The sequence below is a fragment of the Lepidochelys olivacea genome (assembly GCF_965140295.1).
Source record: "Lepidochelys olivacea isolate rLepOli2 genome assembly, chromosome: 2".
NCBI classification, from domain to species: Eukaryota; Metazoa; Chordata; order Testudines; family Cheloniidae; genus Lepidochelys; species Lepidochelys olivacea.
The window spans coordinates 257,626,836-257,763,229 of NC_140412.1; the positions used below are offsets into that span (position 1 = coordinate 257,626,836).

Below are 136,394 nucleotides of genomic sequence, written 5' to 3' on the forward strand. Positions count from 1 at the left end.
AGTTCAGACTTCCGTCTCAGAAGCTGCTGGATCTGACATCCTCTGAACTTGGGCTCAGTACCACTTTCCCAGTAGCCTGAGCCCATACAATCCCCAATGGACTAGTCTCTGATGTCTAGTGAATCCATTCTTGGCAACCTTCATTGAGATCCTGGCTAGACTCACCTCCAGCTGGCAAGCCTCAGCTCTTCCTTCCCAAGAGTCCTCACCCAACTGCTGGAATTTGAACACACATTCCATGATGTCTCCTAGAAACCAAATGGGCCATTACAGAGTTCTCAGATGATAAATCTCTGTCACATGTTCAACCACAAGTTTAATTTCCCAAATCCCCCTACATAAAATAACATTAACTTAACATATTACCTAACACTTGCCACAAAGGACAATAGGATTTCCCTACTTCACAAGGATTTGGGGGGGATAAATTCATTGTCTGGGCAGTATGCAGATATGAAAGGACCCTAGAAAACTCCATAAATTGTACAGTCGTGTCTGGTTGTCCTACATCCTGACATACTCAAATATCTCCACCTTAGATTCCTTCATAATTTGCTGTTTTGTCATTCAAATATGGTTTCAGCCCCTGACCCAAGGTTTGAAAATGGCTAGTGATGCTTCTTTACATTTCAAGGACCTAATACAAAGTTAGTATAAAGGCAACACTGAAATAAATGTCCCCATCTTGCTTGATTCTTCATTGTTAGATCACTCTTCCCAACAGCACCAGAACAAGAACAGAGGGAGATAGAAAGTTGGACTGGCCTGTGAAAGAGCAACAAAACAAAATTTAGTGTTGATTTCTATCAGAAAGTGACAGAGTTTGTTTTGATAATGTTTAACAGCTTAATTGTGAGCAGAACTGTGCGGGTGTAAAAAGTACAGAGTAATTTTTAGTGTTGAGCATATGTTTTTTAGAAAAGGAAAGTAATTATGTTTGTGGAAACAAAAAATACAGCAATCAAAGCTAAAAATAACTGGTTTGAGTTAGCACAAAAAAAACCTTACACAGGGGTAAAAATATTAAAAATAAAAAAACTAATACATACATAAAAAACCCCAACGTTTTAAATGTCATCCTAGACAAAGAGAAAAGGAGTACTTATGGCACCTTAGAGACTAACAAATTTATTTGAGCATAAGCTACAGTTCACTTCATCGAAAGCTTATGCTCAAATAAATTTGTTAGTCTCTAAGGTGTCACAAGTACTTTTCTTTTTGCGAATACAGACAAACACGGCTGCTACTCTGAAACCTGTCATTCTAGATAAAGGGAAGCTGAATCTGTGAATTGTCTGGTGCTGGAGGTGACCGTGTGGTGTTGTCCGGGTAAGCTTCTCACTTATGAGTAACTAATCATTATTTACTAGTGTTTTGCCTTTATTAAGATTTGTGAGACCCATCTGCTGAGTGTTGAATCTGAATCCAACAGTGCCCAGGTCTCCTGACTCCCTGTCCTGTTCCTGATAACAGGGTTTTAAAAGTAGTCAGAATTTTCTAGTGAGTCAATGACTCAGTTACATAAAACCTGGCAGGAGACAGTAATTGGATAGACCTCGGATACTCAGTAACTTTGATTGTGGACTTGGGCCACATTAAAAACAATCCTTTTCTACCCTGCGGCCTTTAAAATCTTGGATGAAATACTGAAAAGCACCTAAGTGACTGAGGAGCTTAAGTCCCATTTTCAAGGTGATTTAGGAGTTTAAATCCCATTGACTTGTCTATCTCCCCAGTAAGCCCTGAACCAAATCAATAAAAAGTACATCATATAATCACATATCATTTGGCTGTACTGTTTAATACCTACTTCACATTGTTATTTAATTAACCAAAAACATTAAACATATACTATAAATCCTTAGATTCTATGTTATTGAGTTGAAAATGTTTGTTTCACTTCGTTATATTAATCCCAAACCACTATTGTTTGGCTACCATACAGTTCTACTTTCATGCCACGAGTTGTCAATGGTCTCAGGTTATAAATTATGTCGTATCTCCTATTTGCCTTGTAATCATAGTCAAATGTATTTGAGTCAAATTTAAAGCAAGGTTGAATGTATTTCTAAAAGACATGCTCTGTCTGGTTCAACTACAAGTAAAAGGGTACTTAAGGATCTATCTGTAGCAATCTCAGAACCCTAAGCAATTATCTTCAGGAACTTCTGGTGTACAGGTGAGGTCCCAGAGGACTGGAGAAGAGCAAACATAGTACGTGTCTTAAATAAGGGGGACAAAAAGGACCCAGAGAACTCTAGGCCAATCAGCCTAACTGCAGGGAAAGTATGGTCAAGGGGTCTGATGTGCTGCAGAGTGAAGGTGTAGAACTCCTGGGACTGGGAAAATATAAAACTCCTCTGCATTTAGCTAATGTGCATTGGGAATAGGAAGATTTTGAGGGCCCCTTAAAAGTAGGGGAGTTGGACTGTATTGCAGTGGAAATGGTGGTGGGAAATGATATTTTGAACATGTCCAAAGTAGTAAATATTGTAACCAATAGAAAAAGGAATATTGTTCTGTAATCCGAGAAGGAAATGGTAAAGCAAAAGAAACTGCTGTGGGGGGATGGGAGTGTTACCATAAAAACAGAATTAGGGTATCCACAGATTATCTCACCTATTGCCCCCTCCCAGGTTTACCAAGTGTTTCCTCAAAAGAGCCCATTATTTGACCAATCTGTTCTCCTAAGGTATGGGTCTCCTGGATGGCTACGGAAATACCTGGAAAACACAGATAGAGCCTTCCGAAAAATGATTGACACAAAACAATAGTCTTTCCAAAACAAGGCACCTTTTTATTGGTTCAAATAACAATCCCTAATACAATAATAACCTAAAACACAAATCCCTTGCAAGTTAAAGAGCACTCTAAACCGCAATAACATACTTCTATGCTTCTAAGGGGCTGCACCCTGCTTCAGATGGCCAATCTTCCACAGGACACTGACAGCAGCTTTTAAATGTTTCTTAACTTTTACATATATACATTCCTTTTACAGTTAACAGACATTCACACATCTTCATTAACACAAGCACACACACATGCATACTAACACTGCACTATACCATGCTATGATTATGACTGACAGGCTTACTCTGTCTACTGGCCTCACTGCCTTCTGCTCAGGTCTCTGCCTTTTCTCCCTCTGTGTCCCAGACTGTGTGTCTGCATTCCAGTGGCAGGGCAGGACTCCCTCTGCTGCTGTCCTTCTGCTGCTTTTTTATTGTCAGCTCCTAACCCAGGGCGGGCAAACTTTTTGGCCTGAGGGCTGCATCGGGTTTCGGAAATTATACAGAGGGCCGGTTAGGGGAGGGGGACGTAGCCCGGCCTCCACCCCCTATCCACTCCCCCCCACCTCCTGCTTCTTGCCCCCTGACGGCCCCCCCAGGACTCCTGCCTCATCGAACCACCCGTTCTCTTTGTCCCCTGACCACCCCCAGAACCCCTGTCCCGACTGCCCCCCCGCCGTCCCATCCAACCCTCCCCCTCCTTCCTGACTGCCCCCCCCGGACCCGTGCTCCATCCAACAACCCCTTCTCCCTGTCCCCTGACTGCCCCCGGAACCCCTGCCCCTCACCGCCCCGTCCAATCCCCCCCTCCTTCCTGACTGCCCCCCCAGAACCCCTGCCCCTGTTCAACCCCCCTGTTCCCCGCCCTCTGACCGCCCGGACCCCTACCCACCCCGCCACCCCTGACCATCCCCCCCGAACTCCCCTGTCCTCTATCCAACCCACCCTGCTCCCTGCCCCCTTACCGCCCAGCACAGAGCACTGGGTCAGGCCAGGCTCTGCAGCTGCGCTGCCCCAGGAGCTCACAGCCCCGCCGCGCCACCTGGAGCATTGCGTCGCCGGCAGTTAGCTGAGGCTGCGGGCGAGGGGGAACAGCGGGGGAGGGGCCAGGGGCTGGCCTCCCGGGCCAGGGGCTCAGGAGCCAGGCAGGAGTGTCCCGCGGGCCGTAGTTTGCCCACCTCTGTCCTAACCCCTTGGCTGCCCACTGACACACAAACTTACACTGTCCTGTCAGAACTTTCTAGACCCTTCTGCTAATATCTTCCTGTCAGATCTTTCTTGGAAGCATGCCAACAGCCCACATGCCAAACATTCCAATCATTCCAAACTGTCAGTTCTATTTTTAGCCTGCAACCCTTTTTACCTCAGAGTTATGATTTGTTGACCTTTCCCTTACTTTGGTTTTCCTGCCAATTTTATTTTTAGTGCAATGTGACCTGCAGCTTCTAATGGTGGAGTGACTCTTGCCTATTTAAAATGGAAGCCAGGGATACAAAATAGTCCATCAATGGCTATTAGCCAGGATGGGCAGGGATGGTGTTCCTAGCCTCTGTTTGCCAGAAGCTGGGAATGAGCGACAGGGGATGGATCACTTGATGATTATCTGTTCTGTTCATTCCCTCTGGGGCACCTGGCACTGGCCACTGCCGGAAGACAGGATACTGGGCTAGATGGACCCTTGGTCTGACCCAGTAGGGCCATTCTTATATAAAATTTGGGGAATTTCTCTGGTATCAGGAAGACTCTTCCAGCTCCAGCTCAGCAGAAGGAAGCAGTGTGCTTTCAGGTGTGGGAGGAGTTGATACCAACTCTTATGTAGCAGAGAAAATTAGCATGCCTTTGGATCTTCGGAGGAATTAACTCCTGTAGCTGAAGCAACTGTCAGCTACTAGCATTTTGCAGATGAGCATAGGGAAGACCCTATGCTAGAAAGCATAAGGGGACACATCCTAGACTGGAGGGAACCTCAGTGAGGGGGAATAGGGGAAGATTTTTTTGAAGAGGGAGGAATGTTGTACAGGAAAGCGCCAGTGGATAAAGATAAAAATGTTGGGAAACCTTCCAAGCAACTAGTTGTGCCTGCCCAGCATTAAGGGGACTCAATGTTGCTAGCCCATGACTACCTTTTTGCTGGTCAGTCAGAGGCACAGAGCACCTACGCTAGGTTAAAAGGGAATTTTTACTGGCCAGGGATACAGAATAATGTAAAAGACTATTGCAGATCTTGTGACTTATGCCAGAAGAGAAAGAGAACTGCAGGACCCCCAAAAGTTCCTCTATACCACTTGCCTGTGATAAAAGAGGCATTTTAAGGTCACATTAGACATTGTGGGCCCTAAGCCACATCCTACCCAAAGAAGGAAGCCATATCTTGGTCATAGTGGATTTTGCCACTAGCTATCCAGAGGCAATGGCTCTGTCAAACATAGAAGCCAGTGTGCTTTAGCGTTCACCCAGGCTAGTAAGGGATTCAGTCAATACCTGCTTTACAACTCTGGGTGCCTTAAATGCTATCCTGTTGCAGCTCTCAGCCTTGACACCAACAGCTAGCACACAAACAAGAAGGTCTCACTGGCTTCCACTGCCCAATTACGCTTTGCAGTGGGACCTCAACAACACTTCCAGCCCCCAATCTCCTCAAAACCATCTTCTCTGCAGTGCTCAGCCCCTCTCACTGTAGCAGTCACAACGCTTATCAAGTTCACTTCTCCTTTAAAGAGGCAGTACACAGCACCAGCCTGTTAGTTTGGCTGAGGATTTTACTCTTCAGTTTGAAATGCTACACCAAGATGGCAGTGTAATAAAACAAAATTAAGGTTATTAACAAAGAACAGATATTTAAGTGATGCCAAGTAGAAGGTCTTAAGATAGAAATGGTTACAAACAAAAGTAAAAATACTCTCCTAAGATTAAAACCTAATTTAAGAAACTAAAGCCTTATGTTCAAAGTAGATTTCTCACCACAGTTGTATTTCTGGTGTGGCTGGCCAGTTCTTAGCCAGAATCCAACAAAGAGCTCAAAACACTTGGTTTCTTTGTCTTTTCACATGAAGGATTCCAGAATGTCTTTTTCTCTTTGAGCATTTTATTTTTCTTTTCAAAGTCAGAATTACTCTCCAGGTCCCCCAGGGAGCTGACACCTTGTTAATTTTTGTAATCTCCTCCCCTGTCATGATAATTAAGTAGTTATCTTCCCACACGGTAGGATGGTTTTGTTTACCTTTTATGTAAATGTACTTTCATTGTCTCTCTGTTCGATTTACACTGAAGACACATTCAAGGAGGCTTGACTACATTCCTTTGTCTAGGGCGGGGTGACTTAAGCCATACCTGCCAAACACATTTTAACATCATATTTCCAGCACATTTATAATTTTTCATATGTCACCCATATGTATACCATACAATAATATTAATGACCAGCATGTTACCAGATCACATATGATAGCTTACATGACACCTTTTAGGTACAGATTATGACAACAGTGAGTTGGCGTACACGGAACTGGTCAGGCCATCTGAGACTTACTGCTACATACCAGGGAGCCCCTTGCCTGTTGGCATTGGGATCCTCTAGAGTCACAGCAACATTCTCAGATGATATAAATCAACATAGCATCACTGAAGTCAATGCATATTTACTCTACCAGCTGATGAGCTGGCTGCATATGTACAATCAGGATATAACTCAATACCGTAGATTGGTTAATATACATACAGATCCTAGCTTGAAAAGTTTTAAGTAAAATTCACTGATAAAAATATAATTTCCAATCTGAGGAATATGCCTGAGGTAGTGTCCTTTAGCTGGAACCAAATGCCCTATTAGGGTATATCTACACTACGAAATTAGGTCAAATTTATAGAAGTCGTTTTTTTAGAAATCGGTTTTATATATTCGAGTGTGTGTGTCCCCACAGAAAATGCTCTAAGTGCATTAAGTGCATTAACTCAGCGGAGTGCTTCCACAGTACCGATGCAATCGTCGACTTCCGGAGTGTTGCACTGTGGGTAGCTATCCCACAGTTCCCGCAGTCTCCGCTGCCCATTGGAATTCTGGGTTGAGATCCCAATGCCTGATGGGGCTAAAACATTGTCGCAGGTGGTTCTGGGTACATATCGTCAGGCCCCCCGTTCCCTCCCTCCCTCCCTCCCTCCGTGAAAGCAGCAGCAGACAATCGTTTCGCGCCTTTTTTCCTGAGTTACCTGTGCAGATGCCATACCATGGCAAGCATGGAGCCCACTCAGCTCACTGTCACCGTATGTCTCCCGGGTGCTGGCAGACATGGTACTGCATTGCTACACAGCAGCAGCAACCCATTACCTTGCGGCAGCAGATGGTACAATAGGACTGGTAGCCGTCATCATCATGTCCGAGGTGCTCCTGGCCACATCGGCCAGGAGTGCCTGGGCAGACATGGGTGCAGGGACTACATTAGAAGTGACTTGACCAGGTCATTCTCTTTAGTCCTGCAGTCAGTCCTATTGAACCATCTTATGGTGAGCAGGCAGGCGATACGGATTGCTAGCAGTCGTACTGTACCATCTTCTGCCAGACAGGCAAGAGATGAGGATGGCTAGCAGTCCTATTGTACCATCTTCAGCTGAGCATCCATGAGATGTGGATGGCTTGAAGTCCTTCTGCACTGTCTGCTACCAGCCAAAGATGTAAAAGATAGATGGAGTGTATCAAAACAAGAAATAGACCAGATTTGTTTTGTACTCATTTGCTTCCCCCTCTCCCCCGTCTAGGGGACTTATTCCTCTAGGTCAGACTGCAGTCACTCACAGAGAAGGTGCAGCGAGGTAAATCTAGCCATGTATCAATCAGATGCCAGACCAACCTGCTTGTTCCAATAAGAACAATTACTTAGGTGCAACATTTCTTAGCCCTGGTCTACACTAGGACTTTAGGTCGAATTTAGCAGCGTTAAATCGATGTAAACCTGCACCCGTCCACACAATGAAGCCCTTTATTTCGACTTAAAGGGCTCTTAAAATCGATTTCTTTACTCCACCCCTGACAAGTGGATTAGTGCTTAAATCGACGTTGCCGGCTCGAATTTGGGGTATTGTGGACACAATTCGATGGTATTGGCCTCTGGGAGCTATCCCAGAGTGCTCCATTATGACCGCTCTGGACAGCACTCTCAACTCAGATGCACTGGCCAGGTAGACAGGAAAAGAACCGCGAACTTTTGAATCTCATTTCCTGTTTGGCCAGCGTGGCAAGCTGCAGGTGACCATGCAGAGCTCATCAGCACAGGTGACCATGATGGAGTCCCAGAATCGCAAAAGAGCTCCAGCATGGACTGAACGGGAGGTACGGGATCTGATCGCTGTTTGGGGAGAGGAATCCGTGCTATCAGAACTCCGTTCCAGTTTTCGAAATGCCAAAACCTTTGTCAAAATCTCCCAGGACATGAAGGACAGAGGCCATAACAGGGACCCGAAGCAGTGCCGCGTGAAACTGAAGGAGCTGAGGCAAGCCTACCAGAAAACCAGAGAGGCGAACAGCCGCTCTGGGTCAGAGCCCCAAACATGCCGCTTCTATGATGAGCTGCATGCCATTTTAGGGGGTTCAGCCACCACTACCCCAGCCGTGTTGTTTGACTCCTTCAATGGAGATGGAGGCAATACGGAAGCAGGTTTTGGGGACGAAGAAGATGATGATGAGGAGGAGGTTGTAGATAGCTCACAGCAAGCAAGCGGAGAAACCGGTTTTCCCGACAGCCAGGAACTGTTTCTCACCCTAGACCTGGAGCCAGTACCCCCCGAACCCACCCAAGGCTGCCTCCTGGACCCAGCAGGCGGAGAAGGGACCTCTGGTGAGTGTACCTTTTAAAATACTATACATGGTTTAAAAGCAAGCATGTGAAAGGATTACTTTGCCCTGGCATTTGCGGTTCTCCTAGATGTAGTCCTAAAGCCTTTGCAAAAGGTTTCTGGAGAGGGCAGCCTTATTGCGTCCTTCATGGTAGGACACTTTACCACTCCAGGCCAGTAACACGTACTCGGGAATCATTGTACAACAAAGCATTGCAGTGTATGTTTGCTGGCATTCAAACAACATCCGTTTGTTCAATGCTGAGGCTCCTGGAGGATCAAACCAGTATGCTCCAGTGTATGGTTGAGCTGCAGCAAAGGCAGCTGGAGCACAGACTGCCACTGCAGCCCCTCTGTAACCAACCGCCCTCCTCCCCAAGTTCCATAGCCTCCACACCCAGACGCCCAAGAACGCGGTGGGGGGGCCTCCGGCCAACCAGCCACTCCACCACAGAGGATTGCCCAAAAAACAGAAGGCTGTCATTCAATAAATTTTAAAGTTGTAAACTTTTAAAGTGCCTTGTGGTATTTTCCTTCCCTCCTCCACCACCCCTCCTGGGCTACCTTGGTAGTCATCCCCCTATTTGTGTGATGAATGAATAAAGAACGCATGAATGTGAAGCAACAATGACTTTATTGCCTCTGCAAGTGGTGATCGAAGGGAGGAGGGGAGGGTGGTTAGCTTACAGGGAAGTAGAGTGAACCAAGGGGCGGGGGGTTTCATCAAGGAGAAACAAACAGAACTTTCACACCGTAGCCTGGCCAGTTATGAAACTGGTTTTCAAAGCTTCTCTGATGCGTACCGCGCCCTCCTGTGCTCTTCTAACCTCCCTGGTGTCTGGCTGCGTGTAACCAGCAGCCAGGCAATTTGCCTCAACCTCCCACCCCGCCATAAACGTCTCCCCCTTACTCTCACAGATATTGTGGAGCGCACAGCAAGCAGTAATAATAGTGGGAATATTGGTTTCGCTGAGGTCTAAGCGAGTCAGTAAACTGCGCCACCGCGCCTTTAAACGTCCAAATGCACATTCTACCACCATTCTGCACTTGCTCAGCCTGTAGTTGAACAGCTCCTGACTAGTTTCAGAGTAACAGCCGTGTTAGTCTGTATTCGCAAAAAGAAAAGGAGGACTTGTGGCACCTTAGAGACTAACCAATTTATTTGAGCATGAGCTTTCGTGAGCTACAGCTCACTTCATCGGATGCATACTGTGGAAACTGCATAAGACATTATATACACACAGAGACCATGAAACAATACCTCCTCCCACCCCACTGTCCTGCTGGTAATAGCTGTCCAGGCTGCCTGTGTATGGCTTCATGAGCCATGGCATTAAGGGGTAGGCTGGGTCCCCAAGGATAACTAAAGGCATTTCAACATCCCCAACAGTTATTTTCTGGTCTGGGAATAAAGTCCCTTCCTGCAGCTTTTGAAACAGACCAGAGTTCCTGAAAATGTGAGCATCGTGTACCTTTCCCGGCCATCCCATGATGATGTTGGTGAAACGTCCCTTGTGATCCACCAGAGCTTGCAGCACTATCGAAAAGTACCCCTTGCAGTTTATGTACTCGGCGGCTTGGTGCTCTGGTGCCAAGATAGGGATATGGGTTCCGTCTATAGCCCCACCACAGTTAGGGAATCCCATTGCTCCTGGCCACGTCGGCTGGGAGCGCCTGGGCAGACATGGGCGCAGGGACTAAATTTGGAGTGACTTGACCAGGTCATTCTCTTTAGTCCTGCAGTCAGTCCTATTTAACCGTCTTATGGTGAGCGGGCAGGCGATACAGACTGCTAGCAGTAGTACTGTACCATCTTCTGCCGAGCAGCCATGAGATGTGGATGGCATGCAGTCTTTCTGCACCATCTGCTGCCAGCCAAAGATGTAAAAGATAGATGGAGTGGATCAAAATAAGAAATAGACCAGATTTGTTTTGTACTCATTTGCTTCCCCCCCTCCCCTGTCTAGGGGACTCATTCTTCTAGGTCACACTGCAGTCACTCACAGGAAGGTGCAGCGAAGTAAATCTAGCCATGTATCAATCAGAGGCCAGGCTAACCTCCTTGTTCCAATAAGAACGATAACTTAGGTGCACCATTTCTTATTGGAACCCTCCGTGAAGTCCTGCCTGAAATACTCCTTGATGTACAGACACCCCCTTTGTTGATTTTAGCTCCCTGAAGCCAACCCTGTAAGCCGTGTCGTCAGTCGCCCCTCCCTCCGTCAGAGCAACGGCAGACAATCGTTCCGCGCCTTTTTCCTGTGCGGACGCCATACCAAGGCAAGCATGGAGGCTGCTCAGCTCACTTTGGCAATTAGGAGCACATTAAACACCACACGCATTATCCAGCAGTATATGCAGCACCAGAACCTGGCAAAGTGATACCGGGCGAGGAGGCGATGTCAGCGCGGTCATGTGAGTGATCAGGACATGGACAAAGATTTCTCTGAAAGCATGGGCCCTGCCAAGGCATGCATCATGGTGCTAATGTGGCAGGTTCATGCTGTGGAACGCCGATTCTGGGTTCGGGAAACAAGCACAGACTGGTGGGACTGCATAGTGTTGCAGGTCTGGGACGATTCCCAGTGGCTGCGAAACTTTCGCATGCGTAAGGGCACTTTCATGGAACTTTGTGACTTGCTTGCCCCTGCCCTGAGGCGCATGAATACCAAGATAAGAGCAGCCCTCACAGTTGAGAAGCGAGTGGCGATAGCCCTGTGGAAGCTTGCAACGCCAGACAGCTACCGGTCAGTTGGGAATCAATTTGGAGTGGGCAAATCTACTGTGGGGGCTGCTGTGATGCAAGTAGCCCATGCAATCAAAGATCTGCTGATATCAAGGGTAGTGACCCTGGGAAATGTGCAGGTCATAGTGGATGGCTTTGCTGCAATGGGATTCCCTAACTGTGGTGGGGCTATAGACGGAACCCATATCCCTATCTTGGCACCGGAGCACCAAGCCGCCGAGTACATAAACTGCAAGGGGTACTTTTCGATAGTGCTGCAAGCTCTGGTGGATTACAAGGGACGTTTCACCAACATCAACGTGGGATGGCCGGGAAAGGTGCATGATGCTCGCATCTTCAGGAACTCTGGTCTGTTTCAAAAGCTGCAGGAAGGGACTTTATTCCCAGACCAGAAAATAACTGTTGGGGATGTTGAAATGCCTATATGTATCCTTGGGGACCCAGTCTACCCCTTAATGCCATGGCTCATGAAGCCGTACACAGGCAGCCTGGACAGTAGGCAGGAGCTGTTCAACTACAGGCTGAGCAAGTGCAGAATGGTGGTAGAATGTGCATTTGGACGTTTAAAGGCGCGCTGGCGCAGTTTACTGACTCGCTTAGACCTCAGCGAAACCAATATTCCCACTGTTATTACTGCTTGCTGTGTGCTCCACAATATCTGTGAGAGTAAGGGGGAGACGTTTATGGCGGGGTGGGAGGTTGAGGCAAATCGCCTGGCTGCTGGTTACGCGCAGCCAGACACCAGGGCGGTTAGAAGAGCACAGGAGGGCGAGGTACACATCAGAGAAACTTTGAAAACCAGTTTCATGACTGGCCGCGTAACGGTGTGAAAGCTCTGTTTGTTTCTCCTTGATGAAACCCCCCGCCCCTTGGTTCACTCTACTTCCCTGTAAGCTAACCACCCGCCCCTCCTCCCTTCAATCACCGCTTGCAGAGGCAATAAAGTCATTGTTGCTTCACATTCATGCATTCTTTATTCATTCATCACACAAATAGGGGGATGACTACCAAGGTAGCCCAGGAGGGGTGGTGGAGGAGGGAAGGAAAATGCCACACAGCACTTTAAGCACAGCACTTTAAAATTTTACAACTTTAAAATTTATTGAATGACAGCCTTCTTTTTTTTGGGCAATCCTCTGTGGTGGAGTGGCTGGTTGGCCGGAGGCCCCCCCACCGTGTTCTTGGGCATCTGGGTGTGGAGGCTATGGAACTTGGGGAGGAGGGCGGTTGGTTACAGAGGGGCTGCAGTGGCAGACTGTGCTCCAGCTGCCTTTGCTGCAGCTCAACCATACACTGGAGCATACTGGTTTGGTCCTGCAGCAGCCTCAGCATTGAATCCTGCCTCCTCTCATCACGCTGCCGCCACATTTGAGCTTCAGCCCTGTCTTCAGCCCGCCACTTACTCTCTTCAGCCCACCACTTACTCTCTTCAGCCTGCCACCTCTCCTCATGGTCATTTTGTGCTTTCCTCTACTCTGACATTATTTGCCTCCACGCATTCGTCTGTGCTCTGTCAGTGTGGGAGGACAGCATGAGCTCAGAGAACCTTTCATCACGAGTGCGTTTTTTTTTTCTTTCTAATCTTCACTAGCCTCTGGGAAGGAGAAAATCCTGTGATCATTGAAACACATTCAGCTGGTGGAGAAAAAAAAAGGGACAGTGGTATTTAAAAAGACACATTTTATAAAACAGTGGCTACACTCTTTCAGGGTAAACCTTGCCTTTAACATTACATACATAGCACATATGCTTTCATTACAAGGTTGCATTTTGCCTCTCCCCACCGCGTGGCTACCCCCTCAACCTTCCCCCCTCCCCATGGCTAACAGCGGGGAATATTTCTCTTGAGCCACAGACAAACAGCCCAGCAGGAACGGGCACCTCTGAGTGTCCCCTGAAGAAAAGCACCCTATTTCAACCAGGTGACCATGAATGATATCTCACTCTCCTGAGGATAACACAGAGAGATAAAGAACGGATGTTGTTTGAACTCCAGCAAACATACACTGCAATGCTTTGTTGTACAATGATTCCCGAGTACGTGTTACTGGCCTGGAGTGGTAAAGTGTCCTACCATGAAGGACGCAATAAGGCTGCCCTCCCCAGAAACCTTCTGCAAAGGCTTTGGGAGTACATCCAGGAGAGCCGCGAATGCCAGGGCAAATTAAACCTTTCACATGCTTGCTTTTAAACCATAGTTTTATATAGTATTTTATAGTATAGTATTTTAAAAGGTACACTCACCGGAGGTCCCTTCTCCACCTGCCGGGTCCAGGAGGCAGCCTTGGGTGGGTTCGGGGGGTACTGGCTCCAGGTCCAGGGTGAGAAACAGTTCCTGGCTGTTGGGAAAACCGGTTTCTCCGCTTGCTTGCTGTGAGCTAACTTCGTCGTCCCCAAAACCTGCTTCCGTGTTGCCTCCATCTCCATTGAAGGAGTCAAACAACACGGCTGAAGTAGTGGTGGCTGAACCCCCTAAAATGGCATGCAGCTCATCATAGAAGTGGCATGTTTGGGGCTCTGATCCGGAGTGGCTGTTTGCCTCTTTGGTTTTCTGGTAGGCTTGCCTCAGCTCCTTAAGTTTCACGCGGCACTACTTCGGGTCCCTGTTATGGCCTCTGTCCTTCATGTCCTGGGAGATTTTGACAAAGGTTTTGGCATTTCGAAAACTGGAACAGAGTTCTGATAGCACGGATTCCTCTCCCCATACAGCGATCAGATCCCATACCTCCCGTTCAGTCCATGCTGGAGCTCTTTTGCGATTCTGGGACTCCATCATGGTCAACTCTGCTGATGAGCTCTGCATGGTCACCTCTGCTGATGAGCTCTGCATGGTCACCTGCAGCTTGCCACGCTGACCAAACAGGGAATGAGATTCAAAAGTTCGCGATTCTTTTCCTGTCTACCTGGCCAGTGCGTCTGAGTTGAGAGTGCTGTCCAGAGTGGTCACAATGGAGCACTCTGGGATAGCTCCCGGAGGCCGATACCGTCGAATTGTGTCCACAGTACCCCAAATTCGACTCGGCAAGGCCAATTTAAGCGCTAATCCACTTGTCAGGGTTGGAGTAAGGAAATCGATTTTAAGAGCCCTTTAAGTCGAATTGAAGGGCTTCATCATGTGGACGGGTGCAGGTTTACATCGATTTAACGCTGCTAAATTCGACCTAAAGTCCTAGTGTAGACCAGGGCTTAGATTCAAAGAATGAGGAATAGCCTCACAATATGGGAAATGACTGCCTAGGAAGGAGTACTGCGGAAAAGGAATCTGGGGGGTCATAGTGGATCACAAGCTAAATATGAGTCAACAGTGTAATGCTGTTGCAAAAAAGCAAACATCATTCTGGGATGTATTAGCAGGAGTATTGAAAGCAAGACACAAGAAGTAATTCTTCTGCTCTGCTCTGCACTGATTAGGCCTCAACTGGAGTATTGTGTCCAGTTCTGGGAGCCACATTTCAGGAAAGATGTGGACAAATTGAAGAAAGTCCAGAGAAGAGCAACAAAAATGATTAAAGGTCTAGAAAACATTGCCTATGAGAGAAGATTGAAAAAAAATGGGTTTGTTTAGTCTGGAGAAGAGAAGACTGAGAAGGGACATGATAACAGTTTTCAAGTACATAAAAGGTTGTTACAAGGCCGAGAGAGAAAAATTGTTCTTCTTAACCTCTGAGGATAGCACAAAAAGAAATGGGCTTAAATTGCAGCAAGTTTGGTTTAGGTTGGACATTAGGAAAACTTCCTATCAGAGTGGTTAAGCACTGGAATAAATTGCCTAGGGAGGTTGTGGAATCTCCATCATTGGGGATTTTTAAGAGCAGGTTGGACAAACCTGTCAGAGATGATCTAGACAATACTTGGTTCTGCCTTGAGTGCAGGGGACTGGACCAGATGACCTCTGGACCAGTCCCTTCCAGTTCTATGATTCTATGTGGCAAACCACTACCAAATCAATCATGACTACTACTAGTAAATGGACACAGAGTACAGAAGGCTAACCTAGATGGGCAGTTGATTGTACTATATATTAACTTTGTCACTTCTGATATACCTGCTCATGCCTAGAAAATTTTACTCAGTAGAAAAATCTTAAGAAGAAAGGTCCCATGGTTTATGCCCTGTGGACAAGACCAATGGGACAGAAAATACAAAGCACACATTTCGATGCCTGAAACTGCTCTCTTCATAAAGAGAATATATTAAATATACATTGTTCTATTTTTACTTTTTACATATTTAACTCAATTTTGTGTACACAAATTAGTCACATGATAATTTCATTGTAAAAAGGTCTCATTGCTGAATCTCTTTAGACAAGATAATTTCATCAACACACCCATATGATTTAAAAACTTTGAAAATCTGGATTTAATTTTCCATTAACCACCCAAATGTTTTTAAAGGTAATTGTGATCATTCAGTGATTTCTTTAGCACACTCCTCAAGCAAAATCATTTTGCAAGACACATAAGAACCAACCTGTTGTGTAGATCCAGTCCCCAAACACCTGCACAGGGGGAGTGAAGGTGCAGTGATGGATTTTTCAGCTCTTAGATTGGAACAGTGTCCATGAAAGGACTGTATTGTAGCTCCATGGCCTGTCTGTGGTTGAAAGATGAATTCATGAATTCATTTTTCCTACCTGCATTTTAGTACTCTGCATAAAGATGAATTACTTAGTCTCTATGCAGGGAGAGATGAGTTTCACCCTAATATGAGTAAGATTTTAAATCTATAGGATTAGGCTTTATCTATGGACGGAGATGCATTGTGTTTACTGGTGAATAGCCTAGCAGAATGATTCCCAACAAATGGGCAAGTGCAATTCATTTTGTGTCACCACCTGGTTTTTGCTGGGTTGCAAATAGGATTTTTTTAAATTGTGTAATAACAAAAACTACATAAAAAAGAAGTATTTTATTTAGTCGTTTTTCCAGATCTTCAGCTGGTGCAAATCAGCATAGCTCAATTGATTTCCATTGTACAGTGTCACTGACGTCAATGACACTGATTCACACCAACAAAGGATATCGCCCACTGTGTCTAGCTTCAAATTATAGGAAGAAAATAATAGTATGCCTCCAAAACTCCACAGTGAGAGACCATGTGGATTAGGGGAAGCAGGGGAAATACAACACAGAGAAAGAAAGTTAAAAGGCATTACAAATATTATTATTTCTTGTATTCAGATAGTACCTAGAAGCTCCAGCTCAGATTGCAGCCCCATTGTGCAAGGCACTGTACATATGCATAGTAAGAGACAGTCCCTGCCCAGAGAGTTCACAGTCTAAACAGAGAGACAGACAAAAGTGAGGGAGAAGGAGAAAGGAATAATAATAATTATTATTCCCATTTTATACGTGGGGCACTGAGTGAAAGAGAGATTAAGGGTATGTCTACACTGCAATCAGAGGTGATTTGCATGTGGTCACGTGGGAAGTCTGTAGCCAAGCAAGAAACTGAACCCAGATCAGAGTCCTAGTCTAGTGCTAGAGCCATAATGCCAAGCTTCCTCTCAGTCTGAAATAACTGTGGTGAAGAAAGGAAAGCTGTAGGTCTCCCGTGGACCAACAACCCTTGATAATCGCATAAATCTTGCAACTTTTAAAAAATCGTATCTGGAAAACTGACCTGCATAGAAAATTGAGTGATATTTAAACAAATGAAGTGGAAAAAAGGGGCCTGGCAATGTTGTGGCTATAACTTCCTGAAAATATGACCCAAAGGAAGACAAATCAGCCACTGAAAAATGAAATGGTTCATACTGAGAGTTTAAACACACACACACATATATATATATCTCCAATAAGTATTTACATGCATGGGAAAAGAGACTGAACCTAGGTCCAGGAGTAGACGTCTTTGTGGGATTTTTGTGAGAGCATGATGCCACAAGAGTAGCAAAGACCTTAAGAAAGAAAACATGGTGAACATAACATGATGAATGCCATAACTACAAAGGGAAAAGATTCAGGTTTGTTTAAAAACAAAAGAAAGTTCTTACTCAGTTCATTACTGTTTCTGGAATGTTAAATGTTACATTTATTATTTCATTATACTGCAGTAACATGACTACAATAGTATATACACCATGGCTATTCTGTTTAAATTCATCATATTGGGGGAGTTCCAGTACACTATGTCATATCAGTGAGTCATGCAATGATTATGCTTGTGATATGTGAATCACAGGATTGAACAGATTTTGAATCATAAATCTACCGGGTTTATAATCAAAAAGTTAATTAGGAATGAATTAAGGCTACATTTCAACCCCCTCCCTACTTCCAAAAACCCCAAACCTTAAACTTTGTCACAGCCCACCCTTTACCCTGGGCAGACATTTATTTTCAGACACCATGAAACTTATCTTCCTTGAACTTGCTCCCCAACAAAGCAAACCAATCTAAAGAAGTAGATGTCTGGTTAGCAGAAGTGGAATACAGCTCTATAAACACTATGTCTGGGCCACAGTAACCACATACTAAGGATTCTGCCTTAACTTGGTACTGCCACTGATATAATAGCTGAAACCATACACAGATTCTTCCTGTTCATATATAAATATAAACATTAAGCAAAGTTGAATGTAGCAGGGTCAAAGGTTATACCTTACCAACTTCTGCAGTTAAGGGTAAAACCACCACTGTTTCTTTTGCAACTAAAGTTTAATACGAATGTTTAATTGCTGTATATTTACATCATTACATGATGGGAACAAAATTTTAAAGCATTCTTAACAAAAATTTAAACAATGGATTCCTTTTCTCTCTCTGCAGATAGTGGACAATCTATAGGTTCATCACTTTGCGGAGAGTCTGCCATCTTCACCTCAAGGTGCTCGTTAGTGGTCCCAGTGACACTGTCATAGGATGGAGGGAAAGAGGTTGAGGACACAGTTTCTGATTTGTCTAAATTTCTACTATAATTTTCATTCACCATGAATGCAATGAGGCCTTCTTTCTCTGGAGCATCTTCAAGGATGTCACCATCAGAGGTTCTATGACGGTATAAAAAAGAGGCCTGCTTCATGGAACGTTGAATCAAATGACTCCTGTAAACCCTCTGGATAATAATGGCAGAAACTTCCTCTTGTTTGTGTCTGATTGTGGTTGTGATTGGTTCATAAGAAAGCTTGGATGGATTGGCAGCCATAAACTTTTCCTCCATCTGTACTTTTAGAGTATCCATCTCCCCAGATTCACCTAGCACCCGTTTAGTGAAAGCAAACAAAATATCCAAACAGTGGATCCTATCTCCACTGACCAAGGGAAGATCCATTGCTATGAGCTCAATTTTGTTTGGTTTGGCTACACGTAAAGGTTCTGCCAGAGCATCTGCAAAGTCTGAAAGTGCCGAATACTCAATAAACTGAGTTGCCCCAGGATCAAATTTCTCCCAGACTTCATAAAACATATCAAAGTCATCTTCACCTAGAGGATCTGTACTTTCCTCAGTGGCAACATTGAAGTTCTCTAAAATAACAGCTATATACATGTTTACAACAATGAGAAATGATATAGTGATGTAACTTACAAAGAAAATAATACCCACAGCAGGTTTACCACATTCTCCCACAGCACCTCGTATGTTAGGATCACAAAATGGAGGTCCAGTGTTTAAAATAGGACTGAGAAGACCATCCCAGCCAGCAGATGTTGTGATTTGGAAGAGACAGAGCATGCTGTTAGCAAAGGTTTGGAAGTTGAACATGTCATCAATCCCACTCTCCCACTGAACATAAGCAAAGTTAGCCATGCCAAAAATGGCATAAATAAACATGACCAGAAAAAGTAAGAGGCCAATGTTGAACAGAGCAGGAAGGGACATCATTAAGGCAAAAAGGAGAGTTCTAATTCCTTTGGCAGCTCGGATGAGTCTTAATATTCGTCCAATTCGAGCCAAGCGAATGACTCTGAAGAGTGTAGGTGAAAAATAATTTTCAAATACTTTAACAATGCCAGAGAGCACTGTGCCTAAAAACAAAAATGAATAATCAGTTAGAATTTCTAATTTTTGCTAATTATTAACTGAAAGAAATAATAGTATCAGTAAAAATGTGCTAGCCCTGATGGATCTTGATTCTTAAAGGAAAAGGTACACATTTTAAAAAAGTTAAATGGCTTATCTGTAAAAGTTTTGAAATTAAAACAAGAACGGACCCAATGGACAATATTTTTCAAACATTGGAGTAGTATGTATGTTGCGCCCCTAAAATCTGTATATGAACTATTGCACATGGGAAACATACAAGTAGGTGTTTTATGTGCAGCATTTTGCACGACCACTGGTACATGTGTATTTTTTGTAGGGGCAGGTTATGTAAGTGTATTTTAACATTTGGCTCTAAATGTTGAAAAAACAAAGCTCATATAAAAAAACAAAACATGACACCAGAGTCAGAGGCATTCAATGCTTAGATACTGTGGTGATGAGGGCCAAATAAACCAGACAGAGAAAAACAACAGAGTAAACAACAGTGTAATCCATGCTAACAATGAGGCTTTTGGTCCCTTTCTAGTGGCATGATCACACATAGAGGTTTATTAGTCTGGTTACTCTAAGCTAAGGGACAAGGTCTATTTGCACTAAAAGTGGAGTCTATTCTTTTAGATCCAGGGGTCCAAGGTTCAGTCACTGCAGATGAGGAGGCCAGAGGTGGTGTTACACAAGGAAAGACTAAATTCATTCAGGGCTTCCTAAAGTGTCCCATTGCAACCGCAAGTAGTCTCATATGACAACAGAAAGAAAGGTAATCTTCCAGACATCAGCAGGTCAACGCTTGATGTAAATATCTATACTCTTTTTTTCCCCATAATGCAAAAAGGGTTTTCTTTCTCTTGCTCTCCCTTTAGGTCTATTTATTTTTGCTATTTTCTAGGAATTCCTTGTGATGAGGTGCACTATAGAGAAATACTTCTCTTTTAAGGGAGATTTTTTCTTAAATCTCTAATCTTTATGGGGACCCACTTCTTTGTGCCTCATTTTTCACCACTGTCACCAAAGTGGAATCAGGAAGAGGTTTGGATACATTTCTCTCAATACTCATACTGCCGCACTAAATGGTACTAATTATATGGAGAGCAGATATTTTCCTTACCTGTATACCTTCTGCAATCACTTTTGCCTGTATCTGCTTTAGAAGTAGTTAAATTAGCAGAACAGAAATTTTATTCCAGTTCTTCACTCCATGTCTGCATTAAAATCCCTTCAAACTAAACAACATATTTGGGCCTGATTCTCCTCTCTGTTACTCTAGTACAGTGATGGGCAACCTGCGGCCCGCGGACCATACATGGTTCATCAGGGTAAGCCACTGGCGGGCCGCCAGATCATTTGTTTACACTTGCATGGCCGCCTGCAGCTCCCTGTGGCCGTGGTTTGCCATTCCTGACCAATGGGAGTTGCGGGAAGCGGCGTGGGCCTGGCCGCCGCTTCCTGCAGCTCCCATTGGCCGGGAACAGTGAACCACAAATATTTTTGGATTTTGGATATTACCATATTTATTGTTATTCAGGATTTATCAACTAAAGTTGCTATATTTTAATTTCAATTTTTGCAGCTGAGTCTCCTTTACAATGTGAATGTATTGTATATGCTTTAAAAATTGGCAAAATATTTCTTCACGAACCAAAATTATTACAGGTCATGATATCATATGATAAAAGATTATACAATCACTGAGTTCTGAAAAAAATAATCTGAATTTTAGTAAAATTTAAAATGTTTCACATCCCTAAAATAACCCCTAATTAACACAGAAAATTATTAACTTTATCATCTGAATTCTCTTTCCAGTGTTATGAGACCAACGTATAATACTTATTATAACCTGGAACGTTACATTTACAACTTTTCAAACAGTAAGAAAAAAAACACAATCAGAGATTGTATACAATGTATCCTTCCACTATAAAAAGTAGTTCCTTTTAAAAGATAAGATAAAACAATAGGAAAAGTTTATAAATTCCTGTTCTGTGCTACTTTGAATATATTTGTTGGCATTTATTCTTCTGACCTTTCTTTTCTTTCTCTCTTTTTTAAAAATATCTATTTTGACTACTTTCCCCAACACTTCATTTCTAACATCCTGGGTCCCATTTCAGCAACAGTTTTTGGCCAAGTAGCCAATTCAACTCACTTTCTTTTATGAAAACTAAATATGGGATAGTGAAGAAAATGCTTCTGTATTTTTACCTACCAACAATGGACATGATGACAACACTTAAATCAAATATGTTCCAGCCATTGGTGAAGTAGTAGTGTCTTAGGGCCAATAATTTCATGATGCACTCTGCAGTAAAGATGGCAACAAAGAGCATGTTGATTTTGTGAAGAATGTAAGTCTTCTCTGTACTTTGATCATCAGTTTCTACCATCATAGTGATCATGTTAAGGCAGATGAGAATCATGATGATAACATCAAAGGCTTGGCTTGTCACGATGTCAAATAAAAACCCTTGGTATTTGTTCTGTAGGAGAAAAAAAAAGACTATTTACTATTCATTATGAGAATGTAGGCATGCATAGAATAATAGAAATGTAGGACTGGAAGGGACCTCAAGAAGTCATACAGTCCATCCCCCTGCACTGAGGCAGGACCAAGTATACCTAGACCATCCCTGACAGGTGTTTGTCTAACCTGTTATTAAAAATCTCCAATTACGGGGATTCCACAACCTCCCATGGTAACGTATTCCATACTTAACTAGCCTGATAGAAAGATTTTTCTAATATCTCACCTAAATCTTCCTTGCTTCATATTAAGCTGTTTATTACTTGTCTGCCTTCTGTGGACATTGAGAACATTTGATCACAGTCCTATTTATAAGAGCCCTTAACATATTTGAAAACTGTTATCAGGTCCCACCTCACTCTTCTTTTCTCAAGATTAAACATGCCCAGTTTTTTAAAGCTTTCCCCATAGGTCAGTTTTCTAAACCTTTAATAATTTTTGTTGATCTCCTCCAGACATCTTTCTTCAAGTGTGGCATCCAAACCTGGACACAACACTTCCACTGAGGCCTCACGAGTGCCAAGCAAAGCAAAACAATATAACCTGAATATTATCCTTTTTCACAAACAATATCACACTATTGGTTCATATTCTGCGTGTGATCCACTGTCATCCCCAGACCCTTTTCCGCAGCTCTACTGCCTAGACAGTTATTCCCCATTTTGTATTTGTGCATTTCATTTTTCTTTCCTACTTTTCACTTTTACTTACTGAATTTCACTGTGTTGATTTCAGACCAATTGTTTAATTTATTTTGAATTTTATTCCTGTCCTCCAAAGTACTTGCAATCCCACCCAGATTGTTATTATCTGCAAATTTTATAAGTGCTCTCCACTCCATTATCCAAGTCATTAATGAAAATGTTGAATAATACTAGATATAGGACAGATCCTTCTGGGATCCTACCAGATACATCCATCCAATTTGACAGCGAACCATTGATAACCACTCTTAGGGCATGGTTTTTCAACCAGTTTTGCACCCACTTTATAGCAATTCCATCTAGACCATACATTTCCCAAGTTTGCTTATTAGAACGTCATGTGGGACTGTATCAAAAGCCTTACTAAAATCAAGAAATCACGTCTATTATTTCCCCCGGCTCCCTAATCATCCTTAGTAACCATGTAAAATAAATGTACATACTCATTAGTGGACAGCTCCAATTTTTATATGTTACAATGTTATTTAATTTCATAATAGGTAGATTATATATTTGTATCAGAGTATACAAATCCTGAAGGATAATCAATTTCAGGATAAATATACAAAACAATATTTTTGCATTGACCTTCATAAACATTTAGTCCTTATAATCTTTATAATCAATGACAATTTCTTGGTGCAGAGTTAAGACTATGAAGTAATGGAAAGAAACAGGTATATTGTATATATAGTAGTTTTTTTCAGTGGATTAAGTGAATTTTACTATGGATTTTCATTGATTAGAAATATTTGAGTTGGAAGAACTCAGGTGGTCTCACCAATGGCCTTGGGATGGGTTTTTGGGGTTTCTTGGATCCCAGTTTTTTCATTGCATTATAATATTTTCTCTGTTCTTCTGTCATAAAGATGTCTTGTCCACCTAAGTATATGGAGACAATGCTACTGTTATTTTTGGTGAGAAAGAAGCATTACTGCTGTGCAAGCATCTAAATTATTGGAATCCAACATTTCTTTCTTTTTCTATCCTTTCATCTCTTGCTAACCCTTCTCCCAGTACCTTATTAGGCCCAAAACAGTGCAGCAAGGTAACCAGATCTCCCAGAGCAGCAGTTCTGTGGTGACAATCTAGTGGCTCAGAAAGCAGGAAAATGATTAGGTTGCTAAGAGCCCAGGCATCTGAGGGAAGGAGCAACTTTCTCCCTGCCCCTCCAACTCATCTTGCTGCTTCCTCCATCTAAGGCCCACTGCCCAATCCCAGAGCTGCTCTCAGACCCTGTCCCACCGTGCTCAGCTCCAGGGCAGGGGAAGTAGCATTCATGAAACAATGTAACTGGCTTCATAGACTCTTATGAATCAATGCAGCCCCAAGAGCCAAGAGTTACATGGTTGGGATATAGGGGAATGGAATAGAGACGGGGAAGCACTTCACTTGTAATGCTGCCTCTATTAAATCCAGTACTGATGCTGCTCCATGTAATAAATGTATATAGATGTTTCAGAGCTTCAGTGTACTGCTGGCATGTTCTAGTTTGAAGACAACACATAAGGAATATATCGGGGCCTGGGAACATATCCAGTGTACTTATCTTTTTCTTTTGTTGATTAAAATTGTCAATAATGACACCGACAAAGAGATTCAGTGTGAAGAAAGATCCAAAGATTATGAAAACCACAAAATAGAGGTACATGGATAGACTCTTTTCCATTTGTGGCTGCAATTCTTTCTGCAAAAATGAAAAGCAAGATGAAATTGGCTGAGAATAGTATGGCCCTGGTCATGGAATGAGCTCTGTATAGGTGCAGGAGTCCTCCCGCACAGAGATCCTTGCAGGATATCAAACTTGCTTCATCACTAGAAATGCGGAAAAAAAAAAAACCCTGTCTGTAATGCACAAGAATAAGGGACTATCTACCCAATGAGTTAGTATGCAGCAAGCCAGGGTGGAAATCTACAGTGCACCTGCTTGAGGCAGCTAAACCACACTCTGGGACTTCCGTTCTGCTGTAGCAGTGAACACATGGTGAATGATGTGCAGTAAGCTGCTGCACTCTAGTTTCACACCCTGTCTTGCTGTGCACTAACTCACTGTAGACAAGCCATAGGTCTTGCATTTCTGTGGTGGTGGGGAGAAAGGGAAGCGGAGATAAAGTTTGCAGTGTGATTAAAGTTAAATCCAAGGACACCACAGACAATGTGGATAACAATTTAACAAGGAACAATGTTTTGCCTAGAATTTGATTATCCTTCCTGATAAGCTGAAAATATGTTCTGAAAATAATATGCCAAATTCTCTGTTGGCATGTTTCCATTGAAGTAATTGGAAAGAGAATTTGGCCCAATGTCTATTAATAGTATAACTACTATTTGTTGTTTTGATTTCCTCTGCAATCTTTGTTAAGATTGTTCTGTGCAGAACAGATTCCTGTAATTGGCACTGATATTGATTAAACTTACGCTCAGAAACCTGTAGGGCAAAATCTCCCATTCCACTAACTGAAGACTAAGAAATTAAAAGATTGAATTTAGGGTTTTTTGCACTTTAGTATTCACACAAGGACACATAAGATAATACGTTTCAGCGTGGCAGCAAAAAGAACGAGGAGTACTTGTGGCACCTTAGACACTAACAAATTTATTTGAGCATAAGCTTTCGTGGGCTAAAGCCCACTTCATCAGATGCATGCAGTGGAAAATACAGTAGGAAGATGTATATATATATATATACAGAGAACATGAAAAAATGTGGACAATGTATACCTTCAAGTCAGCGGCACTGCTATGGATATCCGCATAGCCCCACAGTATGCCAACATTTTTATGGCTGACTTAGTACAATGCTTCCTCAGCTTTCGTCCCCTAATGCCCCTACTCTACTTGTGCTATATTGATGACATCTTCATCATCTGGACCCATGGAAAAGAAGCCCTTGAGGAATTCCACCATGATTTCAACAATTTCCATCCCACCATCAACCTCAGCCTGGACCAGTCCACACAAGAGATCCACTTCCTGGACACTATGGTGCTAATAAGCGATGGTCACATAAAGACCACCCAATACCAGAAACCTACTGACCGCTATACTTACCTACATGCCTCCAGCTTTCATCCAGACCACACCACAAGATCCATTGTCTACAGCCAAGTTCTAAGATACAACTGCATTTGCTCCAACCTCTCAGACAGAGACAAACACCTACAAGATCTTTATCAAGAGTTCTTACAACTACAATACCCACCTGCTGAAGTGAAGAAACAGATTGACAGAGCCAGAAAAGTACCCAGAAGTCACCTACTACAGGACAGGCCCAACAAAGAAAGTAACAGAACGCCACTAGCCGTCACCTTCAGCCCCCAACTAAAACCTCTCCGGCACATCATCAAGGATCTACAACATATCCTGAAGGATGATCCCTTTTTACATAAGATAATGTTTCTCTTTTTATGCATTTGTTTAAAATACTATCCATCATAACTAAATATAAGCCTGAATCAACTCTCACTGAGGTCAATGGAGTCATTATTGACTTCAGTGAGAGTTGAATCAGACTTTCTTGGCATGATTTTCAAAGGTGTCAAACGATCAACAGTTTTCACTGAGGTCAGTGGGATCTGTTGAGTACTCAGTACTTGAAAATCAGGCCAGAGAAGCCTAACTTCAAGTTCTCCTGCTTTTGAAAATCTTGGCCTAAATGTTCTCGTACATGCAAATGACGCAGTGTGGAATAAGCAAAAAAATATTTCTCATTAACCACCTGTGTCAATATGATGAAAATCTTGATGTGTACTATCTGGCCAGTTGATATGTATTCTATAACCCACTTTGAAAGCATATTAATTTCATTGCAAATCAACTTAGAGAGGACTAATATTTGCATGCATGTATCCCGCACCCAAACTCCCTCCCGCATTCCCACCCCCTGACCCAGCCCGGAGCCCCCTCCCATATCCTGAACTCTGATACCAGTCAGCTCTGTCTTTTTGGGAAACCAGGGCACAGTATCTAGCCTGTCTGACTCATAAAAGACACCCCCCCTCGCCATTCTCTGCTTGAACCAAAACCGGTCAGAGAAAAGGCTTGCAGAGAGCAGTGAAGGGCATTGGAAGACACACCTAGACCCCTCCTGACAAGGGTGACAAGATTAAGACATCTCCATTAGCATACAGAATGAAGAACAGAGAGAAAGATGGGACAGGGAGACATCTCCATTTGCATACAGAATGGAGAACAGAGAACTGCACTGATATCTGGGACCAGAAAAGCGGGGAAGCACTGCATCATGGGGGATCTCTGCTCCAGATGTTAATGAACCTACGCCTGCACACAGCCAGCTCAGCAGTTATCAGATCAATTCTAGTAATGAATCCTTCATTGATATCCAAAATACTGAAGCAGCCCAATTGCATTGTGAGCTCCCTGGAAGAAAACACAACCCATAGCCAAGAGTGATCAATTCCTATTGCCTAGCCTAAAGAAAATCCTTGAGTCATCAGCTTACCCATAAACAAATCTAGTGTTCTCCCTTGAACCATTGTATTTTCTCTACAAAAACCCCTACCTATGCCCAAGTAAGTGTTCTGATGCACGGACCCAAACTCTGAATCAGTTCCACTGCGACTCCATCTCCTGAATGATCATGCTGGGGGCTCTGCCTGTCTCCAGCACTCAGGACCCTGAGCTCCCACCATCACCTGGGAACCCCAACCAGTTCAAGCCTCATGGAGTGGGTGAGATCCCCCCCCTCTTTCTCTTCTGTCTCTTTGTTTTCTTTTCTACCTCAGGTATTAACCTTTAATAATATAACTGTTATGTTGGTTTAGGCTCTCCTTGTGTAGTTATCACTATTATTCAATAAATAACTTTTATGATTAAGCTGGTTGATTCTCTCTCTCTCTCTCTGAACTTTACTTTTTTGTGTTTTTAGCTTCCCCCATGTACTCTGCAGCCATGCTTCTTTTACCTAAGCTAAAGATCCCTGCAGTGCCCAAAATACTATGGGGTTTGCTCATCAAGTGGGTTACTACCAGTATAATTGTGACATGAAAGTGGGGATAGGGCTATGTTAAACATGTGGCACATAAGGGTGGCAGCCCATTGAGTACAGGGACATATAAGGGGGTCAGCTTGAGACTGCTGATTGACCCAGTCTGCTCAGACTTGCTGTGTGTGTGTGTGTGTGTGTGCACGTCCACGCATGTGTTCATCTGGTTCTAGGGCTGCAGTACATCAATAGAATTACAGAAATTCCTCCCCCCAGAAGAGTAACCCTAATAAATGAGTATACCCCAAAGTAAAGGGCACATCTGGTAACAACTCATCATTTCTGGCCCTACCCCAGAGCCTGCAACTCCAGCCCAGAGCCTATACCCCCTCCCACACCCCAACCCCCTGCCCCAGCCCCAGCCCAGAGCCCCCTCCCACACTCTGAACCCCTCACCCCTCCAGCCCAGAGGCCCCTCCTACACCCCAAACCCCTCATCCCTGGCTTCATCTCAGAGCCTGCACCTCAGACAGCGCCCGCACCCCAATCCCTTTCCCCAGCCCAGTGAAAATGAGTGATTAAGGGAGGGTGGGGGACAGCAAGCAACAGAGGGAGGGGGGATGCAGTGAGCAGGGCGTGTGACAGGGGCGTGACCTTGGGGGAGGGGAGGGAAAGGGGCGGGGCAGGAATATTTGGTTTTCTGCAAGTAGAAATTTGGCAACCCTACCCCAAGTACCAGAATTCCAGTTACTTCTGACTGACTTCTGCTATGTATCTCAAAATGTGCAGCAAGAAAAGCCCCAGAATGTATAGAGCCCAGCAGTGAAGCAAAGCACCATTGGATACCTACTCAGAATGAAGAAAAGGAGTACTTGTGGCACCTTAGAGACTAACCAATTTATTTGAGCATAAGCTTTCGTGAGCTACAGCTCACTTCATCGGATGCATACTGTGGAAAGTGTAGAAGATCTTTTTATACACACAAAGCATGAAAAAATATCTTCCCCACCCCACTCTCCTGCTGGTAATAGCTTATCTAAAGTGATCACTCTCCTTACAATGTCTGTATCTGTACAAGTTTTTTCATGCAGTTGATAGATTTCCACTCCATACGGCTAAATGCAGTGCCTTGCATAATGACAGGTTTCAGAGTAACAGCCGTGTTAGTCTGTATTGGCAAAAAGAAAAGGAGTACTTGTGGCACCTTAGAGACTAACCAATTTATTTGAGCATAAGCTTTCGTGAGCTACAGTTCACTTCATCGGATGCATACTGTCTGTATCTGTACAAGTTTTTTCATGCAGAGAAAGGAGTTGTAAGGAGAGTGATCACTTTAGATAAGCTATTACCAGCAGGAGAGTGGGGTGGGGGAGGTATTTTTTTATGCTTTGTGTGTATAAAAAGATCTTCTACACTTTCCACAGTATGCATCCGATGAAGTGAGCTGTAGCTCACAAAAGCTTATGCTCAAATAAATTGGTTAGTCTCTAAGGTGCCACAAGTACTCCTTTTCTTTTTGCGAATACAGACTAACACAGCTGTTACTCTGAAACCACTCAGAATGCTGGCCGCTTACTCCCAGCTATTTACACACATGGATACATATTGAATCAGAAAGCAGTTTACAGTCTGTATGCCATCAGTGTGTACTATCTAATATGCACTTCTTAGTGCACAAAAATACATTGTGCATGAACTGCCCTCCCACCCTCTGTGTACACAAGACTTCTGTGTTCATATAACCTAACACAATAGAGCCCTGATTCTGATTTGGGCCTCTGGATGTTACAGTAATATAAATATTAAATAAAATAATAATATTTGACCATTTATTTTAAATGGTTGTCATCCACTTTAGTTCAACCCTGAATTGCTCCTAGTTATAATTTTGAAGGCTTTGAATTTGACAGAAAGCAGCTTCCCTTTAAAACATCCACTGTAGCAATTAACTGTATTTATGGTATTGCAATGTGCATATCAGACGCTGAAAATAAACATCAGGGAGTTTTATCATAAGTGGACAACACCAAGAAAACAATGAACAGAAAAGACTTATAACATTGTATCACCTAAAACTAACAAGTATGAAAATTATCAAACACAATAAAGAACTGGAGAGATAGTCATCAAGGAGAATAGTTAATTTTCGTGACCTACCCCTCGTGAATCTACTGCTGCATACATAATGTCCATCCAACCTTTAAATGTCGCCTAGAATAAAAGACAAATTATTAAAATCATATTCAACTTTCAGGGACAGATATTTTAGCCTGTTTACAACATCTTTGTGCCACTGAGTTGGTGCAAAGGGACTGCAGTCTGTCCATAAATGCCCAGTAGATTTACTTCTGGTGTAGGGGATCTACCTGATGACCACCATCTTCTTGCATAGAGGGCATGTCAGGAGAGGGAGGATGCAGACTGCAGTTATATTCTGCCATAGCAGTCCTCCACTTGTGTATGACCCATTAAGGACCTTAATTCAGTGGCAGATCAAAGCTGCCTGACACCAGGTATAAATTGTGTTGGGCCAGGGGTTGAGCCAAGATTCAGGGAATTGGAACTAGCCCACTAATGCTGTCTTCCCCCTTCCTATTTCTGGCAGAGAGAGAGTTTTGCCTTGAGTTTCATGAAATTAAAACAAACACACCATCTTCCCAGGAGCTGTAAATCAGAGTATCATAGAATAGCATAGTATCATAGAGTAGCATATGTTCAAACGGTTACATCATCAGTTTGTAGATCACCCCTAGGCCCTACATGTCTGTTCACTAGAGTAAGAGGCCCCACATGGCCTAACCACATTGCCAGTGTGAACATGAGCTGGAGGGGCAGAGAAGGCTCTGCAAGGCCACTATTCCCCACCTTGCACAGAGGTGGGTGAGAAATCAGCACCATGACACCACCCCATAGCCAACCAGCAAAAGAAAACAGAACTTACCACCTGAAGAAGAGCCAGATAACCAGAACCAACATTATCAAAGTTGACTTTAACATTTGTCCAATATATTTTTTGTGTGTCGTTATAGGTTGTGCAATCCAATTTGTTCCTAATATTTTTATTTAATTCTGATTTTTCTTCAGTCAAGTTAACGCATTTTCCAAATTTTCCTGCCAATAGGGTCACTCCCATGATACTAAAAATGAGCCAGAAAATGAGGCAGACAAGCAGAACATTCATGATGGAAGGGATGGCACCTATCAAGGCATTTACAACCACCTTAAAAGTGAAATGAAAGAAAAGTTATTATAGGCATTCACATGAGCATGGCCCTAAATAGCTATTCACTACATTAAACTGTTTTGAAAAACTAAGCAAACCCTTGTATGCAATGTTGTTTTATTCATTACTGGTCCCAGGATATTAAAAGAGACAAGGTAATATGTTTTATTGGACAAGGTAATATGAGGTAATATATTTTATTGAACCAACTTCTGTTGGTGAGAGAGACAAGCTTTTGAGCTAATACAGAGCTCTTCTTCAGGTCTGGGAAACATACTCAGAATGTCACAGCTAAATACAAGGTGTAACAGAGTGTTTAGCATAAGTAATTAACATATATTTCAGTGGACCATTCAAGGTGAAGTGGCCCATTAACATCCTTCCAGCCACAGGGGACAAAGGAAGACAGAGGGAAGCAGCTAGGGTGGGGGTTCTTAGTGGGTTACAGATTGTTGTAATAAGAATAAATACAGTGTCTCTCAGTCCATGATTATAAATATTTAGTATGTTATGAATTTAAACTCCCAGATTTCTCTTTTGAAAGTGTTGTGCAGATTTCCTTTGAGAATGAGGACTGATAGGTCAGAAACAAAGTGATCACTTTGTGAAAAGTGTTCATCCACAGGTGATACAGTGTTTTTGTCTTTTATCATTTTCCTGTGTGTGTTCATTCGAGAGTGTAGTAATTGTCTGGTATTACCCAGATAGTAGATATTTGGACATTCATGAGGTACACCACATGTTATGACAGGCCTAGGTAGGACCCATGGACCTTGAAAGGTATGTTGTGCGGGGGTGTTGATCATTGTGGCACAGGAGAAGATTGCATCATGGAATGGGCCACCCAAATACCCGAGAGAACCTGCTTCAATACAGAAATGCCCCAACAACAATTGTGTGGGTGAAACCAGACAATTACTACTCTCTCCAATGAACTCACACAGGAAAATGATAAAAGATAAAAACACCATAACTCATTCTGACTCATGCTTAATGGAGATTTTAACTTCCACTGTGGATCTTATTACATCTGGCTAGGTGCTTCAATTGCTTGCTTCAGTCTCTACTAATGATCTCGAGAGTCAGCAAATACAAAGCTATCACTTCCTGATTAGGACATGGAACTTCTACTCATTGCTGGTCCCAATTTTACTCTCCAATAAAGGGCAGGCATGGACTTCAGAGTGGAACCCTGTACCCCAAACAATTAAGATATGGGTGATATTTACCTTCACACAGGTCACAGCCAACAGGATGAGCTGGCTTCCCATACATGACATTTTGCAAGAGAGGGGTCATGCAGGCCACTGGGTGTTACACCCAAGAAATATCTAAAGATAAAGTGGGAGGCTGGACTTCTTTGGGAGGAGTAGGGGAGTGTCTTAAACTGACTACAGGTGTAGTATGAAACTTACGCTATATTTGGGTGAGCACATTTAAGATTCATAATAAATTCCAAACCCAGGCAAGTTTTTCTTATATTTGTTTCTTTACAGGTTTCAGACACCTTTCATCACATCAGGAAAAATGGAAAGAAACCTCAAATATTGTACTATTCAAGTTTGCACTTGCTGGGGTGAAATGCTCCAATGACATGGGGGGAAGAACTTTTAAGTTCTATATAGCTTCTGTAGAAACTAAGGAATTTCCGAGACAAAATCTTTAAGATTGTATTAAAGTTGTAATTAAATATCTTAATTCAAAACAACATTTTAGAACATGGTGATTATAAAAACACGGACGAAATATGTAGTTATGGTTCTACAATCTTAATTCTATCCCATATCCCCACTCAGAAACCCTCTTACATCTACTTGTCCTACTTCATATAATTTCCAGTATGGGCTACAAAGCACCATGAACCAACCAATTATTAACCACAAGTAGCCTACAGTCTAATTGTAGATCACCTTTCAATTCACTTCCTCTTTATACATCAGGGAAATACAACCTAGATGGAGCTATTATAAGATGAGGGTATAACTGGTTGGAACACAGGGAGTAGTCATCAGAGGTTCACAGTCAAGCTGGAAAGGCATATCAAGTGAGGTCCCGCAAGGATCAGCTCTGGATCCGGGTCAGTTCAATCTCTTAATCAATCATTTAGATAATGTCATAGAGAGTACACATAAAGTTTGCAGACAAAACCAAGCTGGGACAGGTTGCAAGTGCTTTGGAGGACAGGATTAAAATTCAAAACGATCTGGACAACCTGGAAAAATGGTCTGAAGTAAATAGGATGAAATTCAATAAGGACAAATGTGAAGTACTCCACTTAGGAAAAAACAATCAGTTGCACATATGCAAAATGGGAATAGACTGTCTAGGAAGGAGTACTGCAAAAAGGGATCTGGGAGTCATAATGGGTTACAATTGTAATGCTGTTGCAAAAAAAGCAAACATTATTCTGGGATGTATTAGCAAAAGTATTGTAATCAAGACACAAGAAGTAATTCTTCCACTCTGCGCAGATTAGGCCTCAACTAGAGTATTGTGTCCAATTCTGGGCAATACATTTCAGAAAAGATGTGGACAAATTGGAGAAAGTCCAGAGAAGAGCAACAAAAACTATTAAAGGTCTAGAAAACATGACCTATGAGGGAAGATTTAAAACACTGGGTTTGTTTAGTCTAGAGAAGAGAAGTCTGAGGGAGGACTTGATAACAGTTTTCAAGTATATAAGAGGTTTTTACAAAGAGAGAGGAAATTTTTTCTCAGTAACCTCCGAGGATAGGATCAGAAGACTATAGGCTTAAATTGCAGCAAAGGCAGTATAGGCTGGACATTAGGAAAAACTTCCTAACTGTCACAGTGGTTAAGCACTGGAATAAATTGCTGAGGGAGGCTGTGGAATCTCCATCATTGCAATTTTTAAGTGCAGGTCAGACAGACACCTGTCAGGGATGGTCTAGGTAATGCTTGGTCCTGCCTTGAGTGCAGGGGACTGGACTAGAAGACCTCTTGAGGTCTCTTACAGTCCTATGATTCTATGATCAAAGACAGCAACATCTTACTTCATATTCTCCATAGACAGTTCAGATAGTTGACCATCCCTCATATCAATTTTTCTCTAAGGTCAATAAACCACAAGGATATTACATCTGATTTGTAATATACAGAGAGTACAGCTTATTATATACACCTTACTTGCCATATACAGGTAATAGTATGTGGAATGCCACTTCTGCAACATTTTTTCCTTCCTTTCCCCTTATCTTGTGAAAGCCTCACCCACTGATGCTGGGCTGCCAACAGGCTGGGACGGGAAGAAAGAAGCCTCAGAATCCGTCTAGAGGCACCAGACCCTGTTGTGCACAGACACTACCTTTATTGGATCTTCCAAGACCTGAGACTGATCCCTGCTTCTTCCACAGGAGGAACTGTGGCAAATTCCCTATGCAGGGTTTCCCACATAGGTGATGGTTTTGGATAATACTTAACAGAATAGAGGAAAGCAGTAGATATGTTAGTCACAAATCTGCCCCAGCTACATCTGTGCAGCTCCCATGGAATTCAATAGGGGTTGCACACAGTTTTATTTGAGGGCAGACTTGGACCAGTTATCCAGGATTCAAATTCTAATTACCACATAAAATACAATGTATATCAAACAACAGAAAAGACATTTAAAATGCATTTACACGCACTGTAAATCACAAGAAGTAATTGTTTCCCCACTATATTACTATCTTTTCCTTTCAAATCCACTACTAGGTGTCAATAACTCAAATGAATACTTATATATAATGATCTAACAGTCTGTCTACTGACTTGAGTCTATATTTGAATGTGTTTGCTCCTCAATTCTTTCACGCATGCAAAATTAGGATCTTTGCTGACACAAGCCTTTACTCTTTTTCGCTTACATTCTGACTCTGAGATAAAGTGATACAGATCCACAAAAATGAAAATTTATCTAGTTTTGAATCTGATTGTGGAAACGCCTATTCTTATTTTCCACCAGAGCACAGCATTTTCATTTTCTTCTAAGCTACTAATATTGCATTTCTCAGTTTCTTTTATATTGGTCTACAGGTTACAAAGGCAGCATGGAAAAGTGATTTTACATATTTGCAATAGATAATTGTGAAGGTCATGAGAAGAACCAAATCCTGAGCTACTCTAAATCAGTGTAGTATGGCCTTCACACCTAGCCTCAGCTCGTGCAAGTTATAGCAATGTAATCTGGATGTGCTGAGTGCACGGATTGCATTAGTTAGGTCAACATATGAGAAGCAGGGGGCAAAGTTTGAATTTGGGAAGTAAGCTGAATCCTCAGAGGCTTTTTCTGTCACTAGTGTGTACAATATCATACTGTGAGTGAAGGCAAAATTTATTTCATTATTAATTATGATTATTAATTAGTGAATTAAGTGCTAGCAAAAAGGTCAGGACGGATATCCCCAGAGACCAATGTACTCTATCAACAGAATATATATATATATATATTCGTTAATTGCAGCATAAATTTCCTCACAGCGCCCAACAAATATGTCTCATGCTTGGAAAGCAATTGCTATCAGGGGATGGTAACAGAGGGGATTATCCAGTTTTCATTAGTCTAAACCAAAGCCAACCTATAGCAAATTTTGAGGAAAGGGTTCCAAATGTGCTGGTGGTGTTTTGTTTTCTGAATGTATACAGGTATCCTTTAGAAACTGGAGTGAGGCAACCAATTTATATCATGGGCCTCTGAACACCCAATAGATTGTAGTAACTTTTAGTTCATAGAAACCTACATTGAATTTGTGACAAGGATTGAAAAAACTGTCAGGTACAAAACTTCTTTCTCTTAGCTGTTTCTCTCCAAACTAATTATTAATGGCTTAATGCCCCCCAGGGAATCTGGAGGCAGTCCAGTGTTGTTGCTAGAGGCTCCAGGACTAAGCTCCGCCCTTCACCCCAGGCCATAACAAGAGTTCTTCCACAGCTGTGGAAACACTCCAGGAATTGATTATTATCATTAAGAGACTTGCTATAATGTATGAAATTAGCCTGAACACAATATATTCCTAAGTCTCCTTTCAGAGAAAGACTTCAGTTTATATTCTGGTCATTTAACAGCATTTGGGTTGAATTTGGGGAAAAGCTGCTAACAGAAAGAAAATTATGAGGTAAGAAATTTCTCATTCTGTTGTACAGCTTCTCTCCTCATTCATTGCTAATGGGAAGTAGCAAGCAGTGAATCCCAGAAGTAGGGGGGAAAGGATAAAGCAGAGTTTAATTATTATAGTAGAATAATAGACAGGAAAAAAATGGTTATTAACCTGTTCTGTAACTGTTGTTCTTCAGATGTAGCAATGACATGTCCAGACAAAGAATTTTCTCTTTGCTCTGTGATATCAAGTTGGGAAGTAGAGGAAGGGTGATTGGTGAATGTATTGTGATACAGCATGGCCAGAGGGCAGCAGGAGGGTGATCCTATTGGGGTCCAGGAAGTGGGCAGGATCCACTGCTAAAGGATCCCCCCCCCAGCCTAAGAGGGGGATCCACAGGACCTGGAAGCCAAAAAAATAGGGGGGACAACTAATGAAATAACAGGGACAGGAGTGCGGTCAAAGGGTCAAACGAAGGGAACCGGATGAGGACACCGAGGAGAGAACCCCGGACAGAGCCCACTGCTCCTCGAAGGCGTCAAGGGAATCAGTGGATGCCACCCAGAGGAACTCTGCCCGGATACATGAACGGACAGAGGATCATAAATGGGCCCCACAGTCACAGGAGACTCCATCGGCCAACCTCCTAACCCTGGTTTTATAGATGGCCACTTTAGCCAGGGCCAGGAGGAGGTTAGGGTTTGTGGGGCCACGGATAGGGAGTGCATAGATGAGGACGTGAGGGGAAAAGTACAACCAAAAACGTAACAAAATATCCGTGAGGAGCCAGAATAGAGGCTGCAACCTGGCGCACTCCAAGTAAATGTGTGCCAGGGGTTCCTTCATGCCGCAAAAGGGGCAGGTGTCTGGGATAGGGGTGAACCGTGCCAAGTACACGCCTGTGCTCACGGCCCCATGAAGGAGCCACCAACTGATATCCCTGGTGGGCCTCGGGACCAGGGTGGAGTATAGGCTTGCCCACCGGGGCTCCTCACCCTCTAGAGGTGGCAAGGAGGTCCCGCCACTTTGTGTCGGGGTGGGACGCGAGGGTGAGGATGTGAAGGGTGTGGAGCACGAGTGTGTATAGTTGTTTCGTTGGTGTGGTCTGGAAGCAGACCGGCTGCAGATCGTGCAGCCGGCTCACAGTGAAGGGGCGGGGGGGTTGGTTGGGTCCACAGGGTAGGGGCCCAATAAAAAGGTTCAGAGGGCCTGGGGTGGAGGGTGGGCGGGGTGTGCCCTCGTGCAGGACCCGGTCGAGGTAAACCCAAGCAGTGGGTGGCAAAGCGGCCCTCACCTCCTGAAGTACGTGCCAGGGAGTACAAGGCCTGGAGAGCCCCATGCGCTGAGCGAGCATCAGGGTATCCAGCCAGTCTCCCTGGTCGTAGTCCAGGAGGTCTCCGACTCTTGTGACTTCTGCCAAGACAAACCTCTGGCGCACCGAGTGGGACTCCGCCACCTGCACATGGAGCTGGGGATTGTGTAGCAAGGGCTCCGCGAGGAGATCTGTCCCCACGGTAGCTGCCATGGCTTGGTCGCTGAGAACAGTTTCCAGGTCTGGAGGGGGTCCTGGTAGAAGACCAGCAGCCTGGAGAGGTCTCGCGGAAGACCTCTCGGATGGAGAGAAAGGAGCTGCCGGTCGTATCAGAGCCCTCGGAAGCGGCACAGGAAGGCGTGTGCCGGTACGCTCCATTCTGGACTACCTGCACCATAAAGGAGCCTCTGCAGGGCCTGGAGGCAGAAGACATGGACCTGAGTGTGGAGACACTTTAGGCCCTGCCCTCCCTGCTCCAGGGGTAGATGGAGAACCCCCGCAGAGACCCAGTGCAGTCCTGACCAGAAGAACTCCAGAATCGATGTCCAGAGGTTGGCCAGAAAATCTGGGGCCGGGACCAGGGTGTTGAGGCGGTACCAGAGCATGGACAGGACTAGCTGATTAAGCACCAGCGCTCTCCCTCGAAGGGAGAGGCACCAGAGTAGTCCTGTCCATTTCTGGAGCTGCTCTGTCACCCTGCCCTCTAAATCGTGCCAGTTCTCTGGCAGAGATGGATGAGTGGCAGAAAGGTAAACCCCGAGATAGAGCAGCGGACCTGCGCTCCACTGGATGGCCTGAAGCGCGGGTGGGAGGGAGCTTGCCTGCCACCCATCCCCGACCACCAGGCCAGAGCTCTTGACCCAGCTGACCTGGGCGGAGGAGGCTGCCGAATGGATGGTCTAGCAAGCCTCCACCCGCACCAAGTCACCTGGTCCTGGACCACGAGCTGCAGCTCCGGCTCCCGCAGCACATTTATCTGTCCACAAGGGGGTCCTGTGCCTCTAGATGGATTCTGAGGCTTTTTTCTTCCCATCCTAGCCCGTTGGCAGCCCAGCATCAGTGGGAGAAGCTTTCACAAGGGGAAAGGAAGGAAAAAATGTTGCAGAAATGGCATTCCACAAACTATTACCTGTATATGGCAAGTAAGGTGTATATATTAATTATGATTATTAATTAGTGAATTAACTGCTAGCGAAAAGGTCAGGACTGATAGCCCCAGAGACAAAGGTACTCTTATCAACAGAATATATATCAATTTCATAAATCGTGGAGGTCCCCCTTCTTCGGCAATAAGGTGAGCGCGGCTTGCCTGCATGAAAGAGGGAGGACCCCGCTCTGCAAAGATTTAGCCCAGATCGTGACTAGATCTGGGCCAAGGACGTCCCAGAACAAGCAGTAGAACTCCACGGTCAGCCTGTCCATGCCCAGAGATTTATTGGTGGGCATGCAGCAGAGGGCTTCTGAGAACTCAGCCAGAGTAAGAGGCAACTCTAGCCAGTCTTGGTCGCCCGCACTGACCGTAGGGAGTTCATCCCAGAGCACTCTGCAAGCATTAGGATCGGTCGGATCTGGGGAGAAAAGGCTTGCGTAGAAGGCCCTGGCCCTCCCGCACATCTCCACAGGATCCATGAAGGGGGTGCCGTCCTCTGCCAGAAGGCAGGTGCCGTGCTTCTTGGCCCCCCTCCTTTTCTCCAGGGCGTAGAAGAAGTGGGAGCCGCGATCCATCTACCAAAGGAGATGGATGCGGGATTGAATAAAGGCGCCCCGGGCCCGATGGTCTTCGAGGGCCCGGAGCTCCTTCCGCTTCTCCTGGCACGCTCTGCAGAGGGATGGATCCTTGGCGCTGGCAGCCAGATGCCTCTCCAACTCTAAGACCTCACGTTCCAACTGCTCTATCGCCACATTCCTCCATTGGCTGGCGCCCCGGGTGTACTCACAGCAGAAGAGCCGGGCGTGCACCTTCCCCAGGTCCCACCACTGCTGTGCCGAGGGAAAGGCATGCCGCTGCCCTCACCAGGCCAGCCAGAACTCCTGGGAGGACACCACAAAGCCCACATCCTCCAACAAGCTGTTGTTGAAATGCCAATAGGCTGGCCCTGGCCTCTCCATGCAGACAGAAGCCGTCACGGTGGCTAAATGATGATCAGAGAATGGGGCCGGCCGGAAGCTGGAGGAGTGGGCCCGTGAAAGGTGGAAATGTGATAAATAGATGTGGTCCAACCAGGAGTGGCAAGACCGATGGACTTCCACCCGAACAAAGGTGAACATCAAGATGTCGTCCGGGTGGTGGTCACGTCAGACTTCCACCAGGGAGTGGTGTTTGACTATCTCCAAGAGGACGTCCGCAGCGGCCGGGCACTGCTCAGTCCTTGAGCGGTGCCGCTCCTCGAGGGTGGTGTTAAAGTCCTCACGCAGGACCAGGCACTCGCGAGGATCCAAGGTGCCGAGGAAGGCGGATGCCTGCTGATAGAAACACAGCCACTCCAGGCCCGATGTCGGGGCATAGACGTTAACGAGGTTGACCACGAGCCCCTCCATATAGACCCGGAGGTGCAGCAGGTGGCCCGGCATAGCCTCGGCGACCCCCAGCACCTCGGGCCGTAGGTCAGGGGAGAACAGGGTCACCACTCCAGCCGTACGAACTGTGAGATGGCTAAAGTAGACGCTGTCCCCCCATTCCAGCCATCAGCTGTCTTCGGAGGCCGGATCAGTATGGGTCTCCTTCAGAAAAACCACAAAGTACACCCCTTCCCGAAGGAAGGAGAGCACCTGGGACCTGCGGAGACCCATCCTACAGCCCCAGGTGTTCAACATTGCGATGATGATAGATGCCATGAGGAGGGCTGGGGGGGATCCTTGCCAGCAGGGATGCTTGCAGCCCCTATTGGGCCTTGCAGTAAACCGTGACCTACTCTGTAGGTGAGCAAGGAGTCACAGAAGCGGCAGACCTGCTGGTAGGCTGCGGCGGCCTGCTTGCCGGACCTTTTACCCTCCCCAATAAGGGCCCTTGCGGCCTGGAGAATTTGATGAAAATCCCCCCATCGCTGGATAGCAAGCTTTAGAGGGGAGATATGTAAGCCCCAGGATGATGAGAGCCTTATTCCCTGTAGAGAGAAGAGAGGTTGCTGTAGATTAATTAGAGCACCTGAAGCCAATTACAGCACCTGAAGCCAGTCACCTGATAAAACCCCCCTGCTTCAATCAGTCAGTTGGAGGAGCTGAAGCAGAGTGGGTTGGTGTTGGAGCAGAGAGCAGTTTGGAGGAGAGCAGTTTGGAGGAGTTGAAGCAGAGTGGTTTGGTGTTGGAGCAGAGAGCAGTTTAGAGGGAAGTAGAGGACAGTTTGGAGAAGCACTGTGGTGGGCAAGAAGACCAAGACCCTAGGTAAAGGGAAACCTGGCTTGTGCAGAGCAGAGGGACTCCACAGACACAAGGGATTGGGAGAAACCTGGCCCAAGCAAAGAGAGGGCAGGAAGCCCCACAAGCTGAAGGGCCAGAGAGGGAAGTAGGCCAGGGGAAGGAATCACTAGTTCAAGTGGTTTGATGCTATCCCTAGGGCCCGGGTCCCTCCCTCTCCACTCTCCTTCTCTGGGATACTAGTGGGACAGGTGATACCTCAGATCAGGGGTGAGAAACAGTGCCCTGAACCCCCACCCACAAGAAGAGAAAGCGCGGGACCCATCATACTAGTGCTGGCAATTTGCCACAGTATGGACAATCTGAACAGTTCCAGAAACCAGTACTGTCTTGGCCATGCTAGTGCAATGAGAATCAGCTGAGTCTTGAGTAATGAGTCAATGAGTCAATGAGTAAGCTGAGTCAATGAGTAAGCTGAGTCTTGCTTGAGCTTCACTGAAGTTCTTGGAATCAGTGGAATCTTCATTAAACTTCATTAAAGTTCTTGGAGTCAGCAGAGGATAGGCAAAATGAAGGCCTACAGACCATTAGATAATGAACATGTCAGTTATAGAGCCTGGACTGATCCCTGCTTTTGTGCAATACCTCTGATACGTTTTGTAGCAAGCAGATCCACATGAGGCTGACCTCAATTCTGGAATTCATAAGAGCCACAGATCTCTTCAGAGACCAGTCATGGTCTGATGAAAACTGCTTAGCTGGTCTGTATGAGCATTCAAAAGACCTGGTAGATGAACTGTTTTCAGGGACACCTGATATTGTATACACCATTCCCAAAGTAGATGCACTTCTTGACATAAGAGTTCTGACCTTGTTTCCCTTGACTGTTTATGTTTCTTTGACAGGGTAATAAGGAATGAATTACCAATGAATGAGGAGAGAAGCTGTACAACAGAATGAGAAATTTCTTACCTCATAACTTTCTTTCTGTTAGCAGCATTTCCCTAAATTCAACCCAAATTCTATTAAATAACCAGAATATAAATTGAAATGATCGGGAGGAAGCAGTAGATGTTGTATATATTGACTTGAGTAAGGCTTTTGTTACAGCCTCACATGACCTTCTCATAAACAAACTAGGGAAATACAACCTAGATGGAGCTATTATAAGATGGGTGCATAACTGGTTGGAAAACCATTCCCAGAGAGTAGTTATCAGTAGTTCACAGTCAAGCTGGAAGGACATATTGAGTGAGGTGCTGCAGGAATCAGTTCTGGGTCTAGTTCTGTTCAATATCTTCATCAATTATTTAGATAATGGCATAGAGAGTACACTGCTAAAGTTTGTGGACAATGCCAAGTTGGGAGGGGTTGCAAGAGTTTTGGAGGATAGGATTAAAATTCAAAATGATCTGCACAACCAGGAGAAATGGAGTGAAGAAAATAGGATAAAATTCAATAAGGATAAATGCAAAGTACTCCACTTAGGAAGGAACAATCAGTTGCATCATACAAAATGGGAAATGACTGCTTAGGAAGGAGTACTGCAGAAAGTGATCTAGGGGTCACAGTGGGTCATAAGCCAAATATGAGTCAACTATGTAATACTATTGCAAAAAAGCAAACATGCTGGGATGTATTAGTAGGAGTGTTGTAAGCAAGACACAAAAAATATTTCTTCTACTATACTCCATGCTGATTAGGCCTCAACTTGAGTACTGTATCCAATTCTGGTGGCTACATTTCAGGAAAGATGTGCACAAATTGGAGAAAGTCCAGAGAAGAGCAACAAAAATGACTGAAGGTCTAGAAAACATGACCTACGAGGGAAGATTGAAAACACTGTGTTTGTTTAGTCTGGAGAAGAGAAGATTGAGGGGGCACATGAAAATAGTTTTCAAGTATATAAAAGGTTTTTACAAGGAGGGAAAAAGATAGTTCTCCTTGACCTCTGAGGATAGGACAAGAGGCAATAAGCTCAAATTGCAGCAAGGGTGGTTTAGGTTGGACATTAGGAAAAACTTCCTGTCAGGTTGGTTCAGCACTGGAACAAATTGCCCAGGAAGGCTGTGGAATCTCCATCATTGGAGATTTTTAAGAGCAGGTTAGACAAACACCTGTCAGGGATGGTCTAGATAATACTTAGTCATGCTATGAATGCAGGGGACTGGACTAGATGACCTCTCGAGGTCCCATCCAGTCCTACAATTCTATGATTCTATTCTATGATTTTATGTAAAATGGTGGTGGTATTGTTGATGATGACTTGAACAACCTTGTCCTGGTCGGATCAAAGAAAAGAAAAGAAAAGAAAAGAAAAGAAAAGAAAAGAAAAGAAAAGAAAAGAAAAGAAAAGAAAAGAAAAGAAAAGAAAGATGAATTGCTCACAGTTCCAACATGTTTATATGTAGAAGAGACTCTTTCTGAGACCATAATGCTTGAGTCTGATGATGTAGGAAGTTCACATCTCAACCCAGTTTGGAGGCATCCATTATCCTCATTACAGTTGGTTGAAGAGATACAAACGGAAGGCCCTTGCAAACCTCAGAAGGATTTAACCACTAACGAAGGGGCATCAGAACTCAATGGGGAACTCTGAGTATCATATCTATGCTTTGTGTAAAGATCCACAAGTCTATAAGGAAAGGTTACTCACCCTGTGCAGCAACTGTAGTTCTTCAAGATGTGTGTTCCTATGGGTTCTCCACTTCAGGTGTGCAAGAGTCCCATGCACCGTCAACTGGAGATTTTCATTAGCAGTTTCCATTCAACCTATTCTTATGCCCTACACATCTTTGTGGCCCATGCCGAGGCTATATAGAGCTGCACAGGTGAACTACCCTGTGTTCCTTCTCTAGCACAAAGTCCCACCAAGAAAACTCCAAAGCAGAGGGGAAGGAGGGCAGATAGTTGGACACGCAATAGGGATACACTTCTTGAAGAACTACAGTTACTGCACAGCGGGGGTTCCGTCTTCTTTGAGTAATGTCCCTATGTACACTCCGCTTCAGGTGATTTCCAAGCAGTATCCCCAGGAAGAGGCAACTTTGGAATAAAGTCTAGTACAGATGAAAGAATTGGGCTGCCCATTGCCACATCAGATCTAGAGGCATGATATAGTGTTTGGAGAAAGTATGTACTGAAGATCATGTAGTGGCCTTCCAAATTTCAAGTACTGGAACGTTCTTAAGTAAGGCCATAGATGTTGATTTTGACCTATTAGTGTGGACCAGAACCCAAGCAGGAGACTAGGTATTGGCAACCTCATAGCAAGTGATGATATATCCCAAAATCCACCTTGATAGTATTTGGGTAGAAACAGTGAAACCCTTAGATCTGTCTTCAGTGGAGACAAATAGTCTAGGACAGTGACTCTCAACTTTTCCAGACTATTGTACCCCTTTCAGGAGTCTGATTTGTCTTGTGTACCTCCAAGTTTCACCTCACTTAAAAACTACTTGCTTACAAACTCAGACATAAAATACAAAAGTGTCACAGCACAATATTACTGAAAAATTGCTTACGTTCTAATTTTTACCATATAATTATAAAATAAATCAATTGGAATCTAAATATTGTACTTACATTTCAGTGTATAGTACATAGAGCAGTACAAACAAGTCATTGTCTGTATGACATTTTAGTTTGTACTGACTTTGCTAGTGCTTTTTTTATGTAGCCTGTTGTAAAACTTGGCAAATATCTAGATGAATAGATCTCTGGAAGACATCTGAGTACCCCAGGGGTACTTGCACCCTTGGTTAAGAACTACTCATCTAGGAGACTTCTGAAATCGTTTGATCCTATCAAGATAGAAAGACAGTGCTCTTTTGACATCTAAGGTATGGAAAGAAGCTTCCTGACCCGAGTTATGTGGTTTTGGGGGAAAATGGTAAATGTATGGTCTAGGTCATATTAAACTCAGATAAGAACATAAGAACGGCCATACTGGGTCAGACCAAAGGTCCATCTAGCCCAATATCCTGTCTTCTGACATGGCTAATGCCAGGTGCTTCAGAGGGAATGAACAGAACAGGAAATCATCAAATGATCCATCCCCTGTCGTTCATTCCCAGATGGTACTTTAGGAAGGAATTTGGCATGTGGACATAGGGAAACTTTATCCTTGAAGAATACTATAAAGACAGCATCTGCCATTAAGGCCCTGATTTCTTAACTCTTCATGCCAATGCAATGGCTATTAAAAAGGCCATCTTCATGGATAGGTATAGTAATGAGCAGGTCACCATAGGTTAAAAAGGAGGCCCTATGAGACCTCTGAGAACTAGATTAAGATCCCAGACTGGAGCAGGGGCTTTTACTTGAGGGATGAGGTTCCCCAGTCCTTTAATGAACCTTACAGTTGTGGGGTGAGAGAATACTGAGAACCCTTCCACTAGAGAATGGAAGACTGATATTGCAGCTAGATTAATCTTAATAGAATTACTTGTTAAGCCTGTTTTCTTTCTTCACTTGTAGCAGGCAATCCAGGATAAGTGAAAGTGAGGAAGATTCCGGTGCAATTTGCTGTATTCACACCAACAGCTAAATCTGTTCCACTTCTGAAGTACTATGGATAGGTGCTTTCCTGCTGTACCTCTACTGAACAGGTAGACTCTATGTCCATGAACCACTGAGGAACTATGCCCTGAGGTGGAGAATCTTTAGGTTGAAATGAAGCATTTATCCCTCATCTTGAGAGAGAAGATGAGGGAAACATGGAAGATTGATCATCAGACAAAGAAACAATCAAACCATGCTTTTCTCAGTCAAGCAGGGATTATCATGATTACCTTATCCTTGTCCTGCCAAATCTTCTTCATCACTTTTAGAATGAGAGGTGCTGGGGGAAATGTGTAACACAAGCCCTTTGTCCAAGGAAGGAGAAAGTCATCTCCCGAAGACTGAAAGCCTAGGCCCTCCATTGAGCAGAACAGACAACACTTCCTGTTTGTGGCTGAGACAAAGAGATCCACCTCCAGAGGTCCCCACATTCAAAATATGTCATCTAGGATCCAAGGGTGCAGCTCCCATTCATAGTCCTGGGAGAAGTGTCTGTTGAGAACATCAGCTGTGGAGTTTTGTATTCCAGGAATGCACATTGCCAAAATGTGAATATGATAGGCTATGCACCCATTCTATAACTTTATTGCTTCAACACAGAGAGAGGGGATCTCATGCCACCCTGTCAGTTGATATAAAACATGCAGGCTACTTTGTCAAAATCTTGATTGACTTCCCTCTGATCAGAGGAAGAAAGGAGACAGACATTTCTGACTGCCCTTAGTTCCAGCAGGTGGTTGTGGAGACTGGTCTCCTGAGGTGATCATCTGCCCTGGACTGTATGAACATTGAGATGTTTCCCTCCCCCATTTGAGTAGTGATGCATCTGTCATTATGGTGACCATCAGCATTGACTGAAGGAAGGCAATGCCAACCCCAACATTGTGGTGATCCTTCCACCGGTCTAGGGCATCTTTCATCTGGCATGGAACACAAACTTGTTTGGCTAAGCTGTGTCTGTGTGGTGAATACACTGTCCTGAGGCACCCCTGAAAGTACCAAAGGTGTAATCTTGCACAATCTGTGATGAAAGTGCAAGCCACCATGTAACCCAGGGAGCTGCAAACAGAACCTCACTGAGGACTGACGGCTCACTTGAATAGTCCTAATGAGGTTTGTTAAGATTATGGGAAGATAGGCCCTGGCAGTCAGTGAATCCAAAGATGCCCCAACTAAGTGTATTTTCTGAATAAGGGTCAACACAGACTTCCTGACATTGGGCTGGAAGCCTAATCTCAGGAACAGTGAGAGAGCCCTCTGGGAGGTCAACAGCACTTCCCCGTAAGACTGACACTTGAACAGCCAGTTGCTGAGGTATGGCAATACCACAATTACCTCTTGACCAAAAGGAAATATATGATATTGGAAGTGATCTTGACCTATCACAAAATGCAAGTATTATCTGTGAGCTGGGTGTATGGAAATATGTGTCTTGTAAGTCAAGGGCTGAAAATCAATCCCCTCAATCTATTGCTGCCAGAGTCACCATCCTGAATTTTTAGCACTTCACAAATTTGTTTAGGAGTCTTAGATCTAAAATCAGTCTCCACCCTCCATTTTTCTTTGGTAAGAGGAAGTAACTTGAGTAGAAACCCTTCCCCTGTGTAGAGCTGGGACAGGCTCTGTTACTCCCAAGCAAAGGAGGTAGTTTATTCCCAGTCTTAGTATGAGCTCATGAGAAGGGTCCTTGAAGAGTGGGGATTTGACAATCTCCAAAACTCATTTTTCTGTGATAATTCACTCCCATGTGTGTCAGAATGGGGAGATGGGAAAACTGTTGTAGCTGGCAGGCTAAAGAATGGGGAGGCTTCAAACCCTTAACCGTCTCTTCAAAACTGATACTTTGATGATGAAGCTGGTTGTGTACTTGAACCAGATGGGTTTGTGTTTCTCTTCCGCTGGAACCTATGCTTCTTTCTCCGGGGTTTGATGGGTCTCTGGTACCTGGAGAAATGTATCAGAGGAAACCTGCTGCTGTATCATAGGAAATGTATGAGGTTGCTCATCAGGGTGACACTCTCTGACTGCTCGGGTGATGGTGACCTTTGCCTTGAATTAGATGAAGTTGGGGTCCTATAGCTCTGATGAAGAATCCAAGGGTACCAATACAGCCACATCTTTGTCCATAAGGAAACTGCATGGCTGCCCAAGGAGAAGGAAACCAGAAGCAAGGAAAGGTTCATAATAATTACAAGAAGATTGCTGCAGTCTGGTTTGAGAATGAACCTCTGATGAGAAATAGGCAGGTGAGGAAGAAGGAGATCCCTCCAAACTTGCCTCAGAAGCTGATGAAAATAATACACATTCTTCTGAATAAGGACTTTGAGGAGTCTTCATTAATTGAGTTTCAGACCCTAAAGTTAGAAGTTCAATAGATGGTATTTATGATTCACCCATATACAGTACCAATAGTGGATTTTCAGCATAAGCCACTGGAGGTGATTTTGGATGATCAGATACAACTAAATCTGATGCTATGGTGAATGAAGGACCTGAAATAACTGGTACCAAAGCTGGAGCTGTATCAGTACATGCAGTATTACAGAGAAAAGAGACCTGGATGCAGCATCCTTGACCTTAAATGGCACCTGGGCACTTGGTACTGAATCCATGCACCCTGATGGAGCACATACAGTAGATGGTACCATAACATTCAGAGGTGGTACTGAAGCCTCAGAATGATCAGAAGATTTTCTCTTTAACAGTTCTGAGCTCTTAGTAGTATGATTCAGGGCTTCTAAGGGCACTTTTCTATGTCTTGAAGTCCCTTTTGAAGCTTGAGGTGATCTTGCCTTCTTTTTTCTTGAAGGACCAGGAGAATGAAATCTGTGGCTCTCTTCAGCCAAAGATCTTTTAACAACCACAGTAGCACAGCCAAAGATTTTCTAACCACAGGAGCACTTCTTGTTGAGGGAATACTGGAAATAAACTGGTCCGAATGACCAGAATCGGAATCAGGTCTCATGGATCTGCCCTGGAGATATATACTGAGTTTAATCTGCCAGGTCATTTGAAACCAGTGGCTGAAAGAACAGCAGATTGCACATTTACTAGGAATATTCCACTTATCTAGATAGTAAAGACACTTTTCATGTGGCTGGTATAGCAACAATACATGAACGGCATGTTTTGAAACTGGATGATTTAGGAACCAACATAGCTGCTTGTCATCCAGTACCAATACCTAACTAAATGTTAAAACTAATACTAAAATAGTAACAGAAGACCTACTCTAAAGCTAACTGACAAAAAAAAGCTATTTACAAAAGACTGAGCTACCCAAGTTTAAAACATATACAAGTGTGCTTAAATTTGCCAGTATGGCTTAAAAGTTATAAAACGCTCTATTGACAAACACTCCTAATGTACAACTGGTATTTTAATGATCAGCACATGAGGAGCAACAATGTAGAGAAAAGAAAGGTCCCAGATTGTATCATAGAATATCAGGGTTGGAATGGACCTCAGGAGGTCATCTAGTCCAACCCCCTGCTCAAAGCAAGACCAATCCCCAATTTTTGCCCCAGATCCCTAAATGGCCCCCTCAAGGATTAAACTCACAACCCTGGGTTTAGCAGGCCAATGCTCAAACCACTGAGCTATCCCTCCCCCCTAGTAGAGTTCTTGCTAAAAGGAGTACAAAAAAAAGTGAGAGAATCTAGTGAAAAATTGCCAAAAGGGATGAGTTTAAAACTTTTATTATTCTCTCTGTATCAACTCATTTTTCATCAATCCACCACAAAAAAAATCAGAATATAAACTATGAGCACAGTTTATGTTTCATTTGGTGCCATTTCAATGAGACTTTTACAAAACAGGTAGTTAAAGCTCCTGTTAAAACTGAACTCTTAAATGTAACCTTAACTATGGTGCTGTGCAACATAATGAAAACAAAACCATATAAAATATTGTCACTTTACATCTTTAATATTCACACTAGATGGTTGCTTTATTTACTCTTACCCTCATCCCTTCAAACCGTGACAGTGCTCTTAATGGTCTCAAAGCTCGGAGAGTCCTAAGGGATTTCATGGCTCCCATATCGGAATATCCAAGTGAGTTAGCTATGAGAGTTACTAAAGAGACCTGAATGAAGACACAAAGTAAAAGTCCAAAATATTAGTGCAATCCTACCATCTGTTCCTCCTCCTCTTCTTCTTTTTTTTAACTCTTGCTTAAAAAATCTTACCAGTGGAAGTGTGAATAAACAGCCTGTATAGCACAAGTAGAAATGCACCTTAAATGGACACTGACAATTACAAAATAATAGGTGAAATCTTGGTCCTATTGAAGTTAATAGTAAAATACCCATTCTCTTTAGTGGTGCCAAGATTTCACCCAATACATTTTAACAAAACAAACGTACTTACCTGAGTTATTAATGCTACCTGAGATTATTAAAGATGGAGGAATTTTGAGTCCAACATTTTAACAGACTAATGATTTTCATTGCCCAAATTCAGACAACTTGAAGAGTCCTGATTTTCAGATGATGGGCGCTCAGCACTTTCTAAAAATCAGTTCCCCTTCAAAGTACATCCAAAAAAGAAGAGTGAACATTTTGTTGCTGTATCCGGTTCACAGAATTGTTCAAATGCAATACTTACATCTACAATTAGGAAATCAAGCCAACACCAGGCATTGGTGAAATACTTCCTGAAGCCATAAGCCAGCCATTTCAGAAACATTTCGAAGACAAAGATATAAGTGAAGACTTTATCAAGAAATTCCAACATGGTTTTAATGTTTTCTCTTTTTTGAAGATGAATATCTTCAAATGCCTGGAATAATAAAGATTAAATATAATCCCACTCTACAGAGTTTCAGTGGAATATTTTAATGTACTGAGATGAGAGATGTATGCACTTTTCATTATGAAACCACATGAAACCTGGACGTTCATCCTGCAAACAGTTACACATCAGCTTAACTTTACACATGTGAATAGTCCCAGTGAAGGTGATCATTACAGATGGCTGAAAATACAGAATTTGTTTTCCATGATTTCGGAAAAGTTTTATTGTTTCACAGAATGGAATCCAGAAAAAGTTTCATTTGAAAAAATGCCAAAATGCTTTGCTAAGACATTTTTTGATCCAGAACAGCAAATGTCCTACTGTTCATTTATTCAGATTTTCACTGCATCATTCAGGGATGGAGGTGGGGAGGGTAAGTGGAGGAGAGAAGGGATCCCCTCAGCATTCCCAAAGTTGCTGCCAACCTCTGTCATACTGGAGTACTTCACTGTGGTGGCACGGCACCTGGATGTGGCTCCCTATCACCACTGTGACAGTGACTCCTTAGAAGCGAGAGAGGGAGTTGGGGACCACCTTTGTGATCCCACCTGAGATGGCAGCACCCAGAGTTGCTGCTCTTCCCAACATCGGGCCAGCAACCTAGTACCCACTCTCTTGCAAGTGAAGTTTACACCACCTTAACCAGCTCCTACTTTGGAGGAGTGGGACCAGGCATAGTATGCCTGTGAGCAGTGCTCAGAAGAAACAGCAGTTGCAGGCTGAGGTTATGGTGCTTGGGGACTGGGAACATGCTCTTGCAGCACAGGAGCTACCAATGGAGGCCTGAGAACATCACCATGCTCAGCTGGAGCAGCAGAGGGAGGAGTTCGTTTGAGGGCAGGCTGAGGCCACAGCCCTGATTCTGGGCACAATGCTGTAAAAAATTTTGGGTTCCCTAAAATTAATTTTTTTGGAGAAAACAAGTTTTGTCAAACATTTTTTCCACCAGCTGTAGTGATAATAGTGAAAAGAACATATTAGATACTGTGGAAGAGCTACAAAATATTACCATATGCAAGGAACAATCCTTGCTCCATATATAGTCAATCTTCATTAAAGCTGTATTTTGTGACACAAAAAAAAGCTGTTTGTGGCAAACAAAGTGGTTACAAGCGGTGAGATGTGGGATGAGAAAATGTAAAGATGGATGGTGGAAATGCCAACTCTGATATCTCTTATGCTTCCCCAAATCCTGCATCAGCATAAATAAGTCCTCTAAGTATCAAAGCTGAAAGGACTTGGTATGTGGTCATTGTTTTAATGATGAAATAATCTTACAATTTGTTGCTTGTTTTAAGAAGGGAACAGCAGGTTCTTATTTAGAATTGTGTATGCACTTCAGCTCTAGGAACCTTCCTGGAGAGCTGACATGGTTCTTCACTTAGGGAAGAACATCAAAGAAATCAGGATCTTACAAGCAGAATTTTGAGAGAGATCAGCAGCAGATGTGATGTTCCTCAGCTGCTTTACATGTTACATGTGGAAGTTTGGGAGTTGCATCATCTCTCTCTGTGAAAATCCTAATACAAGTACAAACAGGTGTCCCTGTTACAAATATAGCCCTGTTCTGCACTAACACGGTAAATCAATCTAAATTATGCGAGTTAAGTTATGTAAGAAATGTAACTTAAGTCAACATAGCTTAGATCAATTTACAGTGTTATGTTCACAGCGCTATGTCAATGGGAGATGCTCTCCCACTGACATAGCTTCAGCCTTTCGGGGAGGTGTAGTCCTGAAGTCGACGGGAGAGTGCATTCTCATCGACTTATCATGTCTTCATCAAACCAGCTAAATTGATGCCCGCTACATCAATCACAGCAACACTGATGTATCCCATAGTGAAGACAACGCCATAGACTCAGTCAACTACAGACCTAGATGACTATCACAAAGTTTCATTACAGGCCTAGAAATTTCCTAGATACAATCTGTGAAACAAACAGTAAAATTCCAAGGTGCGTCTAAGAAAATGTAATCCTAGAGGGAAATTAAGTTAGTTAAAGCTACTTAAAGGCCCCTCAATATGTAAGTTACAGAAACTTAGACTCACACTAAACCCATTCAGACTTGCACCAATTTACCAACTTGTAGCTTACAATGACCCATACACATACACACATCATTTCTGTCCCAAGGAATTTTATTTTTGGTGGACTCTAGGTGAAGAATATATTGTCAGATAGGCACAAAATTATGTTCTGGTTTAACTTGGATTTAAACTTGAAGAGTGGTCAGTTTGGATGAGCTATTACCAGCAGGAGAGTGAGTTTGTGTGTGTATGGGGGTGGGGGGGATGTGAGAAAACCTGGATTTGTGCAGGAAATAGCCCAACTTGATTGTCATGCACATTGTGTAAAGAGTTGTCACTTTGGATGGGCTATCACCAGCAGGAGAGTGAATTTGTGGGGGGGGGGTGGAGGGTGAGAAAACCTGGATTTGTGCTGGAAATGGCCCACCTGATGATCACTTTAGATAAGCTATTACCAGCAGGACAGTGGGGTGGGAGGAGGTATTGGTTCATATTCTCTGTGTATATATAAAGTCTGCTGCAGTTTCCACGATATGCATCTGATGAAGTGAGCTGTAGCTCACGAAAGCTTATGCTCTAATAAATTGGTTAGTCTCTAAGGTGCCACAAGTACTCCTTTTCTTTTTGCAGTATTGTTGTAACCATGTTGGTCTCAGGATATTAGAGAGATAACGTGAATGAGGTAATATCTTTTACTGGACCAACTTATGTTGGTGAGAGAGACTATCACAGAGTCAGGTCTATCCCCCCAGCCTGTCCCAGTTTCCTGGGTGTGACCCCTTCTGTGTGCCAAGCCCCAAGGACCTACACAGTTCCACAGAGGCAGGCCCATGACCTCCAAAGACTGGCCCTTTGGCACCAGCATCTCCTGTCTCTCTCCAAGGATCCCTGCAGTGAATCCAGCCAAACCAGAGTTCTGTGGGAGGCTTGTACTGTGCCCCTTCAGGACACGATGCTCTCAGTGAGTATTTACAGTGACACAGGCAGCCTTTTCAAAACAAGGTAACCATTTATTAGTCACTGGCTACAGAATCTGAAAATCCTTTGCTGAACATAGAGAGGTAGAAGTTAAGCCATAGTCCATCCTGACCAAGCCAGTGCCTTGATGAGCCAGCCAAGTTGTGATGAACCCCATCTCTGGATCTCTCCCCTCTTTGTCCTGCAGATCTGGGCTCCCAAGTCCCTCCAAAAAGCCCCCTTCTACCAGTCAGCTGACACATTGTTCTCCAGCTCAGCTCACAAGTCCTGCCTGCTGGGGTTTCCTTTTGTTAGATATGATTGTTCAGTCACTGGGGTATCTCTTTGTCTCGCTGGACCCTCTGTTGATTTGGGTCAGTTTGGGCCAGTTTTTTAATGACTGTATTCATTCCCCCGCAGACAGCAAGGGGACACACACCCATACACCTCCTGCCTCCTGCACTGTTCCAGGAGCAGTGTTAACCCTTTTGGACCCACTTGGAACATAAGAACGGCCATAGCGGGTCAGACCAAAGTTCCATCTAGCCCAGTATCCTGTCTTCCCACAGTGGCTAATGTCAGGTGCCCCAGAGGGAATGAACAGAACAGGTAATCATCAAGTGATTCATCCCCTGTTACTATTTTTTTCACACAATGCTCAGTCAACCTGTGGAACTCCTTGCCAGAGGATGTTGTGAAGGCCAAGATTATAACAGGGTTCAAAAAAGAACTAGATAAGTTCATGGAGGATAGGTCCATCAATGGCTATTAGCCAGGATGCACAGGGATGGTGGCCCTAGCCTCCGTTTGCCAGAAGTTGGGAATGGGCAACAGGGGATGGATCACTTGATGTTTGCCTGTTCTGTTCATTCCCTCTGGGGCACCTGGCATTGGCCACTGTCGGAAGACAGGATACTGGGCTAGATGGACCTTTGGTCTGAACCAATATGGCCGTTCGTATGTTTTTATGTTTGATTTTAATGAAGCATCTAAAAATGCTAATCTATACATTTGAAATAACTGCCACAGAAAAGCCACAGCAAAACCAATACACAAGCAGAATGGAAATCATCTGTCATGTGACTTACAGTACTTTATAGTCATTATAAAAAAGAAGTTACCCCATGCTAAGTAATTTTACCCTCTCCCAACACAGTCTGAAACGTCTACCAACCAGTCTGAAAATACATCCTTCTGCCCTAAGCAAAAAAGTCATATCTTGGATCTGAAATTAAAGCTATGTAACACCTCTGCATACAATTATAATTCAACCTGAGATGAGATTAAGTAAAAATTTACCAGTGCACCGCTGCTCAGCAGGATCATGAATATGATAAAGCTTTCAAACCAGCTATGTTCAACAACTTTGAAGCAGGTTTTCCTCAGGTTCCACCACGTTTTGCCTGGAAACTTTGTGGTATTCATCACACAGCAAGGGAAATGTCGAACACAACCTGAAAGAGGGACATGGGTTACATTAGTACCCAGGGCAGCCATGGAAATTTCTGGGTTCAAGGGAAAGTCGTTAGTCCCTCAAACTTGTCTGTCTCCTGTTTCCTCTTTCTCAGTCCTTTATTATTTGAAAGCAAACTACAAAATTATTTTTAAGCAATTAGGAATATCTTGCACCCATTGGTGAGCTACCTTCCAGCTCATTGGAAATTGGTAAGAACATTGGGAATGCTCTCGGATTGCTGATGGCTGGGTTTACAGAACAAAGGCAACACAACAGGATGGACCCTATGGCATTGCAGATTTACCAGCTATCTCAAAGCCATGACAAGCATTGAGAGATGGAAGAATAGCACAACTGGCACAAGGAGTCATTGTATCTTAGAAATTAGAGATAAAGATAATCTGTAGGGTCATCTAGTCCATCCCCTTTGACAGCAGGATTGTTCCCTACCTTTTAATTTCTAGTCATTTATCCATTCTATGTTCAAATGTACAAACTGACTGGGTTTCCACAACATAACTTGTAAGAATAGTCAACTGTCTAGTTGATCTTACAATTTAGGAAAAGTTAGGTTGAATATCAGGAAAAGTTCTCTTTCAATCTCAGCACATTACTCATATACTTTTTAGTACTTATTTAATTATAGCTGGGGCAGGTAGAACTGCCTATTATTAAGGTTGCCGAACACGTCCCATTATAAAACCATGTTTTCAGTTCCCTTATAATTTTGCCAAACTTTAACCATTTGGGCTGAAATTTTCCTTGCTGGGTGTCTGTCACAAGCCTCTGCAACCTTACTTTGGCCCTTTGTGCATATGGACTACGATACAGTCTTTAATTACACAATCACATACTTTTTTTTCCCCCGGGACCCCTGCCTCATTCACTGCATAAGGATGGACCTGCTCTGGGCATGAATAAGGGTTGTGGTAATGAAGAAAAGTGTTATCTGTAGGATCCTTGCCTCATTTATTCCAAAAGCCAAATGTTGTATAGTGCATGAGGCAGTGGACTGCAGGAAGAGAAAGGATGGCCTCATGGTTAAGGCAGGTGAATGATGCCTGGGGAATTCGACTATACCTCTGTCTCTGCCACAGACTTCTTATGTGATGCTAGTCAAGCCACTTAAACCAAACTTTTCACAGGTGGTCACTAATTATATGCTCCTCATTCTCTGGGTGCCTAACTGAAGACTCTGTGGGTCTCATGAGCAGAAGTGCTGAGCACACACAGCCAGTAACTGAAATTAATGTGATCTGTGCTTTGAACATATGAAGTGCTATATAGTGCTAAATACTCTGAAAAATCAGGTCGTAAGTGTCTCAAATTAGGCACCCAAAATTAGTGGATATTTTTGAACTTAATCTCCCTGAGTCTCAGTTTCCTATCTGTGAGATGGGGAAAATACCATCCCCTCACCTTACAGAGGTATTGTGGGGACACATTAACTACTTTTGTGAAGCACTCATGTACTATAGTTATAAGCACCAGAGAAAAGCCCATGAGGAATTTAATAAGGCTGTCTTCATAGGAGATTTTGAATAGTGTACAGTAAATAAGGCATGGGACCACACACTGATCAACAAAGAGAAAACAAAATATTGAATAGCTGCTTATCAAGTGAGAATCATCCATTCTGTGCACTGAAGGATGCAGGAGTGCTATAGAAAAAACAGTATGTAATCATGTAATTAAAGAATGTATTATAATGCATATACACAAAGGGGCCAAGTTAAGGTTGCACAGACAACTTTAGCTCTGCCATGTCCTAACTTTTGAGTGCTTCACTTTGAAACTTTAATAATGTTATTTTAACATCGTTTTTGTGTGTAATTATTATATAACATGCATATATAATGTCCTAGGTGTGCATGTCATGGATATGTGTGTATAGCCTTGAGGAAGTCCTTATTGTTTACAAACTTCAAATACTTTGAGATGATTACCACATACCTACTTCTAGTGCGTAGGAAGAGGGTAGTATACTTTTAAATAGTTTGAGAGTCCTGTAGTGGTATTCACTGTGTTTTATGTTTTGAGGAGCCACCAGGACTAAGCAGAGCAGGAATATGTGTAGCTAGATCTTACACATTTATAAGTATTTAATAAATGTGGTTATTTGGGACTGAACTGCCAGTGCAGTTTCTTCATATTATTTTTGTTGTGTAAACAGCAAAATACATAACACCACCTTATTTCAAAAAGAAAAGGAGTACTTGTGGCACCTTAGAGACTAACCAATTTATTTGAGCATAAGCTTTCGTGAGCTACAGCTCACTTCATCGGATGCATACTGTGGAAACTGCAGAAGACATTATATACACAGAGACCATGAAACAATACCTCCTCCCACCCCACTCTCCTACTGGTAATAGCTTATTAAAGTGATCATTCTCCTTACAATGTGTATGATAATCAAGTTGGGCCATTTTCAGCACAAATCCAGGTTTTTTCACCCTCCGCCCCCCCCGCCCCAAACTCACTCTCCTGCTGGTAATAGCCCATCCAAAGCAACCACTCTCTTTACAATGTGTATGATAATCAAGGTGGGCCATTTCCAGCACAAATCCAGGTTTTCTCACCCCCCCCCCCTTTTTTTTTAATCATCTTCCTTTCCAAATGCAAACAGATGGACATCGTACCAAAAGGACTGAAGGTAAAAAATCCATCACAATCTACATACCACACAGACGATGCTGACAGCTTGTGCCACACGCTCTCTAAGAAACTGCGGAATCACCTGATCAACATCCTCTACAGCAAACAGGGAAAGATTAAGAATGAGCTCTCAGAACTGGATACTCTCATAAAAAACCAACCTTCCACACAAACTTCCTCGTGGCTGGAATTTACTAAAACTAGACAAGCCATTTACAATCCACACTTTGCTTCTCTACAAAAGAAAAAGGACACTAAACTTTTTAAACTACTACATGCTACAAGGGGCCACAGCAATGGTTCCCTCAACCCACCCAGCAATATTGTTAACCTATCCAGCTATACTCTCAGCCCAGCAGAAGAAGCTGTCCTATCTCGGGGCCTCTCCTTCTGCCCCTCCACCCCCACGAACATGATACAGTTCTGTGGTGACCTAGAATCCTATTTTCGACGTTTCCGACTCAAGGAATATTTCCAAAATACCTCTGAACAACATACTAATCCACAGAGGCCTCCCTACCAACATTACAAAAAGAAGGATTCTAGGTGGACTCCTCCTGAAGGTTGAAACAGCAGACTGGACTTCTACATAGAATGCTTCCGCCGACATGCACGGGCTGAAATTGTGGAAAAGCAGCATCACTTGCCCCATAACCTCAGCCGTGCAGAACACAATGCCATCCACAGCCTCAGAAACAACTCTGACATCATAATAAAAAAGGCTGACAAAGGAGGTGCTGTTGTCATCATGAATAGGTCGGAATATGAAAAAGAGGCTGCTCGGCAGCTCACCAACACCACTTTCTACAAGCCATTACCCTATAATCACACTGAGAGTTACCAAAAGCAACTACAGCATTTGCTCAAGAAACTTCCTGAAAAAGCACAAGATCAAATCCGCACAGATGCACCCCTGGAACCCCGACCTGGGATATTCTATCTACTACCTAAGATCCATAAACCTGGAAATCCTGGGCGCCCCATCATCTCAGGCATTGACACCCTGACAGCAGGATTGTCTGGCTATGTAGACTCCCTCCTCAGGCCCTACGCTACCAGCACTCCCAGCTACCTTCGAGACACCACTGACTTCCTGAGGAAACTACAATCCATCGGTGATCTTCCTGATAACACCATCCTGGCCACTATGGATGTAGAAGCCCTTTACACCAACATTCCACACAAAGATGGACTACAAGCCGTCAAGAACACTATCCCCGATAATGTCACGGCTAACCTGGTGGCTGAACTTTGTGACTTTGTCCTTATCCATAACTATTTTACATTTGGGGACAATGTATACCTTCAGATCCGCGGCACTGCTATGGGTACCCGCATGGCCCCACAGTATGCCAACATTTTTATGGCTGATTTAGAACAACGCTTCCTCAGCTCTCGTCCCCTAAAGCCCCTACTCTATTTGCGCTATATTGATGACATCTTCATCATCTGGACCCATGGAAAAGAAGCCCTTGAGGAATTCCACCATGATTTCAACAATTTCCATCCCACCATCAACCTCAGCCTGGTCCAGTCCACACAAGAGATCCACTTCCTGGACACTACAGTGCTAATAAACAATGGTCACATAAACACCACCCTATACCGGAAACCTACTGACCGCTATTCCTACCTACATGCCTCCAGCTTTCACCCTGACCACACCACACGATCCATCGTCTATAGCCAAGCTCTGCGATACAACTGCATTTGCTCCAACCCCTCAGACAGAGACAAACACCTACAAGATCTCTATCAAGCATTCTTACAACTACAATACCCACCTGCGGAAGTGAAGAAACCGATTGATAGAGCCAGAAGAGTTCCCAGAAGTCACCTACTACAGGACAGGCCTAACAAAGAAAATAACAGAACGCCACTAGCCGTCACATTCAGCCCCCAACTAAAACCCCTCCAACGCATTATAAAGGATCTACAACCTATCCTGAAGGATGACCCAACACTCTCACAAATCTTGGGAGACAGGCCAGTCCTTGCCTGCAGACAGCCCCCCAACCTGAAGCAAATACTCACCAACAACCACATACCACACAACCACTAACCCAGGAACCTATCCTTGCAACAAAGCCCGTTGCCAATTGTGCCCACATATCTATTCAGGGGACACCATCACAGGGCCTAATCACATCAGCCACACTATCAGAGGCTCGTTCACCTGCACATCCACCAATGTGATATATGCCATCATGTGTCAGCAATGCCCTTCTGCCATGTACATTGGTCAAACTGGACAGTCTCTACGTAAAAGAATAAATGGACACAAATCAGATGACAAGAATTATAACATTCATAAACCAGTCGGAGAACACTTCAGTCTCTCTGGTCACGCAATTATAGACATGAAGGTCGCTATCTTAAAACAAAAAAACTTCAAATCCAGACTCCAGCAAGAAACTGCTGAATTGGAATTCATTTGCAAATTGGATACTATTAATTTAGGCTTAAATAGAGACTGGGAGTGGCTAAGTCATTATGCAAGGTAGCCTATTTCCCCTTGTTTTTTCCTACCCCCCCCCCCAGTCAGGCATGCTGGTTAAACTTGGATTTATGCTGGAAATGGCCCACCTTGATTATCATACACATTGTAAGGAGAGTGGTCACTTTGGATAAGCTATTACCAGCAGGAGAGTGAGTTTGTGTGTGTGGTTTTTGGGGAAAAAAAAAAGGGTGGGGGGGTGGGGGGGTGAGAAAACCTGGATTTGTGCTGGAAATGGCCCACCTTGATTATCATACACATTGTAAAGAGAGTGGTCGCTTTGGATGGGCTATTACCAGCAGGAGAGTGAGTTTGTGTGTGTGTTGGGGGGGGGGGGGGCGGAGGGTGAGAAAACCTGGATTTGTGCTGGAAATGGCCCAACTTGATTATCATACACATTGTAAGGAGAGTGATCACTTTAGATAAGCTATTACCAGTAGGAGAGTGGGGTGGGAGGAGGTATTGTTTCATGGTCTCTGTGTATATAATGTCTTCTGCAGTTTCCACAGTATGCATCCGATGAAGTGAGCTGTAGCTCATGAAAGCTTATGCTCAAATAAATTGGTTAGTCTCTAAGGTGCTACAAGTACTCCTTTTCTTTTTGCGAATACAGACTAACACAACTGTTACTCTGACACCCCATTTCAGTGTGTTAATAAACAACTCTTTAAAATCTTGTCCCATAAACTCATCCCTACAGACCTTTAACCATCTTTGTTTTTCTCCTTTGAATTCTGTCCAGTTTGTCAACAAGAAATGAAAGCAGTGTTCTAAGAACAGTTTCACCATAAAGAGAGGGGCCATTACTTTCCCTGATCTATAACCAGTTACAGCTCATATATAGGTCCAAAAGTGCATTACACATTGTGCTTGATACAGGGTCTTAGCCAAAGCCCACTGAAAACAATTGGAGACTTTCCACTGGCTTCAGTGGGTTTGGATCACACTCACATTGCATTACAAGTTAAATGTTATTTTTTGTCCAATACCTTGCTTTATTCTCTTTTGAAATGACAGGTTTCAGAGTAACAGCCGTGTTAGTCTGTATTCGCAAAAAGAAAAGGAGTACTTGTGGCACCTTAGAGACTAACCAATTTATTTGAGCACACGAAAGCTCATGCTCAAATAAATTGGTTAGTCTCTAAGGTGCCACAAGTACTCCTTTTCTTTTTGAAATGACTGCTTCCAAAGTTATCTTTATTTTGGATTATTTTTACCCAAGTATCTCAGCTTGTATTTTCTAAGATGAATTTCATTGTATTACTTGCCCCTGTGTTTTAAATCTCCTTTTTATTATTTCTTTGTCAGCATTGGTATTTGCAACACTTCCCAGTTTAGTGACATATACAAACATATACATGTTTAGTTAACATGGTGTTTTTCTTCATTTCAAAATCATTAGTGAAGGTATTAAATAGCACCAGACCCAAAGCTGATCTCTTCAATATCCCCTGTTTATGAATTGTTCACAAGCAGCTTCCAGTTTTTGTAAACGTATTTGCTATTCAAAACTACTAGCTGAATCACTTACAGCAATAATTCTTGGTCTACAGATTGTTTGTGAGCAGGCTATTGTGAGCATTCACTATTCAAAATTCAAACTGTATTGGCTTCACAAGGTGAATAGGTCCCTAGTTAAATGAATGCAAGTATTTCAAACATTCGCAATATCTGGTATAATTACTCATATTTATGAGTTCAACGTTTTATTTCTGCCAACATTTTCTAATATTCACTTAAATGTCATTGTTTCAACAAACATTCCTGCCATTAAACTGATCTTCTAGGATATTTGCTAGAAAATGAAACAATAGAATGCATAAAATAGATAAATAAAACAGTTCTTAGTTTGACTCTAGCCCTCTTCCTGACAACCTTTGTATGCTGCTTTGGCCCCAATCCTGCAAACACCTTCATACATTCTTAACTGTAAGCAGGTAAGTAGGCTTCAAGGGAGCTACTCCCCTACATCAAATTAAACTCATTCATAAGTTCTTATGATCTTAGATGGTAAACTTTGCAATGCAAGATCTCAAGATCTACATCTGCCTTGTGTGTACAAAGTATCTAGCATACTGTTGGCATGTCCAGAATACAAATCAATAATGAATAATCATAATATTCATTGGATTTTTTGTGCGGAATTTATTTAGCTATTAAGAAAAGGAGTACTTGTGGCACCTTAGAGACTAACCAATTTATTTGAGCATGAGTTTTCGTGAGCTACAACTCACTTAATCGGATGCATCCGATGAAGTGAGCTGTAGCTCACGAAAGCTCATGCTCAAATAAATTGGTTAGTCTCTAAGGTGCCACAAGTACTCCTTTTCTTTTTGCGAATACAGACTAACACGGCTGTTACTCTGAAACTTAGCTATTAAGTTGATCAGTGAACTTTATGATCCTTCAACAAGTTTTTAATCCATGTGATCTCATATACCATGGCATTGAAATTAACATTCCAAGTAGGATTTCATGTCTACTAGATCAATCTCTTAGGAATTCCTTGTAATAACATTATTGATGATGGATTGCTGTGGATTTATGTATACACACTCTCATTACAGTGTGTATGGTAACACCCATTGTTTCATGTTCTTTATGTACATAAATCTCCCCACTGTATTTTCCACTGAATGTATCTGATGAAGTGAGCTGTAGCTCACGAAAGCTTATGCTCAAATAAATTTGTTAGTCTCTAAGGTGCCACAAGTACTCCTTTTCTTTTTGCGAATACAGACTAACACAGCCGCTACTCTGAAACCTGTAATTCCATTGGAATTTAGCAATGATATTTATAGAATGAACTAATTCAACAGAAGCTGTATCCCTGGTATCTAATCAATTTCAGCTTGAAAACAGAAAATTATTACAAACCAGATCCTTAGGTACAGCTAAGTTACTCTCAGCACAGGACCTTAGATAAACAAGAAAAGGTGGCTGTCCTGGTGGTAGCCAGGGGCCAGTTCTACCTTGATGTAAATTAGACTGGTTTCTAATTTGTTCTAATCTGCAGGCTGCTTTAATCTATGCCAGCAGCAATAGCCTCGAAGGCACTATTCCGCCAAGGCACTATTCTGCTGTCTGGAGATTACTGGAGTGCAAAGCACTCCTCCTACTCCTTATACCTGTCCCAGGTGATGGGGGCAGGATGAGATGGTGCAGAGCTGGCTATGTCACTGCTGCAGGAGACAGGGTTCCTCTAATCTGGGGAAATCCCCAGCTTCTCTGTTAGAGATTGACATAAAGGAACCTGACCAGGGCCAAAGATCTGGCCATACATTTGCAATTCATAGCCAAACAGGGCGTATCAATTCCCATTTAAAGCAGCTTTGGGGAGTAGGAACATTTCCAAATATATCAGACTAGCACATCAAACTATTGACTTTGTCTAAATATTGTATTTTCTTTCTTGTTTTCAGTTATTCCAGTGTAAAACTGTCCCTTCAACAGTTTCTTCAGCCCTCATTTTTTATGCATCTTTCACATACAACCTCATCTCCCTTGCACATTCTACAGCAAGTGTCTCCATTACAGCTATTTCAACTGTATTACAATTAATATAGTAATTTACAGCCTAAAACACATGCATGGCACCACAGTGGTTATCTGCTTCACTTGTATCTACTCCAGGGCTAGTTTATGGAGCCTTTGTTAAAAGCCACAGTAATTTAGTACTAGCAGATACAATGAACCTGCCTCATTCTGAATTTTTGCTCAAAATTCAGAAATGGAAGAGTCGGGGAATCGGAAGTAATTGGGAAGGAAATATAGGTGGGCTGCAGGGGGAGAGGCTAGGTGAAATGATAGAAAGGACCCTGAACAGTGAAGGTAAGGAAAAGTGTGGAGAAGTAGATGGCAGGAGAGATTATGGTAAGGAGGGCCTGTGGGAATCTAGAATGTTGTTATAATGAAAGAAAGTAGCAGGAATGGGGAGCAGGACAGAATCAGGAGAGAGATAGCTGGGGCAGTGAGGAACAGTGGGGAAGAGGCAGTCAGGCAGGGTTAGTAAGTGAAGGAAGAAGCTGGATGGCAGATGCAGATCTGCCACAGATAACTGAGGTCACAAGGTGGATGGGTACAAGAGATAAAGGGAAAACTTAGAAGAAGCGTGGCCAGTTGAACACTAGACTCAAACTGCAACAGCTAATGGCTAGTGGAAGGGCAGAAGGGAGGAGACTTTATGTCTTGTGAGCCAGCTGGTAGGAGGAAAGAGCATGTCAGCTGACGGGAGTAGCATTGTGGGAAAGGAATCTGAATACTGTCCAGCTTTCTAAAATCAGTTAGTTCTCCAGGAACACTGGTCTTTTATAATCATAAGGAATCATAACCAAAGTGGAAATTAATCTAATTGTGAACTGACCCTGATGACATGTTTTACCTGTTACTTCTACTACAGACAGTTCAGGAAGACTACTGTTTGCTCTGAGAAATAACTGATATAAAGTAGGGGTTGGATGAAATGTTAATAAATTTAAATTTTTCTCTAGTGAAAACCATAGTATTCTTAATTTTGGCTAGAAGGAGACAGCTGTGAAAATTAAAATAAGCACTGAGTACAAATATTGGTATGAAGTAAACTTGTAAAGCTGTGCAGCAATTTAAATTGGGCTTCTGGACTTACCATCCTACAGAAATTCAGCTGAATACTAACAAGTTCTCTCTGCCTGTTTCATGTGTGTTTGACTATTATAGAGATCTATGGATCAAAAGTTCTATGCAACTACTCAGTAATTATATTGTTGTTAAATACTGTGCAAGTAGACAGAGTGCCTTGGTGTTGAGTGCCTGAGTGTCTCAACATTAAGTAGGAGAAGAGGCTACTTTGGATGGTTTACTTGTGGCACCTTAGAAACTAACCAATTTATTTGAGCATAAGCTTTTGTGAGCTACAGCTCACTTCATCGGATGCATACTGTGGAAAATACAGAAGATGTTCTTATACATACAAACCATGAAAAAATGGGTGTTTACCATTACAAAAGGTTTTCTCTCTCCCCCACCCCACTCTCCTGCTGGTAATAGCTTATCTAAAGTGATCACTCACCTTACAATGTGTATGATAATTAAGGTGGGTCATTTCCAGCACAAATCCAGGGTTTAACAAGAACGTCTGAGGAACCGGGGAGGAGGGGAGTAGGAAAAAACAGGGGGAAATAGGTTACCTTGCATAATGACTTAGCCACTCCCAGTCTCTATTCAAGCCTAAGTTAATTGTATCCAATTTGCAAATGAATTCCAATTCAACAGTCTCTCACTGGAGTCTGGTTTTGAAGTTTTCTGTTGTAATATCGCAACTTTCATGTCTGTAATCGTGTGACCAGAGAGATTGAAGTGTTCTCCGACTGGTTTATGAATGTTATAATTCTTGACATCTAATTTGTGTCCATTTATTCTTTTACGTAGAGACTGTCCAGTTTGACCAATGTACATGGCAGAGGGGCATTGCTGGCACATGATGGCATATATCACATTGGTAGATGCGCAGGTGAACGAGCCTCTGATAGTGTGGCTGATGTGATTAGGCCCTGTGATGGTGTCCCCTGAATAGATATGTGGGCATAGTTGGCAACAGGCTTTGTTGCAAGGATAGGCTCCTGGGTTAGTGGTTCTGTTGTGTAGTATGTGGTTGCTGGTGAGTACTCACTTTAGGTTGGGGGGCTGTCTGCAGGCAAGGACTGGCCTGTCTCCCAAGATTTGTGAGAGTGTTGGGTCATCCTTCAGGATAGGTTGTAGATCCTTAATAATGCGTTGGAGGGGTTTTAGTTGGGGGCTGAAGGTGATGGCTAGTGGCGTTCTGTTATTTTCTTTGTTAGGCCTGTCCTGTAGTAGTTGACTTCTGGGAACTCTTCTGGCTCTATCAATCGGTTTCTTCACTTCCGCAGGTGGGTATTGTAGTTGTAAGAATGCTTGATAGAGATCTTGTAGGTGTTTGTCTCTGTCTGAGGGGTTGGAGCAAATGCGGTTGTATCCTCAGACGTTCTTGTTAAACCCTGGATTTGTGCTGGAAATGGCCCACCTTGATTATCATACACATTGTAAGGAGAGTGATCACTTTAGATAAGCTATTACCAACAGGAGAGTGGGGTGGGGGGAGAGAAAACCTTTTGTAGTGGTAAACACCCATTTTTTCACGTTTTGTATTATAAGAACATCTTCTGTATTTTCCACAGTATGCATCTGATGAAGTGAGCTGTAGCTCACGAAAGCTTATGCTCAAATAAATTGGTTAGTCTCTAAGGTGCCACAAGTACTCCTTTTCTTTTTGCGAATACAGACTAACACAGCTGTTACTCTGAAACCTTTGGATTGTTTGTCTCACTTCCTAGTCATAGTGAAATTAGCAGATCCTTACCTTCTGGGAAACAGTTATCAGGTTCTTTTAAGTCTTCAGCCAGCTCAGGGATCTGTTTCAGAAGCTCCTCAGGATTTGTCAGATCCACTGTGCTGCCTTCAGAACAGCTGATGTAATCCAGGTGCTACACAAGAGAAGACAATGTATCATTTTTTTGTTTAGAGTGGTCACTGTGCTTTAAAATAAACTGAATGCTCTTCTTATTACATTCTGTTGCACACCAGAAGCAACTACAACATTACACTGTCATCATCAGGAGGGTGCCTTCTGCTCGTTGGGAAGGAAACTGCAGCCCTCTGCTCATTGGTAAGGGTGCTCTGTACACTGCAGCCCAGGTTGGCTGGGGTTGGTTAATTTCTTGCTAGCCTGGACTTGAGCGGACTGGTTAGTGAAAGGGAGAACCCAGAACCAGGGGGAAGAGGGCATTCCTCTCACCTGAGCTTGGCACTGCAGGGAGCCAAGAAAGTAGATTTAAAACCAAAAATCCGCTAGCCGTACCCCTTCCCCCCGTTTCTAGGGTTTCATTTCTGAAAACAGCTGGGCAGGTAACCTCAGGCCAAGCCAGGGGAAGGAGTAAAGGGGAAACAAAGTCAAGCTAGCTCCATCTTTGATCCTGTAGTAAGGGCTTCATCCCTGGAGGCACGGTGCCTCCCCTCCCCACCCCATTGGGGCACATGGCCCTGTCTTATCCCACCCCACCTTCCATCCGTGCGGCTCTCCTCACTGGCTAACTTGCCTCCCCTGCCCAGCCCGCTTCATTCGCCATCTTTCCCTGCATCATAGGATGTGCTACCTACTATGGAACAGCGAGAAAGAACACATTTGAGTAAAAACAAGCCCTGGCTAATGTGCTGCTCTCTCTAAAGTACACCAGGCTTTAGCAAAGTATTTAATTAGCCTCCACAAATTTCTTTTCCTCACCTGCAGATTATAGTGATATCAGCCCAAGAAGCCCTGGAATGTGATTCCTTCTGTGGACATGTTCAATTGAGACGTAATGACATTGACTTGGTATACAACAGAATGTAGTAAGAAGAGCATAGAATGGATTTTATTAACACTATTGAGCTGCTTGTGAATGATTTTGTGACTATACATATTGGTGACTTCTTTCTCTGAATGTCACTGTAATTGGCAGTGAAAGTCACTCAATTTGTCACTGGTCACTTTGACACTTATTTTCTCACTAGGGAAACCAAAAAGTCTCTAAATCTAGTGACAAAATAGCTAAATTGTCAACATTCTGGTGGAATGGACTTTCTCCCCTGAAATATCTCCACATCAATTTAAAGCCAAAGCTAAATTTAAAGGCACCAGATTAATCACTGTAATAAAACTTGCATATGGGAATGATTCCAACTTTTCTTGAATTAAGTGTATATAGTTCTCAAACACAGACAGGCTTTAAAACATTTAACTAGTTAGAGCTGAAAACAATTAAAACCAGAGCACCCCACCTGGGGAAAAAGAGAGTGAGAGAGAGACAGACAGAGAAATGAAAATATAGTTTATTCAGAGTCCTGTTTGGTAGAGCTTTACAAATTTCTGTTCAGAATGAAAGTACGGTAAAATGCCCTCAACAATTTACATGAATTAGAACATGTAATCACATAAAACATAATGTATTCTCCACTGGCTTAGACTTCCTTGTATTCCAGCATATTTCACACTTCACACCATTAGAGATGTGTGAATAATTCATAACAAATTATTTATTCAGTGAATTCTGCCACTTTTTCTGTTTCCAAATTGCTGATGAACAATTTGTGATTTTCTTGAATATGTTCCTTATTAAAATTATTCTCCAAAGACTTGTGTAAATAATCATGGGATTTTATTTTTTACTTTTTGTGAGCAATTCATTTAAAATATTTTGTATTTGAAATCTGAGCTGTTTTGATTGGACATATAGACAACGTTGTATGTGTCCACTCCCTGACTAGAGGAGTATAACCCTTATATATTCAGCTTGGAAAATTGTTTTTAAGATTACATATACAAAATTCATTTAATGTGTTTTGAAATTATACAGAAAAAAGACTGGACACACCAGAATGGTCCCTGAAACCATTTTCTGGGACAAAACATTTTTGCTAATTCAGACGTCAAGTAGACAATGTTAATTTTTTGGTAATCTTTCTGAATCAAAGGCAACTCAGAACCCAGTTTCTCTTCCTAATAAAGTTTTTAATTAATATTTATAAATACAGCATTTTGCCATTTCCATTCATAGAAATCCAACTATTCCACCCTGAACCAATGACACAGAATACTTCAAGCTAAATATAACTGAGCCAAGTAAATTTATCAGTCATGTCATGATGCAAGTATTAATCCAAAATGGAACTATGATGAACACCTGCATGGCTAAGATATCTGAGGCCTTCCCAATACTTGAAGAAAGAGAGTTCTCGTGCTTTAAACACAAAATAGAATAATAAAGATAAATTTTATTGTACAACATTATTTTTGAGTCATTATCTTTATTAGATTCCAAAAAACAGAAACAGAACATACAGAGATTGGCCAATGTTGGTGATTTCAGGTTAGGTAAGAACATGGTGTTACCTCTTTTTGTCCTTGTGATGGTTCATCCTTCCTTTGTTTACATATGTTAAACTCACTTAAGTCTTCAGAGAAAACCTCAGATCCTTTACTCCAAGTTTCTGGGCTTCTACATTGCTCTCCCCTCTGTCTCAGGTGGTTTTCCTGCTGAAGATAATCTTAGATGGGTATATTTTATTTTCTCTTTTCTTTTTTGTGCCAGAAGGATGGCACACTTAATTTCAAAGTAGAACACTCTAAATGGAACACAAAGCACCTTGAACTACTCACTTATAGTCTTGATCTTTACAGAGAGATACAAAGTGGGAAAAGTTTGCCTTGGTTACCTAAAATAAATTAAGGCCTGATCCAAAGCCCACTGAAATCAATGAGAATCTTTTAATCAGAACGAAGTGAAAAACTCAGGACCTGAAGGGGAGATTTTAGATTCATAGTTAGTCATGACTCCCGTGACGTTCCCATGGGTACCCAGGTTTCTGAGGCACTTCGCTACCACATGCCCTTAGGAAGAGAAAGCCTTGTCAGACCCTGCTGTGGGTCAGCTCACCAACTCCACCGCCCACGGACAACACAAGCACTGCCCTCTACACCTATGCAGGCCCCACACTCTCTCTCTGGCTTAGCAATAGGCATCCTCTAACCCCCAAACCCTCCTAGTATCTCCCTGAGTGTCCAGGCCCTGTTCCACTGTACAATTGCTGTATTCACAGATTTGCAGCTCCCAAAGGCGCATTACACCCAAGATTCACCAGTTATACCTCAGATCAGAACTCCGTTCAATACTCAGCACTTAGATACATTCATAGTGAAAACAAGTAAAAGTTAATTCAACAAACTATAGAGCTTCAAGTGATAGCAAGCTGAAGTATTAGAAACAAATGGTTACATATAAAAGAAAATCATTACATGCGTTCTAGAGCCTGGACTTACTGAACTAGTTACTTTCATAAACTTATCGAGCAATGCCTACCCAAAGTTCTTCCAGAGTTTTACTACCAGACATGGCTGTAATCTGTTCAGGAGACAAGTCTTGCTGTCAGATTGCCTCCGAGGGGAAAGATGCAGGGTATACCTCTGCACCTCCAAGTATATCCCACCATCCATTGTTTTTTACTCATGAACAGGATTCCCTGCTACTGTTTATTTTTCCCTGTAAATTTCCTCTTTTGAAGATTTTGCAATCTCTTCATTAGCATTTGACTCAGTATACAAGGGATACTGACCAGACAGAGGGATAAATGCCATTACTTGCTGCTTGAAAGAAACATTCCTGAGGTATGTCACCGCTGGGTTACCTGCCTTGAGAACCTAATTTTCAGTATAAACACATAACTTCTTAAATATTACCAGCGCACATATTTTCCAGTGATTATGATGTCCAGAAACCTCACATGCCACCATTTAGTGAATCATTATGCATATAACTGACCCAAGGGATCCCTGTAAAACTCTATGAACCACCCATGCCCTCTGCCAGTTGGCATCCAGACGTCCCTATGGATCACAACTCTAGTTAAAGGGGAACTGCAAAAATTCAGACAAACTTAAAAATGTGTTTCTATGCACTATAATATAATAAATATAACTTTGAAAGAGCCATTCCATTCTTAATCCATCCTTCTTTTTGCTGAGATGACAGAAGAGAAAGAGAGGTCTCGTTGTTAAGAGTTCACAGCTTGAGCCCTTGACACTATTTCCTCTCTGCCTGGTTACTGGTGCCAAACATATATTTCAAGGTCAGAATGGACCAATGTGATTAGCTAGTATAAATTCGTCCATAACTCAGGCCGTAGAATTTCACCCAGTAATTCCTGCATCAAGCCCAACAACTTGTGATCTGTATTTCACAAAGACATCCAATCTTGATTTAAAGATTCCATGTGATGGAGAATTTACCTAATCCTTGGTAATGGTTCTTCTAATGGTTGATCACCCTAACTTTAAAAAATCTAAACCTTATTTCCAGATGGAACTTTTTAAACTTAAACTTCCTGCAGCTGGATCATGCTTTGCCTTTGTCTGCTAAATTAAAAATCCCATTAGTATCAAACATATTCTCCCTGTACATGCTTCTTACCTGTTTACTGTACTCAGTTTTTGAGAATGTGGTTGGCTTATCATCATCTTCTTCATAATCCTCACTATCAGAATCTGCCTCAGCAATAGGGACACAGACAAACATGTTGGGGTTGGTGATAAAATCTTCAAGAATGCTAACTGAGCATTTGTCCCCAGTTTTCTCAGTTCCATTGTTACTGTGATTTTCTTTACAATTTTGCCCTTCTTTTCCAGCTTCCACACATGTGTTCTTGGCAGCCAATTTATTTTTCTTTTTGGCAGCTTTCTTTGGATGCTGGCACTGGCCACAACAGTAATCCCATGTTGCGTGTTTCACCAGGTGAAGTCCCCTGTGGATCCGAGCAAATGCAATTTTAAGATTGTTCATCTCTCCATCATCTTCGGGTGCTTGGAGGTTGTCAGCACTGAAGGAGTTCAGCAGTAATGCAATGAACAGGTTGAGAACCTGAAAATAATTGGAATAAAAAGAAAATCATGGCAATATAATTTTGAAACGTAAATAACGGCTTGAAGATTAGCTGGTTTCTAAACAATTTGTTCTTAATGCACCAACCTTAACAAGACAAAATGAAATGATTATTTAGCAAGTTATTTTTCATGCAGCATATTTGGCTCTCACAAAGGTATATGTTTCCATGACCCTCAAAAAAAATAAAAAAATAGTAGATTTTGTGTAGCATAAAATGACGATCTTATTGCCAATACAGGGATATGTATAAAGATCACACAATTTAACTGAAACACAAAAAAGATTAATAAAAAAAATTGGTGTATCACAGTACTCCATCAATCCCACAAGGAGGAGACAATTACATAAAATTACAGATACACTGATTATGGGGGTGCTGTTCCTTTAACAGGACAATATTGTTAAAACAGTGTTGGAGAGATTTGTGCAATAGAACTATCAGCCTGGATTTTAGAGTAAGGGCACAGTCTGGGCCTTGTACAGGATAATGAAGGTCTGATACTAGTCTCACAACAGTTTTACCTGGGTGTAATTACACCAGACCTGAGTGGAACTGCTTCTGATTTGCATGGATATGAGATCAGAATCAGGCTCAGTGTGTCTATCAACTTTGTAGCATTGTAATGAAGAATATTCTAGGACTGGCTTCCCTTAGGAAGAGTCAATTTGATTGCAGGTGGAACTATAAAGTGTATATCCAGTTAGATGTTGAATATATTGCTTCAAATACAGTGGTGGAGATGATTGAATCAGCAGTTATAGAATCATGGTGTTTTTCCTCCAGGCTTTTCCAAAGGAGGGGGTCAGAAATTTGGGAAGAAAACCTATTTTTATATTCATTTTAAGATAAAAGAGGGATGAAATCGGTACTTACCTTAAAGTAACTGTGGTTCTTTGAGATGAGCTGTCTATTTACATTCCACAGATGGTGTGCACATGCCCTTTGCATTCAAGTCTAGATTCTTTTGGCCTGCAGTGTCCATTGGGGGTCACAACTGTGCTCTGAGTGTTCTCATGCCTCCAAATGAGAGCATAAAGTGTGGAGCGACCCCAACTGCCCCTCAATTCCTTCGCCAATACAGAATCCTAATGCTATAAGGCTGTTGTAGCAGGGAAGGTGGGAGAGGAAAAATGGAAACACTATTCTGATCTTAAAAAGAAAAGGAGTACTTGTGGCACCTTAGAGACTAACCAATTTTTTTGAGCATGAGCTTTCGTGAGCTACAGCTCACTTCATCGGATGCATACCGTGGAAACTGCAGAAGACATTATATACACACAGAGACCATGAAACAATACCTCCTCCCACCCCACTGTCCTGCTGGTAATAGCTTATCTAAAGTGATCATCAAGTTGGGCCATTCCTTATTTCTTATTTCTGCAGGAAATGGCCCAACTTGATTATCATGCACATTGTGTAAAGAGTTGTCACTTTGGATGGGCTATCACCAGCAGGAGAGTGAATTTGTGTGGGGGGGTGGAGGGTGAGAAAACCTGGATTTGTGCTGGAAATGGCCCAACCTGATGATCACTTTAGATAAGCTATTACCAGCAGGACAGTGGGCTGGGAGGAGGTATTGTTTCATATTCTCTGTGTGTATATAAAGTCTGCTGCAGTTTCCACGGTATGCATCCGATGAAGTGAGCTGTAGCTCACGAAAGCTCATGCTCAAATAAATTGGTTAGTCTCTAAGGTGCCACAAGTACTCCTTTAGTGTGAATCAGTGATTCAGCTAGAAATAGAATCCAAATTTCCTGTCTCTTTGCCTTCACTCACCACTAAATCACAATCACAAGATGGGTTGGGTAGGGTGGCGGCATTGGGATAGGGATTTGGAGTAGCAGGGTATGCTGGGGGACAGGCCTGGGACACAAGGGAAGGGTTCTGTGTTTTGTGCAGTGAGAAGGGAACACTCATCAGGGAATGCTGCAAGGCTAGTTTGGTTTAGTATCACTGGACTGGTCTACATGAACAGTTAGTTCACAACAAGCTGGGGTGTAAATCTACCCCACATTAGCTTGCTGCTCTTTAAATGTCCATGTGGACCATGTAACTGCATACTAAAAGGTCCATAGTGAGCTTTGATCTAACCTGCTTTGAAACAGACTAAATGTTCTTGTAGACAAGTCCACTGACTCTACTTCTGTGACTTTCCTCAAACTCTCCCCTGAAAAGTGCCAGTTCTGGGTGAAACTTTGATTCAGGAAACCCAGCAGCAGAGGAAGAGCAACAGGATTCAGGTAAAAACCCCCTCTCAAAGAGGTTGGCAGGTTCAGGCCAGCTACTGGCAGCTCGTCTCCTAGGGTGGTAGTCTCATTGGCCAACTACCTCACTGTATGCGGACTGTTCAGCTCTTTTGTCACAAGATCAAGGCGGTAGGAGTCCATGATCATTTACGATGCTTCGTATTGGACAAGATAGTTATCCCCAGATGGCTACCCTGTCTCCTGCCACACAAAGGTTTTGACTGCTTTAAATTTTTTCGTTTTATTGCACTAAGCTTCTTACTATAAGAGATCACTGCCAGCTCCAACCTACAAATTTAAAATAACACATATAAGGAGAATCTTTGGTCCTGAGACTCTTATCATTTGCACCGTGTAACTCTGTTAACTCCAATTCAGATATTCCGGATTTATACTGGTGTAAGCAAGAGAAGAATTGGATCTTGTACCCCATGAGTCTTTCACTGTATATATTTAATTTTGCATTGTGTTTTGAAATATGAGACTGGGAGGGGGGTGTGCTATGTAAACATCACAAGCTGATGTTTTTGATTAACTCTGAATGTCCTGGGTTTGCAATGTTTGTTTTAGGGATAATTACAACATCCCTGTAATGTTTGGTACCCTTAAGCTACTCTTAAGTGCTTTTAACCTTAACTCCAACTGAACTTAATTTTTATTCACATCTTAATATTTATTTGTTTGGCTTTTTTTAAATTCCACTAATATGCCGAAAGCAAGTTGGCAATGAAAATGTCATCTCAGAGTTAATGGGCCAGCATTTTCTTTTAGATACGCTACTTATACAGTAGTGTAATTACACTGATTTCCATGTAGTTACTCCTGATTTAGCCTAGTGTAAAAGAGAGGAGAAGTAGAGCCAATGTCTGGCATCTAAAGAGACCTGAACTACGAGCCTGCATTGAGTTATGTACTGACAGAATTCTGATTTCAGTGTGGCTACATATGGGTTCAGGGGCTGATTGCAAAGAACGCGGTGCAGACACAAGTTTTGATAATCATACACTTAGTGATAATTTACACCAAACTCCTGATAAGAAAATAAATTATTGCCAGTATTTTTTTTCCTGTTAGAAAATTATTCCTCCCTGGAATGAACACTATCATGTGAAAGAGTTCATTGCTACACTACTGAAAGTGTCTTACTTTAAATATTAATAGGAGTTCTAAAGGTGAAAGACAAATGGGATTTTCTAGAGCACAACATAGTGTGGCCTCTTTATCAACATCTTTGAGGGACTTACCATTGAGTGATAAAAAGACAAGTCAGTATATTGTATACTATATATGCAATAAGAATAGAAAAATAGCTGGAAACTCACCACTAGGTTTCCTATCACCATGACGAGCAAGAAGACTAGAAGGCATAGTGTTTGCTCAGCTACCACCATACAACCCCACATGGTCTCAATCCATTCTCCACACAGAATTCGGAATATAATAAGGAATGAGTGGAAAAAATCCATAAAATGCCAACGTGGCTTGCAATCCTCACTTATTTTATGGCAATTTTCACCATAGTTTTTCCCAAAAAGTTGCATTCCTACCACGGCGAAAATAAAGACTATGATTGCCAGAACCAGGGTGAGGTTACCCAGGGCACCCACTGAGTTACCAATGATTTTAATGAGGGTATTTAAAGTTGGCCAGGACTTTGCCAGCTTGAAGACCCTCAGCTGTGTAAAAAATAAAACATAGCATTAGATAACAGAAGATTAGATATTCCTCACATTGCATCATTTAAAAATGGTTAAAAACATTATACATACATTTTAAACTATTCAAACACTCTGAAATGTAGGTTTCAGAGTAACAGCCGTGTTAGTCTGTATTCGCAAAAAGAAAAGGAGTACTTGTGGCACCTTAGAAACTAACCAATTTATTTGAGCATGAGCTTTCGTGAGCTACAGCTCACTTCATCGGATGCATACCGTGGAAACTGCAGCAGACTTTATATACACACAGAGAATATGAAACAATACCTCCTCACTGTCCTGCTGGTAATAGCTTATCTAAAGTGATCATCAGGTTGGGCCATTTCCAGCACAAATAGAAAACCTGGATTTGTGCTGGAAATGGCCCAACCTGATGTTCACTTTAGATAAGCTATTACCAGCAGGACAGTGGGGTGGGAGGAGGTATTGTTTCATGATCTCTGTGTGTATATAAAGTCTGCTGCAGTTTCCACGGTATGCATCCGATGAAGTGAGCTGTAGCTCACGAAAGCTCATGCTCAAATAAATTGGTTAGTCTCTAAGGTGCCACAAGTACTCCTTTTCTTTTTTCTGAAATGTAGGATATTTTAAAGTCTATATATGATCAATGCAATATAGACATACTGATTTGCACATGTGTTATATCACTATCCCCTGTTCTTTATCTGTTTGTGTCTTTTTGCTCACAGGCCCTGCAGGGTAATGACTGTTTCTTATCTATCTTTATAGACAGTCCAGTCCAATGAGGCCCCAATCCTGGTTGTTGTCTTTGCACACTTCCATAAACATAAATTACCAACTTGCAATTTGAATTTCTCAGGAAATAATCTTGGGGGACAGCACATTGGCAGATTTCATTCTTCCAATATTTCCATGTCTCCTAGAAACAAAACTTTAATAACCTTCCTGATTAACCTAATTTGTACTTGATTTGCATTTACAATAATCAAACTTTTATATGCAGATGGTCTAAATTTTAGACCCACAACTCCAAGTTATTAGGAGTTATGGGTGTTCAGCACCTCTAGAAATCAGGCCACATATCTATCTTGAGTTTTTTATGCCATCCATCACCATACTATACAGGGCACGTAACCTGCTTAATTTTGAACATGTGAATAGTCCTATTGATGCCAAAGTTTCTAGCTAAAAAAAAGACTGATATATATTATATGGATAGATAAACCAGCCACCTCTCTAAAACTCAGGCTAGTAGATGTGCCTAGCGATTATATAATGTAAATGATGCCTATTTTATTACAATTTTTCTCCATCTCCAGCTCTGCTTCTTCTTTCTCAGTTTCTCTGCTTTTGCTTTTCATCTGTTCATTCTCTGCTCCAGCTTTCACTGTATATTAATGTTGGGGGTGTTTTCTATCTCATTCACTCCATATGTTTTTAACCATCTCCAAGTTGAAATACTAATGCTGTATTAGTTTCAGTCAAATCCAAATGGGTTTGAAATCTGGCAAAATGTCTTTCCCATTTCTAGTACTGAGGGTTTACAAATTAATTTTCCTTGCACTGAATGGGGGGCACTGACATCCTCTATTATATTCATGCAAAAGGTTTTATGAGATTGAATCAGTATGAGACATTACCAGTCTGAAAGAACGTAAAACTGATAGGGTTCCTCCTCCTTTACTGCCTTTAGTTCTGGGTAAACCCAATTCAATTAAGCTGAGGGTGACAATTAAGCTGTCAAAAATATTCCAGCGCTGCTGAAAATAGTAATAAGGATCTAGAGCAATGATCTTCAAGATCATTTCTGCAGTAAAAATGCCAGTAAAGACCTGTGACAAAGAAACAGTAAGTCATGTCAGCCAAAAGGGTACTCTTTAGACTACCTTCCTTCAAATATAATAGCATAGCTATAGATAGGTCAATGAAATCTGAACAGCAGATCCTACTTTTATCATGTATTCATATAATGCATTGTCAATAAAAACTCTAAGCTTTTCTGCTGCATTCTAATTGATGTTTAGAATGTCTGAAAACCAAAAGTAACATCTGGGAACCCCATATCCCTGAAGTAGAAAGAAAGAAAGAAAGAAAGAAAGAAAGAAAGAAAGAAAGAAAGAAAGAAAGAAAGAAAGAAAGAAAGGAAGGAAGAAAGGAAGGAAGAAAGAGAAAACTTTCTTTCTTATCAGCATTCTTTGTATTCTGGGTAGAAATATCCATAAATTCATTCTTGATATAGAATGTGACAATTCACTTACCATGTTGCCTACGCGAAGCATGAATTTAAATGTGTTTGTCATGTTATAGTGCTCTAATGCCATGAAGATAGTATTCATCACAATGCAAACAGTGATAGCAAGGTCAGTAAATGGATCCATTACTAAAATTGTCACTTTGTTCTTGATTCTCAACCATACCGGACAACAGTCCCATACAAGATACTTTAGGGCAAAATCTTTCAAGCATGGAGGGTATTTCTGTTGTGATTCTTCAAGTTCTTAATGACAAACAAAAAACAAAGCAATAACCAGGTAATCAGTGGTGAGCCAAGTGGCAAAAGAAGAACTGCAACTAATGAAAGCACAGGAAAACCCCCCCAAATTCCATCACTTCACAAGTGATCAGGGAACTCTTCTGGATACTTTCTGAAATCATATCACTCATTTTCTACAGAGGCACTCCGTCACTCTGCAATCATTTTAAATACACTTCCTAGACCGGAGAATTAGTATTTTAACTCGTTCTCTTCAGATAAGGTTTCATTCAAAACCCACTGAACTTCAGCAGGCATTGGATCAGGCCTTTATTCGTGAGACATACATTTCTACTGTCAACACCCTTAAAAATATGACTGGGGTAAAACCTTGCTCCAGATGCACCAAGGAATATAAAACTTAAAACTACTTTTGTGCTTTCTCCCCACTTACATGTTATAAATCTTGTGTGCCACATTACCAGTGACCATGCTGGATGCAATAAATAGCTCTGAGACTGATTAATGCTGAAGTGAAATGCCTGTACTACACTTAAATTTTGATTAGATCCACTTCGCCTGATATCACACCTGAATCTTGGGAAAGTTTTAGATTCACATAAAGCCAAATCTCAGTAGAGGCAAAACTCAGTACATACACATAGGTAACATTTTTTAGGCTCAAAATTGTCAGTGGATCTGGACAATGCTGGTGGAAACTGTACGGAAGGTTAACAGCTATTTTCAAGGATCTGAGAGTGATGAAAAAAGTGGTGTGATTCTTCCATCTGGTGTATAGAATTTATTTGACTAAAACCATGTAATTTACATTATTTTGGGGAAGACTGGGCAGTGAGTGTATTACCTCTGCAGCAACTGATCATTCTGGATACTTGTAAACTATTTACAGTAGTAGCTGACAGTCTGTGCTGTTGCATAGGTGTAATTCGTAAAATCGTGTATGTAAAAAAAGACGAAAATGGCTGAGAACTTAAAAACTAGACAGTGACAGACTGCAAATCCAAGTGATGATTGAGCCTGGTGATATTCCAAACAAAAAAAGCTCTCAACCATGCTTGTAGCTGTTTCCATTTTTCCACACTGTGTTCCACACTGACTCCACAGACATTCTAGGCTTCAGAATCACGTTTGGGGTTGTTGTGTGGGCTGGGTGGGTGGTTCTGTTCATCTCTGTGTCTGTTGTACTGTGCTGGGAGAGTTTTGTGGATTTGTGTGGGTGCTAGTTAGGCACACAGGTTTGGTAGCTGGGCCAAGTAATCCGCCATCTATGAAGTCTCCCTGATAGCACCAATGAAATTGTTGAATGTAAACTAGCTGTAAAGTAAGGGTGATTTTCTGAATTACCTCTGATATCACAATGGTCTAGGACTCTTGGCATGGCATAGATACATGCCTTACTGTCGCCAAACACAGCATGGGTATAATTCATAAAGTCAAAATGACTGAAAACTTTAAAAGTTTACAGCAAGAGACTGCAAAACCCAGTGATGATTCAACCTGGTGATATTCTGAACAAAAAAGGGTGCTCAGCCATGCTCACACTGACTGTATAGATATTCTAGGCTTCAGAGTAACAACAGAATGACATTCTTGGGATTTTATTATAGAGATTACACACACCAACAAAACAAACAAAAACAATAACCAACAAAACCCTATATTTAAAAAGCATTATTAAAGTTTGCAACGTGAAGCAAAAGTTAGGAAATGCCAGAATTAAAGTTATCTGTGAAACTTTAATTTGGCAACTTTAAACATATGCATAGTTTTTAATTCTATGATTACACGCTTTTTTCCCATAGCACCCGTGCCTCATTCAGTGCACAGGATGGATGGTTCTCACCTAATTAGCAGCTATTCAATATTTTGTTTTCTCCTCATTGATCAAAGTGTGGCCCCATGCCTTGTTTACTGCACACATTCAAACCCTGCTAGGAAGACAAAATTATTAAATTCCTTGTGGGCTTGTCTATGGCTCTCATCATTATAGTATCTGAGTGTTTCACAAACAATTGATTTTTGCAAGATGAGGAGGTATTATATCCACATTTTACAGGTGGGACAAAGACCAGAAAGCACATATGCTGTTGTAGACATAGAAGCTTGGCTCCTGGATGGAAGTTCCACCATTTGGAACTTTGGGGGGTTGAATTTGAAGGATGTTCATTTGGTTACTGGGGGTCAGAAGGAGCGGGATCACAGTGGGGTCATAGAGCTAGACTGTGGTCAGGCAAGGAAGCACACAGCCAGACTCCTATAAGAATAGGTTTCCCCTAGTGGAGTAAGAAGCAGGATGGTTCTGAAAGCTATTGTTATGTTTGTTATGTTTAGTCTGGTGAAATAAAAGTTTAGCGGTTTTTCAAATCCAAAAGTTGGAGGTGTAGTCAACTGGGGGATTCTGAAGAGACCTGCAGGTCCCCTGAAATAGAGGGATCACCTGATATTTACAGGCAAATGTCTGAGAGGAAGATTAGAGAGATAAAAGCATAGGTGCAGGAACTAGAGTTTATAGTTTGGTTGAATGGCTCTTAGCACACACACTATACAAATTGTTCCAGCACCCCTGGGTGAAAGGCCATACTAGCAACCTAGAGATGCTGATGTTGAACAAAGTATGCCACGGAAGGACAGGTCATGACAGTTGCTTTGCAGGTACTGCTTCAAATTTTCACCCCTCCCAATGCTTTTCTTAATGTTATTTATTTACTATCTCTGATAACCTATCAACAAGTGATTTAAAAGACTGGTAGAACAATGGAGGGAATAGAATGCCTCATGTAGTGGGGGAGAGCCACTATATTTCAAGCTCTTGCTAATGCTACAGTATGACAACTAACAAAGAATGGGTACAAAATTGTTACAAATGTACTCAGCCCAGTCAGTTGGAAATTAATCCTAAAATCCAGGCCACCTCTCATCCCCACACCTGTTTTTTTCATATAACCTACATATCCCCTGCCAAATTTGAAATCTCTGTTCAATGAATGGAGGGCACTAGAGCTTCTCAAATAAAAGGTCTCCAGAATTTTTTAAGATGGGCAAAACAAAAGGTTTTTTTCCCTAACCATTTTTTTTCAGAAATGGCTAAACTGTTACAGCTAAAATTTTCCAAAATTGATCAGTCTGAGGTAGACACCCAGTATATAGGATTTCAGCCCAAAAGATTAATGTTTGGCAAAGTTATAAGCAGCTGGAACAGAATCTTATAATGAGATTTTTTCTCCTGCTGATAATAGCTCATCTTAATTAATTAGCCTCTTACAGTTTGTATGGCAATTTCCACCTTCTCTGTATGTGTATATATATATCTTCCTATTATATGTTCCATTCTATGCATCCGATGAAGTGGGCTGTGGCCCACGAAAGCTTATGCTCTAATAAATTTGTTAGTTTCTAAGGTGCCACAAGGCCTCCTTTTCTTTTTGCGGATACAGACTAACAAGGCTGCTACTCTGAATCTTATAATGAGATGTGTCAGGTAACCTTAATAATAGGTGACACTAGCAGACCCATCTATAATTATGTATAAAAACTAAATTAAAGGAATTTTAAGATGGCAAAGACAAGTACAGAAAAGTCTGGAAATGACAGAATTAATTTTGCTTGTACAATCTTTATTTGGCTCCCTTGGGCATATGCCTGTGATAGTCTTTCCCAATATCACAGTCTATGGCAAAGTCAAGAAATAGAACTCAGCTCTCTTGTATCCAGGTCCAATGCCTTAAACACAAAAGAATGTCCTTTCTCCTTCTGTTACTCCTAGCTCATTCCCTGTCCATCCTGTGCACTGAATGAGGTAAGAGTCCTGTAGAATAAAAAGTCTGATCATGTAATTAAAGACTGTTTTATAACACATATTCACAAGATAGCCAAATTAAGGCTGCATAGGCAACATTAATTCTGGAATTTCCTAACTATAGCATCTAAAAGGCTCTATTAGCAACTTTAAATTTTTTACTCTTGACATTTTGATGACATTCTGATCTTTCACATCAACATATGCTTAGGTTTGAATTAAAAAATGATGAGAAATGACTTACCCTCCAGGACACTGGTAATGACACTGACTGCACTTGCTGCCCTTTGTCTTTGAAGTGGCTCATTAAAATAATCCACTGACAGACGAGGGGCCAAATACATCTTGCTCCCCTCATCACATAAAGGGCTCTGCTTAAAGAAGTAAACATGGTTAGTAAAATACCACAAAACAAAGTGAAGCATCAGGCAGTTGGGCTAGCTGTGGAGGTTAATATGAATGAAGACATGCAGTGAATAAATGGGTCTCTTCTGCAGGAAATAGCCATTTAGAATGAGATGTAAAATGAAGGCCCTAATCCATTGTGGCCATTCTAGTTCCCAGAGTATTTGCATTAAGTCTTCTGCACAAATTTCAGTTTGGTTAAAGAGATTCTGCCTTGCTACAATTCCTCTTTTATTGAGCCTTCTGAATTTCCTATCCTGAATTTATCTGTAGTGTTTCTGCACATCATGAAACACCTGGCATGTTGCACACATGTGCCCAAGCAGATAGTCTATGCTATAATATTCTATTAATTTTGCTATCATGACCTCCCTCTCCTTCCCTCTCTTCATGGATTTGGGTTGGAATTATATAAAAATTTAATGGGTCTGTATGCTTTCAACCAGGGCTAGATAAATGCAATGACCACCCATAAGTCCTAACATTTTGCACATTTTTCCCACTCCCTATCTTCTCAACTCTTTTATCCTACAGAAGGATCAACAGGTTGCAGATCTCCCATTGTGCATATATGATTTTCTTTTTACAGCGCCAGCTCTCCTCAGCCTGTTTTATTGCTTCTTCCTATGTCCTGCATATTCATCTCATCCCCACTGGGAAAATTTTCACACACTCTCCAAAATTTCTGAAATCCCACATAAAACTTTTTCAAAGGATCTAAAATCTAACACACATCCATGTACAGTGCAGCTCTTTGCTTTAGTACAATGAGAGATTATTAAAAATGGTTATATTACAGGCAGACTACAATTTTCAAACCATTATAAATTCTCCAAACAAAAGTGGATTTCCATGGGGATACCAAGGATCACTTATTTTCACTAAGGAGCATTTTCATGCCAAGTTATATCTTTCTATTGCAAACCATTTCAGCACAAGAGCTGCTCAAAAAAGATCATAAAAATTATTTTTCATATTAAAATATAGCTGAACTCATTTTGCTCAAATTTTTCACCACTTGGAAGAGACCAGACCTAGAAACTTTCAGGTTCCTGAAAAGTAAGTTTGCAAAAGTTCCAAACAGGTGAAAAAAGCAGTTTAGAATGGAAATACTTCGACCACTTTTACAACACTTGTCAGTAGCATGAGAACTGTGTTAAACTCATGTGGCCACTTTTTCTGCTGGAGTAAGCAAATGCAGATCCATTTACATCAGTGAAGTTTTATCTTCTTATTCAAGTGATGAATTTGATCCACGATGCTCACACTGGTTCAGATTCTGTTCTCAACTCCACTGGAGTTACTCCAGATTTAAAATAGCATAGGAGAGAGCAGATTTTCCTCAATAGATCCTGCCCTACTGTGTTTTTGTGGATGTTCAATATGTTAAAGTACGTAAAGAAACCACAGAAAACCTTATGCTTCTGGAGGAAAACATAATATGAAGTACATGTTTTTAAAATTGCATTTTTCTTACCAAATCACCTATTCTAGGGTTTTCCATAACTGGGGGGAGCAATAACCCTTCAGGAGCAGATGGTTCTAGACTGTATGCCCTGGTGCTTCCTCCTCCCATTAATGAAACCACGCCATTGTAACCATCTGTGTTGTTGCACTTGCCATTCTGCATGTAGTTTGGAGAAGCAGGATAAGAACTATGGCTCATTTGACTTTGCACACTCAGTTGTCTTCCAGTCCGTGCAACCAACAGTGACCCACGCTGGATTTCATTTTCCCCAGCACTGCTGACCTCATCATAACCAAGATAAGCTTTGGAGCCAACGTCTTTGCCAGATATCTGGAAATTGAATATGCTTCCATGGCTGAGCCTGCGCTTCATTTGATTTGCACTGGCACCATAAGTAAGACCAAGAAGAGCCTAAAAGTCCCAAAAAAGGAAAAAGGCGGAAATGGCACATCAAGCAATACATTTCTTGGGAATGATAAAGAGTTTGAGTTCTCCCATCAACCATGGAAGATCCATAAGTCCCACTTTAGAATCATAGAATATCAGGGTTGGAAGGGAACTCAGGAGGTCATCTAGTCCAACCCCCTGCTCAAAGCAGGGCCAATACCCAATTTTTGCCCCAGATTCCTAAATGGCCCCTTCAAGGATTGAACTGACAACCCTGGGTTTAGCAGGCCATTGCTCAAACCACTGAGCTATTCCCCCCCCCCGAATTTAATATTCACGAGGCATATTTCTTAAAAAACTCTGCAGATTTCAGAAGTCACAGCACATATATGCATCATGGTATGTTTTATATAAGCGGACATGGAGAGGTTCCCTTTGTTATCAGCTAAGAATACCACAAGGATATGACTCTAACCATGCCTGTATCAATACATTGTATTGTAAAGGCTTCTACCAAGTACTTGAATCTGAAAAATTATTTATTTTGGGGAGGGAACAGCAAATTTCCAGTTTGAGCCTCCCTCAGAGAGCTCTCTCTCTCTCTTCCTCACTAAGGAGCAGCTAGGATTCCAAGTTTCTGCACCTTCATGGCCAAGTCTCCAAGGAGGTAAATATTTAGACACCTAAGAGCATAAGTGATTCCGAACAAAGACAGCCTTGCAATGGAGAAGCTGACCTGATTTGATAGTTCATGCTCCTTAAGCCCTAGTCCGTCTTAATGACACAAAATCAAACCAAGAATGGGACAAAGAAGGGAACTCAGAGGACTACAATCAAGAAGTGAGGGAGCTTCACTCAAGCCAGATAAAGCTATTTTGACACTGAAGGGTCAGGTACCCAAGACACGCCCCGTTAAACAAAACAGAACGAAGAACAAAGGAGTACCTGACCCCCCATCACTGCCACCTCCTTGGAAAGGTGAATGTGGCCCCTATCTCCCCCTCCTTCCCACAGGACAAGGAGAAAATTCAGATGGGCCTCCCCCATCTCTAACCCTCCCAGAGATACACCACCAGGATGGGGGCACCAGGAGTCCACTGCTTGCCGCCTTCATCCTCCCCCCTTTAGGGGATCTACGAAAAGCAGGTAATATTTATTCCCCCCTCCAATCCCCAACTTTCTAGGAGGGTTAGAGAGAGGGAAGGTGTTTAAAGTTACTCAAAAAGGATTTAATTTAGATTTTAAATGACAGTTATTGAAATCCTATCAGCTGAAGCAGGAATCTCTGGTAATCCTTGTAACTTCATTTCACTAAATATTGATTTTATTTTTGCAAAAGACTGTTTATGGAATTTTAACTGAATTCTAATTCCAATGCAGTTTTGTTTCACTTCCTAATATGGCAAGAAATGCTTTTTTTATTTATATTTTTAAATGTTCATGAAACTACTTCTCTTACAGAAAATTCTGCAATGAAGGGTGACACCTCACTTTCATTATACCTTCTCTTTCACACATAACTTTCTCAAAAGTTTAACTTTTGCATTATATGCTTCCTTCCCAACTCAAAAGAGATTTTTTTTTAAAGATTGAAAAAGTGGATGTTAGCTTTTATCTATAAATACAGCCTACTGTTTCTTAATGGGGTTGTATTTGTGTTTTTGAGCAATTCTTGAATTTACACAATGAATTACCGACTTTCGTTGATCGTCACTGGACTGTGATTCGTGTATTTTTTTATCTTCCCCATAATCTTCTGTCTCTAAGGACTTATTTTTCTTTCTCCTGTTGCTTCTATCTTTGACTTCTTTTGAAGGTAAAGGCGAGATTTCAAAAGAGCAAAGTGACATTGTATCATTTCCTTTATCAGCCAATGCCTAAAATTAAACAAACAAAACCATAGCTGATATTATCACTGCACAATTAGCATCTCAGTAAGGGAAAAGATTGCTGTGCTCTGTAATTCTTTCTTGTTAACAATTATCATTTCATATAGATGGTTAAATACCAACACTCCTTGCTTTTGGTGCAAGCTGATCACAGCAGAAATTAGGAAGGATTTCCCACTCCACATAGAGCACTGAACAAGAAGTTACATGCTGTGTTTATGTGCAAACAGGTACTAGTCCCTAGCAGAGACAAAATATAACAGTCTGGACCATTCATGTGGTTCAACTTCCATTTTTGTATACTCACTACATATTTGCTTACTGTAAAAATACTCAATTTTTAACCTGATTCTGCATAATCTATCCACTTCCCAATATGAGGGCTTAAACACTGAAAATCACAATTTGTGTTAAGTTTTCAGTGATATTTTTCTACAAGAATTCTGCTCTCCAGGTGCTTGATCCATTGAAGTCAACTAGAGTCTTTTCATTTACTCCAGTGGGCTTTGGATCTAACTCTAAAGCCGTCAAAGAACAAAATTTATTGTATATTTCAATACAATATTAAATATTTCAATACAAAAAAATATTGTATATTTCAATATATATTCAATCCAGCCTTCTCACAAGCATAGAACAGCACAGCAGAGGAATACAAAAAATTTTCATGTCTGTGGAAACTATAGATTGGTGGAATTTTAGACATACTTTATAATATCAATTTGCTTACAGTACCATGGACTAATGTTATGTTCTGCTGTTCACTCCTCACAGCTACAATTTACCAACCAATAAGGAAACATTCCTATTACTCTCGGCAGCAGTCTGATAATTTTAAATAAGATAGTAGTTGGCACCTCTTCTCATCAGTGACCACAGTGTCATTGTTAATACACACTCAAAGATAGGGAATGAATGATACATTTCACTATCAATATTATATACAGTTGGTGGAAACTGCCTAATTTTAACAAGGGAATAGTTCATGGACCTCTTGCTCTTTTTTTAACAGTTCCATGGCTTCCCGAAACTTCCTTTCCTTTGCCTCAGTTTCAGCAATAGTAGCTTTGTTCTGCTCTTCATATGCCATTGTTACTACAGCCAGGATCAAGTTGACCAGATAAAATGAGCCCAGAAAGATGACCAGCATAAAAAAGAGCATGTAGATCTTCCCAGAAGCTCTGAGAGTCTGTAAGCACAAAGTACACACTAAAGTAAGAAGTCTGAAATGACATTTCAAGTCTAATTAGATTAATTAATATTGAAAAGCACATTGAAGATGTAAAGCACTATATGAAAGTAGTAAACATTATTCTAATTTATTTTTTTAAAGCTTGGTCACATATCCATATTCCTGAATAAAATTCTTGGAAAGAACCTTAAAAGAACCCTGCCCTCTCCTTTGGGAGTTAAGCCATGGCGATAAGGCAAACCCACAGCTGGACCAAGGCTGGTCACTCAGCTATGACTCACCCCTCCAGAAGAGCCTGCAGTGACATACTTATCCTTGGACAGGGTCCAAGTCAGATGAGTCCAGGCACAGATATTTCACTCCAACTACCAAAGCTGTAAGTTCATCTGTCCAATAGCACCACTCAGCTAGGGACCCTCCTGCTGCCTTGCTGTGTTTCAGATTTCCTAGGCTTCCAGACTACAGTCGATCCTGTCCCTATTCCAGCCCCAGCTTTGCCCAAGCCTTGTTCCAGCCCACTCCCACCTTGTCTGTGTCCTATTCTGACCCTGCTCCAGCCCTGTTCCTGACCTCCTTCAGCCATGCACCCACCTCTTGATCCCCAGACCCTTGGACTGATTCCAGCCTTTCGCCGGCTTTCGGACTCTATGATCCTGATTTGGCTTTTCTATGGACTCTGGCCCCGGTTCTGACCCTGAGCCTTTCCCTGGACCCCAGTTTCAGCACTGCCCTCAGCCTGGTCCTGGCTGTCCATCCAACTTTGACACCTGGTATTTGTTCTTGGGCACTGCTCCAATCACGAGGCCTGACTGCCTAGAGCCCACAGTCTGACAATGGCTGTTCTGGCATCGAGGCCTGCTCCTATGAAAGTCAGTCATTGAGTCAGTTTTAATTGAGATTTGTCCAAATTTAATTTCAAGCCCAAATGGGAGAATGTTTGATGTCTAGGGTATCATTTTGGACCCGAGCACTTGATGCTGCCCAGACTAGACAGTCATCCAGATAAGGCAATATTAAATGCCTGTATGATGGAGATGGGCTGCTATCACTGACATGAATTTGGGAAAGATCCTCGGGGCAGATGAGAGACTGAAGAGAAGTACTGCATACTGGTCATGGTTGGTGCTTACCACAAATTGAAGATTCTTCCTGTGAAAAGGATGCATCACCATATGAAAGTATGTGTCTTGTAAATCAAGGGTAGCAGAGCAATCTCCAGAAAGGATAATAGAAGTGAGGGTAACCATCCTGAATCTGATTTTTTGGATGAAATAGTTAAGGTTTCTTAGATATAGAATGGAATGCAGACGCCCAGATTTCTCGAGGACCAGGAAGTACTGAGAATAGAAGCCTTTTCCTCTGTGCTGGTAATGAATTTCCTCTATCACTCCCAATTCTAGAAGGGACCACAGCTCTTGAAGTAACATGGTCTTGTGATAGGAGTCCTCAAAAATGGTTGGGGAAGGTGGGTTGGGAAAAGGGAGAGATGTAAATTGGATGACAGATTCCTCCTTCACTGTTCTGAGTACCCATTTGTCAAAGGTAATCAAGCACAGTAAAAGAGGGATAGGCATTGTCTGAAAGGAGGCAATATTATCAGTGCACTCTCTTCAAGTGAAGAATCAAAATGATTGCTTCAAGGATGCAGTCATCTGGTGAGAAGGGCCTGCCACAGTTGAAGATGGCTGGTGTCTTTGAGAAAATCTTGACCTTCTCTTAGGAGGTATATAGACTGGAGTCTGCCAAAGAGCCTTCTCTGGGTTTAGTAAACTTTGCTGATAGGAAGGGCGACCCTTCCTACAACAGGAGTCTATAAATTGTCCAGGAGAGTGAGCAGGTTCTCCTGCACAATCTCCACCTGGACCTCTACAGAGGTAGCCATGCTCCTCATGAGGTCCTGAAAAACACTGAAATCTTCTGGGTCATGTGGGGAGAGAAGTTGACTCCAGAGTCTAAGCTTCATCTGGCAAACATGAAGAAATGTGACGAGGGTAGAGGAACATCTGGTGACCCCTCCAATTATTCCCCCTCCTCCATAGAAGAAGGACTCCTGCACTATGGAAAGAGGAGACTTTCTCCTAGAAGGTGCATGAGATGGAGGTCTAGAATCTTTTGGAGCATCCAAAGGCCAAGGAGGAAAAGGCATGACCTGAGACATCTATGGTGAGGGACTCCAAGCTGAAACTCCCCTGTAGGGAATACAACCCTATTCTTTTGGCCTGGTATTTGAAGACCTGTAGGGTAATCTAAAAGATCTGGAGGAAGAAACAGAGTCCTCTCTCTCAGAGTCCAAAGAAGAAACAGAAACATCCTCAGGATAGGGAGGAGCAGTTCCAGTCAGAGTTCTAGGAGGTCTGGGTATTGGAGACAGATGAGGTTCAAAAGCAGGCAGAAAAACTTGTCAGTGCCAGTGGTGCCAGTAAATCCAGAGAGTGCATCAACAATGCCACATGCATCATCATTGTCAGTGGAGCCAGCATAGCTGCAGAATACATCAGCAGTGCTGGATGCATGGCTGGTGCTGGCGTAATCAGTGAGAGCATAAACAGAGCTGGCATGACTACAGAGGGCATCAAGGGAGTTAGCAGAGCTGAGATAGCCACAGTGTGCATTGATGGCATCTGTTGCATTGATGGGGCAAGCTGAGGATTCAGCTACACCAACGGGGTGTCAGGTAAGGAAAAGCCAAGGATGGTGCTGAAATAGACTAAACCAGTGGAGAGGAAGACGGATCCAGCATTGGGGAAGACATCGGTTTTGGAAGCCATAACAGAGCCAGAGTCAAGCGTGCTTCCTCAGACAGTACTGGGGAACGCTTAGATTTGTATGGTAAAGAAACAATATCAGAGGACTTATATGAGTTTTTGACAAAGTCAGAGTCTGGAATGCTTCAAATATGATAAAGAAGACAAAGCATGAGGTTTCTCACCCAACTTGTGCTTTGGGTGAGAAATGGCTGGAGGTGTACTGCAGGTTTAATCAGAATCCACTGTGTAACGGTCAGGGCCCAGTTCAGATGCACACTGCATTACCTCCTTTATGAGGTGAAACTTCAAACTACTGTTTGTTTTTTAGTCCTGGTGGGGAAGGAGTTACAAATGGAGCATTTGTCATTCACATGTCCCTCATCTAAACACCTAAACTGATGTGCCTATCCAAGACAGGAAAAACAGCCCTACACCTTGCACACTGATTAAATTCTGGGGAATTTTTATAAAAAATCTCCCAGGAACTTGTAAAACTACAATGACTAACTAACTGAACTATTAAACTATTAAGACACTAACTAACTATATATACTAAGACTCAGAAAGATGGTTAACTGAACCAAAGCAATGGGGAGCTCCAACTGTCACCTTGGGCAGTTAAAAGGAACTGAGAGAGAAACAGCAGTCACACCCTTTATGCCCCATCTGATAGCATGAGGGGAGTAGGGGTTCATGTGCCACCTAATGGTATTACCGGCAAAAGTCTCTGACTTGAGGGCACTGGGCGCGCACACATCTATAGTGGCATGTATATGTGCACAATCACTTGAAGGAGAACTTCTTTTTCTCTCTTTACATTTTAAATACTTTATACATTTATCCAGTTAGGTTACTGCTTTACTTAGTACAGTAACTCCTCAGTTACCATTGTAGTTATGTTCCTGAAAAATGCTACTTTAAGCTAAATGATGTTAAGTGAATCCAATTTCCCCATAAGAATTAATGTAAATAGAGGGGGTTAAGGCTCCAGGGAAATTTTTTTTCGCCAGACAAAAGACTATATATATATATATACACACGTATACACAGTATAAGTTTTAAATAAACAATTTAATACTGTACACAGCAATGATGGTTGTGAAGCTTGGTTGAGATGGTGGAGTCAGAGGGTGGTAGAGGGTGGGATATTTCCCAGGGAATGCCTTACTGCTAAATGATGAACTAGCAATCGGCTGAGCCCTCAAGGGTTAACATGTTGTTAATGTAGCCTCACACTCTACAAGGCAGCACGAATGCAGGGAGGGGAGACAGCATGGCAGAGAGAGACAGAGACATACACCATGTGTGTGAGAGAGACACACACATTGCGCCTTAAAGTACGCTGACCCCACTCTAAGTACATTTCCTCTTTAAGTAGATTAGCAAGTTGCGAGAGCAGCTGCTGCCAGCAAGCTCCCTCCGTCCTAAACCCTGTGGTGCCCCCCCTCCTCTGTGGAGATAAGATACAGAAGCGGGGGGGGGGACATCCTGACATTAGCACCCCTTTTCCCCTCCCCTGCACAGCAAGCAGGAGGCTCCCGGGAGCAGCTCCAAGGCAGATGGCAGGAGCAGCACATGGCAGTGGTGAGAGGGACAGCTTTACTGCCCAGCAATTGACAGCCTGCTGGGCTGCTGCCGCACAGGGAACTTAGGGGAGCAGGGAGCTAATAGGGGAGCTGCTGGTCCACCCTAGTTCCAAGCCCCTACCAGCTAGCTCCGACAGGCTGCTCTTCCTGCAAGCAGTGGGCAAAGCAGGCGGCTGCCAAACAACGTTATAGGGGAGCACTGTGCAACTTTAAACGAGCATGTTCCCTAATTGATCAGCAATGTAACAACGAAACAACGTTAACCGGGATGACTTTAAGTGAGGAGTTACTGTATTTGAAATAAGTAAATCTTATACCTGTTGATAGAGACGCTCCCAGTAATCCTGTGTCATCAGGCGGAACAAGGAAAGAAATGCCCAGCCAAATGTATCAAAACTTGTGTAACCATAATCAGGATTTTCCCCGACTTTGAGACATATATATTTATCTGGACAGGTGCTACAGATGATAACAGAAAAGTGATGAAAGCTTAAAATGTGCAAATTTAAAGGGAAGCAGCTTCAATTCATGTGTAAGTTCAGGTTTCAGAGTAGCAGCCGTGTTAGTCTGTATTCACAAAAAGAAAATGAGTACTTGTGGCACCTTAGAGACTAACACATTTATTTGAGCATAAGCTTTCGTGAGCTACAGCTCACTTCATCGAATGCATAAAAGTGGAAAATGCAGTGAAGATATTTTTATACACACAGACCATGAAAAAATGGGTGTTTATCACTTTAAAAGGTTTTCTCCCCCCACCCCACTCTCCTGCTGGTAATAGCTTATCTAAAGTGATCACTCTCCTTACAATGTGTATGATAATCAAGGTGGGCCATTTCCAGCACAAATCCAGGTTTTCTCTCCCCCCACCCCACTCTCCTGCTGGTAATAGCTTATCTAAAGTAATCACTCTCCTTACAATGTGTATGAAATGGCCCACCTTGATTATCATACACATTGTAAGGAGAGTGATCACTTTAGATAAGCTATTACCAGCAGGAGAGTGGGGTGGGGGGAGAAAACCTTTTGAAGTGATAAACACCCATTTTTTCATGGTCTGTGTGTATAAAGAAAAGGAGGACTTGTGGCACCTTAGAGACTAACCAATTTATTAGAGCATGAGCTTTCGTGAGCTACAGCTCACTTCCTCAGATGCATCTGAGGAAGTGAGCTGTAGCTCACGAAAGCTCATGCTCTAATAAATTGGTTAGTCTCTAAGGTGCCACAAGTCCTCCTTTTCTTTTTGCGAATACAGACTAACACGGCTGTTACTCTGAAACCTGTGTGTATAAAAACATCCTCACTGCATTTTCCACTTTTATGCATCCGATGAAGTGAGCTGTAGCTCACAAAAGCTTATGATCAAATAAATTAGTTAGTCTCTAAGGTGCCACAAGTACTCCTTTTCTTTTTGTGTAAGTTCAGAATATATTCAACTATATTGAAACTCAAATATAGGGACTCACTTCTTCTGTGAGACCTGCAAACAGTATCCCATGCTATGCAAATGTTCTCCAAAGCCCTGCGATAGTTTGGTGGGGAAGAGGGACACAGAGTGGAAGGGTAGAGACAGTAATACAAAAACAGATGCACACAAGTGCATTTTTAATTATGTATATGTATGTATGTGTGTGTGTATTCTATATAATATTTCCTATTCTAAATTAACACTTTCTCTGAGTCTTCCAGTGTATCCTGTCTTAAAACATAGTCTGACTGAAATCAAAGGGAATATGGGTGCAGGAGTAACTGTTTAGAGGATCGATCTCTACATCTATTTCTGGCACTGTGAGCTAAGATGATTTTTTGATTGTGAATTATAAGACCTTCAAGGCAGAGGCTGACTTTTCTGTGTCTTTCACAGAGCAGAGCACTTGCCAGACTGTGGCCCAGGCTTATTCAGCCACACAAAAACAAAAGGGGAATAAAGATCCTCACTCCCGAAACTCTCTTGCACAGCCTTCCTGTATCTCAACTGCAGGGACAGGGCACTGGGTAGAGAAGGAATCTGGGGCTACATGTTTGGTACTTTCCCCCTGCCATACTCAGGCCTTGAAAGCAGGCAGGGAATAGGTGAAGCCTTGGGTTCACAAGCCCACTCGCATCTGAAACTCCCTAGCCTTTTTCTCAGTCTTCTCTTCCTACACCACTGGGGAGGGGAAACGTTTGGGTTAGATTTTTTATGTCTGAAATGATGCACCCATCCTTATTAGAAACACTGAAGTTAATCCTTCTTCCTTCTCCACAGCTCATTCTCTTAAAATATAATTCACTAAATGGAAAGGTATATTAAATGCATTCCTGAGAAGAAAGTTAAAGTAATTGCAAGAACATCTGCCAGGAGGCCTGGAAATAATTTAGACCTGAGTAAGGAAACCACAGGGTTGAACTTTATCCCCTATCCTTCATTAAACTGTTTTATTATTTGTATATATTTTCATTATCCTTCTTCCAATTACTGTTGTTGTTAGGAACCTGAAATCTGCTTTTTTACATTAGTCACTGGTGGACTGAGTTAAGCCAAAAGATATGGAGCAAAGAAAGAAAAGAATCAAGAAAGATTGTAGATTGCACTTACCCAGCATCTGAGCCATTGCCACACAACAAGCTATCACTGGTGCCATTCTTCTTGAGAACATTTTCTACAATAAAAATGAAAGCAGAGTAAATCAAAAATACTTTTAAACATCAACCCACTAGATGAATATGAATTGTAATACACACACACAGATAAAATTGGCATTTGATTATTAAAAATAGTTATTCATGTGTAGAGTAGCTGGAGTTCTTTAAGATGTTGTTGTTCTTTCCACTCGATGCACCCTATGCACTAGAGATTAGAATCTTTTGGCCAGCAGTGTCCATTGTGTCCCTGCATGTACCCTGAATGTCCTTATGCTTCCATACTAAGGGCATAAAAACATGGTGCATGCCCAACTGCCACTCAGTTCCTTTGCCACTGCAGAATCCATATATAACAGGACTCTATAGTTGTGGGGAACAAGGGCAGGTCATGGAATACATATATATGGGCAACATATCTCGAAGAATTCCAGTTACTGTATAGGTAAGTAATTTTTCTGTCTTTGAATTGTTCTCTCTCTCTCTCTCTATATATATATATATTGCATTCTTGATAACTCCCAAGCAGTGATCAGATATGACGAGGTAGGTGCTCAGAGTCTATCTAAATAGAGATTGCAGCAATCTGCGAAAAGAAGTGTCCAACTTGAATGCTTCCATTACGGAAAAATGCTTGGTAATAGTCTATGCTGAACCTCGAGGAGCTGATTTAAACATACCCAAAATGGAGATGGTTTGCAAGGAAGCCTCTTTAGATAATCTCTGGGCAGAAAATGATTGGCCCTTCATTGTCTCAACAAATGATATAGACTGTCTCAGGGAAGCTCTGAAGGGTTTAGTCCTTTGCAGATAAAAGGCTAGGGACCTACAAACATTGAGGGTATGCAATCTGAATTCTCTCTGATTAGAAATGTGGTTTGGGAAAGAATATTGGTAGATGACCAATATTATTCATTTAAACAGAAGTCTGAAACTACCTTGGACAGGGACTTGGAGTTTGGTGTAAGAGATACCTTAGAAATATGAAAAACTGAATACAGACTTCCTGTCATGAATCTCTGTATTTCCCCAGTTCTCCTAGTTGATGCAATTGCTACCATAAAGGAGGTGTCATAGATAAGTTTAATAGTGAACATATTGCTAGGGGTTCAAATGGAGGGTCCATTAGACCTGCAAACACTGTGTTGAGGTCCAGGGAGAGGGAAAATCCTAGTTAGGTCTCTGAGGAATTCAGACATAGTATGGTAGGAAGAGACTGTACAGACTTCAATAGGAGAATGATATGAAGTGGTGGCTGTAAGGCGTACTTTAACAGAAATAATTGAAAGTCCAGATTTCTTTAGATATTGTAAATAGTCCAAGATAGTAGATAGCTGTATGTTAACAGGATGTAACTGGGTATTGTATGTACCTAGTTGTAAATTTTTTCCACTTAGCAGTGTAGGCTTCTCTGGTGGAATCTTTCCTACTATTTATCAGAATAGTCTTGATATCTGAAAAACAAGTCGGACTGTCTCTGGACAGTGAGATGGAGGGGGGATGGGTTCGGATGAAGGATGCTCCCAGTGTCCTGGGATATCAAGTCTGGTGTTACAGGTAAGGGGCTTGGAGTAATAAACCGATGTTGGCCTAGTGGTAGCTATCAAGATGACCCTGTCAGCATCTTGCTCGATTTTCCTGTGTACCCTGGGAATTAAAAGAAATGGTGAGTAAGCGTACATCAGTGTCAAGGATCACCGCATGAGGAATGTATCTGACGGATCGTGGGCTCTGAAACCGTCTGGAACAAAAGGTGAGATACTTGGTTTTTTCTGTCACAAACAGATGTATTGAAGGATGGTCCCATTCCTGGAAAAATGTGTGAATCACAGTCTTTGTCCACTCATGATCTGATGAGAAATGTCTTCTCAAATTATCTGCCAGAGTGTTCTGCAGATCTAGAAGGTGAACTGCTGGGAGAGGTACCTCGGGCCACAGGGACGTGGTGCTGGCCACTTCCAGGAGCGGCGTGGGGCCAGGGCAGGCAGGGAGCCTGCCTTAGTCCCACTGTATGCCACTGCCACCACGGAGCCACTCCAGGTAAGCGCCCCAACCCTCTGCACTGAGTCCCCTGCCGCACCCCTCCTGCACCCCAACCCCCTGCCCTGAGCCCCCTGCCACACCCTGCATCCCTCCTGCACCCCAACCCCTGCCCTGAACCCCCAACCCCCTGCTCTGAGTCCCCCACACACTCTGCACCCCTCCCGCACCCCAACCCCCCACTCTGAGCCCCCTGCCATACTCCGCACCCCCTCCTGCACCCTAACCCCCTGCCCTAAGCCCCCTCATACACCCTGCACCCCTCCTGTACCCCAACCCCTTGCCCTGAGTCCCTTCCTGCACACCACACTCCCTCCCACACCTGAACCCCCTGCCCCAGTCCTACATTCATGGCCCTGCATGCAATTTCCTCACCCAGATGTGGCCCTCAGGCCAAAACATTTGCCCACCCCTGTGCTAGACATTAATATCTCATTGGATTGTATGTGCTATCATCCTATGTGAAGTTATGAAGTTTGGCTATGTATGTGTTACTGAAAAATGATGTGAGGTTGAAAACACACACAAGTAGCCTTTCAGGTACAACAGTAAAAAGATGAAACAATGTTCATGGCTCATTGAGGAAAAGCACACAAGCACAAGGCTTACTCCAGGAACTGTGTACCATAGAAACCTCTCACAGATAGCATTACACAATGGGAACTGTTTGACCCAGGTCACAGCAAAAGAGCTTTCCAGCAAGTGGGAAGAAGATATAAAAGAGGGAACTGACATCATGATGGTACCTCACTCTCCCTAAAACAACACACCTGGAAACACCTGAAGAACAAAGACTGAACTGGGGGAACTGATGGTCCCAGGCTAAAGGGATTTCTAGCCTGTGAATGCAAACCTGGGAAACCCAAGTTGCAAAGCAAAGACAGCTTGTACATTAAGAATCTGCCAGCATGTTTATCACTCAGGGTGAGAATTTACTAATTCATATTCTATGTATCTAGTATGTTAAGCTCAGTTTGCAGTTTTGTTTATTTACTAGGTAATCTGCTTTGATCTGTTTGCTATCACTTATAATCACTTAAAATCTACCCTTTTGTAGTTAATAAACTTATTTTATGTTTTAATACAAATGAGTGTGTCTTTTTAAAGTGTCTGGGGAAAATCTCAGCTTGGTTATCACAAGTGTGTATGGTCCTCTTCACATTGAAATATCAGGCGGACCAGGTATTAAATCCATATACTGGCCAGATTTTGACCAGTGCAGGACAGTATTGCTCTGGGGTCCTAGGTAGGAGGCTGGTGGTTAGAGAGCCTGCATGTAACTGCAGCTGGGTGTGTCCCTACCTGTGTGAAAGTGAAAGTGCAAGCTTGGAGGACTCTGCAGCTTGACACAGCAACACAGTGTGAGAGGGAGCCCAAGCTGGTGAGTCAGAGGGCTCAGTGGTACCCCAGCTCCAAGTGGCACCCTGGGGGGAACCCATCACACATGCAAACATTTTTTCTGGTATGGTTCCTCTTGTGTATTTTGGGGTATTTCTTCTGCATAAACCTCTTTCTTCCCTTGGTGCATCTAACTAGTGCCTGTCCTCTGAGAATGCTTTGATGTGTTTTCACATACCTCTGTTCTCATCCATACTTTCAGCACTAACTGTGGTCATGACATACATATGGAATAAAGAAATATAGAATGTATTTCAAGGAAAAAAGCAAGCAATTTAGCTGAATCTTTAATAAAACTGTTCAGTCCACTTCAGAACACATAAATGTGTAGCCTACTTAAACATACAGTTTTCTGAATAATTATAACTGTTCAGCACACTGTACAGGGCAGAACTTCTGGGAATTACATCAAAGAATGAGCTAATGTGCATTTCAGTTATTATGCTATCATACTGGGAAACACAGATGAATATTATCAGAAACGTTGGGAACATTATTTCCAATACTTTTGATGGGGAGTGGGGGGAAGAGAGAGAGAGACAGAATTGTATCATGAATAGAAGAAATTATCCCAGGACATTTGCAAACTGCTCTTGCATTTTGATGACTAATGTGTTGTGGTAGCAGTTCATTGGTATTTTCAATATCATTTGCAGGGCAGGATTCTCCATATATATACTACCATTTTAAAAAGAAATAAGAGGACAGTTTACCTGAATCATTAGTAAACAAGTCAAAGGAGTCCCATGACTTATCATCTGAAGTAATAGTTCCGTTGGTGTAGTTAAAATCCCTGACACACTTATGTCTCAAATTGCCCTTAAAGAGCTGGAGGCCTATGAGGGCAAAGACACTCAAGCAGAAAACAGTCAGGATCATCACATCAGTAAGTTTCTTAACAGACTGGATCAGTGCACCTACAATGACCTTCAGTCCTAGAGAGATAAAATTCAACAGTGTATGGACTGAGAAACTGATACACATACAATATACCATTTTTTTGAGATTTAAAACAAGATACAGCAGCCATCGTTTCATATTTACTAGGCCAGTGTTACATGCATCTTTGCAATACAAGCAAAGCCCAGATGAGAGAGAAGTGATCAACATGAGAAATGTAGTTTTTTCCCCTACACACATTTATCCCTAGCACTTTTGCAGGGAAAGCAAGTTGTCTGGAGGGCAGAAGACTTCTTATGTTCTTCCCCCATGTATTGCACCCTCTTCCATGCAAGGATCAGGATAGTTTGTCTTTCATAATCTAGAAAGTGGAATAAGCATCATGCTAATAAAATTTACAGTGATGCTACCTAGGGAGGACCTGTGAACACTAGAGACATACAGAAAATAATACAGACGGACCAGAAAGAGACCAATGGACCAAATTCATCAACCTTATTCAAGTTTTAGACAGCCCTTCCTTAATCAGGCAATACCTAATTGACTTTTCTGATTAAGGAATAAGTAAAAACTGAATAGGATCTGAACCAATAATAATAAATATTAATTATAAAGCACAAGTCTGTTGATGTATTGACATTGCACAGTCAAAACAATGATAAACAAGAACAATTAGAAGGGCTTTTTGTGTAATAGTCATTATAAAGATCAAACAAAATCCTCAAAGACATAAATAAACAAAATAAATTAGATGGCAAATTGTTTCCAGTGCTTAAATGACTGGGCCAACAATCCTGAGACACCATCCATGCCCACAAATTCAGTGGTATCTGTAGCAGCTGAAAGTTATACAGATAAAAAAAGACAAAAGACCTGAAAAAAACAAACAAACCAATAATGAAGTAGTTGGAGGAGAAAATCACTTGTAGTTGGCAGAAAATATTCAAAGATCTGGGCTTCTTACCTGGGACTATTGAAATAGTTTTTAAAGCTCTCAGAACCCTGAATGTGCGAAGGACTGAAACACTGCCTAGATCACTAAACGCCCCTGCATATCTGTAAAATCAAGACGTGACACAACATGCTATTGAATTGAATGAACAAAGCAACTACTTTATATGCGTTTTCCCAACTGCTAACCCTTCTGAGTATATAATATCTTGTGCATTAGTAAACCGCATGTCAAGTTCTCATCCTAAGTGTTATAAATCTATTTCTTGGTTACTTCAATAGAAACTATTTACATGGTAGTGCTTGATTATGCATGTTGCCAACTTCCTACAATACACTTTTAAATTTAAACTAAAATAATACAGAAATTATTCAAAATTATGTATTTCAAGCTGAGGAAGAAGAAAATAATTTCTTTTTGACCAGATCCTCAAGTAAAACTTCAAAGTATGCCTCCTCCCTAACCCCACAATAAAGCTCTCAATTCCCCCTGTGCCACAGGCCTACCTCCTAAAAAAAAAAATCAGTCTATTTTCCTCACTAAAACAAAATGAATCAAATCTATCCTTTAGAACTGTATTCCATATTCCCATAATGCAAACCAATCAGTTCTCCCCCCAAATAGCCCCATTCCACAAAAGAAGCCTAACATCCTCCCATAACACAGAGTCCCCAATAGCTATCAACTACAACCTTTCCTCTTCTCTGCTTCTCAGCTCTATCTGATATTAGCCCTTCCTCCCCCCGCCCCACACACACACGCAGGCACACATACAGACACAGACAGACACACACACACACAGTTCTTTTGGCCAAGCAGGAGGTCAGGGGTGAGACTTTGAGCGAGTCACGACTTCACGGGCAGAGATATTAATGAGGTGACTCAGAATGTTTCTCCTAGTTTATTTTACATGCAATCTGGTTTTTTTGGAGCAAAGATGGAAAAGACCACAGCAAAGCTTCACATACACACACTAACAGAGGCACGTGTAACTCCACATTTCTTTCTTCCTTTAATGGTATCATTTTGATATTCTTTTCCTTAGAACAATAGTGCCACGTGAACTAGTAACAAAAAGGGACCTTTGGATAAGATGGAACTCTAAAGTCCATGGCTGTGTTTAGTCTCTAAGGTGCCACAAGTACTCCTTTTCTTTTTGTGTAAGTTCAGAATATATTCAACTATATTGAAATATATATGTGTTTCAATATATATATTGAAATATATATGTGTGTGGTAGGAAGTTCCTCATCTCCTCTTCATTGACTGGGCTGCAGTCAGTGTGCTGCCACTGGGAGCACAGTGAGTGAGAAGCTGTCCGTGCAGACAGCTCAGTGGAACACTGTAGGGAGTAGCTCCAGCCACTGTTGGTATGGAGTACACTTCGTACTATCTACTACAATGAAATATTTGGAAATGCTATGGATGATAGTATTGCCTGTTTATTGACTTACTGTGATAAAAAGAAACCAAGACAGAAGGAACTAAAAGACCCAGTATCAGGGGGTAGCCGTGTTAGTCTGTATCCACAAAAACAACAGATTTATTTGGGCACCTTAAAGACTAACAGATTTATTTGGGCATAAGCTTTCGTGGGTAAAAACCCCACTCCTTCAGGTGCATGGAGACATGCACTTCTTCCATGCATCTGAAGAAGTGGGTTTTTTACCCACGGAAGCTTATGCCCAAATAAATCTGTTAGTCTTTACAGTGCCACCGGACTCCTTGTTGTTTTTAAAAGACCCAGTATCTTTGGAACTCACAACACTCTGGAATGTTTGGAGTAATCAAATAAAACCTGGACTAACAGGTTCTACCTCTGGTTGGTACTTATATTTGAAAGGAAGCTAACATAAAAATGTATATCCCCTGTGAGTCTTGAGCTGTGGATTGCAAATATTCTTGACATGCTTGTGTAACAGTCGGAAGAATATATAATACAGTGGCTTAATGGGTTTGATTTTATTTCCCTCTTGTGGCTGCCACTGTAATAGCTTTCTAACTTCAGTAGTTCAAGCTCAAATTGTGTTTCTGGTGACAAAATCCCAGATTTGATTCACTGACTACAATGGTGTCTGTACGTACGTGGCCATAGTGCCTTCATACACATGCATTCACACACACACACACACACACTTCATGACACTACAGATATTAAATCTCACTGCCTGTCAGGTCAGATCCTTTTCCTATTTCAAATAAAGGGGTTGCTGGTTTCTATGTGATGGAATACAGCATATCTTACTGCTGTCTTTGCCCTCTGTACAGTCCCTTTTATCCTTTTTTGAGGGATTGGTATACTGTTGCTATCCTCTACACCCTACAATGAAGGGGATTCAGGAGCACTAGATAGCTTTTCCAGATACAGTTATTGTTCCTTAAAATGATTTTGTGTCGTGGGTGCAAAGTAGAACAATTTAGCCACTTCAGTGAAAAGTTAGAGGAAAAAATCAAAACAAGCAAAAATACTTTAATGGCATGATATCCCTTAATCAGATGTGAAAGTAAGCCGGTACGCCCCAGTACAGCATACCGGTAAGAGCCGGTGCACCGTACAGGGGCAGCCCGGCTTCCCCAGGGGGCAATTTAAAGGGCCTGGGGCTCCCAGCAGTGGCTGGAGACCTAGACCCTTTAAATTGCCTCTAGAGCCCCGCTGCTAGAGCCCTGGGGTAGTGGCTGCAGGGCTCCAGCGGCTATTTAAAGGGCCCAGGCCCTTTAAATAGCCGCTGGAGCCCCACTGCAGCTACTCCAGGGCTCCAGCGGCTATTTAAAGGTCCAGAGCGGTAGAAGCAGGGGAGCCGCGGACCCTTTAAATAGCCCCCAGAGCCCTGGGGTAGCAGGGGCTCCGGGGGCTATTTAAAGGGCCAGGGCTCCAGCTGCTTCTGCCGCCCCGGTCCTTTAAATAGCCGCTGGAGCCCCGCTGCTTCCCCAGGGCTCCGGCAGCTCTTTAAAGGGCCAGGGAGGTAGAAGAGGGGAGCCCTGGGCCCTTTAAATAGCCCCTGGAGCCCTGGGCTGCTGCTGCTACCCCGGTGGGGGGGGGCACTTACCTGACAGGATGGGCTGGGGCTGGCTCTGACCCCCTCAACCCCGCCTCTTCCGCCCTAGGCCCCGCCCCTTCTGGGGGCCAGAGCTGGCCCCAGAGTACCGGTAAGTCACTCGACTTACTTTCACACCTGTCCTTAATATATATATACACTCTTACTTACGCCAGAACAATGACACTGAAATCCAACCAGTTCCATGGATCTCGAAGGAAAGTGAATTCATTCAGACAGAATCCTCTTGCCAATATTTTTATCAATGATTCAAAAGTGTAAATGCCAGTGAAAGTGTACCTGGGGAGTAAAGTGTTCAAGAAATGCGAGAACATTAGCAATTAATGGAGGAGGCACATTCAGCGTACGCACTCTGTGAGCTGCCTTAGAGCCCCCAGGAGCTAGTCCAATGGCCCCGCTGACGATAATGGAAAGGCTCCATCGGTTTCGATGGGTGTTCGATCAGGATCTATCTCATAGGCAATTTGAGATATTAGCTGACAGCAGTCTGGATTCAGTTACCAACATCTGTGTCTGCAGCATATTGACTTACCTCTGACAGTTTTCTTTGCTAAAATTTTAAGGTGTCTCGGTTTGGGCAATCCAAATTTGAGGTAACCAAAATCACAGGCCACTTTTAAAATTTGTGAACGTAATTCATATAATCACTTGTCAATGTGCCAAAATAGCTGTAGGTTGGTCAGTTTGTGAATCTGGTAACAGGATCTTCATTTTAAAGGCAGCATTGTTTTAAATGGAAATTGTCAGTAAATGCTCTGCTGGCTTTTCTGAGTGCACTTGTCACTTCAGCAAGAACGAGGTCTCCTGCGGGGATTCTAAAAGCATCTGATACACAGAAAATATGTTCAGAAATTATTTAACAGTAATGTAGCCCTTTTCACTGAGAAAAAATATTCTGAAAATACTGTCTGAATTCATTCAAACAGCATTTTCAATTCTCACAGCATATAATATTCTGTCTAAATTCTGACTCCCTTACATAGAAACTTAGGGAGCCACACTATTACAAATGGAGATGCATATTAAAATCATGCCACAATTTTATTCAGATATTACAGTTAGCAAAGTGGATGAGCTGATAGACTAGGGGTGGGCAAATTATGGCATGCGGGCCAGATCTGGAACCTCAGAGCTTTGGATCCGGCCCACAGGATTGCCACCTCCGTGGTGCCATGAGCCCTGCGCTGCTCCAGGAAGCGGCCAGCACCATGTCCCTGCGGCCCCTGGGGGAGGGGGGCAGAGGGCTCTGTGATCTGCCCTTGCCTGTGGGTACCTCCCCCCTAAGCTCCCATTGGCCGTGGTTCTCCATTCCCAGCCAATGGGAGCTTTGGGGAGGTACCTACAGGCAAGGGCAGTGCACAGAGCCCTCTGCCCCCCTCCGCCAGGGGCCACAGGGATGTTTGTGCAGGCTAATTCCCAGAGTGGCATGGGTCCGGGTCCAGGGCCAGGGCAGGCAGGCAGAGCCTGCCCTGGCCCTGGTGTGCACCGCTACCACCCCAGAGCCGCTCCAGGTAAGCGGCGTCGGGCCAGAGCCTGCACCCCAAACCTCTCCTGCACCCTGCACCCCAACCCCCTGTCCTGAGCCCCCTGGCACACCCCGCACTCTTCCTGCACCCCAACCCCACCATATCTTGCACCCCTCCTGCACCCCAACCCCGTGCCCTGAGCCCCCGTGTACACTCGCACCCCTCCTGTGCCACAACCCCTTGCCCCGAGCCCCTTCCTGCACACCCCGCACTCCCTCCTGCACCCCAATCCCCTGCCCCAGCCCTACATTCATGGCCCTACATGCAATTTCCCCACCCAGATGTGGCCCTCAAGCCAAAAAGTTTGCCCACCCCTGTGATAGACTGAAAGTTGTTAATTTAGATGCTGATCCTGCAATGTGCTCCAAAAGAGCAGGAGATGCAGTGATGTTAATGGGATCTGTGCAGGTGCAGGGATCCAGCTACATAGAGTTCATTACAGGATTGCCAGCAGCAAGTGCTCAAAACTCATAAGCAAGGCCCGAAAAAGTCACACGACTGGCCTAAAAATAATGATGTTTTAGAAATAATACATTTGGGGTTCTTTTTCTTTGCCTTCTGTTGTTGAGGCCATTAGGGTTCAAATTTTCAAGTTTTCCTCTACAACTGTGAGGGCTAGAATTGTACCTTTTTTCTGAAATCTGAGATTTTCAGGTTTTAACATGACTCCAGAAGCTGGGGCTTTAAGACAAAATACTAAATATTGTGCTATTTAGTGAAAGTGATAAAATTGCGAGAATTGGCAATGCTGAAGACAAGGGCCTTACTTACTGACAGAGTTCCAAAAGCAAAAAGCATCTAACAGAATATTTTACTAGAGCAAATAGTGCACAAATCAACATTACTGAAAGAATTTTAAAAAGACAAAGGACAACTTCTTGAAATCCTTATTCAATGTTGACATTGGTGGGAGACTTGTCTGGGTAAGCATTGAGTAAAAACTGAGGAAGGACTTCAGGGCTTAGAGCAATGAAAGGTGGAGGAAAGGTAAACAATAAAAGAAATTTAGCACTTTTTTTCCTTCATGGCTCAGATTCTGCTCTCCAATGAGTTACTCTGGATTGACAATGGAGCAAGTGAAAATAGATGATGGCCCTATTTCCACAAAGCAATAATCCTGAAGGTCTAACACAAGCAAAATTCCTACTGACCCCAATATGACATTACCTTGTGAGAGGACTACAAGATTAGGCCAATTAACTAATTAGAACTAGAGAATTAGGAAAAATAAATTCCTACAGAAATACTTACTCAACATACTTGTTCCATACAGGAGATTCAGGTGACTTAGACTTCCCAGGAGTCTCTGATATAGCCATGAAGACACAATTGGTTAAAATAGTGCACATAATAAACATAGTGAACAATGTAAGTAACAGGAGTTAAGGTAAAGAACATTATTGTATAATCAGAAAATGTCACTACACAAAGTGTTTTAACAGTTGTGAATTTAATATTTGACTTCAAAATAAAATTGTTAAGCATGTCATACAATTTGATGTTATTCATTTTAATTAATGTCACCTCATAATACACTATTATTAACATTATTTAAAATACAGTTCCATCTAAGCAACTAAGATTGGGACTTCATTGCACTAGGCATCACATGTAAAACTTAGTAAGAAACAGTTCCTACCTCAAAGGGCTCAGGGTCTAAATAGGTAAGAATGACAAAGAGAGGGGAAAGGGATGTATTTTTATCCTCATTTTACAAATGAGAAACTGATGTGCAAAGAGATAAAGGCCCCAGATCCACAAAAGTATTTAGATTTCAGTGGAAGTTAGGAGTCTAAGTAGCTTTGTGGAACTGGGCTGAAGTGACTCGCCCAGGGTGACACAGATAGTTGTGACAGGTGGGAATTGAAGCCAGATGTCAATGCCCCAGGTCAGTGCCTTAGCCACAAGACCATCCTGCCTCACACACAAACCTTTTGTTCAAAAAGATATGTGTAGAAAATAGATCACTGCTTGGCACTACTCTCCTTCTACCCTTCCTCTTCCCTCATATAATTTGTTACACTCATTTGTGGAGTCTCCATCTTAAATTGTATTATAAGCTCTCTAGGGCAGGAACCATGACTTTGTATGTGTTTATGCTGCTTCTGGCTGGTGTCCTTGGGCACTAATGCAATAAAAGTAAAGGTAATAACAAGTGAATTCCTCATGAAACTCTGAGGCATGTATTACATTATGCCCTTTTTACAGATGAAGAAACAGAGTGATTAAGTCACTCATCCAAGATCACAAAGAAAAAGCCAGGAACATAATCCAGAGAGCTGATTCTGATATCACTGACACTGATTTTACACTGTAGTAATTATGGGTGTGAGCCTGAAAGCGGTGCCAGGGGTTTCCACTACCACACACACGGGATCTACAAAAGTGCTGAGCACAGCTCAATGGCATCACTGGAGCAGATCCCCACTTGCAACTGGTGCAGAAAGCGAAGCAGATATAGTCACCACATCACAGATGTGATCCATGTGCACCCAGCTCTGGAGGAGTGGGCAGAGGGCAGAAGGGGTGGGACACCACACTCCCTGTGGACATGCAATCCAGGAAGCACGGTTGTGTGCAGAAGATCTTCCCTCCTCAAATTCCCCTATGCCTACCAGCTACAAGTTTAGGAGCCATCCTTTCAGACAGGGACCTCCAGAGACTCAACAGCTGCACCAAAAGCACCATGGACCTGAACGCAGGCAGCCCTGCTGGAGAACTAGGCTTGCCAGCCCAAGCGACCACACTTCAGCATGCTGGAGAGGTGACCCTAGACAAAAATCACCCTCCCTGTACCATTGCAGAGCCATATGCAGCACCCCTCCATCGGAGCCTGTCCCCTGCTGCTAGGGTGGGCTTTGGATTACAGAACATACTTCTCCTCAGGGTGCTCATAACACCTTTGAAGGGCTCCATGTGATTGGTGGCACTCTGAGAGCTGTACAGTGGCAGGATCATGCCCTCTTTGGGGTCTAAGTATCACTGTGGTACTCCAGTGTAACTTCACAATGTAAAACTGGTGAAACATTCTAGTGAACCAAGCACATTGACTTTAATGACATTACTCCCAATTTACACAGGTATAATGAGATCAGAATTGGGCCCTCTGTTACCTGGTTTCCATGGCCATCCTTCCTCTGTACAGATCTATCTATCCCTGTACTTTCCAGTTTCATATACTAATAATAGTCATTTCTAAAATAATTCAAAATTATCTGTGCGCTATCTGGAGCACATGTATTATTGCTTTTAGAAAAAGGCTAGAGCCAACATATGTTCTAAAATATAACAAGCACAGTATAACTATCATTATCTTGTATTATTATTTAAAAAATAGAATGAGTAAAGCCAACTGAAAGGATATTTGTGAACCAAAATTTTAATCACTGCTCTTCTGATTGAATGAAAAGGGCTAAATATACACAAGGCACGTGTGGCAGTAAATCGGAAGATTGTTTTTCCTTTGTTCAGTACCATAAATGTCTTTAAAGAAAACAAAAAAATGAGAGATAATATTAAATAAATTAAACTTTTACAGAAATTGAATTGAGGATGTTAATGGTTTGTATTTATGGCCAGAGCTGCAGATTATACGCAAAAGTCTGATGTCTGGACTTGCACTTTGTTTGTTTAAACTGAAAGACTTTTTTGTAAATCTTGTCTATTCCTTTTGATTTCTTATATATTTATACCACACAATTTTCAATGAATCAATAAGAAATATTGTGTACTATGGAGAACACATTACATGTCCTTTTTTTCCCAAGGAAAATTTAGGCTATTAATTAATCAGTTGAAAGATCTCAGTAGGAAACTTTCTTCTTTAGCCCTGGTCTTAAAAAGAATGTCCAAAGAAGTCATTTTATTCATGTTAATATTCATAAATGGGACAACTCATGTGAGAGTCAATCTACATACGCCTGTAAGCATTTGCAGGATCAGGACCTTTATTTACTGAACCACTTTCTCAGAATTCACTAATATTGACATTAGAACTGGTCCAGAATTTTTCAATAAAAGTTTTTCATCAAAAAATACTGATTTGTCAAACCTGAAACTTTTCCCACAAAAGAGATGGTTTTGGTTTGGTTTTGCTGAAATTTTAATCGGGAAGGTTTCTCAGGTCCAGGGTGGAATTTCTGAAAAAACAGGGACCCTGGAATTTCCGCTAAAAACTGGAAAAGGGGAGTGCCCTAACAACTGGGATATACTTCCCTTTCTCAATTTCTTTCCCGCTCTTCTTCCCTTTCTCAATTTCTCCAGTTGGAGGTCTTCCACTTTGAATAAATAACTAAATATTCTTTGGATCAGAGAGAGACTGACTCTATTGCTCAGTTGTTTGGCACTCACCTGGGGATATGGGAGACTGGGGCTCAAGTCCCTGTGCCAATGAATATTTAATTATTTATACAAGATGTAACAACTGCAACAGGAAAGACTTGGAGAAACCCATCCCATTAGCTTGGGGGATAGGTCTCTAACCAGAGTGTGGGAGACATGGGTTCAAGTCTCAGAATTTCATGTATATTTTAAAGGCTAAAATATATTCTATAGAAAACATTGTCAAAGAACTGGTGGTTTTGTAAAAATATATATATTTATTTTCTGTATTTCCTTATTAAACTTTGTAACATAGGAAAATAGACTGTATTAAGTGATTCTGACTATTAGCAGCCTTTAGAGAGAGGCTACATGTAATGTAGTGTCTTTGATCAGCCTACACATAGGTCTAGTAGGCTACAAGATACTTTAGATAAACCAATAACTCAGTTTTCTGTCATCGTGTAGTAATAGATTTTTATATTGTGTCCCATGTTATATTCAGTGTGGGTGAAATTCATCTTTGTGAAGAGGGCTAACATACACCACCAAAGTCCCACTTGAACCCTATTTGGACGGCTTAAGCAGAAAATAAGTGATGCATATGCCTCGTGCTGATTAATTTCATTCTGTTTGATTAGTAGATTATAAAGTTAAGGTTTTATTATATTATCACTTAGTACTCCAAGTATGTTAGGTACCTGTTTTATTATAACCTGATTTAATACAGCTATCTTAATATAATCATTCAAAGGAAGCACTGCCAAATTTAGCTTTCTGACCCCTAAACCAGAAAAGGCTCTCTACTGATAACTGGTCAAGGAGGCATAAAAATCATACCCCTCGGCATTAGCATTTCTTCTCTGAACTTCTTAATAAAGCAAAGTTAAAACAACAAACTTTTTTGATGGCTCTAACCTTGTGATCACTGTAGTAAGGGTCAAGATCCTCCAGTGGTTCCCCAATGAGCTCCTGAGGGGGAGTTCCATAGAGAGCAGGCAGCTTCTGGAAAGCCTGCAAATCAAGCTGGGGCCGAGGTTTCTCTTCAGGCTTCTGACCTACACATTCCTTCTTGGCAGCGATTCGCTTCTCAATAGCAGCCAAGGATTCACGTGTGAACTTGCAGAAATTGTTAGAACATGGTAGTGAGAAGTCAGCCATCTTTTCATCCTTTTCCTCCTGTGATAGATTGTATCCCTAGTAGTGGAAACAGCTAACAAAAGGTATCAACGTAAGTGACTACCAAAAACCTGTCAAATACAACCAACCACAGTTGGCTTTGCAGTTGTCTTATAACTGCACATGCTTTTGTAGCTGTCAATCTCCTAGGGAAACAAAACAAAACAAAACAACCACCACCAAACAGAACTTGCATTACTTATTAAATAAGATGTCTTATGTGACAAAGTCAGGCTGGACAGCTGTAAGAGAGTGGTGGAAGCAGATATTTTAGCCTTTCCCCCTGTAAACTGACAAGAGTTTATCTCAGGTCAATCAGGGGCTTCTGGAGACCTTTACAAAACTCTCTTCTGGTGAGAGAGTGGGAGGAGAGACAAGGTGCTGCAGGGTCAGTGGCAGCAGGGAGAGAGGCTTCTCCAGAGTGAGAGGCTGCTTTCCTCCCTGTTTAGGGGAAGGACTTGCACACCAGAGCCAATTACAAGGCAGCACCCTCCCTCAAAGAGGGGGGTAGGAAAAGATATCCCTTTTATTTTGTGTTGTGAATTTGTTTCTTTTGTTTGATGGAGGAGTACTCCTTGAACCTTGAAAATATGGCTAGAGAAATCCCACATGAGAAAACAAACACTCTGCAAAGTCGGAGTGATTTACTCCAGTACCCCCCTCCCACTGCAAGAGGAGGAAGTGCTAAGCCCAGCGAAACGGAGGAGGTGCCCTGCCACATTTGTTTCTTTCTCTTCATTAATTCCATCAAAGAGTAGCAAATTTGCTCTCTTGAAAAATGACAGGTTTCAGAGTATTCGCAAAAAGAAAAGGAGGACTTGTGGCACCTTAGAGACAAACAAATTTATTTGAGCATAAGCTTTCGTGAGTTACAGTGAGCTGTAGCTCATGAAAGCTTACGCTCAAATAAATTTGTTAGTCTCTAAGGTGCCACAAGTCCTCCTTTTCTTGAAAAAGGAGATAACAGATTCCTTTCTTGAAGCCTGGAAGTTCCCTCTTGCTGTCCCCTCCCTCCAATCAGTAAGATTCCACTTGCCCCCAAATGGATGGACAGCAGGGGTCCACCATTCTAAGAACTAAGCATTGGAGCTCAACTGCCAAACTCCAACTGCCATGGAACCAGTTGATACCAGTGTTCTATCTCCAGCTCCTGTAAAAGGGGCATGCAAAGCAAAAATGTAAAAGCAACTTAAGCTGCCTGCCGAGAATAGGAGCCCTGCTGGATGACGGCTTCTTGGAGCAGCTAGTCCTGGAACCCTCAAGGGGAGAGGCAATTCTTGATTTAGTCCTCAGTGGCACACAGAATCAGGTCCAAGAGGTGAATATAGCTGAACCATTTGGTCATCACAACCATAATGTAATTTAATTTAACATCCTTGTAGGGAGAAAAATACCAAAGAAACCCAACACAGTAGCATTTAACTTCAAAAAGGTGAATGTGATGGGGTGTTCACCCCACACTAGACTGGAAAGTGTTAATGAGGGTGAGAAGGGCCAGTTAAGTAGCTGGGCTACATCTGAGGGGAATTAGGTGGCCTAAGTAACCCCTGATTGATAATGGAGCCCAGCTGAAAAGGAACAGTAGAGGCCAGTATAAAGCCAGGAAGATGACAGCAAAAAAGGGCTGTAGTGAGTAAGCCTGCAGTCACTCTCTAGGGATTAGATATTTAAAGGAGGAAACCTATTGGAGGAGAGTAGAAACCGCAGGAATCCAAGCCCTGTAGGAAGACTTTACACAGAAGGTGGTGGGGTGGAAGCCTGAGAGAAGGTGTGGGAAAAGATTCAAGGAAACAGCAGCAAAGTGGGACATTGCAGACCTTGGCCACTGAGTAGAGGATCCCTGGGCTGGAAACCAGAGTAGAGGGTAGGCCTAGGTTACCCTCCCAGCGACTGGGAAAGTGGCACAGTCAGGGCAGTCGATATGAAGAGTGCCTGGGATGGTTTATCCTGTGGGATTTTGTCACCACAGGAAGGGGAAAACATATAATGATCTGGCCAGAGGGCCAACACACGAAGAAGGAGCAGATGAATCACAAAAAGGGAACACTGTATGTCTGGAGAATGAGAGGGGATGCAGTGTGAGCAATGGGAAGAAGGGGGCGTATCAGACATGAGGGCAGCAAATCACCAGACATGGCCACCAAGAAACACTAAGCGGTGAGTGCACACTATTACAGGGAACTCCACAAAACTGAGAAGACTACCTTAATGGAAATTAAAAGGAACAGTCTTGAGTGAAATGCTTGCAAGCTTCATGGAAGCTTTTTAAAAACACAAGAACAGTGGCTCAAATTATAGATATACCTCAAATAAAAAAACACTAAGACTACCAAAAAATGCCATCATAGTAAACAATAGAGTAAAAGGGGTAGGTAGACAAAACGACATCCTTTAAAAATTGGAAATCAAATCATACTGAGGAAAACAGAAAGGACCTTTAACTCATTGTAAAGCATAATCCCAAATATACATACAAAATTATGGGGTCTACATTTGTTGTTACCACTCAAGAAAGAAATTTTCAAGTCATCATGGATAGTTCTCTGAAAACATCTGCTCAATGTGCAGCAGTCAAAAAAGCTAACAGAATGATAGGAACAGCTAGAAAAGGGATAGATAATAAAGCAGAAAATATCATAATGCCACTGTAAAATCCATAGTTCACCCATACCTTGAATGCTATCTCAAAATATATATATATTGTGATGGGGCAAGGCCAGATGGCTATAGAAAAGTAGTGGGAGATAGATATATTAGCTCCAGGCTAAACAAATCCCTGGTACCAGGATAAGTGAAATGGCAGCTGCTCCAGGTCAGTTAAGACACCTGGGGCCAATTAAGAACTTTTCAGAAGGCAGGGAGAATGCTAGGTTGATTGGGACACCTGAAGCCAATCAGGGGCTGGCTGAAACTAGTTAAAAGCCTCCCAGTTAGTCAGGTGGGTGTGCATGTCAGGAGCTGTGGGAGGAAGTTGCGCTGTTGGAGAGGCTGAGTAGTACACACCATATCAGGCACTAGGAAGGAGGCCCTGAGGTAAGGGTGAAGTGGAGCTTGAGGAAGTGAGGGCTGCTGTGGGGGAAGTAGCCCAGGGAATTGCACATGTCATGTTTCTAAAAGGTCAGCTACCATAGCTGATACTATTAGGGTCCCTGGGCTGGAGCCCGGAGTAGAGGGTGGGCCCGGGCTCCCTCCCCCCCCCCTTTTGCCCCCTGTTTAATCACTGAGACTGGGAGACAACAGAGACTGTGCAAGGAAGGATAACTTCTCCTCACCTCCCTCACTGGCTTATGATGAAAATGGCTCAGTAGACTGTGACCCTTGTCTCTAGAGAGAGAAGGGTTACATGGAAGGTCACAGTGAGCCTCTGAGGCTAGCGAAATCCACCAGGAAACACGCGACCCACGGAGGCAAGGACAGAGCTTTGTCACAATATATATTAGATTTGGGGAAAGTACAGAGAACGACAACAGAAATGATTAGGGGTATGGAACAGCTTCCATATGAGGAGAGATTAAAAAGACTGGACCTGTTATATTTGCAAAAGAGATGACTGTGGGGAAGATGACAGAGATCTAAAAAAATCATGAATGATGGGGAGAAAGTGAATAAGGACGTGTTATTTACCCATTCACATAACACAAGAACCAGGGACCACCCTCTGAAATGAATAGTCAGCAAGTTTAAAACAAACATAAGGAAGTACTTGCTCACATAGTGCATTGTCTACCTGTGGAACTCATTGCCAGGGGATGTTGTGAAGGCAAAAAGTAGAGCTTAGTTCAAAAAAGAATTAGATAAATTCATTGAGGATAAGTTAATCAATGGATATTAGCCAAGATGGTCAGGATGCAACCCTATGCTCTGAGTATCCCTAAACCTGTGACTGCCAGAAGCTGGGACTGGACAACAGGGGATGGATCACTTGATAATTGTCCTGTTCTGCTCATTCCCTCTGAAGCATCTGGGACCAGCTATTGTTGGAAGACAGGATACTGGACTAGATGGACCATTGATCTGAGCCAGTATGGCTGTTCTTATGGAGGGAAAAGGGCTGCGCTTAAGGGGGAAAAGAGGGCATTTTCACTCCACACATCCAGCTATCCTTTCAGTATCAATTTTAACCGTCCAGGCACTTAAAACAAAACAACAACTACAAAACCAATCACAAACCATGATTTGTGGTAACAGTAACAGAGATAAAGATATATCAGAAAATATATTAAAACTAGAACAAACATGTTCAATACAAAATATTATACACACACCCTCTGTCAATGCTGGTCATACAAATATGAAGGCACTCTCAAGTATTACTTTGTATTCTAAAAGCTAAATTGGAAGCTGTTTAACACACTGTGCCTCTGATTTATGAACCAATAGCTGGACAATACACATGTAACCCTTCTGCCAGGTGGAGCCAGCAGCAACAAGGGGGTTCAGTATCTAGGGGTTCCTTTTCAACAATACAACACAAAACTGTCTTGAGCCCCCACCCAGTGACCTGGGACAATTACACACCACCCCCGGGTGCCTCTAAGAAGCAATACTTCCCCTCTTGAAAGCACAGAGTCTGAGTGTAGCAAAAACTTTTAATAAAAGGAGAGAATTAACTCAGCATTAATTTGGGAAAACACTGCAACTAGGGTTCATAAACACAAACCATGAGCAAAAGACCCACCCCCAAGTAAGTTGGGCAGTGTCCTTTTCCCCTCAGGATCTTAAGTCAAACAACCCAAAAGTCCCTTTAGCATGCCCGTCCCTTCTCTGTACCCCACTCTCAATTGCTGTCCTTGGCCAGTGCAGCCCCAGAGTTCAGAGGTTCATCCTCAGAGTTCTCCTCCCACCCAGTGTGGAAGGCACGATGGGTAAGGAGGCACCTTACATGCTGCATGTCTCAGGCACTCGCTCATCACCCCAACAGCTGATTGCCATGCCTCTGCGGGGCTCTGCTCTGACCCTCTCCACCAGCCACGCTACTAGCCACTTGCCACGCCTCTCCACCGGCTGCCCACTCACCAAGATGTCATCAGCCCCCCTCTCTACACACACAACACAGCTCTCTGTGATTTCAGCTGTTAGTGGGGGACCCTCACTGCTGGTGCACATTGGGCAGTCTCTTGCAATAGAGACACTGTCCCAAAATAAGTCTAATACTTAGACCTAGGTATCAGTGATTTCAGCTCTGCAGCATGTAACAAGACTCTCAATTGAGTCTAAATTAACTCGTTTCTTATACCATGGAGAGAGAAAGGGTCAAATGGTGTCTAGGACCCTTAAACAGGGCCCACACCACTAGGTACAAGTACTGTCCCTACCCTCTCTCAACTCATTGAGCTTTGGAACCCATGTCCCCTGCATAGTGAGTGCTGTTCAGTTGAGGGTGAGTCCCTCCATTGGGGTATGCCAGGTACAGTTCTGCTGCCCTTGGTTCACACAACAAGGATAACAACCTTTATTACTCCTGCCCCAATAACAAAGAGACTGGGGATCCAACACCAGCCACAAGTGATCATTTGGGCAAGCAGTCCCATCATGCTGAGCACCTAGGCCGGGTGGGTATGTCCATGCAAACGAAATCAGCTTCTGAAGTCTTTTTCCACAGCTCACCACTAGATGTCAGAGGAAAGCTCATCCAAACTCTGCTTGCACACATATTTTATGGCGTTTTGCTTAATTAGATTACGTGAGCAAAGAATCGATCAATCGACTATACACAGAAGGCAAAATTTTTGACAGTACCTAAGTGATTTAGGAGCCTATGTCCCATTTTTTTTTCAAAAGGGACTTGGGCATCTAGGAACCTAATTTCCATTTACTTTAAATGATTCTTGGGCTCCTAAATATCTAAATAACATCTGAAAATGGGACGTAGGTGCTTTACAAAAATGTTACCCACAATGACAGTACATATTTTAAGCTCAGAGAAGTATAGAAATATTTGGAGGAATGTGATTCAAGACACATGAAATGTATGAAATGGACAGAAGGGAGCTTTGTACTCTTACAGTTTACTGTGTCTCCAGACTGGTCAACATGTTAATGAAGGAGAAAGATAGTCTTCTTACCTGCTTATTACTTTTCTTAACCCTTGTTGTAGGCTTGCATTCTGGCTCACAGGAATATGGGAACAATTAGCAAGAGCTTTTATTCAGAAGACAAGACAAAACATATTGTAGCAAAATGAGCAGTAGTCAAGGCTCGCCACTTGCCTTAATGTTATTAAGTATAAGGTGGCAATATTAGGATGGAAGAATCCCATGCACTGCTACAGACTAGGGACCGAGCGGCTAGACAGCAGTTCTGCAGAAAAAGACCTAGGGGTTACAGTGGACGAGAACCTGGATATGAGTCAACAGTGTGCCCTTGTTGCCAAGAAGGCTAACAGCATTTTGGGCTGTATAAGTAGGAACATTGATAGCAGATCAAGGAACGTGATCATTTTGCGCTATTTGGCATTGGTGAGGCCTCATCTGGAGTACTGTGTCCTGTTTTGGGCCCCACACTACAAGAAGGTTGTGGAAAAATTGGAAAACGTCCAGCGGAGGGCAACAAAAATTATTAGGGGGCTGGAGCACATGACTTATGAGGCGAGGCTGTGGGAACTGGGATTATTTAGTCTGCAGAAGAGAAGAATGGGGAGGGGGAGGGTTGATAGCTGCTTTCAACTACCTGAAAGGGGGTTTCAAAGAGAATGGATCCAGACTGTTCTCAGTGGTAGTAGATGACAGAACAAGGAGTAATGGTCTCAAGTTGCAGTGGGGGAGGTTTAGGTTGGATATTAGGAAAAAAAATTTCACTAGGAGGGTGGTGAAGCACTGGAATGGGTTACCTAGGGAGGTGGTGGAATTTCCTTCCTTAGAGGTTTTTAAGGTCAGGCTTGACAAAGCCTTGGCTGGGATGATTTAGTTGGGGATTGGTGCTCCTTTGAGCAGGGGGTTGGACTAAATGACCTCCTGAGGTCCCTTCCAACCCTGATATTCTATGATTCTCTGAATATTCACCAAGACACTCCTCATGGTGTTGCCAGATTGCTTTGGTGAAGAAACTTCAGAGGCCAGGAAGGCAGAATGCAGAATAGTGCGTATGGTCATTCTTAACTTCCCATTTTTTATTTTCAATGTCTTTGAATTTTGACTGAGTTATGTTCTAAAACTGGAGCCTGTAACACCAGGCTAGGAAGAGAAGACTGCTCAGAATGAGTCACAATACCAAAAAAAAAAAAAAAAAAAAGGAGAAAATAATGAATTCTGGGAAGTAAAATTTGTTTGGTAGTTGATATCACTTTTTTCTAGTAGAAAGGGATGAGTTTTGTGCTTTTGACCCCAGTTTAAGAAAATACTTGAGTACATGAGTCAATACATCCCTATTCTGGAAAACATGTCCTTCAGTGCTTTCTTGAATCAGGACCAATATATCTTTGCAATATTTCATTCTTTGCATCTTGATATTACATGCATGTGACTTTGAAATCAGTGCAGCTCATAATATTGTCGTGAAATTAAAATGAAATCTGCTCTAATGTATGAAAGTCCAAACAAATATTTGTTTTTTTGTTGTTTGGGATAATTCAGATGTTGTGGTATTGATAATGAGAGCTGTGAATGATGGATGAAATGATACCCTTTCTGTGCAGTGCACAGAGGGAATACAATAATTGCTCTGCTGTGCTATCTGCCAAATGTTACACAGGTGCTCATCAGCAAAAATGCTTCCATAAAAGACTACCAAACTCAAAAACTCAAGATATTAAAAAAATAATTTAAAACACTTCCTCCCCAGATCTCACCATTCATATTGTTTTGTTGAAGACTTTGTTACAGATTTCTCTCTTCTCCTGCATCAAAAAAATCCTTCAAAATATAAAAGTTCTTCAAATTTAAGTGAAATGTTCCTTGTTTATTCAAAACTCTTCAATAATATCCCATGAAGTAATTTATGTTACCTAAATGGTGCACTTGTGATTATTTTTGCATTTGTATCCAATCAAGGCTAGATTTAGCAATGTCATCCTCTCCTAAGAACTATTAGTAGCTGGTGCCAAAGTTACTCTAATATATAGGCAGGGACTGGGGTGGAGCCTGGCTGGCCCAAATTTGGCTGTAGGGTACACAAGGCACTCTAGAATCCCTTCTGATGGTGACTTTACCAAGCACTCCTTGGCCAGAGCTGGGATTCAGAGCCAGAGTGTGCTTTCTGGTCTAAATATTTGTGCAACTGTCTTGACCTGTGGACAATGGTTAGGTGCTACACAGGAAATAAAGGCTTGATCCTGCTGTCACAGATGTCAATGGCAAAATTCCCATTGACTTAAATGGGAACAGAAGTATTTCTAAAATACACTTTTCAACCACTGAGAGTTGTGAGGTACCTAAACTTTTGCTAATTAACCTTTATAATTATTTAATATACAGGATTCAAGAAAAATGTTCCTTGTTTATTCAGAACTCTTCAGTAGTATCCCATGAAGTCATTTATGTTATCTAAAAGGTACACTTGTGGTTATTTTTGAATTTGTATTGGATCAAGGGTAGATTTAGCAATGTGACCATCTGTGGATTAAATTGTTAATCCAAGGCCAGAAAGAACTTTTTCCCCCTGATATTATGGAGGCAACAACAGCACATAGAAAATATTATGGCCTTTCATAAAATACTTTGCTGGTGTTTAAAATGAAGAGTTTTCTTGTTGGAGACAGTTTCAAGTCCTGAATGCTCAAACTGAGATCAAGAGTCAAAATAATGAGCAAACCACCAAATATATGATTGATGAGCTGAGATTTTAACTTTTTGGTATAATTTTTGTAAATTATTACCTATCAGATGATTACCCAAATGTGTACCTAAAATATTACAGTAAAGGTGTTTTCCCTCACAATTTTTCTTTTTCAGGGATGTTACTTCTGATGTATAAACTAAATTATCGTAGAAGAGATTTTCTCTCTCTTTTTCTTGTAGTGACTATGGTCTGAATTCTGTCTGCCATTGAATCAGTGGAAGTACATCCATTTAACAGAGGTCAGAACTGTGGTTTGAGACCCATTAGGCTGATACTGGGGTGGAGGAGAGGGACAGGATAGATAATTAATGTTAGTGACCAATTTTGTCACTAGTGAATTACATTTCTTAATTCTTGGGTCATTTTCTCCTGACCCTTTTAAACTTTTCTTCTGATCAGTTAAGGACTTTTGTATAATATGTTCATATGTTATATTGTAAGTAACTGGAATTAAGTGTTGTTTAAAGATTTGAAGTGAAAATCCTAGCCCTACTGAAGTCAATTTTAGTTTTATCACCAACTTCAATGTGACCAAGATTTCACCTTTGTTTTCTCCTAGACATATTGATTTTATCCAGCCCATGGAGAAAACCAACTGCAAAGGTGACTGCTCTAAGTTGCACTGACTAGGCCCTAGGCCCTAGGGGGCCATTCTAGCAGCCAGCATAGAATGGTATAGGACCACCCTAGTCATGCCCTTTGCTCTAGCTTCAGGGGAGTCACTATGGTAGGTCTAAGCCAACTGACAGGAATTTTCTGGGAGCTGGGTAAGACAGCATTGGGGCTGGTAGAACAGTTCAAAGCTGCTGCAGATCAGGCCCTTTGTTTTCTCAAATGTGTTGTTATATTCCATGAAACTCTGATAATTTTAAATGAACATATCAAACAGACACGATATTGGTGAATTTTAAAAATATATTTTAAAGAAAACAATGAAATGTGTAAAGACGTATTTTGTACTTCCGTTTCTTAAAAAATGAAAGTGTAATGCAAAAACATTTTATAATAATTTGAAAGGTATAAAGTAAGATGAAAAAACAAAGAAACTAAGAGTCGAAAATATCATACCTCATTTTGCCTACCTATTTATAGCAGTTTACAAGAAGTTTGCTTCTGATCTTATTTACGCTAAAATATAAACCCAGTGTAACTCTATTGTATACTCTATGGAGTTACTCTGGATTTACACTTGTGTGTCTTAAATCTGTATCTATTATATGTGTGAAAGATTTCTCACTGTCCTTAGCCCTGATGCTACTCTGTGCAAAGGGAGGTACCCATTGTATATTGGCTTAATATCAGGAAAGTGACAAGGTGGTTTAAAGCCACCTTTGCATCACCATCCCATCACCATCATGATAATTAGAGGACTGGGGCAAAAGAAATCTGATGAGGTTCAACAAGGACAAGTGCAGAGTCCTGCACTTAAGATGGAAGAATCCCATGCACTGCTACAGACTAGGGACCGAGCGGCTACACAGCAGTTCTGTAGAAAAGGAACCAGGGGTTACAGTGGATGAGAAGTTGGATATGAGTCAACAGTGTGCCCTTGTTGCCAAGAGGGCCAATGGCATTTTGGGATGTATATGTAGGGGCATTGCCAGCAGATCGAGGGACGTGATCGTTCCCCTCTACTCGACACTGGTGAGGCCTCATCTGGAGTACTGTGTCCAGTTTTGGGCCCCACACTACAAGAAGGATGTGGAAAAATTGGAAAACGTCCAGTGGAGGGCAACAAAAATTATTAGGGGGCTGGAGCAAATGATTTATGAGGTGAGGCTGTGGGAACTGGCATTATTTAGTCTGCAGAAGAGAAGAATGAGGGGGGATTTGATAGCTGCTTTCAACTACCTGAAAGGGGGTTCCAAAGAGGATGGATCCAGACTGTTCTCAGTGGTAGCAGATGACAGAACAAGGAGTAATGGTCTCAAGTTGCAGTGGGGGAGGTTTAGGTTGGATATTAGGAAAAACTTTTTCATTAGGAGGGTGGTGAAGCACTGGAATGGGTTACCTAGGGAGGTGGTGGAATCTCCTTCCTTAGAGGTTTTTAAGGTCAGGCTTGACAAAGCCCTGGCTGGGATGGTTTAGCTGGGGATTGGTGCTCCTTTGAGCAGGGGGTTGGACTAGATGACTTCCTGAGGTCCCTTCCAATCCTGATATTCTAGGATTCTATGATCCCCCTTCTGAGCTGATCTGTGCTAAGCACTCCTTGGATGTTCAGAATCTTTCAGATATAACCACTTGCAGTGACACCACAGTGGTTCAGAGAATATTCCATTGAAGGCACTGGATGAGTAAGAGGGTTGATAATAGTATTTGGAACATTTTGGATCTAGCAAAGCAGTTTTAATACAGTCCTGGTTAGTACTGACTAAAAGTTATTACCACCTGACAGTTGTTCAGTGTCTTATTTGAAATTCATTGGTGGTCTGAGTCCAATTCCAAGCTGACTGCTGCCTAAATCACAAAGAGACCATCACAATTTGGACCACTGTTGATGGTCTTAGCAGAGAGACTAAGGACTGAATGTGTATGGAAGCAAATTACACTCTTGCTACTAGCTGTGCTCCCTTTGAGACAGGTTTGACGAACACTGGCAGGTTGGTATGAGGACGCTTAAACCTTCAATGCCTCAATGCCCATGCTGTAATTTTAATGAGGACAGGACTTCTGTCTCTGGCACTCTCAATTATTTATCATGCAATTATTATTTTTCATTGTTTAAGGATACACAAATCCTTTGGACTAGACAAAGTGGTTAAAATCATGAACTGTAGAAGACCGTGAAGAGCAATCTTTGCAACATTTAAGGCCACACTGGCAAATGACCAGAAACCTTAGGGGTGCAGGAAATTTGCATATGCATTTATCCACTTTAATTTTGTTTCAGTCTGAACAAAATATGATAAATATTATCAAGCTAAAATGTAACCGTCTTTCTAGCTTAATTAGAAAATCACAAACTGTTCCTAAGATTTTTCCTAAAAATTCTGATTCAATTTATAAGCAGTATATTTAGACAGAATAGTGTATTGAAAATTATAATTAAGATAAATATGAATTTATGTATGTTTCTAGCCCAAAAATTAGCAACATTTTAAATTAGAAACTGGTTATATTTCTACTGTCCATTTAGAAGTTTTGGTTAAAACTGATAAAACTAGATAAAAATCCCACTGAAACAACAATTTAAGATGAGGTTTTTTTATAACATACACACTGAAAATACCACAAACTTGTAATTTTTGAAGTGCTGAAAATTGCTTGCAGATGGTATCTTCCTAGATAGAAAAGGAGTTCACACCCGGAGTACCACATTTTGGAGTAACAAACTTATAAAAGGATTATTGAAAATCATCCAAAGACTGAAATTTTTGACCTCCAAATCTAAAAAAAATTACAACTTGTATCAAATTCTAGCCTAAAAGTTTTTAATCAGAGAAAGAAGCTGAAACTCATATGTGCAGAATGTAGCTCTGAAGGTCCCATTTTGCATTAAAGTAATCTGAAAAGTCTATCTAGACAATAGAAGTTCCCAGTTTGCCATAATCTGCATCTTCACCTGCCCTGTTTATCCTAGCAAGAAGCCAAGATCAAAAAAATAAGCAGTTTATCTCCCTTACTCATAAAATAGTTTCAGTTCAAATCCTACAATTTAAAAAAAAAAATTCTACATTACTAAATACTTAGACCTATGAAACAAGCTACTGGAATGCATAGCAGGACCATGGACTGAGCTCCAAAAATGCTCAGAGCTGGGTACACCTACAGATTTACTTATGAGGATTTACAAAGTCTCTGTATGGCTTCTATTTCATTTTATACCATTTTCCCAGAGATTTACCACAAATGCAATCTTTAGGACCTTTCACTGTCCTAACTGGTCAAAACAAACAGACCTCTGACTCCCATTTAGGTATCTTTAAAAAGTTTATCTTCATTTCCTTAGCCAAATGCCCATCAAATATTTAATTTCAGACACTATTCCCTTTGCTACATCATTCTTTAATTTATTTTCCCACGAACTCTCTCATTGGAGTAATTGCCCTGGTCTTGATAAAACCATGATCACCAAATATCATCTTCCAAGTTTCTCACTGACTTATTTTGGTTACAAATACAAAACGGAGACCTGATTAAGTCTGTGATTAAAAAAAAATCCACTTTAATATAAGACCTATTCTTTTCTTGTTTTCAGAATATAAAGGTTAGTCACAGTCAGCATCTGGTGTTCTTAAATAAAATAAACATTTTCACTTTATGATAAAATAATGAGGTATTAAACTTTCATTTATTGAAATAATTCCAGATTCTAGGGGACCCTTTGGTTTTGAAGAAAAAAATATAACTAAATAGTCTTTATTTTTAACAGTCTTATCTCTGGCATCTCAACATCAAAGCAGATCAAATTTTACTGAACCATATATTATGTCTTACAAATGTTGTTTTGATCCTATCTGAAATCATAGGGATACAATATACTAAAATTGGAGTGAGAGAAACTCCATTTCACTTCTCAGAGAAGTAAACATTCACATTTTCTTTAACTCCTGCCCAATTTTAATGTTCTGTTCAAACCACTCACCTAGATGAAAGATTTTGCTTAGCTTCTCAGATGTCTTTTAAGCAGGTAATACGTCACTGAAGCAAGTAAAAGTTCCCAGCATTAATATTCCTATTCCCAAGAAGAAAAAGAATGCATTAAGTACATAAAACTTACATTCTTTTCCACTCCTTCTAAAGAAAGGCTCCAGAATTCATTTCATTAATTCAAAGAGAAACGAGTTTCAGGCCAGTTATCTCCCAAGGGTTAGAAAATTCTCCTCCGTGTATCACCATCTGTATCTCCCCCTTAAGCAATTCCTCTCCACCCTGGCTAAACTCTTACTCCAGAGACAATGTTATTTGTATGTGGGGTGTGTATATGAGGGAAGGGAGGGAATGAAGGAGGAGTGTGTGTTTGTTTAGATGTGAAAGTAACTAATGTGATTCTACAAGATCTCTTGGGAAAGGCTGTAACTCAAGTAAGCAAAGAATGGGGGAGGCTCCTAGCTGAGTATTCCTTTACAATTTTATTTTATCTCTGCAGAAGTAAGAGTATCTTTGACAAAAAAAAACATTGTTTGCACTGAATCTGAACAAAGCAGATAGGAAATACAAAGGCAAAATCTATTTTACAACCTCTTCTCTTCATGTAGTGGACTCTCCACCCTGTCTGTATTGCAAAAACTTTCAGCATAAATACTTTCATATTATTTGAATATTTTTCCATCTCCTTCTAGCGAAATAGTGCAAAATATATATGGTGCTGAGTCTGAGAACTATACCAAAAGGATAAGGGTCAAAATTAGAGGAGAAGAAAAGAAAGAAAGGATGTTAATGGAAAAACATGTATAGCTTTTGTGGTAGTGAAAGGTTGCAATCCACCTTCACTAATATGTTTTTGATATTCAGTTACTAGCCCAAAAATCATTAACAAATTCTAATTTTGAGGGCAAAACTTTGTAGCAAATTCAGAATGAATGTTAGAAAGCACAGATTAATCAGATGAAACCATAAAGTGTGTGTGGCAGTGGTGGAGGGCTTCTTCTGCTCGTGAAGTCTCGCCAGTTCTCCAGTGACTGAATACAGCTGTTAAATAAGACTGGAGAAAGAACTGATCATTGTGGGGGCTCTACAAGTAAGGGAGTCTGGTGCGGGAGGTATTGTTTCCTATAACTACCCTATGGAAATGTCCTTCCAGGAAGTATTTAAGCTATTTTAGTGCATTCCTTTGGGCTCCAACACTCCCCTTTCCTGTAATCAGCCATGTTGAATGCTGTGTAGAAGTTCAGGAGTATGAGACTGGAGATCTGACCTCTATCCATCATGATCAAAGGACTGTCCATCAGTCTATCACTGTTTCTGTTGTGTCTTGGCCTGAATTTGGTCTGTGCAGGGTTTAGGATATTGGCTTTAGCTAAATAAGCTTGTAGTTACTTTTGGCCAGTTTCTCAATAAGCTTGATCAGCAATGGAAGGTTTGATAGTGGGCAATAGCTAGCCAGGTCCAGTGCATCCAGAATAGCTTATTTCAGCATTGGTTACTCTGTGACATGTTTTGAGGGGGAAGGAAGATTCCTTCTCCAAATGAGGCGCTTTCTGTCTAAGTCAGAAGAGGCCCCCAGTTGCTCATGAGTCTCTTGTACCAAAAATGACAGGAAGGGGGCTGATTCACAGGTTTTGAATTGTGTCTCCTTCAGGGTGTCTGATAATATTTCCTCTAGTTAGGAAAGGCTGACCTCAAGGGATGAAAGCAATCTGGTAATTGGATATCATCGTAAGGGATTGTATCTGCAGATCCTGAGCAGCTTTTCCAAATGTGAGCAATATTTTTAACTACAGAGGATGATAGCTCTGTGCAATGCTTGCTGCTAAGTTCTACTGTGGACTACAGGCAGTCAGGGCTAATGACACAATTTACCAGAATTTATAGTTCCTTAGAGTGTATTTTGGCAGCTTCTGTGGAAGTGGAGAAGAAAGCTCTCAGGGCTTCTAATATAGCCTTGCAATAGGCTGGGAGAAATTCTGTTTCAATTCCTATTTAAGCCTTAGTTTTCTGTCACTGATGCTCTGTCCTTCTTTCTTAGTCTAGCACATTGTGTCACAAAACCCATGAGATATGTATGAGAGAGGAGGATGAATGGGCCATTTGGGGGCCAGTGTCAACAGTTAAGGCTAGCGTATATTCACCACATCCACAACATTTATGTAGTGCTGGTGCACTGCTGTCTTTTGGCAAGTAATGTTTTTTGTTGTTGTATATTTAAAATTTGTTGAGAATCCAGCATTTTCACAAGAAGATGAGTTAAGTCCTGGGTGTGATGGGTTGGGTCACAGTGACGCCCCTTGGGACTGTCACCTGATGTGTTGAGACGACCTCTGAGCCCATTTTCCCCGCCAGTTTGGGCCTCCAGAACCCTGCCTTGTTGAGCCAGACACGCTAGCCTGCTATAACACAGACCCACAGTCTGAAGCACGCGTCTCAAAGCTGCAGACTTAACAGAAAACAGCTTAAGAAGTGCTACTATCTCTAGTACTCAGAGCCCCAACTGCCAATGGGATCCAAACCCCAAATAAATCCATTTTACTCTGTATAAAGTTTATACAGGGTAAACTCATAAATTGTCCACCCTCTATAACACTGATAGAGAGATATGCACAGCTGTTTGCTCCCCCAGGTATTACTTACTTACTCTGGGTTCAATAATAAACAAAAGTGATTTTATTAAGTATAAAAAGTAGGATTTAAGTGGTTCCAACTAATAGACAGAACAGAGTAAGTTACCAAGCAAAATAAAACAGAACACACAAGTCTAAGCCTAATACATTAAGAAACTGATTAGAAGATGAAATCTCACCCCCAGAGATGTTCCAATAAGCTTCTTTCACAGACTGGTCTCCTTCCTAGTCTGGGTCCAGCAATCACTCACACCCTCGTAGTTACTGTCCTTTGTTCCAATTTCTTTCAGGCATCTCTTTGGGGTGGAAAGGCCATCTCTTGAGCCAGCTGAAGATAAAATGGAGGGGTTTCCAGGGCCTTTTATATTTTCTCTTGTGGGAGGAAACCCCTTTGTTTTTCTGTGCAAAGTCACAGCAACAAGATGGAGTTTGTAGCCACATGGGCAAGTCACATGTCCATGAATGATTCAGCTTTTTGCAGGCTGACGCCATTATTTACATGTTAGTTTGAATGTTCCCAGGAAAGCTCAGATGTGGATTGGCGTCTCCTAAAGTCCATTGTCAGTTAAGTGTTTCTTGATTGGGCACTTACTGAGAATAGTCCTTTCTCAAGAATCTGACCAAATGCTTCACTGAGGCTACTTAGAATCAAACACATTGAGATACAAGCACATAGCCAATATTTATAACTTCAAATACAAAAATGATACACACATACAGACAGCATAATCATAACCAGCAAACTACAACCTTGCCATAGACACCCCACTTGACCTTCTCAGTACAAGACCTGGTGCAACCATAGGACCCTGGTTGCAACAATGATTTACACGGTCACAGTTCATGTCAATAACATCACGCTGGATTTGGTTGTCTAGAACTCAAAGGAAAGGATGTTATATCAACTATTTAATTCCATGGGCAAAACATATACTTCTAAAATAGGTTAGTGTGGAAATCCAGGAACAGTTAAAGGAAGTCACATGGTGCTGCTGAACTAGCCACACACACTGCATTTAGAGAGAAACAGCCAAAAGATTTATCCATCCATTTGGTTTCACTTCCTTCACTATTATTTTCAATTAACAGCATAAAGTAAGAGCAGGTTGTACAGATCAATCAAACAAATCTTAGACTTCATAATATAAACTCAAATTATATTATCTTTGTTCCTTTCAATGTCTTATGCTATCGATTTACCTTTGTCCTTACATGGCCCTCATCATCATAGAATCTGACACATCTATTTACTGAACGGTGATTTTGTTCTCTTAGGACTAGCTTGTAACTTGGATTAGATGCCCATGTAGGAGAGTAAAAACCACCTTATCCTTCCTGCATAGGCTATCTGGACCTTGGGTCCAGACACAGAGGAGTAAAAAGGCATTGTGGGCCAGATTTTAAAGATATTTAGGTTCCTAATCATGCAGATAGGTGCCTAGTGTGATTTTCAAAAGTGCATAACTCTCATTGAAATAAACAGCATTTAGACCATGTGCTGGGGTGTTTACCCCACACTTGCCCTGAAAGGGTTAATGAAGACAAAGAAGACCCAGAAGGCCACAGCTGAGAGGAACCAGATGACTAAGTAATCCCCTGACTGAGTGAGGGAGCCCAGCTGAAGAGGAATGAAAAGCAGGAAATTGGCAGCAGAAAGGTCAACTGGGAAACTCAAGGAAGGGGGAAGCCAGGAAGGTAGGACAAGGCTCAGGGAAAAGGCAGTAAGGTCTAGAAGAGAACAGACCTTGACTGCGGGCTAGAGCGTCCCTGAGCTGGAACCTGGAATAGAGGGCAGGCCCAGGTTCCCCTGCCAGCCACTGAGGAAGTGGCACCATGCGGCACTGAATGGGAAGACTGCCCAGGATTGCTGAAGGAAGACTTTGATACCCCTGAAGGGGACAATGCAGATAGTGACCTGGCCGGAACGCTGAGTCACAAAGAGGTGGCAGCAGCAGCTTGTGGAGCTAGAGAGGGGCTGCAGACTCAGAGAGAGAGGTGGAGAGATGGCGTGCAACCATGGGAAGGAGTGTTGACCTGATGATCTATTCCCCAGAGTGACCAGGAGAAGGCACCATCCTAGTGGTGAGTGGAGCACCCCATCACAGGCCACTAGAAACCTTTGAAAATCCCACTAGACATCTTTCTGCATCTTTAGGTGCCTACATACCTATAAATACCTGTCCCTCTGTACCTACTCCCATTCCCTCCAGCTTATGGGTGGCGAGTGGACTGGAGAATAAGAAGTTAGTTCCTGTGTACAGTAACTGAAGTTCTTCAAGGTGTGTTGTCCATATGCACATTCCACTAATGGGTGTGCATGCAACTCATGTGCCAGAAATTGGAGTCTTTTTGGCCAAAAGTATCTGTAGGGAACACATGTGTTTGTCTGTCCTCATGCTCCATGCTGAGAGCACATATGGGTGGAGTGCGCCAGCTGCCATTTGGTTCCTTCTCACTGCAGAATTCCAAAGTGAGGGTGCTGAAGTAAAGAAGATGGAAGTGCAAGTTGTGGATGTGCATATGAAAAACACATCACAAAAAACTCCAGTACGGTAAACTATGAGTAAATTCTCATTCTCCAGTCCACACCACTGGAGCCTTCACATGTAAGAAAGTTACATGTTTGGTTGAAATTACTGGATTCAACAGCCTTCTAATTATTGCCCTCCCTAGTGTAGCAAGAACCTTGGAATACTAAACTGAGATTTTAAAAAGCTTTTATTCTAGTATCAGGAAATTTCAGTTCCTAGTTTTCTTTAAACTGCCAGCTTAATTACTTGTGTTTTCTGATGATTGTATATACAGTTTATCTGTTGTATTATATTATTTTACAGAAATTTAGACACTTTGCAGTATGGATAGAAAGTCACAGTCCCTGCTATGAAGAATTTACAATTTAATTTAGAAGTAACAAGGAGTGGAAATAACAAGACGAGGAATTACACATATATTGCAGCTCCATACACTATCTATCTAGGTTCTTATATGTCTGTCATCACTGTATTAGCTATGTCTAACTGGTCATTTGCTCATGCAGTTACCACATTTGTGAATGCAATTGTGCTAACTGTGAGAGCAAATTAGATATGCATCTCACTGTACATCTGTGCATGCAGTTCTGGAAAGCTGGCATCATCAAAAATATTAAAGATAAACATTTGGTCCTTCCGCATAGTCTAGACCCACGGTTCTTAAACTGTGGGTCGGGACCCCAAAGTGGGTCGGGTTCCCATTTTAATGGGGTGACCAGGGCTGGCACAGACTTGCTGGAACCTGGGACAAAAGCTGAAGCCGAGCCCCACCACCCAGGGCTGAAGCCAAAGCCCAAGGGCTTCAGTCCTGGGTGGTAAGGCTCAGTTTACAGGCCCCTTGCCTGGGGCTGAAGACCTTGGGCTTTGGCTTCTCCCCCCAGGATGGTGGGGCTTGGGCATTAGGCCCTGCCACCTGGGCTCAGGTTTCAGACCCCATCCTGGGGTCATGTAATATTTTTTCTTGTCAGAAAGGGGTTGCGGTGCAATGAAGTTTGAGAACCCCTGGTCCAGACGTTAGCCAGAAACATCACAGTAAATTCCATTCCCGTTTCAATACAATCTGTTTTTAATGATATACAGTGGGGTTGGTAGCACAAACTATATCTGGAAAGATGTGAACTTTCTGATCATGAAATAAAAATACCAAACCACAGTTATGTCATGTTCTTTATCTCACAAAAATGCAACGGTCATAATTAGTGAAATTAGAAATTGTGAGGGAGAGGATGATGTAACATTTGAGAAATGTGATATAGATGGAAAGTTTTAGTAATATGCAAAGTAGGGTTGAATTTCTATAGTAACATGCACTCAGAAAGGGGAGATTTTCAATATGATGTTCTTTCTCTTCCCCTGTTAAGACAAACATTTCAGCTTACAATTCTTCAACAGATTTCAAGCTTTCAATGTGGAATTGTATAATCCTTAATCAAAAAAACCCTTGTATGCTGTAATGGGTTAAACTTAAAATAAAAGTTTCTGAACTTTTTAACTGAAAACTTAACTGAAAACAATAGAATTTCTAATTACAAAGAGATACAGCCTGCAAAAATAGGATTTTGCAACTTCTGTAGACATATATAGGACAGTAGTTGAAATGAACTAGAAAGTACTTCAAACAGTGTTTAATTCACATTTAAAGCAAAGCAAATAAAGGACCAAACTTTCCCCCATGTGGGTTATTCCTTTGTAGGAAAAAGAGAAGTCAGTGAGTTTAGTATCAGAGAGGTTCCACCTTATTGGATGTTGTTGCAGGATTTGCTTTCATTCCCATAGAACAGATGGGGATTGCGCCGGAAATACAGTTCTCACATTGTAGGGTAAGGTCTATCCATACATAGATCCAAAGACTCCACATAACTTCTAGCCTCTTCAATGACCTCTGCTGACAATCCAACCCCATGGGGAGAGAGGGCTGCTGTACAGTAAGGAAACTCATAAATCAATGCTGATGTAGAGAACATTAACTTACATGGAGATTCCTCACCCAGTGTAAAGGCTGGGGAATGATCTGAAGTAGTTTTTAGTGATTTGCAGTGCTTTGTAATAACAGAGATTAGAATAGCTCTTACGTTCTATTATATTCAGCTTTCCTTTAAGAGGAAAACCTAAGCCATTTTCTAGTCTCCATAGTAGTGGAGTCTAATTGTACAAAGTAGTTAATTGGCATCTTTGTCAAAATAAAGAGCTAGTATAAAGGTTTCTCATTTCCTTCTATCAGAGAATGAAATAAGAAATGACACTGATGTAAAATCCAAACTCTTTTAAATGGATAATTGGTATTACAGAATAAGAGGAAATGACTTTCATTTTAAGAACATACTGAAACCATTCTGTGGCATACAGTAATCTTCAGATTTCTAAATGGTCTAATGCACATTTCAAACAGCAGGAAAATTTATTTAAGTACTTAAGTAGAGTACTCTGCATTGCTCCATTTTTCTCCTCTGGGTGGTCTAACTACACAATATTAAGAGTTACAGTATTCAGTCAAAGTGAAGTTAAAAAGTGAGCATCGCTAATACTACTTATACCAACCAAGATTAGGCATATCTAGGGGTTTGCCCTGACAATACCAAGCACTTTACCACTCAAAAACACATACAGTAACAATAAATCAGTTTAATACACCCTCTGAAAAAACATATAACCAAACAGTAGAAACATTTTATTATTAATCTCCTTGAAGAAGCAAAGCACATAAACCTGATTCTTTTCTCACATGCACGGAAATCAGGAGTAACTTCAATTAAGTCAAGGGTCTTATATGTCTCTATGATCTTTGTGAGAAGAGAACTGGCTCACAGTATATAATATATGACTTTCATAAAACTATGTGTGGACTTTGATCTTTCTATGAAGTGAGGAGAAGGTGAAAAGAGGAAACACTGTTTGAACTTCACAGCCTGTGAAACTGTTTCACTACTGTGTTACTACAGTTTTCCACCAATGTAACTTAGATAAAATTGACATAAACCTGAAGTAAATAAGTGATTAGGTAAGCGCTGTATATTTAAATTACATGATTTATTCATTCTCTGTTGCATACGTGAGGGAAGAATGGGTCCTCCACTTAACAAAATAATGGACTTGATTTGCTTCTCAGTTTCACTAGTTTGACAAGGGTGTAACTCCATTAACTTAAATTCAGTTAATCTTGATGTACACTGAGAGGAAAATAAAGCCAAATAACTCTGAATTCCAAACAATTTTAATCAAGACAGTGGAACCTGGTGCAGAAAGTGCCTGATTCATGTTTCAAAGATGAGGTCAAATCTTCTAGTCTTGTTTATGCTGTAAATTGTATTAAGATTGCTGACTAGACATCTAACTCCGGTGAGGAGGAGGGGGAATTTATAGAGAGGAAAAGCAGATTTAAGAAGAGGAAACAGATGCTTTCATGATCTTACCTAAGAAGGAATACTGTTTATGTTAAATAAGGATGATGATTTACTTTTCACTTATGTTAACCAGCCATGAAAGTAGGTCTCCTCCCTCCTTGAAATACTTTAATTTGTACTTGTGTTCTGCTGCCATGCATACTTTAGGTTTGATTTAGAACTAAATGAAGACATATTCTGTATGACCTCCTCCCACTCAAATGGAAGGACAGTGCTAACATGGGAGAATTGGATGGCATTCAGTATGCTTCTAACCTCTTCATTGCTTGGGTTTTTGGTCACCTTGAGTAAAAACTTTCAACTTCTCACCTGTGCACTTTGGAAATTTTTAAAGCTAAACATATAATAAAATCAAATAATTATACTGCAGCTGCACCCATGCATTCTAAGATGAATGTATTTTGGGAACCACAGTAAGTTCCAATTTACTAGGTAATTATGGCTGGATGTTTGAATGCAGCTAATCTTTTCAGTTCAAGTACTTCTCTGTCTCATATATACATCAACCAGATCCTGCTACCACTGAAATCAGTGGCAAATCTCCCATTGACTTCACTGGAAGGAGGAGCCAACTTGTGATTTGTAACATGCTTGTCCATGATGCCAACTGAGACTTCTTGATTGCAGAAGGGATTCAAGACTGCACAATTCAAGCTGCAAAAAATTATGTTGCAAACACAATTCTTTTTCAGGGGACAAGTTGATCACTGAACATCTATTAGACGTGATGAATTAATCATTGCATAATTGTGATGACATTCTACATGAGCTGTGCTTTTTTTGCCATATTTACACCCCCAGATTGAAATGCCCTGGGTGAAAAAAGGAATTAAAAGGAAAACAAAGATTACTCACCCCCAGTAACTAAGGTTCTTCAAGATGGGTTGTGCACATCACATTCCACTTTGGGGGAGGGGGGAGGTTCCCAATGTACTCATGTCAGAGACTTCTGCTAGGAGTACCACTAGGCGGCACATGTGCCCCTGCTCTCCTCATGCACCCAGCTGAGGGCATAAAAAGGGGGTGTCCACTGCTTGCCTTTCAGCTCCTTCTCCTCACTCATGAAACATTGTCCGAAGTATCAAGGGAGGTGGGAGGGTTGTGGAATGTATATGTACACAACACTTCTCGAAGAACAACAGTTACTGCAGGTGAATAACCACTTTTTCTCCTTCAAGTGATTATGCATGTTAGAGTCCACTTTCGGTGACTCTGTAGCAGTTCCCAAAGATGTGGTGGGACTTTGCAGCATGTGAAGAGAGGCTGCAGCACTAACTTGCTGAGGTTGCAAGAGGCTTGAGTGATGGCATAATGTCTTGAAAAAGTATGCACAGATGACCATATTGCTACTTTGCAAATGTCCATAATTGCTATGAGCATAAGCTTCCGTGAGCTACAGCTCACTTCATCGGATGCATTCAGTGGAAAATACAGTGGGGAGATTTATATACACAGAGAACATGAAACAATGGGTGTTACCATACACACTGTACGGAGAGTGATCACTTAAGATGAGCTAATACCAGCAGGAGAGCGGGGTGGAGCGGGGCAGAAAACCTTTTGTAGTGATAAACAAGGTGGGCCATTTCCAGCAGTTGACAAGAATGTGTGAGGAACGTCTGAGGAGGGTGGGGGGGGGGGAAATAGTTTTACTTTCTATAATGACCCATCCACTCCCAGTCTGTATTCAACCCTAAGTTAATTGTAGCCAGTTTGCAAATTAATTCCAATTCAGCAGTCTCTCGTTGGAGTCTGTTTTTGAAGTTTTTTTGTTGAAGAATTGTCACTTTTAGGTCTCTAATCAAGTGACCAGAGAGATTGAAGTGTTCTCCGACTGGTTTTTGAATGTTATAATTCTTGACGTCTGATTTGTGTCCATTTATTCTTTTACGTAGAGACTGTCCAGTTTGACCAATGTACATGGCAGAGGGGCATTGCTGGCACATGATGGCATATATCGCATTGGTGGATGTGCAGATGAACAAGCCTCTGATAGTGTGGCTGATGTGATTAGGCCCTATGATGGCGTCCCCTGAATAGATATGTGGACACAGTTGACAACGGGCTTTGTTGCAAAGATAGGTTCCTGGGTTAGTGGTTCTGTTGTGTGGTTGCTGGTGAGTATTTGCTTCAGGTTGGGGGGCTGTCTGTAAGCAAGGACTGGCCTGTCTCCCAAAATCTGTGAGAGTGATGGTTCGTCCTTCAGGATAGGTTGTAGATCCTGGATGATGCATTGGAGAGGTTTTAGTTGGGGGCCGAAGGTGATGGCTAGTGATGTTCTGTTATTTTCTTTGTTGGGCCTGTCCTGTAGTAGATGACTTCTGGGTACTCTTCTGGCTCTATCAATCTGTTTCTTCACTTCCGCAGGTGGGTATTGTAGTTGTAAGAATGCTTGATAGAGATCTTGTAGGTGTTTGTCTCTGTCTGAGGGGTTGGAGCAAATGCGGTTGTATTGTAGAGCTTGGCTGTAGACAATGGATCGTGTCACCCTCCGGGCACAGAACTGAAGATGCATGTTCCACCGACTCTTTCCTAGGAGGCTGGGAAAGAGAGGCTGATGGCCGTACCGAGGCTCCAGCCACCGAGCGAACCCCCACTGGAGGCTGTGTCGGGGGCCACGGGGGCCATTGGTACCACAGTGCAGGCCAAGGAGCCCAGTGCCACTGCACTTGCTGTGGCACCGGTGGAGCAGGCTGTTCAGCCTCACTGGCCTGTCCCATCGATCGACGGCTACAAAGGGATGTCAGGCTGGCGTATGACCTGTCGCTGACTCAGGACCAGGAGGAGCGGCGGCGGCGGGAACGGTGCTGGCCGTGAGACTCTGATCCCAATGTGCAGGAACAGTACTGCTGGTAGCAGCTGCTCCACGATCGGCTCTGGCGGGCGGATCCACAACGGTGAGATGCTGGCGATTGATGCCCAGAACTGCTGGAGTGAGATGACGAATGGGAACGGCGTCAACATTCTTGTCGCAACTGGCTATGGTAGCCCCTCAGAGATGAGGGCCTTTAGTGACATCTGTCTTGGTCTCAACAGGGCCTGCTCCTCAAGGCGGAGCAGTGCCTGGAGCCCCTGTTAGTTGGAACCCAGCCAGACAACCTGGTAGGGGTCAACGGTGACCGGCATGGACTACGCACTGGATGGTCACTGAGTGGTGAACGGCGTCGGGAACATTCCCTCGACGGTGAACGGTACTGAGCAGGGGGCGACCGCAGAGATCCCAGTGGTGGCTTGCCTCTGGACTGGGGAGACAGCACTGGCAGAGCCCCTGGCACCGGCAGGGACATAACATCCCGGGCCGCTTGCAGGGCCTCTGACACGGAGGGCATCCGGACATCCGGGGAAGCCTGCTCTGAATGGGCCGGGCTACTCTGCTCAACCTGAGTTGGAGGTCTGGAGGCCGATGGGGACCGAGGACTGCCCAACATGGGTCTCGCCTCTCCCTTGGTCTTGCTCTGGTGCCGCGGCGAAGGCCTCTTCTTAGCCTTCTTGGAGTGCCCTGCGGATGGGGAGCGGTGCCAACCGGTAGATGGCTCCAAGGGGTCTCCACACACTGACACAGCGGTACCCGGTGCCGACTCGGAGCGGCGTGCCTGAGTCGGGGTCAAGGCCGACTCCATCAGGATAGCCTGGAGCCGAATGTCTCTTTCTCTCTTGGCCCGAGGCTTGAAAGACTTGCAAATCTTGCAGCGATTGCTGAGATGGGTTTCACCCAGACAGCGTAAACAGACCACATGTGGATCGCTCACTGGCACTGGCCGCCTACAAGGGTCGCACAACTTAAAGCCCGGGGCATGGGGCATGCCCCGACCCGGGCGCATTAAACTAAACTAATCTAACTACTTCAACTACAGGTACTACTACAATGAATGAACAACAGTTCTGGAGGAAAGCTGCGGAGAAGCTGGAACAGAGCAGTTCCGAAGCACCTTCACTGGTGGCAAGAAGGAACTGAGGGTGGGGGGGAGCGCGCAGCACCACTTACACTGGGCCATAGAGGCGCCACTCCAGCCCGGGAGCATCTGCTAGGTGCAGCCGGCAGCAGAGAGCAGAGCAGAGGGAGGCTGGGCATGCATGCTTGCATCCATGGTGCTTGCATCCATGGAGAGACCTTAAGGGGGTGGGGCTGGGTGCTTGCCTGCATGAGAATGAGTGAGACAGATTCATTCTGTCATTCTCTTCACTGTTGCTGCATCCTGGGCTTGGAGGTGTAGGGCTGTGTGAAACAGGCTCTGTCCCTGAGGCAGAGCAGAAATGTAACAACTAAAGAGGCAGGCTGCTAATGTTCCAATTGTTAGTTAACTCATGCCATTCTTAGTCAATTAAGGCTCCTTTACCTTGCCAGAGTGGTGTAAAGGAGCCTTACTGTAAATGACAGTAACGGAATCATCAGCTAGGAAGGTCTATGTGCTTTCTTGTTTTTTTTTCCTGTGCCAGAGAGGCACAATGGGGTTAGATTACAGCTCAGGATCTATTTAAGAACATAAGAATGGCCATATTGGGTCAGACCAAAGGTCCGTCCAGCCCAGTATCCTGTCTACCAACAGTGGCCAATGCCAGGTGCCCCAGAGGGAGTGAATCTAACACATAATGATCTAGTGATCTCTCTCCTGCCATCCATCTCCACCCTCTGACAAAGAGAGGCTAGGGACACCATTCCTTACCCATCCTGGCTAATAGCCATTAATGGACTTAACCTCCATGAATTTATCTAGTTCTCTTTTAAACCCTGTTATAGTCCTAGCCTACACAACCAACTCAGGCAAGGAGTTCAAGTCACCTGGTGACTTGTTACTGTTAAGTTTCTCAACTAATTCCAAAACCTCCTTCAAGTAACAAGTCACCGGGACCAGATGGCATTCACGCAAGAGTTCTGAAAGAACTCAAATGTGAAATTGCAGAACTATTAACTATAGTTTGTAACCTGTCCTTTAAATCAGCTACTGTACCCAGTGACTGGAAGATAGATAATGTAATGCCAATATTTAAGAAGGGCTCTAGGGGTGATCCTGGCAATTACAGACCGGTAAGTCTAACATCAGTACCGGGCAAATTAGCTGAAACAATAGTAAAGAATAAAATTGTCAGACACCTAGAAGAACATAAACTTAACAGTAACAAGTCACCGGGACCAGATGGCATTCACACAAGAGTGAATGCCATCTGGTCCCGGTGACTTGTTACTGTTAAGTTTCTCAATTAATTCCAAAACCTCCTCTACTGTCACTTCAATCTGTGACAATTCCTCAGCTTTGTCACCTACAAAAGACGGCTCAGGTTTGGGAATCTCCTTAACATCCTCAGCAGTGAAGACTGAAGCAAAGAATTCCTTTAGTTTCTCCGCGGTGACTTTATCGTCTTTAAATACTTCTTTTGTATCTCGAACGTCCAGGGGCCCCACTGGTTTTTACTTATCCATTTTAAAAAAAATGCAGGACAATGATTAGCAAAATTGTATGATTTTCTTGTATGAAAGTCTGAGCAATTTAAAGCAACATTCTACTTTACAGAACATCAAACACCAAAATAAAAGTAATGTAATTTAAATGAAAATCCAGTATTATAACTGGAATGCCAGGTCTTGATTACCAGGATTTGTAACTTAATTTTCATGTGTTTAGGAAAAGTTATTTTGAATAGTTATTGTGATTT

The 136,394-nt window shown here is 42.3% G+C and overlaps 1 protein-coding gene across 1 annotated transcript; it reads right to left on the bottom strand.

Annotated features, from left to right (window-relative positions):
• Positions 1-17,513: 17,513 nt before the first annotated feature.
• Positions 17,514-104,674, bottom strand: LOC311516797 (sodium channel protein type 5 subunit alpha-like; the record flags this gene model as incomplete). The annotated part of the gene is made up of 25 exons (XM_084621133.1): positions 17,514-19,334; positions 21,560-21,830; positions 23,360-23,460; positions 24,124-24,265; positions 29,681-29,734; positions 30,465-30,743; positions 49,035-49,157; positions 49,679-49,852; positions 54,156-54,310; positions 65,823-65,946; positions 68,391-68,534; positions 70,465-70,911; positions 74,505-74,858; positions 76,499-76,690; positions 77,117-77,355; positions 81,393-81,519; positions 83,031-83,432; positions 85,103-85,285; positions 86,289-86,486; positions 91,140-91,281; positions 93,401-93,464; positions 97,596-97,817; positions 98,747-98,838; positions 101,941-102,069; positions 104,568-104,674. The coding sequence occupies 25 exons, from the start codon at positions 104,672-104,674 to the stop codon at positions 18,106-18,108; spliced, it is 5,694 nt and encodes a 1,897-aa protein (XP_084477259.1). The 3' UTR covers positions 17,514-18,105.
• Positions 104,675-136,394: the final 31,720 nt, after the last annotated feature.